Consider the following 118679-nt stretch of genomic DNA (forward strand, 5'->3'; position numbering starts at 1 on the left):
TGGTACAATAGCCTAGCAGCTAGGGTCCTTGCCTTGAACGTACCGGGATCCCAAGTGGGCACCGGTTCTAATTGTGGTGACCCTGCTTCCCATCTAGCTCTCTGCTTGTGGCCTGGGGAAGCAGTCGAGGATGGGCCAAAGACTTGGGATCCTGCACCCACATGGTAGACCTAGAGGAGGCTCCTGGCTTCTGGCTTTGGATTGGCTCAGCTCCAACCATTGAGATAGCTTGGGGAATGATCCATGGGACAGAAGATCTTCCTCTCTGGCTCTCCTCCTCTATATATCCGACTTTCCAATAAAAATTAATCTTTAAGAAAAAGTCTCTGACCTTGTAAGACACCTTGAGAATATGTTCTTATCTTCCTGATTCAAACAAGAACAGAACATTAAATTCAAGATTGACCATAAATATCCAATGTGATAAAGTTCTACTTGTTGTTAGTTGAGAAATGATAGATTTCATCTTAAAGGCATTTTTTTGATGGTAAGCTTGGACAGCCTGATGTCTTTCTCTAACAACTCACTGGCAAACAGCCAGACATTTGAACATAATTTCTCCTTTCCACAGTTTAGACTGAATCACAAAAGTAGCAGAGTCATTTGGAAAGGAAATATTTTTGAACTAAATCACTTGGAGAGGGACTTGTTATATATGGCCAGATTGTACACAAAGTTCTTTGATTTCTTGTTTGAAAACACTTTAGAAAGGGACTCTTAGCATCTCACATAACAGAGCTCTCTTGGCTACCTCACAGGAAGTGTTCCCTTTAGATGAAAGAATTGTGATTAAATCCTCATAAGGTAACTTTTTAACGTTTACCACTGAGAGCTGAGAATTGATGCTCTGTCACTCGCAATCAAGACAATTTTTAATGTATAGAGATAACGCCTTGTTTGGGGAAGAAGATTGATTTAGTATCTAATGCAGGATGAGGTGGATGGAAATAATTTACTATTCTGTGCCTCACCTAAAATACTGTGAACAAAATGCAGCATTTTCATCTCTCAAATTTCATCATCAAAGTAAAAACCAGACTGAAATGAGGCTATCCTTAAGATGAAGGCTTACACTGTGGTTCTTCTTTATGAATTCTGAAGTATCTTAATGATGGGGTTATTATTGTCAGCTGACTGAGAGTGCATTATTGCCATGGGAAGTATATAAAAAAAATAACTAAAATCTGTGTACCATATAAATTAGCTCTGAAGATACAAAAATAAGGAAACCATAGTCCCTGTCTCTAAGCAAGACAATGCTTATAGATCACTATGTAGACTAACTGAATATGCAAACTGAGTTATTATTAAACTGTTACATAAAATTGTAAGTACAATGCAACAAAATGAGATATTAAACTGTTACATTAAATAATAAGTACAATATCACAGAATGATTCAGGAATTGAAAGTACCAACTATTTTTCTAGTTTTCTATTTTTGCTTAACTAATCACCACAAATTTAATGGCTTAACACATCAATTACCTTCTCATTGTCCATTTTATCTTTCTTAAGATTAGAAGTCATAATGGTTCTCCAGTAGGCTAACATAAATGTGTGGGTTGGACTATACATTTTTTTCTGCAGGTTCCTGGGAAATTCATCTTCTTGCCATGCTCAAGTTTCTAGAGAGCACTGGCATTCTCTGGTTTTTAGACTTCTTCCATCTTCAAAGCCAGCAGTGTCCATTCCTTCTCACATCACATCACTCTGACACTTAGTATTCCAGATCCTTCTTTCTTTTACAAAAAATATTTATGAATACCTATAGCTCACTCAGATAATCCAAGATCATCCTCCATCTCAGCATCAATTTCTTAGCAACATTAATTCCTTTGCAAGCTTAATCTTCCCTTGATCGGTAACATATTCACAGTTTCTGGGAATAGCACATGAAAATATTTGGGAGACCGTTACTCTGCCCATCACACCAATGAGATTATAAATGTTGGCATTTTGTTTACATTTTTGCTTTCTGGTTGACCTCACTCATTCTTCGGTAATTTTAAAATATTTAAATAGTTTCATAACTTTGAAGTCCTCCATAAGTCTGATATGAAACGGAAACTTCATCCAGAATAAAAAGCAAACTACTGGAGCAGCTCTGTCATTGCTTTAGTAGGAGCTATGGACCTGTAGACTCCCTACTTGTTTTGAAAAGTGGTTATTCTATTTGTTGCTTCAGTATGTACAAAACCAAGTAACTATTCTTTTATTAGTACCATCTGTCTGTTATTGCAGCATGAATCATTAGTTGGCTCCGAGAACCATAAGGCCTTACCCGTTTATTTTCCTCCACCACTTAACCAGCTTTACCAGATTTGTTTTTTATATTTTCAATTTATTTATATAAGGTGAATCAATTTTATGTATTTCACAATACAGATTTAGGAGTATAGTTATGCTTTCTACCTTACCCTCCTTCCCGCCCTCCATCCCCACCCACATGCCTCCTTTCTTCACCTTTTTTTAAAGAAAAATTTACAATGGCCTACTTTCAGCTTAGTTTATAATTGCAGACTTAGCACTCCATTAAGTAAATAATTCAACAAATAACAGAAAAAAAAAAACTTCCTCAAGAGCATAGGCAAAGGCTAGAAACAATAATCAAATTTCAGAATGTTGATTTCACTTCTGATTCACATTATTATTATTATTATCATTATTAAATGAATACTAAAATAACCTTTTGAAACAAGAGAGTACTGCAGTTGGATCTCACTGATATATCTCAATATCAAATGTAATTCTTCCAAATGAAATTATGCTAAATTATGACACTTAATTACTCCACATTGTTATTATGAGGGTGGTTTCTAAACAGAGTTTCTAGAGTAGTCTCTCACATTATAATTTTTAACATAAAATTCAATATTTTAGAACTATCAAGAACTGAAGGTTAAGAATGTGATTATAGTAGGCATTACAGGATTTTTTATAGGTTGTTATAGAAGACAGAATTTTATTTTTGGTTTGTATGCACATCATTCCCTCAGCCATTTAATATATTTGCTTACTTACTAGAGATATTTTAGGACAGAGTTTGGTGTATGTTGGGGGACTTAAAAAAAAAAAAAAGAACTACCAAGAAGAAGAAGTGTTGAACATAGGATTAAGACTAGAAGGGAATAGTTGAGTCTCGTCCATGTCTCCTTGGGAGCTTCTGGATTTCAGTTTATAGGCAACAAAAAATTTACCTCGTTAGAGGATCACCCTTTATTTTGTTACAGATTTTACAGAGCCAGGACAGACCTTATTATGGAATAAGGAAATTTGTGCCATGCTGGAGTCACACTTTTCCATGTCTTATTTTCCTCTGGGCTAGATTCGCTCAAGATCTCAAAGCACAAGTACTGGTGATAATTCCACATAAGGTTTAGCACTGTGCAAAGAAGAGCACAGCAAAGTTCTTCTACTACATACCTTATATTTCCTAACAGGCTAAATAGGATGTAAGGAACTTCAACCAAAGTTGGTAGATTTGTCGGTTTGATTTACTCTCTAGGAAATGAGTTTGGTTGTCTGAATTTTAGGACAAATGTATTTTAGGAATGGTACACAATTTAAACACAGTGGAAAAATAATTAATCCAGAAAGACAAAACGTTGACATTGAAATAAAAGTGATGGGGAGTTTTTAATCAAAAATACGAACATGACATTTTTGAGAAAGCTAAGTAAGCTGGGACATACAGAGAATTTGGGGAATAAGAGACAGAGGGAACAGTATTGGTTAAAAGATTTTTGCACTATTCCAGGTATAAGGTACTATGAGTAGAGAATAAGTGACTCTGAAGAGGCATAAAAACAGATAGCTGAGAGTGACATTATACAGGAAGGACACATAGTGATTAGACTGTTCATTGCTTTTTGAGATTTGAGGATTATTGGCCACTCATTTTAGCCTGTTTTCCTAAACTCTAGAAGCTTTAGAAGAATCTCACTTTTGAGGCTGTTTCACTCCACAAATGACCCCAGCAGCTGGGGTTGTGTCGTGTTGAAGCCAGGGAGCAGGAAGTCAAGTACTCGATGCATTATTTGTTGTCTCTTGGACTGATTTTCGGAGAGCTAGATGTGAGTAGTTAGGACAGTACTCTGATATGGAATACAAGTGAGCCACACATCCATGCCCATGCAAGGGCTTTACCCAGCTCTGGAGGGCAGGAGGACACAGCACAGCTGATGCCACAGCTGATACCTCATGAAGGAGAGGCCCTGGCAATAAATTTTCATCTTGGCATTTTTTCTCTATGTTGAGGGTATACAAGAGTTTCACAGCACATTAATGGCTTTTAAGAGCTGTAAAGAAGGTGAAGAGGCCACTGTACTGCCAATAGCTTGTGGTGCCTAAGACAAACACCATCCACCCTCAGCAAGAGGTCAGAAAGATACTATACATATCCTTAGTAATAAGCTCCATGACATGAATCCATCAGTCCTCTTGAGTTCCTAAGTCTTGACCCAGCATTCTTAACCCTGACTACTGGGAGCCAGAGTCCACAGGCTGTGGTTCAAACCATAATGAGAAGACTCCAACTTGACTCCAATACCTCTATAAAGGACTCTGAGGCTCTGGGCAGCAACAATGGGCCAGAAGATCGCAGCATCTCAAACTCTGAACTGGTAAGTCAGTCGTATATCTGTCGCAGTCCTGAAATAATGGGCAGGTCTGCTGTCTTAAGTCCTCCAAAAGGACCCCCTGCTGCAAACACTGAGTATAATCCTGGAAGTCCACACTGCCCTGGCATGGGCTGAACAAATGCAGGTACTTGTCCTGCAGCTCACTGAGCAATCTAATAACATGCTGCCCAAAACCCTGGGCCAAGTAGTGTGTTCACATTTATGGCATATGCTGGGTGAGGCAGACAGAACTCCAGGTTATCAAATAAACATGGGAGACTGAAGCTGACAACATTGGAGATCATAACAATACAGAGTCTTCCTGTTGTCTTCTGTGCTTTCTGCAGGAACCGTTTGTATGCTGGCTGCCCTTCCTGTGCCCAGCAACAAAAGGGTGTGAGAGGGTTGAGCAGGAAAGTAAAACATAAGAGAATGAGCCCAGACTGCAGGTGCAGAAATAACAATGCAGATATGTGACCTGCTTAGGCCAGGAATCCGAACTGTGGATACTTCATCCCCACTCCAGCTTCAATTAGGACCCCCTAATGATTCCAGGCAGAGCGTTGTACCTGCCTTCTAATCCCACAACACAAATGGATACAAATCTTTCTGTCTGATCTTTTCTTATTTCTCCTCCAACTCATGGCGCACCTCTGTCCCTGGTCAGGTCCTCCACTCTTGGCCTCCTCCTGGCCTTCAATTGGCTCCCATTCACAGTGTCTGATAGTTTTCTCAAATGAACCCTTCTGGGCTTCCATTGTTCTTGTGTGTCTGTGCTCTGTAGTTCCAGGGTGAGAAAGCATTAGCTTGTGCGAAGGTGGAAGGGAAACCCCATTGGATAAACACGCTGGGATGTGGGTAGGGTGAGGAGGCAGAGTAGTAGAACACTTTGATAACTGTAACGATAGATACTTGAGCAGAAAGCTGTACTTTTAATTGAAGCAATGGAGGCCTGGGATCAAGTTAGTTTCTTGAAGGAGTTGATAGACTCATTTTTCCTGCTGATGCTTCCACTTATTATCCCTCTTTTTATCCGAGATCAGCTGTATTACTCCTGTGCACACTGGAAGTTGATAGGTTGAACTTTGTACCTTGGATAAAACCTCTACACATATACTGAGCAAGAGGTTGAGCCCAGCATCAAGGCTCACAGGCCAGAAAGAATGGGGAAGGAAAACTCCCTGCTGCTCTGTGACAAAGGACAATGACCATTCTAGGATGTGATTTATTCCTGGAAGGCTTGTGGCTCCAGCTTTTCAAAACTAGGACTTCTTCCGGAATAAATTTATTTCCTTTTTGTTCAAGAAAAAAGATGGTAAGAAACGCTGCAAGAGAAACAAACAGGGTAAAATGTGTAAAATGTATATAACAGACTTTCAGGTTTTGTTGCCAATATGTCTGAAATTTAGTGTTCAGCTATTCAAACATCACAACATGCAAAAAAAGCTGAAGAACTGAGCATCAGTAACCCTTCTTTGAGCTGTCAGGGAAGTGAAGTCATGGAGAAAACCCTCCTCCTCCGCAGGTGGCATCGTGAGCAGATGTAGAGTCACAGCTGCTGTGCACACCAAGCCATGGCCTCACCATCCTTTCCAAATCCTGTCACTTGAAGGTGGCTGTGGGGAAACAGATGATGTTCATGAAGACATTAATCTGGCACCAAATCCCGACTTGGCTCTTTACTCCACATTCAATCCTTCAAGTGGAAATGTGCTGCCGTCCCTTCTCATCAATATCCCTTGAAGAAGGATGCTGGAATCCAAATCAGGATCTGTCTGTCCTTGCAGCAGAAGACTCGGCCACTGCCCTGCCCTGAGACTTTCTTCTTGTGGGAGACTTTCAGTTGACCTCCTTGCATAAACAGTGCACTGCTCAACTCACAATGGTCACAACCCAGGACATTCCAAACCAACTGCCGTTGTGACAGTTGCACAAAGAATGTCATATTCAACTGATCAAAGCTAGGAACGAACAGTTAGGACCTATCTCCTGGGACATATCTTTTGCACGGTGGGCTGACCAAATCCAGGAATGAGGAATTGGGAGCTATTTCCTGGGACCTATCTTGTGTAGGGTGGGGAGCTAGGTCCATCAGTTCCCAGTGTCATATTAAACAGTTATGTAACGGACAGGATGACAAAGGGCAGTGGCTGCACTTGTCTGATATGTGAAAGGCCTCCTCATGCCTTCCCCCACTGAGGCACAGTCCTTCAATGCTAACAGCAACCACAGCTCATGAAACCACTCATAGACTCCATTTCTACAGGGCCTTGCATGGTGTTTCAGACTCAGATGATATTGATGTTTCTACATTCATGTTGGGCCAGATGTACATTCCCCTTTGAACACCTTCTTGGCACAGATTCAAGAAGTCCTTGACCAGGCCACTTTTCTTGTGTCACCTGCATTTGGACTCTAGCTAGATGTGGGGTAGTTGAACAATCTGTTTTACTTTATAATTTTTGTTTTATAGATTAAACATTATTATGGAATTTATTTTAGAAATGCCTCTTAAATTACTGGGGTCCTGAGTGACTGGCTGAATAGATGAAAGTTCCTTAGACCCAATCCCTTCTAGAAAAAACAGTACTCAATAAGAATTCTCCTAAGGAAAGTTAAAATTTCCCAGAGGGATTGAAAACGTGGCTGGTGCATGGCACTCCAGGAGTACATCACAAGATTATGGGTCAGTGTAATCAGAGAAATGCAAAAGTCAGTCTGGTAGTTTCAGGATTTGAGTGAGACACATGTATATGTATTTAGGAAGTTGCAAGGCTAATTACAAACAGAAAAGATCAAGATATTGAAGATTTGAGGAACTGGATTGGTGTTAGGGAATGAAGTTTCAGAAGAAGTGGAGGAATTAGAATTACTTTAAAATAGGTCACAGATAAAGAGGCTTGATTTTTTTTTTGAAGGAAAAAAGTAACTTGTCCTGCAAAGAATAGAGGAAAAGTAAGCAAATGAAACTACAGAAAAATTCAGAAGTCTATAGGTACAGAGGTGATTTCAGGTGGAACAATTGTATATGAAGGATGTTATGACAAAGAATTTGTCCTCTGAGTCATTGGGGAGGCAAGACACACACATTGGATAGTTAGATTGAATCTGAGGAGGATTAGAAAAAAAAAGAACCAAGCAGGAGAAGGAAAGAGAGAGAGAAAAAAAGAAAAGGGTGAGAGAGGGAAGGATAGAAGGAGAAAAGGGAGGGAGAGAGAGAGAGAGAGAGATGAAGAACAGAGGAGGAGAGGGGGAGAGAGAAAAATGAAGAAAAGAATTACTATGAAGATACTACTGAGGTAAAAAAAAATGCTTCAGTGTTCTCTATATGAATTATTTTATGAGTTTTAATGTAGGGAGGTTGAGAGTAGATTTGTAGAATATAGATTTCCTAGAGGTGGAGATAGTTATAGCTGAAAACTCAGGATGGTAGAAATTGCCTGGAACTCTAAGTCAATCTGAACTTTCATGAGTCTCAGGCTGAACAGCTACACAATGAAGTATTAATGTGCTAGTTAAGGTAAAAGGGTTGAGGGATTGGCCATGATGCTAAGAGAGGGACAAGGCCAGTACTATGAGAGAGGAGAACATGTGGAGGCAGAGTCAAGGTTAGTGAGTGAAAGAGCTAAGTGAAAAGAAGAGAGGATTTATGCAGCTGGTGCTGCTTTCACACTCAGAAGGAAGCTATCAAATACTACCCATATATAACTGAGGACATCACTTAGCCACTTAGCAGTACGGGAAAGGAGAAAAGTGGGCCAGCACGAAGGAGAGTAAGACCACAAGGGAAAGGCCACAGGGAGTGGAAATGTTCACAATGTGACTAAGATGTGCTTCACTGACAAAGTGAAGTGAAGGAGATGGAGCAGAGGAATCGCAAAGGAGACAGCTGTGGCAATCTATGTGGCAGTGTAGATTCCACAAGGAACAACCGGCATGCTGGCCACTACTATTGCCTCTTTATGCTGATGGGCCTGTGCATTTTTCAGTCTACAAAGGCCAATTTTTATGTGACGTTCAGGAACAAAGATGGCCATACTGGGCTTCTTTTATGTATTGGTCATACCCACTTGATCATTTTTGTACATTTCTTCTAAAATGTAGCAAACCGTGTTGCAAGTTTTGACTGTGTAAGTTGCAAACTAAGAATAGTTTTTTTTTTTTAAACTTAATCTGATCCTAAGCTAGAGAAAAAACTCAGGAAAGGAAAAAAATGAAAATTTACTTTATTGCTCTATTATTTGCATGCTCAGGAGAATAGAATCAAATAAATGTAACTGCTATGCTTTCTTAGGAATTTAAGCCTATTTTGGAAGATGGGATTTTAGGATAATAGAATCATACAAAAGGTTGTAGTTATAAAATATATTGCTGGTAACTTAGATGAGAGAAGAGGTCCAGATTTCTTGTTAAAATGCCTGCTTAGATATATATTTGAGAATTCATCAGTCTTGATGAAATCTATGAACTGTGAGACTATAAAATTGAGAATTTGAGTTAAGATTCTTTATTTCTTTAGGAGTCAGGATGGCCCAAGCTTAGATATGGGTTATATAGGAGTTATGAGTGGGTGTGAAGTTGATTAAAGGCAGAAAGAATTTTAGAAGTTATGGCTATTACTGGTTATAATACTCTACTCATTCTATCAGTCATTGTAAGCATGTTAAAAAAATGTGGATTTATCCCTGAACTCAAAAATTATTTTGCTAAATGTTTTCTATGCATGTATAATAATAAAACAATAAAGGAGTTGGAAGGATCAAAACTAGCTTCATAATCAACAATTAACCTCAGTAACAAGTTGTAAAATTAAATTGATTGCGGGAAAACTCCATTTATCATTCTCACAAGTAAATGTTCTAAAACAGAATCTTCAAATTTATAATTAGAGACAAAGGCAAAACCCAAAAGTCAGGATTTGAGTCACAGTGCTATTTGATAAAACTTCCTGGGATTTATATAGTCGTTCACATATTTGTTTATAGGAGCTCAACTAAGGATGTTTAACTTATCAGAACAAAATTATCTTTCAAACAAACAACTTTCAACAAAGTTATCAAAATATCCTTATAAACAACATTAAGATCACATTGTTTATGATGAACTCTTATCCAAACAGAACTAGGGATTCATATTATAATTTTCTAAGCCTTGTTGGCAGTAACATTAAAATCTCATAATTTTAAATTGGCAGATTATAAAATACTGTTAGCATTTTCTTGCCTAATATAAATGTGTACACATTCTATGGAAAATTCTGTAGCCCTTACTTAGTCACTGTATCAGTTAGGATGGCAATTTAGAAGTTTAATATGTTTGTTGCTTTCGTGTGAATCTGAAGATCCACAAAGAGGAGAGGAGGGGAAGGAGGACGTGTTTCAAGGTATATAAAATCATTCAATGGAGAAAGTAAATCCAAACCAATATTTGAATACTGGGTATTCATAAAAGAGGTCATCCTAATGTAGATGTTGTAGACTCGAGAATGACCTCAGTAATAAATTAGGAGAAAAGAAATTTATGCCTAATTTCATCCTTCTGGGAATTATATTCTGGTGATGTTGTTGATAAGTAAGTAGATAATGTGGAAGCTGGAGGCAGACGGTCATTTATTGAGAGACAATTTCAGGGAAGGCACAGGGAGGAGCCTGAACTTCCAAAGAAGTACAGAAAGCATGTCTAGAATTTTTAGTTAGAAATGAGTTCTGACGTCAGTGTTGTATTCCCTGAAGAAATATTAAATTATTTAGTCAGTTATCTGTTACTAAACCCTACCAATTGTTTTTGGCTCCCATACTGGTAAAAGAAATGTGTATTCTAGTGTTTGTGTTAAATGAATGTTTAAGAAAAGGCAGTTAATTCAGCAAGTCTACAAATGTTCTTAACCCATACTAAAGTCATTTTTTGTGGGAGTCATTTTGTGTCATGACACTGGGAAGAAAAAATACTGCGTCTGAAAAACATTACTCTTTGGGGGTTTCACTGGCCTTAAAATTCTGTACATCATTTGTTTATTGCCTAGTTAAATATGATTAAAATGGTAAGTTGTATATTTTACACAACACTTTCTTTACTGTGGCTTTGCCTATATATGGAACTATTGTTTGTTTTATTATGTTATTTAGAAGGTGTTGAAAGATATGGTTGAAGCAGCCTAAAATTACAGTGCCTGTTGTGAAAATATAATATATGTACCCTCTTCAAGCATCTTGTGTTTTAATATCCTGTCTGACATTCATGCTTTATTTTTGTACATCATTTGCTTCCTTGAGAGGCAGAGAGAACTCTCATCTACTGGTTCTCTCCTTATATACCTGCAATAGCTTCCATAAGGTAAAATTAGGAGTAAGAATCTCAATCCAAGTTATGGATATGGATGAATCCTATCACATGGACAGTCAGTTGCTCCCATTGTTTATTGCAGTAGGAAGTTGGAAACAGGAGCCTAAACTCGGCATCAAACCCACGTTCTCTGATGTGAGATGACTGTCCCAACCAGATAGATCAACCCACTGTCCCCATTCATTCTGTTGGCAAGTCAACACGATGTATAATATAAACTGAAAAAGTTTATTATCTATTTTCTATCTTCTTTCCACCTCTTACTCCTCTTTTTATCATTGGTGATCACACAACTTGACAGGCTTTTAGTCTTCCAATCGTTAAATGGATATTTTTTAGAAGAATATCGAAAAGACAATTATTTGTGTGTGACATTGTGTTTTTTAAGTGTCACCAAACATCATCCACAGCCCTTGGACTGCTGTGATTTTGAGGTTAACCTGATTAACCTTTTGGGAATGGATTAGTCCTCTTTGGGCTCTTTCAGAAGCACTGAGACATATAATCCTATGAAAGCAAAAGACTAAAAATGACAGAAAATCAACTTTGGTGTTAGGCTTTAAAGGCAGAAGTTTGGATTGCAGAAACAAGAAAACTTGGAATAGAGCTAACTAATCTAAAATTGATCTTGTCAAAAATTCAAGCATTTTCGAAGAGGATTGCATTTCTGGTAGCACTAATATGTGAGCTGGAAAGTAAATGATGAAAAGAAGTTACTGAGCAGTGATGAGAACTGAGATTGTTTTTGTGACAGGAGAAAGATACTTTAATAATTATAGTGTGAATCTTGTAGTACAGTCCACATAGATGGTGCTTGATCTGAGAAGTCAGAGTGGCAAGAGGCAAAACCAGAGAGATATGAGAGATGAGCCAAGCCATCCCTGCGCTCTTAAGGACATCAGAAATCCATTAACATGTAATAAGCAAGGCCTCAGAAAGTCGCAGTATTGCTGTATTGTAGAGAATGGCTCTGGAAAAAGGAGATAAGGAAATTAAAAAGAACTCAAATGATTAATTAGGGTGATTTGGAATATGACTGTAGTGGGGACTATTGGGGACAAGAAAAATCTGAAAAAGTGTAATGAGGTAAATTAAAGATGGATTAAGCATAGCTTGATTTTTGAATACAAGAGAAAAGGAGAGAAAAGAGGGGTAACTGTCGTTTCTGGCTTGGACAACTGATTGAAGGGGATGCTATTCATTAACATAGGGAACTTTGATGGAAGAGTTGCTTGGGGATAACGTGAAGATGACTGACTCAGTTTTAGACAAATTGAATTTAGTGCCCAGAAACCATAACATTAACTTCATCAGATGGGCTGGTATTTGTATACATCTATGCCTCAGCAAGTCAACCTGGCCTAGAGATTTGGTATTTATAACGATGGCAGCTGATAAAATCATTGGTGTGCATGTATATACTGAAAAGAGAAGATAACCTAGGACTATGCCTTATGGAGCTACTGTATATTTAAAAGGCAAGCAAAAGAAGATCTTTAAAAAGGCATGTGCATGAAAACTATGAAATAATAGATCAACAGGATTTCAATAAGTTAAGAAGTTTCTGCACACAAAAGGAAACATTCAACAAAGAGGCACCAACAGAGTGGAAGTATTTACAAACTAGGCAACTGATAATGGATTAATATCCAGCATTCTTAACAAGCTCAAGAAACAAAACTAAAAAACAATCCTAAACTGAAATGGGCTAAGGATGTGAATAGGCATTTTTGCAAAGCATAAAATACAAATGGCCAACAGACACATCAAAAGATGGCAATAGACCTCAGGAAAATGCAAATAAAAATTGCAGTGAAGTTTTTACCTTATCCCAGGTTGGAAGGCTATTGTGTGGAGAAAGAAATAAAGAATGTTGATAAGGATGAAAAAGAAAAAAACAAAACTCCCCAATAATCTGATGATGGAACCGTAAGCAGAATAATCCTCATGAAAGAGGATGGATGGATATTCCTTAGCAATCTGAAAATACACCTAATTTTTGATGTAGTAGGTCTATTTCTATGATTTTACCTAAAAGAAATGAAATCAGTGTATGAAAGTATTATCTGTACCCCCATGTGTATAGCAAGTCAATTTACAACAACTAAGATACGGAATCAACATAGATGTCCTTCAGCTGATGACTAGATACAGAAATTGTGGTAAATATGTATATGTTGGAATACTGTTCAGCTGTGAAGAAGAATGAAAGCCTGTCTTCTGCAACAAAATGCAACTGGAGACCCTTGTCTTAGTAAAATAAGCCCGTCTCAAAAAATCAACATAACATTCCCCGTGATTTACGATATTAATATACAGAGTCAAAAATGTAATATAAATGAGTAAAACACATTTTGAGATTTAATTATTGCCAAAAAAACTTGGTCTATACTCCTGAGGAACTGTGACTTTTCTAGTGCTATTTGTTGAATTCTTTATTTAGTGAGGGGCTTGGGCTGTGACTATAGATGGAAAATATGTCATTGTAAAAACAAAATAATAAGGTAGAGAGAGGATGTGAATTAGGGAGATGAGTAGGATGCAAAGTATCATTGTTAGAATTTATTTTTATTTTATATTTTACATTATTATATTCATTTATCCTTATTGTATGCATTTTATATATTGTATAAATATATAATCTATTATTATATATTTCATATATAAATTCTAAATCAAACATATACATTCTGACAATTTTAACAATATCTATGAAATATATAAAATCAAGAAAAGTAAAAAAAAAGATGAGTTATGAAAGTCAATCACAGTGCTTAAAGGAAAAGTGGTCAAAAAGTGCTGGAAACTCCCTAGGACACCAATCAATAAATAATTTACAATGGCCTTGGTCAGAATACTTTCAGTGGCTTTGTAGGAGAAAAGCTGGATTACAGTGTACTGAATGATAGAGCAATTGAGGATGGGGATTAAAAGCAGAAACTTTTTAGAAAAGCTTGAATAAGAGGATAGGTAGAAGTAGATATATGCTAGATTTCAAAAACAGAGGAGATGCTGCATCAAGTCACGTATCCAGAAAAATAATCTGTGGAGTTAGTTGCAAAAGCTAATTAAGATTTGAAATATTTTTATTCTTGAAATACAAGAGATTTTGAAAATTTTGGTAAAATAAAATAATGGTAAGTTATAGTAGATATTTGGCAAAATCCCATTGGCTTGCATTTCTCATTGTTAAATATTGAAGCAAATTTAAGTTAGGCATGAAATTTATTTTGACTCATATTTTGCTTAATATAAACCTGGTTTGGATTTTATTTGTGAGATGATAGAAATCAGACTTTCTGGAGGATATCCATCCAGTTGTTACGCATTTCATGGTAGTTTTCTGAATAATTGTGCACTGAATATTTATGTTAACTAGTCAGAGAGTCAAGCTTTGCAATTGTCCCAACCTTGGTGGAGCAAATACTGTTTGGTATAAATGAGGCATGCAACAGAAATGGCAGCAAAACTAGCCTTTGCAAGTGTCTGGCAGCTCTAGAGAAATGTGAGATATGTTCTGTACCACACATGAAGCATTGCATCAGGGTAACAAAAGACCTCACAATTGTGCTAGAAAGGACATGAGTATGCTGTCTTGTAGAGACACTGCCTCCCACAGGGACCTCTCCAGGTTGAAACAATTGTGAGGTTCTGGAGCAGTGGAGAAGACCATTCTGGACAGCTGGAGACCACCAATGAAGAACTGAAGAGTGAGAAATTCCACAAGGCTGTGCATGTGGTGAAGACTGGCCACTTTAATAAACACATTAGCAAAGCAAGCAGGAAACATGGGGAACTGCAATGGGAGTATTGAAAAGAAAAAAAATGTTGAAATTTACTTATATTTTGTCAACACTTTTGTTCCCTATAGGGCTGTATAAGTCATTCTAGAAAATAAAATGTAAAAAGCAATTTTTTAATCCAATAACAGAAATTGTGGTAATTTAAGATTTTGTAAGACTGAAACAGGAGTTGAATAAAGGCAGGTGAAGCCACAGCCCATGGATCAAATGTAACTACTACCCATGTTTACTTCTTTTGTTAGAACACATCTTCATTCATTTCCTAAGGTTGCTTTCAAACTGCTGAGGCAGAGCTGAGTAGTTTGGATAGATGCCTGAAAAGCTGAAAATATTCACTTCTGCATTCTGCAAAAAAAAAATAAGTTTGCCAAGGACTAGTGCAGTGAGTCAGTTTAATTAAAAAAAAAAAACCTGTTGTAAATAGGAAACAAATCATTAAAAATATCAACCTCATTAATTATAAGTTGGGTATGTCTGGCCAAAGGCTTGATTATTTCTCAATCAGCATACTCTATGAGTTGAAATCAATGTGAAGCAACGGAAAAGGGGAGCTTATTAAAATAAAAGGTGATAGGTAACTGTGGAAATACCTATTTACAAAGCCAAATACAATTACAAATGAAATGACTTAATATGTCAATACTTTTTCCAAACAAATTACTGGCTAAAGAATTGATGTGTTTAACATCAAGCCAAATCATGGGTTTTGTTCTTTGTTTTCCTGGCCTCATTCATTATTGGCTTTTTAATAAAAATAAAGAAATAAAAAGAAACTGAAGTTCAGACAATAAGACGCTGAACTTTATGCTAGGCATGTGTTTGCAAGCAATGAATCTCAACTGAACTTGAACTATGGTTATGCAACAAGGTGGAGGAATCCACCATGGGGGGAGGGGTATGGGAGGGGTGGGGGGAATCCCCAGCGCCTATAAAACTGTACTACATAATACAATGTAAGCAACAATAAAAAAAAAAAAAAAAAAAGAAACTGAAGTTCAAAGAAGAAAATGTACTGAATGGAATGTACTGAAACGATACTACTCTACTAACGCAAGGAGATAAAATCCCTCCAAATAAGGGCTAAAGTGATATCTCTCCTGATGTATACTTTTCAACCTGAATTATCTCTGCTTATTTCTTTTCTGTAATAGAGCATGGCAAATGCTTGAATAATTTCTCTTACCCACTCCTGAGCAAAACGGTGATCAAAAGCTTAACAATATATGAAACAACTTAAAAATATTCATGGAAATAAAAATATATAAACTTTATGTCTCAACATGAACTCCATCAGGTTGAAGACACGTTTTAAAGTGCTGAGGGCCAGCCGTTGAATCCAGTCCTGGGAATTATGTCAGTTCAGTGTTACTTTATTAAGTGGAGGTAAGGAGCTCCCCTGTAAAGACATGAAGGTCAGAAAGCAAAGCGAAGACAGAATGAGCTGAATCAGACTGTAAAGGGAATACCCTATAGAAACTGGCATAAAATTTCCTTTGTTTGGTGAAAGTAATGAGTAACAGTATTGTCATTGTGGAGACGTCTCCATTCAGGCTTCTGGATGTGTTTTTCTGATGAAATTTTGACTTTCTCAAAACATTCTTCTAGTAAGCAGATTTTACTGTCTTTCGATCATCTGAAAAATTAAACAGCAAATGTTTTGACTGTTTTCCTGAACTCTTACGTCTCACCCTGACCTCTGCCGTTGTTGAGTGCACTGTCACTCTGACTGGAATACTTGCCTATCTTGGTAGCCACTGCTTTGATTGTGCAGAGATGCCAATGTTTCATCAATTACTACTACAGTTCTCAGAAAAAAATGCCTGAAGACCTCACTTGTTTAGAATTTCCACTGAAAGTTTTTCTCTTATTTATAGCTGATCTAGATGCAACCATATTGGCACTGGTTGGGGAGTAGATGTACTCCATTTTAACTTTTCAGTTACAAATGCGTAAACTTAATCAATTGGGATATGTAGAGTGTTGCCATTACCGTTAATCCTCTTCAAGTAAGGCACAAACAAGATTAATTTTTTCCTTGCCATTTGATGTGGAGAGTCAGCTATTATGTGTTTCATTGTTAAATATCTGATTCCGGGCCTGGCGGTGTGGCCTAGTGGCTAAAGTTCTCGCCTTGAATGCGCCAGGATCCCATATGGGCGCCGGTTCAAGCACCGGCAGCTACACTTCCCTTCCAGCTCCCTGCTTGTGGCCTGGGAAAGCAGTTGAGGACTGCCCAAAGCCTTGGGACCTTGTACCCGTGTTGGATACCCAGAAGAAGTTGCTGGCTCCTGGCTTGGGATCGGCATAGCATCGGCCGTTGCACTTGGGGAATGAATCATTGGACGGAAGATCTTCCTCTCTGTCTCTCCTCCTCTCTGTATATCTGACTTTCCAATAAATAAATAACTCTTTAAAAAATAAATCTGATTCCTTTTGTGAAAAAAAGCTATACTGTTGTAAGCTACTTGTTTCTGTGAGTTATTGTCCCATAAACTTTTTGTGTAGCTCCAATGATTTCACCATTCTTTCATTTAAGATTTATCACAAAGGGAATATTCTTTCTTGTTTCAATTTTAGCAGAGTTTATGTTTCTCTGATAGAGGTTGTTGTCAAACTGACTGATGTTTCATACTTTTTTTTTTTCAACTCAAAAGTTTAAAATTGGATCTGGCATTATCAAATGGGTCGGTGGTTAAATCCTCCCTTGCATGAACTGGGATCTCATATATTCACAGCTCATGTCGCAGCTGCTCCACTTCCCTCTTCCAATTCCCTGTTTGTGGCATGGGAAAGCAGTAGAGGGTGGTCCAAAGCCTTGGGACCTGCACTCATGTGGGAGGTCTGGAAGAAGATCCTGGTTCCTGGCTTCAGATTGGCTCAGCTCTGGCTGTTGAAGCCATTTGGGGTGTGAACAAGTGTATGGAATATCTTCCTTTCTGTCTCTCCTTCTCTCTGTAAATCTGATCTGCCTTTCCAATAAACATAATAAATAAATCTTTAAAGACAAAATTTCTTCTTATCCTTAATATTATTTACCTAGTTAAAAGCATGGGTCTCTGATTAGGGTGAGGAGAGTCGAGGCATGGATGAAGGTGGGTGGGACAAATGTTTCAATATTTCTTTTTCTCCTACGTCTGCAAGGAAGGAGGAAGGGGAGGGGGTGCATTTCTTGCTGTTAAACTACATCAGCACCCAGGGAAGAGGAAAGTCGTGTGATGATAGAGTGTTACTTTAGTGGTTTTTGATAGTTCTGGATGTAATCAGCTTCATTGCTCCAGGGTCAAGAAAATTTTTCCATAGTCTATTGCTTGATTAAGTACACCTTAGCTTTAGTGCATCCACAGACTCAGGAACATTCTGCAAAGTTGGCCAGGAGACTTGTCCAACCTCTTCTGCTTTTCATTCTCTGATGAAGCAGTTGATGTTTCCTGCTGACCTAGATAAGGTGGCCATCATGTGTCCCATTGATATCCATTGCACAGGAATCAGTAATTGAGGAGGCCCAGTCCCAACACATGCACTCCAAGGTTGTACCATATATATTGTGATTTTTCCAGGGTGGTTGTAGTCTGAGTCTAGCCACCTAGTTGGTGAGTTCCCCAAGAAACTTTGCCTGGGGTGACCTCAGGCTTGTCTCTTGTATGTCAGACTTGAATTCAGTCCTGACTTGTGTCTCAGGTATCCTAGCATAGTTGGCGTGACTCCCAATATCCTACACCAGGCCTACACCCAGTCCTGGTTTTTGAACATGCCAGCCTCTGCTGTGGCCTAGCCAAGATCAGACTACATTCTGTCTGGGTCTAAGCACACCCATGATTCCTGTGGCATTGCTCAGCTTGACCTACTCCTACCTGGCCCACACATATGCAGAAGGGTTCTACTACCTTGACCAGCCTGACCTTCCCCCAGTTGTAGCTCACATACTCACCAGTGGAAACACTAGCCCAGCGAGGGAGTGCTTGCAGTTCCTCTACCATGCCTTCTTCCAGTCCTGGATCTCATGTGTGCTGGCAATTGCTGCCGCCCTGCTTGGCTTAGTCTTCCCTCAGTCCTGGCCTATGCATTTGTAAGCAGGTGCTGCAGACTGGCCGAGCCTGGCCTTGCCTGGCCTCTTCCCAGGCCAAGCACATGTGAACGTCAGCTGGGTTTTTGTCAGGTGAGTTCTGTGGGCCAGCCCATCCCAAGCTCTCTGCACAAACTGGTGAGTAGTGTAGTCCTGTAGAAGTGAACTCCACAAGTCCCCTACAGAATCTGCCTCCAGATCTCTTTCTCTCACATTCTGGAGGGTGGGCCCAGCCTGATGTGGCCCACTGCTTGCTCTGACACAGACAGGTTACATAGAGAGTTACAGAGTGAAAGAGAGAGGGGAAGAGTCCAAGAGAGAGAGATCTTCCATCAGCTGGCTCACTTACCAGATAGCTGCAAAGGCCAAGCCAAAGCCAGGAATAAGGAGGTTTATCTGGATCACCTGTGTGAGTTGAAGAGGCTCAAGCACTTGGGTCATCTTCTTCTGCTTTCTTCAGGTAGTTAGCAAAGAGCTGGATCAGCAGTGGGGCTGCTGGAACACAAACCAATGCTCAACATTGCCATCACGCTTCATGCTTTTATTCATTATTTAGATTTCTACTTAAAATATTTATGGTGTAACTTTGACGTTTTCTGAAGTTAAAGTTTTTATGCCTTTGAATTAGAATTACTTGAGTAAAAACCCAAGGCCTCTCTTTTAACAGTCCTGACTGGCAAATGACTAAGAGCATTGAACTATTTAACCTTTGAAGTTCATTCCAATTTCAGAATTCTTGAAAATGTGTGGTGCTATGGACCTAAGGTTCTAATTTACTTCACTCCGGAGATTCTGGTTTTAGAAGTCTGCAAGATTCTGGCATGGATAAAAACACAGTGGCTAAAAATGCAAGCTACTAACCAGGAGTTAGATTTAGAGGTGATCTGCCATGAAAATTTGTTAGTGAAAAATAAATTTAGCTTAATAAAAAAAAATCTTGGTTCACAGGAATCTGTTAAAGCAGATGAATTTTCTCATAATTTCTCTGTTGCCATCATAGATGATCAATATAGGTAGGGCTTCTCTTTAAAAAACACTCATCTACATTTAAACCACTATGATTTTTCAATTGCTTGATCACTTATTGATTGGTATAATCAAAATTTAAATTTTGAGACATTCACAACTGAACAACATGTGAATATCTTTCACTAGTCTTTCAATTTTTTGAAGAAGTTTTATTTTCATTTTATTTCGAAGTCACAGAGACAAAAACAAAGGATATCTTCACTGGACAAGTTCACCTCCACAGGCTTGCAACAGCCAGGGAGAGGCCATGTTGAATCAGGGTTATAGAACTCAATTTGGGTCTTCCAAATGGCTATCAGGAACCAGATTCTTGAGCATTTGCTGCCTACAAGGGTGAACATTAGTAGTAAATTGGAAGCGAAGAAAATCCAGGATTCAAACTCATGCATTGCACTTGATCTTAGCCAAAAGGTCGAGAAGAGATAAACTCATGCATTGCCATATGGGATATGAATGACCAAAATGACATCTTAACTTCTGGGGTCAGTGCCCCTCTCTTGATTTTGTTTTGATAATAGGCTTCTTAACTAAAACCATCTTGTGTTTTCTGTTATTTTTAAGCAGTTCTGGGAACATAGTATTTGTGAGATTCTCCTAACTGCAATCTAATGTAAAAAATAGTTTCTCTAAAATGACATTTATTCATTAAGTCTGGGAATTTTTTTTAAAGATTTGTTTATTTTTATTGGATAGTCAGATTTACAGAGAGAAAGAGAGACAGGAAGAAAGATCTTCTATCTGCTGGCTCACTCTCCAAGTGGCCGCAACAGCTGGAGCAAAAGCAGGGAGCTGGAAGGGAAGTCAGTGCTCATATGGGAACCTGGTGCGTGTAAGGCAAGGACTTTAGCCACTAGGCTACTGTCCTGGAGCCTGGAAATTCTTATAAGGATATATTCTTGTTATTTTCTGTATATGACTATCTGCACTGAGCATTTGTATCTTTTAGTAAATGACTTTTAGGTTACTGTAACTAAAGTTGATGGATATAATAAGCTATCATTTCAGGTTTCAGATAGATTGAAATTTATTTTTGCACTAACACTTTTGCACTAATATTTTAATCAGGTTGTCAATAAAGAAACCATAAATGTTTATATGCTCTAATTTATAAAACAGGAATCTAAAACAGGAAACGCATCTCAAAGGCTGAGCTTCCAATTATATTTGAAAAACGTTTGGACAAAAAATAAGAAAGTAAATTTCTAAAATTTATTGTTTAAAAGATTTTTTATTTGCTTGAAAGGCCAAGTTATGGAGAGAGGGATGACAGGTGTGTGTGTGTGTGTGTGTGTCTATGTGTGTGTGTGAGAGAGAGAGAGAGAGAGAGAGAGAGAGAGAGAGAGAGAGAGAAAGAGATTTGAAGACAGAAAGAATTTTCCATCCACTGATTGAGGAATTTGCTCCAGGTCTCCCCTGTGGGTGTAGGTGCTAAAGCACCTTGGCATCTTCCAGTGCTTCTCCCCGTGCATCAGGAGGAAGTTGTATCCAGATTTTGAACCAGAGGCAATATGGGAGGCTGGCATCTCAGATGGCCTTAACCAACAGAGCCACAAAACCGGCTCCTAGAGAGTAAATCTTTTGCCAAAAACATTTTTTCCTAAATTTTTATTTCTTTTTGTTTCAGAGGCAGAGTGATAGATGGAAAGAGCGCCTACCTGCTGATTCACTCCCCATATATAATCAGCAACCAGGGATGCAAGCTGAAGCTGGGAGACAATGCAGGTGGTTAGCACGGATCCAGGTACCCAGGCCATCAGCTGTTGCCTCCCAGGGTGTGCATTAGCAGGACACTGGAATCAGAAGTAAAGCCAGGGCTCAAACCCAGCCACTCTCTCGTAGGACCCAAGTGGTGTCTTAACTGATGACAATTAATCACAGGCTAAACTCTTGCCCCCAAAACAAACTTTTAATGATGAAAAACTCAGGCTTGTTCCTGAGAATGTGTTGGTATTCCCTTATCATATCAAAAAATTTAACCAATATCAGCATGCTAAAATCTGTTAACGTATTTTCCCCAGAAAATCCTCTATTCTTGACCTTCAAGCCTGAGGAAATGATTCATACAGTTACACAGATTTTGGGTACTTCAGTTGTTTTTGGTACATAATGATGTGAAGGCTGCCAGAACTTTAACTTATTTTATTGAAATAATTTATATACTTCTGGGGCTGGAATTTAAAGGTAAGTTTCTGATCTATTTTCTTTTTGAGTGTAAGCCAGCACGTATTTTTTAAATGTAACAACTATTTACTGAAGGTTATTTTGTGTACTTTTTAAGTATACTTTTTGTTGTCAGTGAAAAGTTACTTCACAGAGATGAACAAATGAGAGCAACCTTTTCTTTCCCCTGGGGGAAAAAATACTCAAGATGTCATCCAAGTGAAAGTGTTCTGGGTGAATCCTAAGATGTAACTTAAGGATCTGTGATTGTTCACCTGAGAAGGCAGATACGCCCGGTGTGTGTGTGTGTGAAATTAAAGTCCAATACAGCAGAATAAAGGATGCCAGACAGGATGAGATGGGAGATTTTAGTTGAATTCTTTTACTTCCTCCTGTTACCCTGGAGAGAGAACATTGGCCGTCCTGCTGTTTACAAGACACGACATCCAGTGCCAGTTGAATCTGGGAACTTTGTAGGGGTGAGGAGAAGGCAAATAATACTACAGGCAGGCTAAAGGCCAAGCAGATTCTTATCCTTCGCACATCTGGCATACTCCATGGGCGATGGAGTTACAATTAGAGAAGAAAGCTGCAGATTTTTCACAAGCAGCGGGGAATGGGGGAGCAGAGTGCAGCTGCAAACTGTCAAGGGTAGAGTTGCTTGCAAGAAGGATGACAAATTGAGAGTTCAGGGAAAGCTGTTGTTTTTACCACTCACTGCGTATTATCACTCAGCTGCCCTAGTAACACTGATAACAACTCCTATTATCATCGCCCCTCCTTTGGGGAATTGTACTTGGCAGGAACTGCCTTTCTGTGAAGCTTTCACCTACGTGTTCTCTGTTCGCGGAAGAATAAAGATCTGTCATCTTGCCTCAAGGTCAGTCTAACTCTGTGGTACAGCGTGTGCTTCCGTGCTCTCTCAAGGGATCAGACAGAAGATAATTTCCAGCTGAGAGTTCATTCTTGGTTTGCTTGTTTTCACATTTATTTCCAGAGATCCTCACTCTATTTCTCATCCAACCTTGCTTGACAAGTCACATATATCCAAAGTATTCATCTCAGAGAAAGTATTTCTATGAAATAGGAATCAGTGTGGCGTGGTAAGCCCAGCCATGCACCAGAGTTATATGTAGCCTGATATGATAGTCACATGGCTAAACAAAAATTTCATTCTTCAGTCACACGAATCACATTCCAAGGGATCAAGGCTCACACGATGTATTAGACAGCACAGATATGGGACGTTTCTATCACAAAAGCATAGACAACAAAATCTTAGACACCACTGTACCAAAATTTCTGATTTGGGGAATTTCCTCTATTTCTACTTTTTGTCCTAGAACTCTCATTGAAAAAAAAATTAGCATTTAGCTCCTAAGATATCAGACCAGCTAAGTTAGATGATCCGTCAGAAGAACAGTATTGTAGAAAAAAAAAGAGATTTTATCTATACTGCAACCACGAAAGAAAGGTACTATGCTGTACAACCTGTGCTAACAGTGATACTAATGGTCCAGTATGAAAAAACGTATTTAAATTCATAAGGAAAGTGTTCTCCAGATATAGGGAAGGATATTGGTGTTGTGAAATGAAGCAAAGAACCAAGTACAAATACTGAGCCTAAAATAATAGTGGAAATACAGATTAGGTTATGTATTTTTCTTTTTTTAAAGATTTTTTTCTTAAATTGGAAAGGCAGATTGACAGAGAAAAGGAAAGACAGAGAGAAAGATCTTCTGTCTGCTTGTTCACTCCCTGAGTGGCTGCAAAGGAGGGAGCTGAGCTGATCTGAAGCTAGGGTCCAGGAGCCTCTTTCAGGTCTCCCACGTGGGTGCAGGGTTCCAAGGCTTTGGGCGTCCTTGACTGCATTCCCAGGCCACAGGCAGGGAGCTGGAAAGGAAGCTAGGACACGAACCAGCACCCATATGGGATCCTGTGCATTCAAGGCAAGGACTTTAACCACTAGGCTACCATGCCAGGCCCTAGATGGTATCTTCTATGGGAACTGTTTATTTGAGGGAGAGAAATCATGTTGATACATGTACACTACAGTAAGCTTGATAGGTAAAATTCACAAACATCTGCCTTTCTCTGTCGTATAGATATATTTGGTGAAAGCAGCATCCTAATAATTACAGAATTTTTAAACTTTTGAATCAGTTCTCCTACTGAAATTCTAATTTCACGATTCCCTTTATTTCATTTCTCAACTCTATGTTTCAGAAGCATTTCGTAATCAATGAATGGCCACATTTCCTATCTTTATTTCTATACTATCATTTTATCTTGATTTTCATTGGTTAATAGGCTCTTCAGGATTCTCAATTTAGCAAAATAGAAATCATTTTTACAAACTGATAAATTATAGTGTCGTGGAGGGGAAGGAACACAGCCTTGCATGTGTCACATAAGTAGGAAAAATCTTTACAAAGAAACCTTAACACTGTGAACTTTACCTAATTAATACGTATTTGGAAAATCTGATACTAACACCTTCTAAATGTTCTCTGAGATTTGTTGGAACAGGTAGCAGTGATTTTTTTTTTCAGATTATTTTTAAAATCTCCCTTGGCAACCACATACCTTGGTTACAGTATTTGTACTTACTTTATGTTTTCTCAAATCCCTTTCCCTCTGTCTGCCTCACTCTGACACTTTTTAGTTGTTATTTATCATCTAGGTTTTTTCACCAACTAACTGCCCTGCGTTCTTGACTATAAACCACCTCAACTTTGTGGAGTTGAGTTTATCCTTCACCCTGCAGAAAGAGAGCTCACAACAAAGTTCTATCCTGATTTTATTTTTTTAATCACCATGGCTCTTTAAAATCCTTCAACTATTTGCAAAGATAAAATATAACTGCCTGTGTTAGTAAGTACGCAAGAAGACAGCATCTTCTTTGCTGCTAGCATGAATGAAACTGGGCATCTTTTACAGAAGGCAATTTACCACACATATCAACCACCATCACGTAGTCCTTCTTGACCTAATAGACAACTGCCTGCATTTATTCTACACTAAAAGAAAATGTGCTGTGCAGTCATGACAATGTTTTTTTTAAGAGCAAACTTCTATGCACTTTCTATATAAGTGATCAGTATGTCTGAAATAAACAAGGATGTGAAACAATAACAATGAGAAAGAAAATGAATACCCTTCCTAGTGCCAAAACTGAAAAGTGGCAATCGCCTAGCATGAAATCAGAGATGTGTGCCAGCTTGAGGGAGACTGAATAGCTCTGGAGGAATCCAGGCTAAGAAAAGAACGCATTGTTGTGAAATGTAGGTGAAGCAAATTCTGGTGAGAGTTGAGGAAACTGTGTTCCTCCCCAGGAAAACTAGCCATTCTCCCATTTATTGCCATTGTTTCAAATCAGTAACACTGGGAAGCCACTGTGAGCAGGCCTAAATATGTGGTGTAAACCATGTAGGTGATCCAAAAAAAATATGATTATTTGCTGAAAGATTTAAGGAAGTTGAACTTTATAAATGATCTCCTTATTTTCAAATTTCTATTGATGAACAGGAATTAATTTAATTGACAGCATAAACAAACAAAAATAAATACCTTCTGCTGGTTCCTTAATACCCTGAGAAAACTGTTAGTCTCCTTTATGTTTTACTCAACTCAGTTGTTGTTTGTTTGCTTATCAATCTATTTATTAATTATAAGTTGTATTTATCTGAAAGGCAGACAGAGGGAAAAAAAGAGAAAGAGCAAAAGATCTTTCGTCCCCTGGTTCACTCCTCAAAAAATGTAATGGGCTGTTGCAAGAAAAAGCTAGAAACCAATGGTTCCATCTCTGTCTCCCACATGGGTGGTGAGGACCCAAGAACTCGAGCCATCTTCTGTTCCTTTCAAAGGCTCATTCAAATTGAGATTCCATTTTGAGATGCCTAGGTTGTAGACAGTGACTTTACATGCTGCACCACAATGCTAATCACGCAGTTTGCCTTCTTTATGTAAAGCTCATTTTATTTATATAAGGTGAGCTGTTTTCACAGTGCAGCTTTAGAAGCACAATACTGCTTTTTACCCTATACTCTCTTACACCCACATTTCCCATTCTCCTCCTTGCTTGGCATTCCACTGGTATACTTTTATTTTACACTGAAATCACAGGCTTAATATTCCACTGGGAAAAGATATCAACAAACAGTAAGTAAACAAAAATCCCAAGTATTACACAATACTATAGGCAAAGGCTGTAAACAATTATTGAATTTTCAGATGTCAATCTCACATAGATTATTCTTTGTTTTAATGCTCTGTGTTTTAATACTACGTACCACAAATCAGGGAAAATACAGTATTTTTGTCTTTCTGGGACTGTCTTATTTCATTAAGCATAATGGCATAGTGGTTTCCGATTGCACCCATTTTATTGAAAAAAGACAGGATTACTTTTGATAACTGAGTAGTATTCCATAAGTATATACATATACATAAGTATATACATATGTGTGTATATGTATGTATATGTGTGTGAGAGAGAGAGACACACACCATATTTTCTTTCTCCAGACATCATCTGGGTTAATGCCATATCTGCTATTTAGATTTAAGCTGCAATAAACATGGGTAAACAAATAATTTTCTTGTGTGCTGATTTCATTTTGTTTGGATGAATTCCCAGGAATGGGATGGTTTGGTAGGTCTATTTTCAGATCTCTGAGGACTCTAAACTATCTTCCATAATAATTGGACTACTTTATATTTCTACCAACAGTGGATCAGAGTAAATTTTCCTTCACCAGCATTCATTGTTTTGATTTTCAGATGATAACCATTATAACTGGGGTGAGGTGAAACCTCATTGTGGTTTGTACTTGCATTTCTCTGTTGCCTAATGATCCTGAACATTTTGCTGTGTGCCTGTTGGCTATTGAAATTTCATATTTTGAAAATTGCCTCCCCAGGTCTTGTGCCCATTTCTTAACTATAGTATTTGGTTTTGTTGTTGCTTTTCTTGAGCTCTTTACAAATTCTTGATGTTTATCTTCCATCAGTTGTATGATTTGCAATTTTCTCCTATTCTGTTGGTTACCCATTCACTTGATTGATAGTTTCTTTTGCAGTACAGAAGCTTTTTAAAATTAATTTTAAAATATTGTTTTATTATTTTGTTTTATGACACAGTTTACTAGGCACTGGGATTTCCGCTGCCCTTTCCTAAGTTCTCCACTCCCTCCCACCCACTGATTTCCCCTCCAGTTATACAGTGGGTGTCTTTCATGAACATCCATAAGTCCGTCATGCAAACACTGAAGTGTCTTCTGACAGTGAAGGCATGGACAATGTCAGAGAATCCAGCAACCTACTGTCAGGACTTTTTCAGTCATTTCACTAGGAGTTGCATAGAGACATGCTGCTCTCTGTCTCCACCTCTGAAATTATTTCTTCTGTACTTCCATTGTTCATAGCCTTAAATACAGAGCCAGTGTACACAGTTCACAATGGGGAGAAAAATAGTAAATTTCCATCAATATGAAGTTAAAAAACATGGAACAAAAATACCAATGTGTCACTAGAGTGGTGAGAAAGAGTATCAAGAACCTTCATTAAGGAAGAGATACCAGTGCATAAACCATGTGGTGCTAAATAAATTACAGTAAAGACTCATGAGTTGTAGCAATAGCAGTGATAAGAGGGACATTAACAATCTCAGGTGTTTCCAGTCTCTTGTGGATGATTATTAGTGAGTTATATCACAAGACCTTATTGAAAACTATATAAATTACTAGAAAGTGCAAAATGGTCAAATTCACAGGTAAAATAATTAGATTTCACATCATAATACTGCAAATTGAAACAGGAAAGAGTCATTCCCTGAGATGATGTGCAAAATTTCCTTAGCCATATTAGCACTGAGCATCGTTAGAGTACAATCTCTTAAAATTAGATATATGTTTACCATCATTCCTTAGTAGAAATGTATTCTGTTGATTTTCCTTGATTCCTGGTAGTCTGGTCTCTGTTAGATTCTTTGATTGTGGGGTTATATGTGTTTGGTCTCGTGTTTGTTGTTCTGTATTTTTAATGGGTGATATATTAGAGCTAATATATGATATCTGATCTTTGGAATTGGCTCATTTCCTTAGCAATAATGGTCTCCAGATCATTTGGCGGCAAATATTTGTTTTCTTTCTTTTTAAAAGCTAAATGGTGTTCCATAGAGTAGTTGAACTATAGTTTCCTTATCCAGGCCTCTGTTAATGGATATTTAGGTTGTTTCTATGTATTAGCAATTATTGATTGTGCCTCAATGAATATAAGGTTGCACATTGCTTTCTCATGTATCAGGTCATTTGGATATATTCCTGGAAGTGGGATTGCTGGGTTGTATGATAGGTGAATGCTGACTTCCAACGTGGTTGCACCAGCCTACAATCCCACCAGCAGTGGAGTCGTGTTCCTTTTTCTCTGGAACCTTTCCAGGAGGTGTTGTTGGTAGTTTTCTATATGTGGGCCATTCTTACTGAAGTTAAGTGGAACCTCAGTGTTGTTTTTATTTGAATTTCCCTTATTGCTAAGGAGCTTGAGCATTTTTTCATATGCCTATAAGCCATTTGGATTTGTTCCTTTGAAAAGTGTCTGCCCATTTCCTTTGCTCATTTCTTTACTAGTTTGTTTGTTTTGTTGTTATAGTTATTCCAGAATTCTTTGTGCATTTTGGATATTAGTCCCTTATCTCCTGTGTAAGGTGCAAAGATTTGTTTTTTTACTTTGTAGATTGTTTCCTTTGCTATGTAGAAGCTTCTTAGTTTGATGTAGTCCCATTTGTTTATTTTGGTCTTGACTTCCTTTGCTTTTGATGATTTTTCTAGGAAGTCTGTGTCTGCACCTATATCTTGTAGAGTATTTCCAACTTTTTCTTCCAAAAGTTTGATGGTTTCTGAGTGTAGGTTTAGTTTATTAATCTAGATTTGATCTTCTTATACGGTGAAATGTGTGGGTCTTGCTTCTTTTGTGCAGGTTGCTATATAATTGTCCCAACAGCATTAATTGAAGAGGCCTTCTTTTTTCCCTGAATTATTTTCTCTTCTCTTGTAGGAAATTAGGTGGCTGTACATGTGTGGACTCTCGTCTGATATTTCTATTCTACCCTATTGATCGTCTTCTGTTTCTGTACCAGTTCCAGGCTGTTTTGATAACTACCACCCTATAATATGTCCAAAGGTCTGTGATCATGATCACTCCAGGCAGGTTCTTATTGTTCAAGATGGTTCTGGATATTCATAGTCTTTCATATTCCCACAGGAACCTTTATATCACCTTTTCCAGCTTTGTGAAGAATAATCTAGGTATTTTGGTTGGAATCACTTTGAATGTGTATCTTGCTTTTGGTAATATGGACATTTTGATGATATTGACTCTGCCTATTCAGGAACATGGTATATTTCTCCATCTTTTGAACTCATCTTCTTTTTTTTTTTTAATGTGTTGTAATTTTCTTCATAGAAATCTTCCACGTCTTTGGTTAAGTTTATTCCCAGATATTTCATTTCTTTTCTGTTATTTTGCATGGTACCATGATGATTAGTTCCTTTTCAGCCTTGGAGTTCTTTGCATACACTAGGGCCATTGATTTCTCTTCATTTCATATCCTGCCACTTTGCTAAACTCTCGCATAAGTTCTAGCAGTCTCTTTACTGAGTCTTTTGGTTCTCCTATGTATAGAAGCATATTATTTGCAAACAGAGATAGCTTGGCTTCTTCATTTCCAATTTGAGTTCTTTTGATTTTTTTTTCCTTGTCTAATAGCACTTGAAAGTACTTCCATTACCACGTTAAATAGTAGTGCCAATAGTGGATATCCTTGTCTGGTTCCAGATCTCAATACAAAAGCTTCCATTCTTTCCCCATTCAGTGTGATGCTGGTATTGTGTTTTTTATATATTGCTTTGATTATTTGTTGATTGTTTTTTCTATGCCAACTTTAGAATTGTTAGCATGGAATGATGTTGGAATTTTATCAAATGCTTTTTCTGCATCTATGAAGACTATCATTTGAGTTATGTTCTTCAGTTTTGTGATGTGGTGTATCACATTTATAGATTTGTGTGTGTTAAAACCATTCCTGCATGCTAATGATGAATTCCACCTGGTCTCGATGAATGATCTGTCTGATATATTTTTGTGTTCTGTTTGCTAGTATTTTGTTGAAGATTTTAGCATCGATACTCATCAGGGGTATCAACATATAGTTTTCTTTCTCTGTTGTGTCTCTCTAGTTTTGGTATTAAGGTTGTTGGCCTCCAAAAAGAGTTTGGAAGGATTTATTCCTATTCTATTTTTTTTGAAAAATTTATGCAGAATTAGGGACAATTATGCTTGGAATGCTTTGTAGAATTCAGCAGTGAAACTGTCTGGGCCCCAGGCTTTTCTTTGTTTGGAGGGCTTTAATTACTGATTTGTTCTCTGCTTCTGTTACAGGTTTCTTTAGGTTTTCTGTTGCCTCTTGACTAAGTTTTGGTAGATTTTAAGAGTCCAGTAACCTATCCATTTCATGGATGTCTTCTGATTTGTTGGCATATAGTTGTTTGTAGTAATTTCTAACTATTCTCTGAATGGCTGCAGTGTCTGTTGTTATGTTCCCTTTTTCATCTTTGATAATATTAGTTCTTATCTTTTCTTGCTTTTTCTTTTTCAGTTGGACCAATGGGGTTTCTATTTTGTTTATTTTCTTGAAGAACCAACTTTTTGATTCACTAATTTTACATATTGTTCTTTTGATATCTATTTTGGTTTGTTTCTTCTCTTGATTATTTCTTGTTTTCTGTTGTTCTTGGGGTTATTGTGCTATTTTTCTAGTTCTATCAGATGTGTACTTAGCTCATTTATCTGGTGTCTTTCTTGTTTCTTAATGTAGGTGCCAATTGCAATAAATTTACCTCTTAACATTGCTTTCGCAATATGCCACAAGTTTTGGTATGTTGTGTTTGTGTTTTCACTGGTTTCAAGAAAATTTTGATTTGCTCTTTTATTTCTTCTCTGACCCATTGTTCTTTCAGAAGCATGCTTTTCATCTTCAGAGAGTTTACAAATTTCCTGGGGTAGTTTGATTTGTTGATCTCTAGTTTCATTCCGTGGTGGTCTGAGAATATGCATGGTATTATGTGAAATTTTTTGATGTCAGTGCCACTTGTTTTGTAACCTATCATGTGGTTGATTCTGGAGAAAGTTCCATGTACAGCTGAAAAAATGTATTCTGTGTCTGTGGGATGGAAGGTTATGTATATATGTATTAAGTCCATTTTTTCTATTGTCTGTGTGAGATCTTAGTCTTTTTTTTTTTTTCCTGAGTTTCTGTCTTTTTAATCAATCTGTTGGTATTAATGGAGTGTTAAAGGCTCCGACTATTATTGTATTGGCATCTGTATCTTCTCTTAGGTCTGTCAATAATTGTTTCATACAGCTAAATGCTCTTGTATTTGGCATGTAAACATTAATAATTGCTGTTTCTTCTTGGTGGATGGCTCCCTTTATCATTCTGTAGTGTCCCTCTTATCACGTTTAAGGTTTTTCACGGTGTAGTCTGTATCATCTGATAATAGAACAGCTACACCATCTCTTTTTTCTTTTCCATTGGCATGGACTATCCTTTTCCACCCTTTCAGTTTTAGCTTCTTTGCATCTTTGTTGATTAGGTGTGTCTCTTGAAGGTAACAGATTCTGATCCATTCTGTTCATTTATGTCTCTTGCTTGATGAGTTTAGGCCATTTACGTTCAGAGTTAATATTGAAAAGTTGCGATTTAGTTCTGTTACTTGTGTGTGTATCCCTTTAACATTGTTTTCTTTTATGGGCTTTAATGAGATCTTCCCCTTTGCCATCACTGACTATGATCTACTTTCTTTCTGAGTTCAGCACATTTCTGAAGACCATTTATAGGGCTGGCTCCGTGTTGGCAAATTCTTCTAACTTCTGTTTATTGTGAAAATATTTTATTTCATTTTTAAATACAATTAAGAGCTTTGTTGGGCATATTATCCTTGGTGGCAGTTTTTCTGTTTTAGGATCTGAAAAATGTTACTCCATTCTCTTCTTGCTTAAAGGGTCTCTTCTGAAAAGTTGGCAATGATTCTGATTGGTTTTCCTCTAAATGTTACCTAAATGCTACAGTATTCTTTCTTTATGCTCATTTGATGGGAGCTTGACCACAATATGTCTGGGTGAGGGTCTTTTGGGGCAGAATCTGTTTGCGGTTCTCTGCCCTTCCTGAATTTGGTTTCCATTTATATTCCCACTGTTTGGAAAGTTCTTTATAATTTCATAGAATACTTCCTGCCATCCTGCCTCTTTTTCCACAACCTCCAGAATTCCTATAATTTTGATATTTGATTTTTTGGATCCTGGGTTTTTCATTATTTGCGGTGCTCTTTATTACTGATTAGTTATTAATCTATTCAGATTTAGTTACTGAGCTATTCAGATTTTCTATGTCATTATTATTCAATTTAGGTATATTGTGTTTGTCAGGAAATCTACCCTTCTCCAACATTTTCCAACTTGTTGGAATATAAACATTTGTAGTAATTCCTGATGATTTCTTGTGTATCTGTGACAGCCATTGCTATGTCTCCTTTTTCTATCTCTGATTTTGTTGATTAGAATCTTATTTTTCAGAGAGAAGTTGATCTAATGTTTCAATTTGGTTCATTTTTTCATTCCCAAAACAGCTTATTTCAATGTTATCTATTTATTCTCCAATTTTAATTATCTATTTTTTTCCTATCAGTTCTAGGTTTAGTTTGTTGTTGTTTTTCTTGAGATGCTGATGGATTATTTATTTTATTTCTTTTTTATTTTGTTGATATAGATAATAATTGCTATGTAGGTAATAATTGCTGTGAATTTCCACATTAGCAATGCTTTTAGTAAATACTATAACTATTTTGCTGTTCTGCTACCTTCATTTGTTTCCTGAAATCTCTTTGAAATCTCATGATTTCTTCCATAAGTGACTGTTCATTCAGTACCGTGTTGGTCTATCTCCATATGCTTGCGTATTTTCTAACATTTCTTAAGTTGTTGATTTCCAATGTCATTCCGTGGTTGTGTCAGAGAAGATACACAGTATAATTATTATTATTTTTTTTAATTTCTGAGGCTTGCTTTATGGGCTAGCACCTGGTTTTACTCAAGTTCCATGTACTGATTAAAAAATGTTTATTCTGCATTTGTGAGATAAGATGTTCTGCAGATATCAATTAGGTCTATTTGGATCATAATATAGTTTAACTTTGTTGCTTCTTATTTTGCTTTTTCTCCCTAGCTGATCTGTCCAATGATGAAACCTCGTGGTGATATCCCACACTAATAATGGGATTCTTTGTCTGACTTTTATAACAATTGCTTTAAATAGCCAGGTGCCCTGGCATTGGATGTATATACATTTACTATAGCCCCTTCTTGTTGAATGATTCTTAATATTAGTAATGTCATTCTTTGTATTTTTGAACATTTTTTTTTCTGAGAACCTATTTTGTCTGAAACTAGAATAGCTACACTTGTTTTTTACCTTTCAGTTGGTGTGAAATATCTTTATCCACACTTTCACTTTCAGTTTCTGTATATCTTTGTTCATCAGTGTGCTTATTGCAGGCAAATGGATGGGTCTTTTTAAAATTATTATTTATTTAATTTTTTTATGATTCAGTTCCACGGGCTCAGGGACTTCTATTTTGCTCTTCCTCACCGCCCCCCCATTGATTTCCCCATATTATTATAATAGTATAGTCCTTCAACCACAGTTACAAATCCATCATTCTGCTCATCCAGTCTGTGTCTTTAGATTGGAGAATTTAGGCCATTTACATTCAGAATAATTATTGAAAGACAGCAACTTGATTCTACTATTATTCCATTATTATTCTGTAAATATTCTTATTGTTTGCTTTAGATTTCATTTGTATTTTACTATGAGATTTTTATTCTTCAGGTCCTTTCATTGCAGCGATTATTATTTTTCTATTTCTGTGTGTGGTATATCCTTAAGCATAATTCTTAGGGTTGGGCAGATGGTGGCAAATTCTTGAATTTCTGTTTTGAAAGGGCTTTAATTCACCTTCATGTATAAATGAGTACTTTGCTGGATACAGTATTCTGACTGGTTTACCTTGTTCACAGAATATTTTTCAATATCAGTACGCATGATTACCTGTTTGCACTTTTGTGATGATATTGTACTCAGTTGGGAGATGCACCACACTGATGTATGTTTTGTATGTATGTCTTCTTAAACAAGAAGAGCTTTAGGACTACAGGAATTGTGTCATTTTAAACTTTTTTTTCCTTTTTAATATTGTTTACATAGTTGAGAGGGATGTACCTGCATATGGCCTGTGATTAAGAAATGTTTCAGTTTTCTTTTTTATTTTTTTCTCCTGTGTCTACAGGAGAGAAGGAGGAGGGGGCTGCTTCTTGCTGTGAAACTATATCAGCACCTGGCAATGGGGGACTGGCATTTCATGCTACCTTAGAGATGTCAATATGGGGAAGAGTGTTCCAAGGGTATTATTTGAGTGGTTTTGATAGTTCCATGAAGTTGCTGGCTTCATCGCTCCAGGGTTGAGAATATCTTTCCAAGGGCACTTGCAAGTGCCAAGAGGTGTTGGAGTCTAACCTAGTCTGGTCTGCCACCAGAACTAGCCCATATCCATGTTGATTCATACTGCAGCCTTGCCTAGCCAGCCCCTAGCTCTGGGTCTTGCACTCACCAGTAGAAACTACAACCTAGCAGGGGAGTATCCAGAGTCCCTCTACCAGGCCTGTTCCCTGGTCTTGTACATGCTGGTGGGCACTTCAACCCAGCCTGGCAGGGCCCATCTGTAGTCTTAGTTTTCACTGGAGAATGTTACAGCTTAGCCCAGATAGGCATGGCTCACATGCTATCTTGGCTCTCTTACATGCCAGTGGGTGCTGTGGTCTATCCCGGCCTAGCTTGCCTCCAGATCTAGCTTGCATAAATGCTGATGAATGCTTCAGTCTTGCCTGTAGTGGCCCAACTGCAGGCCCAGCTTTTGGGCTCTCCAGCGGGTGTAATGACTTAGTAGAGAAGTTCCCTAGATTCCTCTACCAGGCTTGCTCTCACACCTGGATCTCATGTGTGTCAGCAGGGGCAGCAAAACTGCTTATTATGGTCTGCTCTCAGCCCCAGCCTTTGAATGTACTAATATGTACTAATATACTATCAGGTACTGCTTTTTTTTTTTTTTTTTTTTTTTGCCCCACCTGGTCTTTTCCAAACCCTTGCTCCCATAAATGTTGGCTGGGTTTCTGTCAGGTGAGTTCTGTGGGCCAGCCTGGCTTGGTCAATCACCACCCCCAGCTCTCCACACAAACTGATGGGTGATGCAGTCCTGCAGAGGTGAGTCCCACAAGTACACTGAAGAATCTGCCTCCAGATCTGGTTGTCTTGCATTCCTGCAACCCAGCCTGAAGTGGCTCTCTTCCTGCTCTGACATTCATAGACAGGTACTGCAGACAAGCTCAGCCAGTCATGTCCCCTTGCCCTAGTTTCAGTGAGCACCAATGGGTGACAGTTGATGCTATTCAGCCTAGCCCAGGTCTCCCACATGGGCAAGTGCCTTGGCTTGATCCAAACATGCACACATGTTTTCCCCCATCTAAAAAACCTGGTCTCAGCTCCCTCGGCTGTGGCCCAGTCCATGGAAGACACCAGAAGTCATTCCTCCCCTGTCAGACATGCCCCCAGTTGCTCCAATTCTAACATGTCCCCGGTGCCTCTTTTCCAGGCAACTTATAAGCTGTCCCTGCCTGCTCCTGCGGCCACACCAACCCACCCACCCACCTTGGGGCTGGCATGGCATGTCCTGGCCCGAATTTTCCTTTTTTACTTATCTTTAAACAAACAAATAAATCAACATTTAAAAATAGGCAGCTCTGCTGATATACTGGTATAGTTAACACAAATTTAGTGTTAATGAGACCCAGAATGCCTGGCAGCTTTTGGTTGCTTTTCCTGCAGGAATGTAACGCTGCCTAGGTAAAAAGCAACCAACCTAGGCAGCTGCCTACAGCTGGGTACAATTTAAGCCTCTTGTGGTATTTAATCAATGTGTTGAAACAACAAGGAAACAGTGCCTTGTTTTACTTCAGTTTCATTGGATTTAGTGTGAACATTTCTCAAAATATTGCTTGTAGACCCTCTTTCTGTAAAGAGGTGATTTTCTTGCATATTTTTTCTTTTTGTATCTGTAATGACATTGATTTCACGTAAATATGGGCTTAGCTACATTATTGTTGTTCTACATCATTTTTTTTTTTATTCTAGAGCATCAAGATGATGTTTCTTCTGTTTCACTTGTGTTTGTACATGATATGTTTCACATATATTAATTCATTTAGATTGTTTTACAATGTGATAATCACATTTCCATTACATCAAAAATAAAGGCCATTTGAGTTTCTATCAGATAAGAATGTACAAGAATTTACAATGTTCTAGGCAGAGGTAGGACAATTACACATATTCAAGAGAACAGATTGCTTTAATCTTTTTGCTTTGTTTGCCTGACAAAGAAAATTTGGATATGGTTTTTAGTTTTTAGCAGATTAAATTTATGAAAATTATGAATGTGTTATTATGTGGAATGTTCTGTTAAACATGTTTTTTGCTGATATTTAGTGAATTTTAAACTTACTTAGCTTAAAGTAAGCAATTAAAGTTCTTTCCAGACCACAACTAAAATAAAATCTTTGGAGAAGAGGGATGCAAAAGACTTAGCTTACAAGACAAAAAGAATTTCAAAAATTCGTGATAAAAATGTTTGACTTTGTTATATCATGCATACTTGATTTTCAAAAAAATTATTAAGTTGGTACTTCCCCAATTATGATACCATTGTAATTGACCTCCAACATTGAAACTTAGAAAGGTGAACATTTTCATAAAGTGGAGAGCCTTTTCAAAACATTTTTAGATTTATAGCTTTTCCAAATAAATATAACAATATCATAAATTATACTTACTTAGGTTTTATTTAAAATTGTCTTGACATACCTGGAAATATGGCAATTTTTTTTCTCAACGCATGTTACACTTTTAAAACTTGCATGAAATCCAAAACTGGTATGAGCCATGATGGATAAAGGAAGGAGGAACAGTGAAGAGAAAGGAGAGAAATTAAGAAAATATGTTAAGAACAGGCTAATGTGTGTTTACAGCTTCAATTAAATAATAAAAAAAAGTTTTGAAGATATGATACCCTGAAACATGTGGCAGTGATAGTCATAAGTTTCGGCTTTTTGATAAATATTGAAGATAATACTATTGGGATTAACATGAAAGGCATGGAAATTCAAGACAATTTCAAGAATTCTGACTGTGCAATTGGAATATGATGAATTTATTCATGAGTGACCAGCTGTATGACAGACTGGTTTGGAAGAGTTTATCAGGAGGTCAGATTTGTGCCTGCTAGATTTGAGATGCTTGCTTGTATGTTAAATCTGGGTTTAGATAGATGGGTTTGCAGTTCGGTATGTAGATGGTATATGAGGGTTGGAGACGGAGTAGTCACTGAGGATTAAGTGTAGGAAGACTGAAGACAGCCTGTCACATTTCAGTATTTGAAGGTTGAGGAGATTAGAATGGATCAGAATGGCATCATGATGTCCGGAGTTTAAGAAAGGTTTGTTTTGCATGATTCTGGTGACAAAATTGATTGGGGGTAGAGTGGGATTTCTCAACTGAATTTTTCTTACCAGATGACTTCTTTAGATTAAGATGAAGTAGAATTTTCAAGCAAGTGAAGAATATGCTTATAACACTAAGGTTATAATTCCACATTCTCACATATACTTCCATTTCGACTCCATGTGCTCATTCATTCCTGACCATTACAGACAATCAAAACTGGGAGCTGTGAAATTAGCCTGCCTATTTTAGCCTTAGCTCCACCAACACTAGCTATTTGATCTATGGAAATTTACTTAATTGCCCCTTACCATAGTTTCTTAATATTTTGAGTGTTAATCATGCCTATTGTTTTTGAGATATGCTGAATATTTACAGATACTGATGTCTGACGACTCACCAGATAATTCTTTGAGGTTTTTACCTTTATTTCTCCTCTGACCCTAGATACAGGGGAAAAAAATGATGATACTAGTTAGTGTGAAAACAATGGTATTACCCACTTTCCTGTAGCCCTTGACCCTTTGTACCCTAAGTAACTAAGTAAGATTATAAAAATAAAAAAGTAAATAAATAAGGTAAAAAAACAAAGGCATACTTTCATTTCACTTCACAATCTCAGGCATAACAATCCATTGCATGAAGATTTCAACAAACAAATATTTAATTAGGCACTTACATTAGCATGTAATTCTGATACTTTGGTGTGGTGGTTATAGTGTGGATTTCAACATACAGGCATGTGGTAAAAAGATAAAGCAAGCAACTGCAACTAGCCTTTCTACTTCCTTATCTTTTCTCTGTGTTAGGAGCGTATCAGCAGCTCTCTTTTGGTTCATTAAACAATGTATGACGTCTTACTGTGAACCATGGCCCCAACACTGTCCTGTGGAACACTCAAACTGATTGCTTCTGACTGTGTTCAACTTTTGAAAGATGGGGCATTTGGCATAAAAGCTAAAAGCCCTCTTGGAGTGCCTGCTTTTTAATCATAACTTCAATTCCGATTCCAGCTTCCTGCTGATCCGTACGCTGGGAAGCTGCAGATGATGACTTGTGTGATTGGATTCCTACTTCCCATGAAGGAGACTGCAGCTGTGCTCTTGAGTTACACTCATTTAGGAAATGAACCAGAGAATGAGCCATCTCTCTCTCTGTCTCTCCCCAACTGTTTCTCTGCCTCCCTGCCTACCTTGCCTCTCTTGGGTCATTTCTCAGCCTCTCAAGTAAAATAAGTAAGTAAATAAATGTTTTTAAAATTTTAACTTTTGAATTCAGACAGCTTTATGATCTTGATAAAGCAGTTTGGCTTTTGGGGGCTCAGTGGCTCAAGTCCTTTCCTTGCAAAAGCCAGGATCCCACATGGGCATTGGTTATGTTCCGGTTGCTCCATTTCCCATCCATCTCTCTGCTTGTGGCCTGGGAAAGCAGTTGAGAACGGCCTAAAGCCTTGGGACTCTGTACCTGTGTGGGAGACCCGGAACTAGCTCCTGGCTACTGGTTTCAGATGGACTCAGCTCTGGTCATTGTAACCACTTGGGGAGTGAATCGGTGAGCAGAAGATCTTTCTCTATCTTCTCTCTGTGAATCTTCTGTTGCAATAAAAAACAAATACAAATAATCTTTTTCTTTTAATGCAATTTGACTTTTGCTTTCATTTTTTTGAAAAATGCAAATAAAGACTTAAAATCCACATGTAGCTTAGCAACACCAATAAATAAAACATGGTATATAATGAAGATGATGAATTCAGGTATAATGTTGACTTTGGAATTCAATATTTTGAACTCTTGGGCATTTTCTGAAAAGCCTGTTATCTGGGATTCTTATGGTTATTTGATATTTATTAGGCCAGAATAGTATTTCAATTCCTCACAAGCTGGAAGACCTGAAGGAGCAGGCTGGCCTTGAGTGAAGAGTATTGAAGGATGTCGCACAGAAATGTCCAGTGCGTGGCCTAGGTCTGCATCACTACAAAGCAAACTGATGACATGTACTGAGAGACAGTGACTCTCAGTAGATGGTTTCTCTTTAGTCACCCACACTTTACAAAGATTTGTAATTTGTTTTTTATAAATGTAACAGGATTTTATTTCTTAGAATCCTAAGAATATAATAATACTGTTGTCTGTAAATTTTTTAGACAACTTATTTTTAATTTACTTCATTAACCAAGCTTCTTATTCCCCTTCACTGCTTCTTCCTTTTCCTCTCTTTTCCTTCCAGCTTTCTTCCTTTCCTTTTGTCTTTCTCTCTCTTTAACATTTTTAACGTCCCTCTATGCAGGATTTATCTCTTCTGTTTCTTTCTCAAATATTTATTTCTCCTGATGATGGATTTATGCCTGTGAAATAACAGCTATATTAATTTCTACTCTCTAATAATTGGTACATTAAATTTGTATATAAATGGAGAGAGAGAGAATGAGATATGGATAGAAATGAAGAGAAGGAAGTGGAGATTGAGATAGATATGGAGACAGGGAGCAAGAGATCTGCCATCTGCTAGTTTGCTTCCAGGCTGCGAGGCCAAAGCTAGGCGCCAAGAACTCCATCCTCATCTTCCACATAAATCACAGTGCCCAACTACCTGGACCAGTTTTCATTGTTTCTTCTATAATTTAATAGCACAAAGCTGAGTCAGAAGAGGCGTAGTCAAGTTGGAAACTAGCCTTTGGATATGGAATGCTAGCATTTCAAATGGCAGTTTAGCTGACTGCACTGAAATGCTGGCTCCCAAAACCAAAGTTTTACAAATAAAACGTAAAATCTTTTTTTTCAAAAAAATACATTCCTCTGTATTTGCTCATATTAACATGCATATACCTGAAGTAGTTTTCTGTGGTTGTTGGAAAAGCAAAAGATCTCTGAGGCATTTAAGCACATGAATTTACAGCTGGGTTGGTCATTAGTGAACATAAGTAGTATCCATATATCTTGAATTGTATTATGGGAGCATAATGAGTCAGCCACCAAATGTAAGCTCATGCCTAAGGATGTGCACTAGAATTAATTAATGCTTTAAAAATTACCAATAACTGGGCCTCATTCCCAGAGATTCTGATTTAATTTGGAAGTGGACTTGGCCATTTTTCTTTCCCCAAACTCCCAGAATGTTTTAAAATCTGCCTTCAAAACGACTTTAGATCCCTTCAGGTCCTTCTTCAGTAATATCATTTGCCATTTGCACTGTAATTCAGCCATTTGTGGAATAATTCTTCTACAACATAGCCAGTGGCTATTTTGCTGCACAGACTGGGACCTTGATGACGATTACTCACTTAAACTCGGACATACAACCTACAGAATGCATATTGTCAGTAAACAGCAAGTATAAGTAAACTAATAAAGTAATTGTAATATACCTAACTGCTGAGAAAAGGAAAAATACAATTGTTGGGCAGTTACACAATGCAAAACATACTTGTAACAGGCTGGTACAATATGAGGAAGTCACTGGATGGTAAATATTTCTTTTATGAATTGGTGTCTGTAACTTGGTCAACAAATAGAACATTTTAAAGTCAGAAAAAGATTCTCTATCTCTTTGGTTTTTAACTAAGGTTTTTAACAATTATCATTTTTTGATATCTATATCAAATGTGATTTAGATTCAAATGTGTTGAACTGTTCCAAAGTACTTTTTGCCATGCTGAAATTTCAGTTATCAGCACATACATGGTGCCGAACATTCAAGGAAAATTAAATCAAAAGGTAAGTTTTCTCTAATGCAAGGAAATTTTTAAATCCAGGACTGGTGTTGTGGCACAATGGGCTAAGTCACTGATTGTGACACAGGCATCTCAAGTTTGAGTGCTGATTTGAGTCACGGCTGCTCTAATTCCAATCCAGCTTGCTGCTATTATGTCTGGGAAGGCAGTAGCTGATGACTCAAGCACTTGGGACTCTACCACTTAATGGTAGACTGGACTGGAGTAAAGGGCTCCTTACTTTGTCCTGGGCCAGCTTCAGCCCCTGCAACCTTTTGATGATTGAACCAGCGGTGGAAGATTTCTGTGCCTGTCTTCTCCGTGTGTCTTTCAAGTAAATAAAATAAATATCTTTGCAATTTTTAAATTCATGTGTATACAGGCTTTGCAAAATAATCATGGAAAATGCATCTCACTAAAAATCTTGCATGAGCTTCAAATTTTGTAGCACCGAAACACATCATTGATTGTATTTTCCCATGAGCTTTTTGAAGCATGCTGTACTTGTCTCTGGTCACGGTGGAGAAAAGTGAAAGAGGCTTCTCCCTCTGGCATGTATAATTTCCCTTTGCTTTATGTATGCATCTCCTCCTATGATTTCTGCCTTTCAGATATTTGCTTTAATACCAATTCACAGTCACACAGGTGGCTTCTCGCTGTCCATCTCCAGCTGAACATCCCACAGCAGAATTCTTGTTCACTGTGTACTGCTTCACTTTTTCATCCTGTCTAGCTGTTTCTCTTTCTCCGATCCCTGTTACAGCAAATAACTTCACTAACCCAGTTAGCTCTAATGTGAGAAAGCTATATGGTATCTATTTTTCTTCCTTTTCTTTCTCTCTGGAAGAAAATCATCCTATCTCCCTAAATGCTTTGGTGTTTATTCATTTCCTCTCCATTTGTACTCTAAAGCTCTTACATATTAAAAGCTCTTATATATCACATCTGATATATCACTTGATAGTCTTGAGTCCTTGCTTAGCTTAGTTCTCTGGATTTTCTCTGGAAATGTTCTTCTGGCTGTTGTAAAAACATCAAGCTTCAAAAAGTTCATGGAAGATGAATTTTAAAGGTAAATTTATTCTAGTACAAAAACTTTGAAATCCACATGTGACATTATCAGAAAAAATGAACTTGTTAAAGACAATTCATACTTGCCAGTACAAATCTGCTCATGCTACTGCACTATTGCAAACCCTTCAGTATTTGTCCATCTTTCTGGATAAAATTAAACTTGCTTGGAAGGGCTCTTAAGACTTATTCATTTTTATCTGATTACTTCTCTAACTTCTATTAGTATCCTTCCTTGCCCTCTGCATTTCAAACTAACAATATTGATTATTTCACTTCTGTAAATGTCACCTTCATTCTAGATTCTGGATCTTTGTACACACATGACACCGCTTTCTTTAAATATCCTCTTTCTTTGCTTAATGGCTAAAGTCTCTTAACTTAGTGCCGTGTCCTTTCTCCTAGATCTATAGCATTTGTCCTCACGGTACTGCTCTATATTTCCTTTAGCGTCATATGCTACTATAAATTGCCTGAAAGCCATTTGTGTCTTATTTGTCTGTGGTGTATCCTCTGCGCACAACAGTGTCTTGCCATAGGAGTAAACCTCTAGTGAGACCCCAGAGAAATTCACTGACATACTACTAACTTCCAGTTGTTTCTTTAAATGAGTTTATGCAATTATGAATCTTGTGAGGAAAGACACTTTTAAATATGAGTATTCCCTGTAAATCATTTGCAAATGACTCTTCCTTGCCTAACACTCATACACTGATGCATTTGCATTTGAAAAATCACCTGGATTTTCCAGTTAAATGTCTTTGTATCCCAAACATCCACAATACAGAATAGGAACATCTATTACCATATTTACTAATAGGATGTCATGCTTATAATTTAAATAATATTGATAATTAACAGCCTCTCTCAATTAAAATTTAAGGGAAAACAATATTTTTTTTTGATGACACATTTATCATTCAAGGTGATCCTATTATGAAACTGGTGATATTTTTGCTCTTAATTGACAGACACGAGTAAATTTGATCATGCTTGTTAGGAACATAATCAACGGAAAACGCCAACACATTTAAATAATAATCTTGAAGATTCAGTGTTGCTCATTATGCATTTTCGTGAGTATTGGTTTGGTACCAAGCATTCCCCAATTACTAGAAATAACTGTCTCAGTGGAACATTAAAAATGCTACGTTGCATTGTTTGGGGACAAATCTAAGGGAATGTGCTCTTTAGGAGGTGACATTTAGAGTAGGGTAATGTGACTCTGATCCGTTGCTTGGGTATCAGTAAACATTTTGTAGTAACATCTCTGCAGACAGCAACATTGCTGTGGGACATTGGTGATCACTTCGGTGAGGGGATTGTACAAATACTGAGCAGAACCACCACATCAACAATGCCAAGACAACTTTGATGTGATCATAACCCCCGTAAGAGTCTGAAGCTAAAAGAGACAGAGGAAATTAGAGCAGCCAAGATGGCATGCATTGAGGACACAGGGAAACAGCTGGAGACTTTCAGTAATAAAAGCATAATGTCTCTGTTATTTAAAAATATTTTGAGGTTATACGTATTTACAAAAATTTAAATTTTACTTAAGAAGCAGACACACACATTCAGAAGAAAGAGAGACGAGAGAAATAGAGAGAAATACATACAGAGAGAAGCAGAGCTCCCATTTCTTGATTCACTCCTCAAATGTCCATGACTGGGGCTTGGTCAAGCAGAAGCTCGGAGTCTTAAAGCTGGTTCTGGTCTGCCATGTGGGTAGCAGGGAGATAAATACCTGAGCCAATTGAACTGCCTCTCATGATCTGCATTGATAGGAGGCTGAAGTCAGGAACTTGGTCCCAGTATTCTGAAAAGGGACAAGGGTATTTTAGCCATTAGGCTAAATGCCTGCCCCATTTGTCTGGTGAATATGAGTCAGAACAAAATTATTTGTGCTTTTCATATATTTCAAAGTTGTAATGTCCTCAAAAACACTGGTTATTATGATTTTGTTCTTGAGAAAGTTTTCTTCCAAAGATAAATGCTTTTCATATTGTTTTCATGTGCTGTAGATACATGTTACTGATTCTTGTGACACTGCTAAGTGTTAATGCTGCTCTAAGCAGTTGTGTCAATTTTGCAGTTAGATTAATGTACAGAAAGCATTTTTGTATTCAGTCATGCAACAGTTTCAACCAACTCATCAGAAATAATAAAGAGAAGCTCATTTAAGACTGCTGAATTTTTTGTTTCCTGGATTATAATTCTCACAAGATCTCAATAAATGCAATTCTGTTTTCATAGCTAGGATAATGTTTTCTTGATCAATACTTTTAGAATAGGCAATAGTATCTAGAGCTACCTTCTATCAGCATCCCTGTGCTTTTCTGGACTCAGTACTAGATATGTGTCCAGACCATTGAGTCAGAAGGGAAATATTACCCAGGTATTGTTTGCTGCTGCTGTAATCCATATTACATTGCAAGTCTTCGCTTCACTGAAGGTATTTCCTGGCAATACTGTCTCAACTAGGTTTCTGTTTACACATTCCTTTCTTGGTTTAAGCAAATATATTATTTTGGCCTGAAACTTCCAATTTGATCTTTTTCTTTCTACACAATTGTAATATAAATGATAATTTTTCTGTCATCTAGTGATATTGACAAATTAAATTGCCAAAGCGTTCAATATAACTGGTCTTCAGGGAACAAATGATTCATGACTATACAAGCAAAAGAATCCCTCAGAACATTAAGAAATGACAAATGTTTCTCAATAGCACAGGATTTGTCTAACTTTAGTGTAGAAGAATAACCTTGACTTGATTAAAAATGTTGACTACAGCATTTTCTGAATTAAAGCTTCTATAAGTGACATTGCTGTCCAATATACACTTCTGTGAGGATCCTGACTTCCTGAATTGATCCATTTCATAGGTGTGATATCACTGATGTTCAAGTTTATGATCAATACTTTCTTGTGAAAAATATTTCAATCCCTATGGTAACAGAAACACATAGGATTTTGAGTTGTCAAGAAAGTTTGATTTCCACTGCTACTCACATGTTGTGTGACCTTTCAGCAGACTATCTAGCCTCTTTGAGCTTCATTTCTTCCTTGCACATTGGCAGACATTTACGTGAAACGTGAGTTTATTGACCTGTGGTTCATGGAGCTGGTCTCATTTTCCTGAATGGGTTTCAGGAACTTGAAAAATCTTCTGTATTTCTGTATAACATATTGATATATACAATTTTGTAAGCAGGAAGTTCAGAAATAACACATTTTCAGAAAAGCCTGCAACCAGAAATCACTAACAATGAACAAATGAGCAAATTTAGAGCACGTGATTTGAAAAGCCCCAATAGACTTACAAATCTATGATTTGAAGTACTTTAGGATTAATTAGGATTAATGTCAAATGTAATCAGAAAAATTCTTTGCACAACATAATTTCCACCTATTGATGGTTATAATATTTAAAAACAAGTAGTTCAACCCTCAGTCTTCAGAGAGATGTAAGAAGGTAATGCCTATCTTTTCATCTGAATTTGTTCAAAATTCTGACACTTGCAAATCTCTCCTTTTGTGATCATTTCAGGTTGTATGTCTCTGTTTCCTTTAGGAGAGGAATTGTTGAATCATTTGTTTTGCACAAATGTGGGTACTCATAATATGTTAATGTCTCAAATAAAAATATTTCTATGAGGACAAACTTGGCTGAGATTGCAATATGTGCAGTTTATTATTATTTTTAATATGCGATCTCAATAAAATACATCATGTTGAAATCATTAAATCACTCCAAGGGTTATATATGACCAAAGGAAATAAAAAGGATTTTGGCAGCAAATAAGGGAATTTCCTTGGGAGCTTGTGAATGCTTATATTATTCTCAATGGGAGTTCGCCAACTTGGATCTTGGTGGTTTGAGTTTTGGGGGAATTCTTATCATATCCATGAGAAAATAGAGTATATTTTAATTTGGAGGATACAATGAAATGAAATTTCATCCATCTGATGATCAAGGAGAGGTTCACTGGTTCTTAAGCTAATTTTTTACTTTCTGGTCCCTGAGTGTCTTACTTGCACATTCCAGCAAAAATGCCTTCACACCTCTTTCTAGGCAACAACAACAAGGGTTGTTTCCATGCAGATAGTGAAGTTATTGTCATGTTATTCTGGACTGGCAGCTGAAACTGTGCTGTTCCTTCCTACTCTCATTGGCTACACCTTTATTTAGTTCAGTTGATCAGTCTTGGCTTAATGATTGGACAATAAAATCCATTTTTAGCATAAAGTCACAAGACCAGAGCAGCAAGGCATCACACATTTGGGTGCATTCTGACTAGCTGTCTGGTATACTTAACTCCTTTCTGTTACTAGAAATGATAACAGACCTCATCATTTTTTGTTACTTTTGCCCTTTTTTCAAAGTCCTGATTAAAAAGATTCACCTCCAGTGGAGTGTCTATGCTGAATCCTATTCTATTTTTTAAAAACTCTGCTGAGCCACAACTCTTTTAACAAAGTTGTTTCCAGATAATTTTCTCCTGCTCGTATTTGTGTCAAATAATCTGATTTTTAATTTTAACCTGAATCCAAAGTTTCAGTTTTCACTTTTCCCAGAAATCTAGATATCTATTTTCCCCACCATACTGTGCCTGTAAACTATGCAATAGGCTATGCATAGCTGTACATATAATGTTTATAATGTGTATGTGTTCATTCTTGTCTCATAGAGCATACTTTGTGCCATCTACATTTTTAAAAGTCACTATGCCAAGTTATCACCATTATTTAATGTTTTCTTGTGGTTGATTTCATAGGAAAAGTATCAAGTCCTAAAGAAGCCATTAAAAAAAAAGCAGCAACAGGGCTTAGCACGATGACCCAATTGCTAAAGCCTCACCTTGCAAATGCCAGGATCCAATACGGGCGCCGGCTCGTGTCATGGCTGCTCCACCTTCCATACAGCTGTCTGTTTATGGCCTGGGAAAGCAGTAGAAGGTGGCCTAATGCAATGGGACCCTGCACCTGTGTGGGAGACCAGAGGAAACTCCTGGCTTCTGTTTCTGATCAGCTCAGCTCTGACAACTGTGGCCTTTTGGGGAGTGAACCAGTGGATGGAAGACCTTCTCTCTGCTTCTCTCCCATGTGGGTATAGCAGTCCAAACACTTGGCCCAACTTCTGTTGCTTGTCAGGCACATTAACAAGGAGCTGGATTGGAAGCAAAGTGGCCAGGACTCAAACTGGAACCCAAATGGAATGCTGACATCTTTAGGTGGTGGCTTTGTACACTATACTACAAAATTATGCTCCAGGGTCTGTTTCAAAGGTTTAGTTTAACAGATCCATTTTGGCATCAACCTCTAGACTTTAGTGATGAGAATGCTCTTCTCCCCGGTATAGGGAGGACCGCTTCCCAAATATCTGGATAATAAGGCAGGCTTTAATGTAGAAGCATGAAAGTCAGGCAGTTCTGCCCCTGTTTTTTTTATTTTTCAAGTATCTTCTGCTGCAAATGTAATGATGCTAAAGTGGTGCATTTTAGATGTTATGTTCTGAATCCTGTCCATCATCATGACTGAGTTCTCTGTTATGATTGTTATTAGGGTGAAAACAAAATGTCGGTTAGGCTAAACTGTTTTCTGGAGATACTGGAGAAAAGCCAAGTTCCAAGTTTGTTCTTGTTTTCGTGGAGTTTGCATTTGTAGGACCGAAGTTTCTGATTCCTTGCCATCTGTCAGTTAAAGGCAACTTTCAGGAGCTGCAGGCTACTCCTATAGTGTCAGTACATATATCTTCAAGAGTGAAATAGAGCTTCAAGTCCTTTTGCTGCTTCTCATCCTCAACTACTACTTGAAACCTTTTTTTTTTATATATTTACAGAAAACTTACTGCTGATTTCGAACCTGATGAATGTGCTGCAATAAATAAAATGTTTGGGGATTTGTCAAGTATGATTCTGTTTACACTGGTACTATGTAAATTTGTAGTAGAAATATGGATATTCAATGCCATGGTGTTAAAGAATTCCCCAAACCTGTATCTTCTGAAGGAATAGACAACGTGCTTTTTCCATCCCTTCATCCAATCTTTGGATGATGAAGATTAAAAGCTTTAAGAAATAATAATCATTTTCTTCCTTGTTAAATTATTATGTTGCCAGTTTTCTACCACCTTTCACACAGTAACTCCTACGCACATTACAATAAGTCCTTGGTGCATTGTAGAAAAATTATTTGGCTTTGTTATGTTAACTGTCACATCTGTTTTGACTTAATAGTTATGATTCATGTTTGCAGGCGTCATTTATGCCAAGTATGTCATGGAGCATCTGGATTTTTTTTTGGTGGTGATATCCTACCTAGTGTTGGCTTACAAATATGCAATTGTAATCTCCCATTTCCATGGCTTCTTATAAGTCTACTTTGTAAGAACAAAATTTTCATATTTAGAAAAATGCCAGATTGACTTAAGTTGGATATTACTAAAAATCTTTTGACTGCTTAGCTAGCTTAAATTCACTTCTGCAATAAAGACCTCAGTTGAAAACATTAGTCCTCAGGTTAATATCATTTATTTAATAAGCAAAAGTTTACACTACTTGCTTTGTATAGATTGATTTTAAAAAGAAAATTTTATGGTTTTATTATTAGAAATGAATGAATTCCTGGTTTTCATTTAAAAATGTCTAATCATTAAAATCTTTTTAGAATTTAACTTGTAGAAAAGATATTTGAACCCTGATTTGAAAGGTGTATAATTCAATCATCTGGATATTACGCAAAGATCTCTAAAACTTGGCACTACTTTCCACATCTAATATGTTAGCTAAGTCCCTGAATTAGTACTGCTTTGCTATATCTGTACTCATGAGACAACTCTGATGAAAATGAAACACGTTCTGTAGAAGTCTGTGCATGTTGCTCAGTTTATCATAATGATTCAAGTTATTAACCATTAGAGAAATTGCTGCATATCCTCAAACCCTGTATTAAAACTTTTCTCCAATTTATCACCTTATGTATAGTATCATTATGAGTTAACATTTAGTTCATCACATCTGCCAAATATATGTTTCAAGCATGGATTGATATGTACAACTTACATGTAGATATTAAACATATGCTTAGTCTCGTACTGTCAGACGCCCGGCATTGGGAAGTGTTTGTCTTGCAACTGAAGAGGTTCTAGGTTATCCCTCAACTGTTCCATTGCTTAGCTGAACATTTATTTCTGCTGCTTTTCACACTTTCATTCTTCTGCATCAATATCTGGATTCTCTCATGTCCTCGTTTCTTAGGAATGTGGTCAGTGTGTGGATTTGTGGGGGAGTAGGAGATAAGTGAAAGTTCTGGAAACAGCCTTATTCTGCAGAATTTCTTTAATCAGCCAGCACATTTGGCTAAATACCTCTGAAATCTGTGGCAAGTTTCAATTTCCAAAGAAACATGGATTTTTTTTATTTATTTTTTTTTTTGGAAAGAGTGAATTTACTATAGTTCAGTTTCAGGCCAATCTGGCCTTATTGCTTAGGTAAAGATAGGAGATATGGAGGTGTCCAACTGCACAAGATATGACCAGGAGACTGAGCTGATGGAAGGTCAGATGACTCCCCAGCTTTCCTTTTTCCATAGTCAGGATTTTCTAGTTTACTTTTATTACTTTGTCTGAAATGCCAATTCCCAGAAAGTCATACAGGGCCATATTCTAAGGCAGGTACAAAAGCAAAATATAAAACCAGTTGAGTTTTTATTGACTTTCACTTTGATTAAACTTGTTCTTTCTCCTATCTACTTCTCACTTCCCAATCAGTTTAATTAATATGCAAAGGGAATTTCCTTTGTGGATATCCAAGCCCACCACCTGCCTCTTCCTACTGAATGCTGTGAACAATACCAAATATTTCTGTTTGTTCTCATTGAGGTACCTGACCTTCAGCAGGAGAAGGGTATCCAGGGACAGACTCACGTGTTTAGTCCTTGCTGCTCTTGGGCCTGCTTTCTTTTCTCACACAAGATTAAGAGGTTGGCTTGCCTGAGAGTCTATGTTCTGGCAAGCCTGGTCGCTGAACTTGGCAGGAACATTAAAATATATTTATAAGAAGCTGTGAATCAAGTTCCATTGCAGAATTCATATCCTTCCAAATCTGGCTGATTTCTTTTGTTAACTTCACTAAAAGATGTGGCTTAAAGTTTATTTTCAGGTATGAAAATCCAATGGTAATGGTAAACATTGATTGACAGCATATGAGTTAAGTCTTCATTTAAAACAGTAATTTAGGGACCTGGCACGGTAGTCTAGCAGCTAAAGTCCTTGCTTTGAATTTGCCGGGGTCCCATATGGGCTCCAGGATCCTGGCAGGCCAGCTTCCCATTCAGCTTTCTGTTTGTGACCTGGGAAAGCAGGTCACAAAGGATGGCTCAAAGCATTGTTACCATGAACCTGTGTTGGAGACCTGGAAGAAGCTCCTGGCTCCTGGCTTCGGATTGGCTCAGCTTTGGAGGTTGTGGCTGCTTGGGGAGTGAATCAACAGACAGAAGATCTTCCTCTCTCTCCTCCTCTCCATCTATCTGACTTTTCCAATAAAAATAAATAAATCTTTAAAAAGATGAAACAACAATTTATTTAAAGAACTCTGTTTAGAGAAGTTCCAAATGTAAACCAAATTTGTCCCTGAAAAGAGTGGAGCTGGTTGAAAAGAACTGTAATAGATTTAAAGAAGGGCTTATATTTCTTTTGTGCCTGATCAAAATTTGCTTTGCTCCAGAAAGATGTATTTGCAGTTGGTTATAAGGAGAAAATCTATTAGTACTTTCTCAGAGCAAAGATTTTGATTGTCACAAAATGTTCCCCAATCAGAAAATTAGCCAAAGGTAACATAAAAACTCAGAGACCTACGAGACTTAGCTTGTATTCAGGTGTGAGTGCAGCCATCAAGGAAAGCTGTTGACAATGAGGGCATCTTGGAAATAGTGGTGAAAATGTAGTAAGCGTCTATAGCATCAACTATCTTAAGCCTGTGTCTTGCTTTTATGGTATGAAGTGAAGTCTGGAGACCCTGTGCAATGAAAGCTGACACACACAAGTCATCTGCAAAGGCCAGTTCTCTATCCAAGCAGAAGTTGAGAGCAGATAAAATATCCGCCCCCACAGAGGAATCAAGGGAAGAGGGCATCTTCCAGCATGCCTTTGCAGGGAACTTCTTTTCTGTGCTGGCGATAGAGGACAGACAACAATAAAAAATTTGGGACTCAATTCTGAAAGTCATAAAATTGTCCATAGGAACAGAATTTAATGGCATGTTTCAGGAATTTGAACGGCAGAGTCTAAGTTGGAACCATGGATACGAGTGTGCTACAAACCCCATTGCCTTACACAAGATAAAACTATTCTACTTTTTGTTTATGAAAATATCTTTAATTTTGTGTCAAACAGAATGAAAGGCTTTATTTCAGCTCCTGTTTCTGAATGTGTTATACTTTGATAGCTGACCTGTGAATTTAATGAATGACACGATGAATAGATAATATGTTTCTGTAAGTCTCAGATTACAACAGAATGTGTTTTTTTTAGTTGTATAATCGCAACTGACTGAAAACATAATTTAAATCCTACTATTTTCACAGTGTCTATTGCTCTTAATTGTTCAGAGACCGTATGCCAGCTTCCAGCCCTGTAATTTTTGAGGGGGTAAATTAGAAAACGAGCAGTTTAGTTACATATGCATGTGCTTAGCACTCCACCAGTTGTGCTCACAGCCACTGCACACTGTAAACACTATTTGTGACGTTTTGCAACATGAACGCCACAAAATGACTAAAAAGACAACCCACCATTGTTTCTCTGCATTTGCCATCCATTGAGAACAATGTGACAGGGCAGTTTGTCCTACCTTGGCAAGCATCAGAGTGCAAGCAACCTTCCAAATCTCTGCGAAGTATTTGATTGCGTTGTACTGAAGCTCTGTTTTGTTGATGGTTTATTGGCATTGCTATGCCCTCCTCCTCAGCTACAAACTCCCTTTCCTGGAAATTCCCATAAATTAAACTTCTTTCACTGAGATGCAGCAATGTGGAAAAATCACCTCTGTTTTAGATTTCTCCATAGAATAATGCATACTTGCTTTATATCGTGAGAGGCTGACAAGTTTAGGCTCTGCTTCCAGATGTCCAGATGGTTTAATAAAGCAAATAATAATGCATGCCATATTTTCTTATTCTGATCCAGAAAGGAACAGCTTCATGTCAAATCCACTCATAAGTTGTAAAGTGAAAGAAGCTGCTATGTAAATTTCAAAGGCTGAGAAAGCAGAAGAAGACAGGGGAGGTAGAGACACCCTGCCCAGAAGGAAAAGGCATAGAGTAAAAACAACTTCTTTTAAACAAAGACTGAAATGTTTATAGATTTTATCACAGTCTGAGTTTACATGTAGCTCTAGCCCTTGAAATAATCTTAACTCCAATATATTTGCAGATCACCAATGTCCAAAGTCTCATTTCACAACACGCTAGGAAAACTCTGCTTCAAGTTAAAGCTGAAAGAGAAGAGGATCAGTATGAGCAAGCAACTCTAAAGGCTCTTCTCGGGGCAGACATCACCCAGATGCTGGCGATTTGGAGAGAACTTGATTTATACTTACATAAACCGTCTAAACCTCAGAAAATTAAAACTTCCCTTTTTCACTGTGACCTTCACCATTTTTAAAACCCTTTGTTTTTAAATTTTAACGAAAACAGGGCCAACACTGATCAGTTAGCTAATCTGCTACCTGCAACTCAGACATTTAATGTCAGTGTAGCACGCAGCTTGACTGTTCTACTTTCCATGCAGCTCCTGGCAAATGTGCCTGGGGAACCAATGGAAGCTGGCCCAAGTACTTGGTCCCTGAACCAATCTAGAAGACCAGGTGTAGCTCCTGGTTCCTGGCTCCAGGCTCCTGGCTTCGGCCTGGCCCAGTCCTAGCCACTGAAGCCATTTGGGGAGTAAATGAGTAAATGAAGACTTTTCTTCTTCTTTGTATTCAATAGAACAAGTCAATCTATTAATTTGTCTATCTATCTATCTATCTTTCTATCATCTATCATTCATAGATTTTTTTTTTATTCTGATAGCCAACTTAGATACGAGATATGGAAAGAGATCCTAGTAGAGAATCCTGCTGTTTCATCTTGGATTAGCAATTTAACAAGAACAAACAAGGGATGGAGTTGGGAGTCACAGCTGAGATGCTGCTTGGGACATCTTCATGATGCTTGGAGTGCCTGTGTCCGATCCGTTCTCCGAGGAAGCAGGGGATGGCTCAAGTAGTCAGATCCCTGTCATTCATACAGGAGACCTGGATCAATTTCCTGGCTTCTGTTTTCAGTTTCATTCATTCCCTAGATATTGCAGATGTTTAGGGAGTGAATAAGTGCATTGAAATTGCCCTCCAGGGCCTGGTCTGGTGGCTTAGTGGCTAAAGTCCTCACCTTGAACATGTCAGTATCCCATATGGGCTCCGGTTTTCATCTCAGTAGCTCCACTTTTTATCCAGCTCCCTGCATGTGGCCTGGGAAAGCAGATGAGGAGAGCCCAAAGTCTTGGGACCCTGCACCTGCGTGGGAGACCTGGAAGAAGTTCCTGGCTCCTGGCTTCGAATCGGTACAGCATTGTGAATTGGCCAATATATGACCTAATTGAATGAACCTTGAATGAATATGGAAGCCTCAGGAATTACTACTAGGTCTATCAATGGGACAAGTGCTTTTAAGTATTGGATAATCTATGCAAAATAAAAAAAAGTAAAAAATAAAAGCAATGTGTTATAATGCTTTCAAGGAAAGATGCTTTAAATGCAAGCCATTGTTATTATTACTAAGATAAACAAAATCCTTCATTAAATGTTTCTACTGGAACTCATTTATTCTATGTTTGAAGAATTTGGTCCATTTCTTTGATGCTATGTAGTATGTATTTTTTTCTCCTTTTTGTAAAGATGCCAGCACATTGAAGGTTTAGAAGTCAAACAAAAGAATCTTCCCTCTAAGGTTTTTACAAAAGCCATTGACTAAGGCTGTCACTTAGACAAACAAGTTTTCTGTCTTTGTGGGAGATATTTTCAGACTAAAGAGCATCCTGAGTGTCTATTATGGCTTTTTCCAGTTATTTCTGTTAACTATTTAACATATTTTCTAGAAATTAGATTCAGATTCTTTGACAATAGGAATAAAGTATAACTATTAGCTGGTTGTGAGACATCACATTAAGCATTATGGCATACTTTCTAAACTTTAGGCATCACACACATGACTGTTTTACTAGATCCACAAGCAAATGCAAATGTTTCCTCTGAATCTAGGATTCTTAGCTATACCCATTCGAGATTTAATGGTTTGAGTCACTAATTTCAGGGGGAGAATGGGAAGTAAACGTGTGTAAAATAAAGATTATGTAACTATAATAACTCAATAAATTCTTATATCCAATCAGACTTAGTCTATCCCTACCAGAGCACCAAGGAAGACAGCAGCTGGCGGATGAGCTGATCTGAAACTAAAAGCCTAAACGTTGAAATTTGTTGATTAAATAAACTAAAACATCAAGATCTGAAATGTAGGGCTACTTGACATTATTTCACAAGTAGTGTGATGTAATGAGATCTGAATGGAGTTTGCTTCTTTTTCCCTAAAATGAAGCCATAAACCAGACATGTAGAACAGAATTTGTCATTTTTTAAAGTGTGCACAGTGTGAGATAACTTAATAGTTAAATGTTTTTTGATATTATCATTTTAAAACAAAATTTTAACTCATTATGCAGTGATTGTTTTACATGTTAATGTTATCTTTCTCTGTTTAGAAAGAAATTAGAATATAATTTTAAGATTTTTACCCTGTAAGGAAAAATATCTTCCCCAGAGGGGTTTTAAAAGATTTTTCTCCCAAGCTACTTGAAAGAAAAATATTTGGAAGTCTCTTCCAAATCAAATAATCTTTTATTTGCTGCATAGAAGAAGGCAGCCAAAGATGTAGTAGATTGATAAGAAAAAGGAAGGAAATAGAAAGACTTCATTTCTTTTGGCCCTTCTCTGGAAAAGCAAAGTGTATTAAGTAAGAGCTGAACCAATTTCAGTTATGTCTAAATGCAATTCTTGTACTTCATCATTGTGCCTTAGTACTTTTTATCCAGGAAGATGTAGGTTTTTCATAAACTAAGTGTGTTTCCGGTTTAGATGAAAAGTTCAATAGAGAAGCTACACACATATTTTGTTAGCAGAGTTACCTGAGACAACCACCAACTAGCAGGACTGAGTAGAGTAAGCGAGCAGAGGAAATAAACAGCGAGGTAGGCTGCAAGGATTAAAATGTGGCAGCTCTCTGCCTGGGGTGTAGCAAGTTCCTGGCTTGAAACCTCTTCCAATTCCACAAAAAGTTCTTATAAATAGGTAGCCCAAGTATTAGGTTATAATTTATTCTTGTTTTCACACAGAACTGACTGGCACATACTGTGATTAAAGTAAGGTTAGTTTGGGAATAATTTTATAGCCCAATTACTGCTTCTTCAGAAACACCTGTCTTTACAATTGCTACTTAGATATGCTTCCTTTGCAGGCTAATATAGTCCAAAACTTCTTCAAGATCTTTCTCTGTCCAATACAATTTGTGCCCCATTTTCCTTACATCTGCTAGGCCTAATCTACAAAGCTAATATCTGTTGAACTATTTAATAACAGATTAAAGTATCTACCTTGCCTAGTTAAGATTATAATTGTGAAAATTAAGATATTTAAAATCCTTAACTTGTAAAATACCTGTTTGAATATTTTGTATAATAGAGAAATTAATTATTGCAGAAAATATTTTAAACCAATAAATTCCCCAAATGGCTCATTTTGCTTTTGAATTGCTGTTTTCTAACATAACATTCAAAATTGACATCAAGTATTTATTAAAAAAAAAAAAACACTTTCATGACTATACAAATGCTACATTAAAGGTAGCCCTGATTAACTTAGTTTTTCAAGTAATTTTAATATTCAAATGTTCATTTTTATTTGAAAACCAGGAGAGAGAAAATTGCATCAATTTGTTCACTCCACTAATGTCTGAAACAACAGTTAATTCTGGGCCAACTGAATTCAGAACGCAGAACTCAATCTGATTTTCCTTGTTGGTGGAAGGGTCCCAAGAACTTGAATCATAATCTACAACTTCCCTGAATAATTGTTAATAGGAAGTTGGTTTGGAATGAAATAGCCAAAGTTTGAACTAGGCATTCATTTGAATATGGTGTGTAGGTATCACATGTAATAAATTAATTGCCGTGCCTGACTCTGTTTTAAAATGTTTAATTGACCAAAATTATATATATTCAAAATTTACAATGATTTAATATATCTATACACTGTTGAATATTTACTGCCACAAAATCAGTGTATCCACCAGCACACATAATTTGTCATTAGTGTGCATGTGGTGACACTTAAAAATCTCTTCTTTTATCAAATATCAAGTCAATAATATAGTATTTTTAGCTCTAGTCATCATATATCCCACAAGTTTTTGTTTGATCAACCTCTCCCCATTTTTTTCCAGAAAATTTCTAGCCTCTGGCAGCAGTTGTTCTTCTATCTGCCTCAAGGTATAACTGAAGTTTTAAAATTTTGTATAAAAGCAAGATCATGCAGTGATCAATATGAGTGCTTTTGTATTTGGATTATTTCACTTAACGTAATGTTCTCCACATTCATCAGTATAGTTATAAATGCAGGGCTTGCCCCTTTTTATAAATGGCTGTGATGTGACACTGTTGGTATGCATTACCTTTCTTGTCAGTCACTTGGACTGACTCCCCATTTTGTGTATTGTGAATGCTGATGCAGCGAACATGGGAGTGCAGGTGTCCTTCCAAAATGCAGACTCAATTTCCTTTGGAGATATAGCTTGAAATGGAATGGGCCTGTATGATGAGCTGATTCACTTACTAGTTTTATTTTAAAATATTTTCAGAACTTTGGTGTTATTTTACATGGTAGCTGTACCAATTTATGTCCTCACTAACAGTATACAAGGCTTTTGTTTTCTCCACACTTTTACCAACAGTTTTTTATGTCCTGTATCTTTGATAATAATCATCAGAATCAATCTCAGAAGATAATTCAGTGTAGTTACATTTTGTATTTCCCTGCTGATTTGTGAGGTTGACTATCTTTCATTTATTTGTTAGACATCTGTGTTTCTTCATTGGAAAGGTCTATTTATCTTATTTGCTCACTTTATTTAGTTTGCTTTGCTACTAAGCCGGATATTGGTGACTAAGCTTGTTAGATGGAAGATTTTAAATCTTTTCTCCCTTTCCATAGATTTTTGTTTTTCATTTTGCTGATTGTTTCCTTTGCTAAGATGAAGCCTTTTCACTTTTATGTGGCCCCACTTGTTTATTTTTGCATTTGCTACCTGTGTTTTTGGCTTTTGATGCTAAATAAAAATATCACTGCCGAGACTAATGCTAATATTTTCTTTTAGGAATTCTGTGGTTTCATATCTTAGAACTTAAGGTTTCAATGAATTTGGTGTTAATATTTTTTATGAGAAAAGGGTTCATCTTCATTTTTTTTTTACATCTGGATATTCAATTTCTTCAGTATCATTTACTGCAGAGGCTATTCTTGGAAATAGAGGCTCTTGGAAACTTTGTCAAATACAAATTTATTATATCTACAGAAGATTCTGTCTGATATATTTAATGTATAAAATACTATATTGGATGACAATTTTTAGTAGTGATTAACTGAGCTTTCTCTGTGTTCTAATATTCATTCCTTGCATAGGTCTTCTTTCCTGTATAATTTACATGCTAGAATCATGCTTTTGTTTGTACCATGCTTGCCAGGCAACATTGCGCAAGATATATATCAAACCAATTGTATCACATATCTAGAGTCTGGACATATTTTGATTAATATGACCTCTTAGTTGTCTGTAACTCCCACGGTTGTGTCTTCTATAAAATGGCTTCACTCCAGGTTGGCTTTTATCAAATTCAAAAAATGATTACCAATAGCAACCCACAGAAATGTTACTTGGTTTATGTCCAAGAGGAGAAAGACACACTTTTTTTTTTAAATAACCATTGCACAGAAGACTTTACATTTGATCTGATTAGGTTCATCGCTGTAGTCAAGAAGAAACCAAGTGCTGACTGATTTTGTTTTGGGTAAAACTCTGCTACTGTATCAGTCTTTGTTTTAAGTTTGGTTTGCTGCTGAGACAGATTCAATCCTTCTAAAGTTTATGGCTATAGTATGTTGCACAGTAATATTACGAAAGGAAAAATGAAGGGCCGATAAATTATGAGTATTCATGGAGTTTCTTTATGTAAAATCTGGTCCTAAACTTATGTAAAGTGTAATGCAAAAAGTGTAATGCAGACTTTTGTTGGCCATGCAGAAAAACTTTGTTATTACAGCTGGTTTGGCAAAGAAGCTGCCTTTCTACTTGATAATAGCACAATGTTTATCTCCATTGTTGCAGCACTTACTAAGGCCTCTATCATTTCTGTCACAAAATTCTGCAATTTTTTTCTATTTAGTCCTTCAGATTTTTTAAGCCAGTCCTTATTAATTCCATTATGAACCCAGTCCCAAACCAAACTTGTTCATATTACTTTTTGGTTAACATCCATGAAAGGTTACCCATTGCCAAAATAAAGTGAAAATTCTTTAGACTGGCAAATATGATGCTTTATATATACTTTTAAGCCTAGTTGGATGCTGAAATCATGAAAGACTTACAGTTTGTTGACTGATTCGGAGGATTACCACTCCTCTCCAGTCTGTAAGAATCTTCCCTGGCGTGACTCAAATGTCTCCTATTTTACGAAGCCTTCCATTTTCCTTCCACACTCGGCAGAATTCTCATTTTAATTTGTTCATTTACCTTATACATAAATTGGTTATACTTTTATTACATAAAATTATTATTTTTTTCCCCTTCCATTATGTTTGTTTTCTAAGCACAATGGTGAACTCTCTGAAGTCAGGCCCATGGCTTTCTCATTACAGGCTCCTTGAGAACTAGTTCTGCGGTTTGGAGTTGAGTGGGTATTCTACAAATGCATGTGAAGCTGAGAAAGGAGCTACTGATATTGTTGGAATTCATACTAACCCCAAATTTAATTTAAAATTCCATCAGATGTTGTGGGGCTTTGGAATAGCAGCTAAGATGTTACTTAGATCCCTGTGCCATGTTCTGGAGGGTTAAGGTTTGAATCTCAGTTCTACTTCTGACTCCTACTTCCTGCTAAAACTCACCCTGGAAAATAGCAGGTGAAGGATATAATAGTTTGATCCCTACCACCCATGTGGGGCACTCAAATTGATCTGGCTCCAGCATTGGTCTTTCCAGCCATAGCTGTTGTGGGTATTTAGGAATCAGCAGACAAGAGACTGATTTCTTTCTCTTCCTCTTCTTCATATTGAATAATCAAGCAAGCAAGTAAGTACATAAATAAATAAATAAATAAGAATTAACTTAAAATTTCCTGAGAAATCAGAATTGTGGGGCAGTGGCTTAGCTGATACTTACAATGAAGGCATCCAATATCAGAATGCTGGTGTATGTCCTGGCTACTCCATTTCTGGAAAGAAACAAAGGTGTCTCACTTGATACCAGTGTGGGAGATCGGAAAGCAATATCTGGCCCCTGGCCTCATCCTGGCTCACTAGAATGCTGCAGCCATTTGAGGAGTTAGCAGGTAGATGAAGCACATGTTTTCTCTCCCTCGCCCCATTGCCACCCTGTTCTTCAAACAAATAAATGAACAAGTATTTTTTAAAAATCAGAAAATCCACTCAGTAAGCATGCAACTCAAAAAAAATCTAAGAAGAATTTTTAGCTTTTCATAGAAATTTTCTTCTGGAGGGGAAAGAATACTGTTTTAGAATATAGATGAAGTAACGGAAGATAATCAAGATAGCAGACTAGGGGGAGGACACATTTAAACAGATAAAGAAACATTAGCCAGTGTGAAGCAGAGAGGGCATTTTTCTGGGAAATAAGAGAGAAGAGAATGACAGCAGAGGGGCACCTGGACACTGACAGACACAGGAAAGCTGTAGACACCACAGTGTGGTATTGCAGTGTCTGATACCCCAGCAGCATTCAGTGAGCTGTGATATGAACTGCACCAGCATCTGGAACTCCACCAGCAACAAGGTGGAAAGGGTTGTTCACCAGGAGCTCAGGAGGTGAACCCAGACAAAGAACTGCCTGTCCTGCTTGTCTGTTTGATTTGACCAGGAGCAGAGACAGAGCAGCAGATCCCAGATGGGTGGTTCAGGAACAGGGTGGATTTCACAGCCCAAGCTGACCTCTAGAGCTGAACTGGGCACCATTTTGTATAGGGAGGCAAAGGCTATGGACAGTATGGTGCATGTACTGGGCTGGGAGCTAACTCACTTTTTGCTCAGTGACCTGCAATAACATGGCATCCTACAGGTTCCACCCAAGATAGGTCTGAGTACATCTCAGACCTGAAGGCAAGTAGATCAAGAACTCTAGTAGTACATCAATTACCATTTTGTATAGTGTGGAAAAACTTAAAGACTTCAGAGACAACAGTGGGCTGCTCATGCATTGAGCTGGGAGCAAACTCACTGAGCTCAGTGCGTTGCACTGGTTCCATGGGGGAAATAATACCAACTTTGGTATCATGTGGGTCAAAATAGGTCCATGTGGCCCTCAGACCTAACAACCAATAGGCTCTGGCAAGATCAGTATCACCAAGATTCTGGTTATATAGAATACCTAGTGTCTCCCTAATCCTGGGAAATGCCTGAGTCGGAAGTGACAGAAAGGTTGTATAGATAATGGTGCAGCCTCAGCACAGTATCACAGGAGGTACAGAGTGGTAAATCAGGAGCTGCAGCCATGCAGACCATGGTGGAAAACTAACATAAGAACCCAGACCTGAAACTCACTGGAAGGAGTGGCACAAGAGGCTGCAAACAAAAAGCCATGTGCCAACCACAATAAGTATAATCAAATTGTACCCCTGTGGGTGACAGAGCTTAGAAACTTGCCCCAAGGAGAAGAATCTGATAACCAGAAGCACAATGACCAAGAGCAAAAGAAGAGAGGGAGGCATAATGAATATTCCTGGAGACTCTCCTACAACGGAGCAAAACCCTTTGCCAACCTCAGAGATAACTGCAAAAAAAAAAAATGAGAAAATGGGACATACAGAATTCAAAACACTTGTTATAAAGCTTCTTATCAACAATGAGAAGCATGTAATACAAGAGTTCAAGGAAGTTAAGGAATATGTCACATTGGAAATGAATCAAATGAAAGCTGACATATCAGAAATTAAGAGCACAGTGGAGAAAATTAAAAGTACAGTGGAGCGTTTCGAAAATAGAATGGAGGCAGGCAGAAAAAAAGAATCTCAGAATCTCAGAATCAGAAGATATTTCCTGTCACCAGGAGGAAACAACTAAAAAGCTGGGAGCAGAGCTGGGTCAAGCTAAAAAAAAAAGTATTCAAGAACTGAAAGATATCATTAAAAGACCAAATACAAGAGTTGTGAGAGTCCCAGAAGATGCAGAAAGAGAAGCTGGTATTAAAGCTGTATTCAGTGAAATAGTAAGGGAAAATTTCCCTAATCTAGAGAAAGATATTGGGCAACAACGTCCAGGAGGGGCACAGAACTCCTAACAATTTTGACCAAAAGTGGTCTTCACGACAACACATGATAATCATGCTGTCTTCAACCAAACATAAGGAAAAATATCCTTAGATGTGCACGTGAAAAAAAAAATCAATTGACATATAAAGGAATGACAGTCAAACTCACAGGAGACCTCTCACGGGAAACTCTACAGGCCAGAAGAGAATGCAATGACATATTCCAGATTCTAAAAGCAAAAAATTGTCAGTGCACGATAATGTACCCAGCAATGTTTTCCTTTGATTTTGAAAATCAAATAAAATTCTTCCATAGTAAAGAAAAATTAAAAGAATAGGCTTCTTCCAAACTTACTCTACAAAGGATACTTAAAGATGTTCTCTTGACAGAGAACAAGAATAGCACTGACCAAAACCTAAGGCAAATGTGAAGAACAATTCAATAAAATAACAACAGAAGCCTAAATCAATGAACAACCCATTGCTAAAAGGACAGGACCAAATTGCCATACATTCATATTAACCCTGAATATAAATGGCTTAAACTCATCAATCAAATGTCATAAATTAGTAGACTGGATTAAAAAGCAAAACCCATGTATTTGTTGCCTACAGGAAATATCTCTTACCAACAAAGATCAGTGGAAACTATATCTCAGGGATTTTTATTTTTTTTTATTTTATAATTTAATTCTCTTCAAAACACTTCCTTCTGCATCAAATTTTTCGCCAACTCATAGATCATACAGTAGCATCATTTTCTTCAAAAAGGTTCTTGATTTTAATTTCTTTAGTAACACATTGGTATTTCAGTAGAATGTTATTTAACTTCATGGAATTTTTAATTTCTTCTTTTTTTTCCTTTTGTTGATTCTGCTTTGTGTCTTTTCATTTAATGGGATGTACATTAAGTGTATAATGGAGACTATCATATCCAGTAGCTTGTTATTTGACTTCATGGTGTTGTGAGTTTCTATTTTTCTTTCTCTTGTTGATTTTGCATTGTGGCTTTTCATTTAAGGGGATGTATAGTAACTGTGTAATGGAGACTATCATATCCAGATGTCAGGATACAATGCAGTATGCCTTACTAGATCAAAGATGGACTTACAATGAAGCTATTAACTATATCTTGACAATAGCATGCTGGACTCTTTGCCATTGTCCATGCCCACAAGTATGGATATATGATTATGAAGAATTATACATAGTAATAATATAGGGGAACTCAATGGGGAGGAGGAGGGAACTTTGGGAGAGAGTAAAGAAATCACAAGGCCTATGGAACTGTATCATAAAATGATAATAATAGTAGACAATTTTAAAATTATGTAATGTACATTGATTCCTTTCTTTAGAAAGTTGGATCAGGAAAAACAGAAAAAAAATATTTTGTTCTTAATTTCTTTTTATGCAGGCTAAAACATCATTGAAGTAATTTATTTCATATAATCTGAAATAAAATAGTGCTGCTTGACTGTAAGTTAGATAAAGAGAAATTCAACTAAAGGCTCTTATATGCCATTTTAAATCTGTTTCTGTATAAACAGAGAGAACATCAGTGAGTGTGGATGCAGAAGAATTTATGACTGAAAATTATTGCAGGAATAAAGCAATTTTTGCTGTGACCTATGAAATTTTTCCATTGTCAAGAGCAACTAAGAATTTGCTTTAGAAGTATCTGAAGAATGAGAGTCTTTTAAAACAGTTTAATTAGAAATTGACATTTCTACCCATTATGATCCTTTATGCATCAAGTAATTCTGGAATATTTTCCTATAGAACTAAATCATGCTAAACCGTGGTTGCCGATCTCTGCACCAAATTTGAATGCATTATTACAGTGACAAAGCAGGATTGTTTGGAGTTCAACATTCCTCACTAGTCACTCACCACAACTTGTAATAAGATGAATAAAGATAATGGGAAGCAGAGATCTATGACTGTTCTGCTGTACTATGTGTGGAGTGGAACTAAGGTACATGAGCAACCCAGTAACTCCGGGACCTGACTCATGATATGTTAGTCCACAAGAAAAAAGAAATGTTCAGAAATGGTGTTCTGTGATGGAAAGAATGGTTTTGTATTAAAACTGAATAACTCTCACCATCATCTGGTCCAAAACAACGAAGGAAGTAGTGTGCTGTGTCTCAATGTGCATAGTGCAAATGTGTAATGTACTGGAAACCATAGGGAGGTCTGCTTCCTTGACTTAAGTGCTATGATTATAGTATGAAAAGCTTATTCTTTGTCTAATTGAATCTGAATCAACAATGATTGCAAACATCTGTTTGCAGAAAACTAAATTCAGTCTATTCTTTGTGTTTCAATAATGAGCTAAATGTTAAAACATCTTTCTCTGAGATTTATGCAAATCTTTTCCTCACTTAGAGCTCCCATTCCCATTCATATACCTTTTGATTATAGAAACTACATCTGAACTACTCCTTTTACCTGTATTACCAATAAAGATAAAAGTAGAAAGAAACAAGCAAAGCTACAATGTAAGCTCAATAAACTAGTAATTTGATAAGGAGTAGTGCATTTAAGGCCAGAGAGTAGTCCAGATAAAGCCAGTCGTGGTCTGATTGTGAGAATCCTACTAAGTGTTTATGGAAATATTCTTGAAAAAGAGGCAGAAGGTTTTGAGCTGGAGAGTAACTGGATTAGAGGTGTGTTTTGGGCAGATAACAGTGACAAAAGACTTTGGGGTTAATTCAGACAGACATTGGGGTCTGGAGAGTAGTTACAGAAATTAAAATACATCAACTTATGTAACAGAACTTAAGTTTTGGATAATGAAAGTGGAGCAGAGAAAAAAATAGTAGAAAAAGATCTTAGGCTAAAAAAGAGCTGATGTTCTGAGTCAATTTCATCAACTTTGAAGGTAGCATGTTCACTTTCACAAAACTGATAATATCTGAGTACTCAGATAATACTAGAGTACTCTCTCACCAGTAAGGTACACCAATAAGAAGCAACAAAAAATAAATTTTATCCTAACAGCTTAGTGACCATCAGGTAAATACAAGAACATTTATTTAAGAAAATTGTTCAGTGCTCAAAACATGCTCTGCCAGGAAAACCTTCCTAGTCCCATGCCCTCCCCCAGGGGAGGAAGGATGGAGCAGGCTGTTAATCACCTAACATTTCATAAACTTTTTTTTTGCCACAAAAATCAGGATCAATGATAGTTTATCTAAAACGAAGTGAAGACTATGTGATTTGTTTGAAAAGACCCTTGGCGAAGGCTCCATGTGGGTGCCCAGGTAGCTGTCTTATGGGCAGAAACAAGGGTCACAGAGTTCTGGAAACATCCGCAAAACTCTTAAGCCAGATAGTTCATGCACATACCCTAAAAATGTTGGAGAGAAAGGATAAGAGTGCAAAATACTACAATGGATATTTATTATAAGAAAGCATTACCTTGAGTAGCAGTGATGTGGGCCTCAAAAGGAGCTAGTGAGGGACACGGTACCTAAGATGCTTTCAGAAGTCTGTGCACAGCCCTGCACCGCTAAAACCACTCCCTTCCGTGATGACTCAGCACACCTGCTTTCTGTGATGTGCTCAAGTCATCTCCACCACACAGATGACACTTTAACCACTCAAGTATGCTGCACCCTCTGAAGATGCCATGAAAGCTTCCCTGAACTGTGCTCTGAACTCTGTCCAACTCCATCCTATTTGTGTAATTAGAGTACTATTTTCTATCTGATAAAGGGAGAGAATAAAGCATGTGCTCACATCTGAGTATATCTGCTTCCATTTTTGAGCTTTGTTTGTATTCATTCTTGAAATTGGTCTCTCACATTTAGCTTCCCAAATGATCAGTGGATTTCCGATTTCTCTTGTAATTCATTCTAGGCAGTAGATTTCTTTTTCTTTACATGCCTTTTTTTTTTTCATTTTTGAAGACTTATTTATTTGAAAAGAAGACTTACCGTGAGAGAAGAGAGACAGAGACAGAGATCTTCTATACCCTGGTTTACTCTCCAATTGGCCAAGACTGCTGAAACTGGGCTGATTGGGAGACAGGAGTCAGGAGCTCCTGGGTCTCCTACTGCATAGACCTCCAAAATTTTGCCATCCTCTACTGCTTTCCCAGGCACATTAGCAGAGAGCTGGAATGAATGTGAAATATTGGGAACCCGAATTGATGCCTATGTGTGATGCTGTTGCTGCAGGCAGCAGTTTTATCCACTATACCACAGTGCTGGTGCTGGCAGTACGTTTCTTAGGGCAAGTGTATTTCACTGGCCTCTGCCTCAATTTCTCCTTGCCTTTGTAGGGTCACCTTTGAACCTATGTTAGACTGTTTATAAGTACATGTATCTTTTTCTGTTTGATATTTTCAATCAATCTTTTTTTTGTTTTTGTTGCTTTGCTTTAGATCTCTTCTTTTTTTTTTTCCTAAATCAAATAAACCAGTCGCATTTGGCTGTATCTATCTCTGTTCTAACAATTGCTTACTTAATTGTGGTTATTGCATTTTCATTTCTAGAACTCTTTTTTTAGTTCAAGTTTTTTGAAGATTTTTCCAGACATTATCAATTTTTGAATATAATTAACAAGTTTAAAAAATATATATTTACTTGAAAGGCAGAGTTATGAAAAGAGGGAGGAGTAAACACACACACACACGGAAGTGGTTAGAAGAAAAAGCGATCTTCCACTTACTGGTCCATTCCCTGCATGACTGCACTATGTGCAGCTGGGCCAGGACAAAGTCAGGCTCCTGGAACTCTATTTGGATCTCCCATGTGGAGGACAGAGGCCCAAACACTTAGCCATCTTCTGTTTTTTTCCATGAGCAATAGCAGGAAACTGGATTGACAGTGAAGCAGTTGGGAATTCAGTTTTTTTCCAAATTTGATGCTGGCGCTGCACGCAGCATATTAACATATTAGGATTCAACATCAACTCTGATCACAACTACTTTAAAGAATTTTTTTGATGAAACTAATATCCATCCTCTAGGGACTGCCTTTTGATTTTTAGTTTGTTTCTGGGTCTTTTTATAAATTAACTTTTAAAGATTTATTTATTTTTATTGGAAAGTCAGATATGCAGAAATGAGGAGAGACAGAGAGGAAGATCTTCCATGGTTCACTCCCCAAGTGACTGGAACGGCTGGAGTTGAGCCAATCCATAGCTAGGAGCCAGGAGCTCCTCTGGGTCTCTCACACGGGTGCCGGGTCCCAAGGTTTTGGGCCGTCCTCGACTGCTTTCCCAGGCCACAGGCAGGGAGCTGGAAGGGAAGCGGGGCCACCGGTATCAGAACCAGTGCCCATATGGGATCCTGGGCGTGCAAGGCGAGGACCTTAACCACTATGCTATTGCGCAGGGTCCGTAAATTGACTTTTAATTGAACGCTAGAAATCACGTATGAAAAGCTTGGAAGCCCTGACCCTGAGTTTTCTGCAAAGAATGCTTCCATCAGTTTATTGAAGGCAGAATAAATAGTGTGTGAGCTAAAATTATTAAATATGAAATTGGTCTGAGCCCACATTTGAATAGTATAACTTCGGAAGAGCCTCGAATAAAAGCCTGGGTTTGTATCTATTACCTTTCAACTATAATGGGAATTGACTGTTTACCTTCTCCCACATTAAGACTAATAGTTCTGCTTAGCTTGTCAATTGCATTTGGTTTGCCTGTTTCCCAAACCAAGCTGATTATGGATTGTTGTCTGGTTTACAATGAAACTAGCTCAGATCTTTGAGGTTTTTTTTTTTTTTTCCTGTACTTCCTTCATATTTTGTATATCTTAGTTTTCCCTAGTTCTGTACCACTTTGATTTTTATTCTACTTCATATTGTGCTTTGCTGTTCTCAGCATCTATATATTTCAAAAAACTGGCCAATTTGCTGAAAGAAAAATAAAAATGTGCCAGCTTCATTTATCTGAGTTTCTCTCTTGATCTCTTGCTCCTTCAGATTCTGTTTGCCTTTGTAATTCATCTATGCCAATAAACCAAATTTTCTCTTTTTTATTTGGCATTCAGTCAAGCTTTGTGGTTTTCTTTATTATATTATTATTATTAATTTCTTCCCTTAGTCTTTCTTTGTGGAAGGAGATTATCAAGAGTCAAAAGCTGCTTGGTAATTTTGTGTGAATGAGTATTCTATATTCCTTTTTTTTTTCTGTTTTAAGATTTTAGCAACTTTTCTTTACTGCCTTTGTGTTCAGTGGCTATGTCAGTTAGAATTTGCTATACAACAAGCCATCTATACTCCAGTGGATTAAAACAATCATTTATTTATCTCCTGGTTCTCTGAGTTAATGAGTTGGGCTAAGCTCAGCTAGGCAGATCTGTTTCTCTGAGTCAGGCTTAGTTAATCTTGGATGGAGTTCATTTATGCATCTGTTGTTGGATATTGGGTGGGCTGTGAGCTGGCTGGCAGAGGTGTTTTGCATGTCTGTTTGAAAGGAATGTTGATAATCTTTTCTGGGGTCTCTTATCTACCAGCAAGCTGGCACTTCAGTTTATTCAAGAAGTGCCAAGATTCCATGCAAAAAGCAGATTCATGCAAAGATCTCCTCAGAAACTGAATATCAACTGGGCAACTTTTTTTTTTCTTTTTTTTTTTTTTTTTGTTTTTTACAAAGGAAGCCACAAGGCCAGCCCATTATCAAGGAAATAAATTGAACTTCTGATTGGGAGAAGCTTCAAACAGTTATAGCAATCTTTTTTTTTTTTAATTATTTTTGGTTGACAGTTTACCATACTTGTTAAAATTTTTGTTTACTTTTATAATTTACTGATTTTTTTTTTCTTTTTTGGGCTTCTCTACGTTGAAAATCTCACCTGTTTCACATATTGATGGCTTTGTTATTTTGTTTTCCAGTTCTTGTCTTGCCATTTTCATTCATGGGTTGACATTACTACATAATCTATTCAGTACAGTTTTTTTTTTTTTGCATAGCCCCATTTTTTTTTTATTGTTGCTTACATTGTATTATGTGGTACAATTTTATAGGTGCTGGGGATTCCCCCCACCCCTCCCATACCTCTCCCCCCATGGTGGATTCCTCCACCTTGTTGCATAACCATAGTTCAAGTTCAGTTGAGATTCATTCCTTGCAAACACATGCCTAGCATAAAGTTCAGCGTCTTATTGTCCAGATAAGTTCAGTGGCCTCTTGGGGAGACCTTCTCTGGTCTGAAGGTAGGGCTAACAGAGTAAAGATCCGGTCAGTTAAAAGCCCCAACAAGACCTCAGTATCAATATACAACATTATGGAATTAATTGACATAGTATTGGGTAAACAATATGTTAAAAATAATGCAAGTTCCATTCTTCGAAACATCTGGGAAGGAAGGCAAACCTAGTGAGTGTCCTTGATATTTTTCCCCCAGAACTATATTTTTAAACATTTTTTCTCATTAAATATGATGCTGCTGCTTTTTTGATGTAGATATAAATAACATTTCTTAAAATGTACTACTGTAATAGAAATAGGATGATAATGATCCTTATTTGATGAATAAATAAAAGTTATACTTGAGTACATGAACCATATTGGCTAAAGCTCCTTTTGGGTAAGACTAAATTTGTTATTCTTTTAATTTCTTTTATATAATAGCTATGTAAATGGGAATAAGATATTTGTTTTGGTCTATTAGATACTAATAATTTTAACTGTATCAAATGCAAGGGAAATTATTTACCATTTAGACCTGATATGACAAACAAAATTTAAAAATGTGCTAGTGCAGTGAGTTATGATCCTACAATAATTTTCAGAAAAAGAATTCTTTAGCATCAAGTTCTATAGCAGAATTAAATATAAATTAAGGATGAACTAAAAGGATACAAAATTTCTGATACTGTTAAAGGAAGCATTTGTTAAATTGTAAACTAAATTATAAGATATATAATAGATGTGGTATTTGTTTCTTATTGAATAATTTTAATATGACAAAATATGAAAATATGACAAAAAGGTACATTTTGAGGGCAGGAGCTTATCTGGTTGGTTAAGATGCCGGTTAGGACATCATATTCTTTTGTTTTCTATATCTGACTGTAGAGCATGATCCTAGCTTCCCAATAGTATCAGCTAGAATACACTGGTGGCTCAATGGCTGGAATGCTGCCACCCAAGACAGAGCTCCACGTTGAATTATTGGCTTTCAAGTACGGCTGTTGTAAATGACCAGAACGGCATTTTTGTAAAAAAAAAATAATAATAAAATCTAAAATTTATTGAATTACACTTTGTAGTGATTTTTTTATTAAGATTTATTTACTTATTTGGGAATCAGATTTACAGAAAAGGAGGAAGGACAGAGGAACCCATCCACTGTTCACTCCCCATATGGCCGTATCAGTCAGGGCTTGAAGCCATTTCTGTATCTGCCATATGGTTGACAGGGGTCTAAATGTTTGGGTTATCCCCTGCTGTTTTTTCCCAGTCATTTTCAGGGAACTGGATTGTAACGTGGGTCAGCTAGGACAGAGAACTAGTCTCCATAAGGAATGCTAGCATTACAGATGATGGCTTTATTTGCTATTCTACAATGCCAGCCCGTTTGTGATGATCAGTTTATATGTTATATTTAAACTTGAAAATATAAATGGATATGGCAGGCTTAGTTAGCTCTCCATGAAAAATGCATACCACATTACAAAGTGTAGAATTGTTGCAGAGAAATGACTGCATAGAAAGAAATTGCAATTCCTAGCACATATGTTCTGTCCTTGAATCTAGAGAAGACCATCTGAGTTAACTTACAAATGATATTATAATCCTGTGAACTGATTAAGACACATATACACATTATCCATCTTCTCATAAAATCTGAGACTCTGAATGATGCTGATAGTATAAACCTGGAAGGAATCTTACTGTTTCAATAAATCACCTGTGGCAGAGTCTCTTTATGTCTGTGAGAGATTGTTTATGCTAAAGAGATAAATTTCTAATTTGTCATATCCCTGTTATTTGAGGATTTGTCTTCTGTAATACACTAATGATCTCTAATATCAGGTTTTATTTTTCATGGTTTTAGATACCCATGGTTTTATCAAGGAATTTTTTTTATCACTCTTATAAAATACTTGGAGAAAGCTGCTTATGAAGGACGCCTATAAAGCCATCAGAAATTTTAAAGATTTATTTAGCATTTTTGTTGAAAAAGCAGAAAGAAAGAGAGACAGAGAGAGCCCTTTCATCTACTGGTTCACTCTCCAAATAAGTACAATGGATAATTAGAGTGATCAGAAGCCAGGAGCCATGAGCTTCTTCCAGGTCTCCCACATGGGCATTGGGTCCCAAGGCTTTGGGCCATCCTCTACTGTTCCAATTCCATATCCAGGGAGCTGGATTGAAAGTGGAGTAGCCTGGATATAAACTTGCACCTGTTTGGGATCCTGGTGTTTGCAAGGTGAGGATTTGGCCATTGAGCAATGAGCTAGGCCCCAAAACCATCAGAATTTAATCATGAAGTTTCTCTGAAGACTAAAGTCAATCCAATCACTTCCAATATCATATGTGCACATCCAACATCATAATTGGATTATTTTGCCTGCACAGTAACATTAATTTATAACTTTGGGGCTTAAGTATTTTTATGAACATGGGAAGCAGATCTTATAGCAGTAAGTAATGCATGGAAAGTTTCAGGAATAAAAACATCCATAAGTTTACATTTCAACTTGCTTTGAGTAACAAGATGGAGTCTCATACTTTGTTGCCCAAGCTTGTTCAGTACAGGAATCATCCATTTCTCCAGCATATCTGCATTGTACATGCTATCCACCCATTAGTCATTTACTAATCACTTTGTTATCAAACTGCTAGAATACCATGGTGCTTATCCTTAAGGAAGTCTTATTTTATGTAAAATGATTTATGTGAGAAAATTTTGCTGAGAAGTTCAATGTTATCAATCTCTGATCTCTTGAGCATCTAAATATTTGTTGTTTCATTGTTCTTAAAATTTAAGCTTCGTTTATAATAAGATACATTAAAAGGATACATATTACTCACATTAAGCTTGTCCTTGAACAATACAATTAGAGAAGCCAAGTGCTTCCTTAACACACTCACTTGATTTAGTTATTTTCTCAGTTACATGGAGCTATCAAAAACACTATAAACTTACTTCAAGCAATTTACAGAAGGCACATTTTAAAAGAAATAAGTTTTTTATGTATACTTTTTTAGCTCTGAAAATTGCTGTAAAGGAAATTATCCACAAATAAAAAGGTTAAGCCATGGTTTTACATTACAATGATGTACTATGTAAGAATAATAATGCTACATTACTCGTACTTCATTCACTGGTATTAGTCACTGCCAGAATACACAAATAAGCTTGTGCAAGATTGCACTAGGGCTCAATCAGCTGTTCACTGACATTCATTTCTCAGTGTTGAATACCTTATATGAAACTCTGTCCTATCATTCATATTCAAATGAAAGTAACAGTTACCTATGGAGGACTAAAAACAGTAATGTAGGAAAATATTCCAGTGAGTCTAGGAAATCCTTATCAGTGTCACATGGTTAATTTTTGCTGTAAGTTGGTTTGGCATTAGCAGGCAGAATGAGTCATTTATACAATATTTACTTTAGAAATTGATTGAAAATCTTGTGCTTTCACTGTTATTAATTGAGAGAGTGTTATTCAAAGCAGGTGCATTTAATCATCATATCTTAAAAAGTCTGGCAGCTAAAAAGGCAAAACATTGAAGCTAGTTTTCCGCGGGGTTTCTATGAATTTTAGCATATATTAAAAAAAACATTTACACTTGTGGCCAGGGCCAATTGCCTTACCTCCTCAATAGCTGAACATAAAATACTAAGTCATTAATGGATATTAGAATGAAAACATTTTATTGACAGGTAGGCACTTTTGAAACTGATACAAATAAAAAAAAATCTGTAAAATTTTTAAAATGCATAACTTTAATACAAAGTTATGAGAGCATTAATATCTTTTTCAGCTATAACTGTTAAAATTATTATTCCTGAGATTTTGGGAGTTAATTAAATTCTTAGGTTAAGAGAAAAGAAATATTTCCTATCTCTTGGGAGGCAGAATGGCGAGAATGGTAGATCAATGGTCTCAGATATTTTTCATAATTTTTCTGTACACCAGATGCTTTATTTGGGGTGTAGTCGCACTGATATTTATTTCTCAAGTACTGGCTCTAAAATATGCAACACCTTTAAGGAAGTGAAAATTTTAGCTTCAAGGTAATATACAAGTAGAATTGTTACAACTATACATTTACCATTGTAGTTTCCTCTTTTATAGTGTGAACACACTGAGCTTTTTACACATGGTTTGATTTAAATAGCAATTCAAGAACTTCTTTTAAGCTAAAACTGTTAAAAACAGTATTTATGATCCACAGATTTAAAATACATATTCTGAAAGAGAAAATATTACTTTGATAGCCTTTGTTTTAGTCATTATTTAGACTGCAAAGATCATATGTCTTCACATTCTAGTTTTGGTTTATATAACATTTCTTTTTGTTACAATAGTTTACACCAAATGCAAGAAGGAAAGCCTCCAGAAAACTTAACATGATATATCTGAAAGAAGGCATCCAAGTAACATTTCAGTAAAAACAGGAAAATTAGATGAAGATGATGATGTGAATCAGTCATTTGTACTCATTTTCAGTTACAGTTCATATATAAGATGTTCAATGAGATAACAGTGTATCATATTCTTGAAAATGAATTCCCTTTGATGTTGTGATCTTCATAATAGCACCATTTAAAGCATCATCTTCAATGAGTGTTATTAATCCATTGGCAATCATTGATGGGCTAAAAATAACAAAAAACAATAGAAGTTAAAAACTAAAGAATTAAGAACAGAAGCATTGCATTTTAAGCTATTTTCTGAAGAATCGACAGCTTTAAACATGTGATAAATACATGTATGTTATTAAGTTGTTACTAGGTTCAGTTTTTTCCATTAGATATATGCAAAGTTTAGTGGTATATTTTCATGTTTAATCATCTATTTTGATAGGAGGCATTTATATTCATTTTTTACATTTATAAACTGATAGTTTTAAAATTTTTACCATATCAGTGTATGTTGGACTTACCCAATAGGAATGTTAGAGGAGAAATATGATGCATTATAGTTAGCATTTACTGAATGCATTATCATTTACCTATTGTTGTCACAATACATCATCATATTTAAGTTTTTCAGAGGTCCTGAAGTTTGTTTTAGTAATACCCCTATTTTATACATGATAAGATTGAGACACCTACAGTTTTGATGTATAAATTCATGGTTAGTGGTAGAACTAGGGTTTTATCCTGGCTATTATTCTGTGCTGTGAAAGTCTCAACCACTGTAACTCAACATAATTGTGTATGTGTAAGAGAGAGTTAGATAGAAGCATTTCCCAATTGCAATTTCTTGTAGAGTGCTTCCTGTGTTTTCTTCTAATAATTTGATGGTTTCTGGGGATAGATAAGATGAAATCCACAGAAGAAAACTGATCTGTAATCCGATATTTGCAGCAGCACAATCTACAATAGCAAATGCATGGAAACAACCCAGATGCCAATCAAAAGAGGAATGGATAAAGAAACTGAGGTACATCTACTTCACGGAATACTACTAAGCCACTAAAAAAGAATGCAATTCTACTATTTGTAACCAAATGGTCCCAATTAGAGAACGTTACGCTCAGTGAAATAAGTCAATCCCCAAAGGAAAAATATCATATATTCTCTCTGATATGAGACAACCTTCATGCAAAATACAATATCAAAAATATATAGGTAAACAGGCATGTACATAAAATCACCTAGAGGGACTGTGTAACAGATACTGGCCTCAAGATGTGAAGAGCAATAAAAGATGGACTCCCAATGAAAATTTTAAATATATCTTGACAATAGGATGCTGCCCTCTGCCTTCCTCCATGCCGACAATGTCAGGATACACATACGTAGCAGACTGATGGACTTATGACTATTTTTGAGGGGCTATATTGGTGTAATACAATACGAGAAATTAGTGGGAGGAGAGGGGAGGAAGGGGCAATACCAGAGCTTTTGGAACGGTATCCATAAAATTAATTAATTAATTAATTAAAAGATAAATTGAGAGAGAATTGATAAGGAGAAAGAATTCATTTATTCTATTTATTAATTTGGTTGAAATTATGGGACTAGACAACAATTTGCAAATGTATAATTAGTGTTGCTTAGAATATAGAGAGAGAAGGTACCATTACCTCCATGACTAAATTAATTTAATTTACTATTATTATTTTCTAAATAATATTTTATTATGGCTGAACGGATTAATGAGACTGTATTTCAAAGTAAAATTCATAATATGTAATCATGTTTTATTCAGAAGCTGTCATTTATTTTTCAGAGATGTCATTAACTCAAAACTTAAAAGCTTGCATTAGTTTCTCAAATTTTAGTTATTGTTCTTTACTATTTAATTAGATAGTACATTAACTCCAACAGGTAAAAACAACAACAAAAAGATATTGCTTTACTTACTCCAAAATTCCATATAATTTCATCATATTCTTGATATGATCCTTATATTCTATATATTGACCCATGTTTTCTTCTTTTTCAATGGATTCCAGGATAGGTGTGTTGACAAAGGCTGGGCAAATGGCATTCAGCCGCACACCACTGTTCATGAGGTTAGCAGCCATCTGTCAATTAGAAGTGTATGCTTCAGCAGTTTTATAAATGGACAGGGCAATTAAATCCACTTAAAAGACACTGATGTGGAAAAAAAAACACTAGTCAGGTATCCTCCCAACTTTATAACAAGACTGGTAAGCAGCAGGACACTAATAGAACACACACCTGACATGATGAATCAATTTTCACCTAGTTAACTTTTGAAAAAAGCAATAGTACTGGAGACCTCTGGAATCAACTACCTAAGCTGCTCGTAGTTATATAATTCTGCCGGATCTTGAACTTAAGCTACTGAGGGTTGAAACTTGTAACTCACTTTATTTGAAAGATAATTTTTACGTAGCAGAGACTGTTTGCTTAAAACACATTTGTGAATATACATTAAAAAGAAATTTGAGTCATTGGTATGCAAGGTTCTTCTGAGGTCTGTCTTGCCACAGTTTTCTCTCTTGATTTTATATTTCTTCTAGAAATAATGTTTCATTAGTCATCAATGATAACTTGTGTGCAAGTAGTTGCTTAAAACATACTATGAACAATGAGAGATAATTTTTTAAGTTCCTAGTTCTGATAATATTAGGTAAAAAAAAGTCTGATCTTTATGTTTTTCTTTGTTCTGTAACAGCTTTATATTTTCATAAAGTTTGGGTAAAGATTAAATCTTTCCAAGTAAATAATAATTTTCAATAAACTTAAATATCTATTGACTTATTTTTTCATTGAGTAGTTACTATTCATATGTCTACTATTTTTGGTGCCACAAGAAATCCTGTGTCAATATTTTTCTATTCCTCTGTTGGACACATCATTGTCTTTGATAGTTCTGCCAAGTCAGTCACAGGTCCCGCCTCTCCTTTCTCCTTCAAGGTCACTCCTTTTCATTGTCTCTCCAGTGAAGATGGAAACCTCTGGAGATTTGTGCATGCCTCATTTGAGGAAGCCTGATGTTAATGTTTACATCTGGAGTCAATTCTAAAAAAGTAGTGTTGCCATTTATCTTTTGCGTATTTTCAAAAATACATCTAGGTTAGAATCCATTTCCTTTAAAAATAATATTCTTTAACTGTTTCATTTTGTGATCTGAGAGCTATTTTTTGATAATAAGTGTAATTTTATTTTTCTATTTGTTTTCCAAACATTCTAGATTCTGAATTCTCTCCATCATATCCATGCTTTTGATGTGTATACAAAAAGAAATATACACAATAGTTATATCCTCACCGCTGCTGAACGAGTGAATCCAATTATTCCATGCTTTGAAGCAGAATAAACAGGCTGTTGTGCCACAGGCATAAGTCCTGCAATAAATAAAAGATACAAATTGGCTTAAAAATAGTAGACAATAATGACTGCCAGATAAACATTTTATAGCTCTTTCAATTTAAAAATAATCTGGAAATGACATAAAATTGAAATTATATAGTGTTGTAAAGTTCAGTAGACTTGGCTAATTTATTCTCCTGATCACTTATGGTTTCCAGAACGCATAGCAGAAGGTAAGTTACACCTAGGAACACAGCCAAACCTCTCTGCCTGCTTAGCTTTCTTGGAACTGAAGGAAAATTAACACAAATATAACAAGGTGAATTACCACCCAATTTTCAATTTTAAAAGGTAAACGTTATACATTTCTAACACTTGCAAATGGCAGTAGAATTACCTAAAAAGAACTTGGACATTATCAGTCTTTGCTTTTAAATTGCTATGTAGTTCACTGACAGCAATTCGTCTCATAGGATGCATGTAAGAATTTAATACAAAAAGTTAACTTATTTTGATTTTTATTTGTACTATATTTTAGATATTCTGGGGCTCTCATTTAGGATGATGACAAAGCAATTAAAATTACTGATCAGTTTTTTCTTTAATAGAATTCAATTTACTATAGAATTTTAAAGTTTCCTACATATAGGGGCAGAATCATGCCATAGCAAGCTAAGCCTCCACATGCAGTGCTAGAATCCCATATAGGCGCTGGTTCAAGTCCCTGCTGCTCCACTTCTTACTCAGCCTGGGAAAGCAACAGAAAATGTTTCAAGTTCTTGAACCTTGCTCCACGTGAAATAAGCACTTGGCTCCTGTTTGTGGATGAGCTCAGTTCTGGCCATTGTGACCATTTTGGGAGTGAACCAGAGTATGGATGATTTCTTTCTCTGTCTCTCTTTCTCTCTTGGTAACTGTGCTTTTCAAATACAAACAAATCTTAAAAAAAATCTTTTTCTATATTTATATAATAGCAGCTGATCAAATTCATGGTCTGGAGAAATTTTAAACATTGTGTTAGAGAATATGTGGTGTTACTTTAAAAGACTTGTGTAAATAGAATTAGTTATTCTAGTACAAATAATGTTGAAATGCAGTTTTTTTCATAATACATATTTTCCATGAACTTTGTAAGAGCATTTATACATCATAATTCTCGTTTCTCAGTTTACTGAGGCTTCCAAAAGGACAGAAAGAGTCAAGAAAAACCTATTTTACTGACGTGATTATTTAGGTCAAGGTTGTTTTTCTTAATATCTCATTTGCTAATCAACAGTAACATTTAACTAGTCATTTGTGTGTTTCCGTTTTTAGCTAATTTCTTGGGTTAATTTGTATTACTGCTAGGCTTTAAAACGTGTGATTTGAGTAAAAAAAAAAATCATGATCTCCGATTACCGTTGTTAATACCAAATGTCATGCTAATAATGCTAAATTATTCTGATGAGGCATGCTCATCCCCACCCAGCTAACTATTCCCAGAACACCACCAATCAGTTGAGAGTGTTGTGCCAAAGTTCAGCAGTAAATCCAGACCTTAACCACTCCCTTGGCTGCTAGGTCTCAATTTATAAAGTATGTTTGCTTAGGAGCATTTTAAATCCTTGAGGATGGTAGATCACACGTGACATGTCTACCCGGTGATCTCAAAGTATGTAACATGTTGATTTTCTTGTGATTATTCTGGATTAAGTCAAATGTGTAAGTTAATTAAGTTTATCAGTAGTAGTCAACAAGAGTCTATGATGTCTCCCCAGGGTACTTAGATATGTTAGAGAGTTTAACAAAATAGATAGGAGTAGACAGGCATTGCTGCCTTGTGTTCTTCTAAGTTAGAGTTTATGTTTCATGAGGCAGATGCAGTGATTGTAGGATGATGTCCCCTATGGCAGGAAATGCAGCCTGAACTTGAATTAGAGTAAGCTAGTTCACACATCCACCGAAATCAGAAGGTACTATGCACAAATGTTGCCAAAGATGAATATGGGACTGAAGTTTTTCTGCATATGCACAATTTATGAACTTCTGGACTCGTAATAATAAACAAATTCTGCTTTTTGTGTCCTGGCATAAGCATAAGCAAGTAAGGAATCAACAGATTAGTTTAAAGGTAGAATTTTAAAGGCAACCAGAAGGTAAAAGGACATGTTCACATTTTTAAAATCGTATCTGGTTTTATGAATCTTGCAACATTCTAATGACATTTTCATTTTTATTCTTCAAGATGTTTATTTTTACATTGCTTTCTCTTTTTAATATTAAAGAAAAGACTATGTTAATCAATTTCAGACTTTGAAGCTATTTTTTTTCTTTACATTTTTATGGCTTTGTTTTATTGAAGAGTAATTGAGATTCAACAAAACTGTGCATATGTAGCATATACAGTTTGGTAAGCCTTGATAGATGTACACACCAATAAGACCATGACCACAATCAAGACAATGAACATAGTTCTTATCTTAAGAGATTCCTATGCCCCTTGATAATTCCTACCTGATATTCCTCTCTTCTCCAAGCTCATTGACCTGCTTTGTGCCATTGTTGTGTGCACTTCCTGGAACTCAGAGATCATATTTTCTCTGAGTCTTTTACTCAGAGTAATTATTTTGAGATGCGTAGATGTTGTAGTGTGTCAACTGTTCATTTTATTTTTGGGATGAACAGTATGAATGTTCAACGATGAGGACGTATCAACAGTTGCTTGTGCTGCTTATTCATGAGTTGATCGATGTTTTTGGTTTGTTTTTCAGTTTGGTGGTATTAAAAGGTAAATGGGTAATAGCATTGTGTTCAGGCTTGTTAAGCTTCTTCCCATGAGACTGATATCCCACGTAGATGTCAGTTTAAGTTCTGGTTGCTTTACAACTAATCCATCCCCCTGCTAATACTAAGAAAGCAGCAGAATATGGCACTTGGACCACTGCCACACACATTGGAAACGCAGATGCATTTCTAGGCTCCTGCTTTTTGTCTGGCCCAGGCCTGGACATTGCAGGTGTGAGCCATCAAATTGCTCTCTCTCTCAATCTCTCTCTCTTCCCACCTCCACCCCTCTTTTTGTCTCTCATCTCTCTATATAACTCTGACTTTTAAATAAATTAATGTCTTGGAAAAAAATAAACATGAAAAGGGGGAGTTCTGTTTTCCATCATTGCATTTAGTCCGATTAGATTTATTTTCGAGAAGATAGCGTATGTTGATCATCTGCAAGGCTCTGTCTCCGACTTGACAACTGATTTTCAATATAGACATATATTACCTCTCTCTCCATTTGCTGTTTTGAAAATGGAGGCTAAAAGGAGGAAGAAAAGCTTCCTTTTAAAGCTTTTTTTTTTAACAATAATCTTTAGTTGGATATATACATTTCTGAACAATCAAGCATTTGTTATTGAATCTAAAAGATCAATTTTACTTTTGCAAATTTATTATTGGAATTGTGATTTAGCTTTAGAATTGATACACTATACTTTTGTTATTTGCCTTAGACCTACACCAGAAACATGTAAGGTTAATTTTTTGACCTTCACAAAAAATTGTGTTCTGAGCCTGGTGTTCTAGGTCAGTATATAGAATTGTGATGGTGTGCATATTACTCAAGGACCACCACTACATGGCATTTGTTGTGAACTGTATTATTCCTTAAGGTTCCCGTGACATGCACACATATTCATGACAGCCATCTGGAGAAGAAGTTGATGATTGATAAAAAGGATCAAGAAGATGACACCATTTGAAGCAGAAAGCAAGCAAGCACTGCCAGGGAAATCGCAGAGGTGTAACTAGCTGAGAGTGTTCACAGGTGCAGTCAAATGAGAATCACTCTCTGAGTATGAAACACGCCTCAGTACTACGCATATAAAAATAATATCTCTTTTGACCTCACATGTTTCTCAGCCTGTCATTTTGCTTATCAGAAGTGTCCTCAAAGGAGTCAGTATATTCATTGTCCCCATTTTCCTTACCTGTCCTTTACTCCCCAGCTCATTCTTATCAGGATTCCTTCTGAGTACTTAAGTCAAAAGGTTACTATAGAAGCTGCCAAGGGGCAATGTCTTGTTAAGGCTGAATCCCTATTTTAATTCTGCTTGTTACCTTTCTCAGAAGCCAGAAACACAATTATGCTCTCGTTGTAGAAATTTTCTCCTTCATTTGGTCTCTTGCCTCACACTCCCTGGTCACTTCTTCGTGTCCTTCGCCAGCACTTCTTGCCCAGACCCATGAACTTGCAGGAAAACTTGTAACTGCCCCCGACCGCCTTTGATTTTCTGCTTATATTTTTTCCCAGAGTGATTTTATCCACTTAGATGATGGAAGTTCATCATCTTAAATTCCCCTTTAACTGCCACCTCCCACACACACTCACAGTTACATGCACCCCCCCCCACACACATATACAGACACATTAATTTCTAATGAAAACTCCACATATTTGAACATCCAAAGTTTCTCTGCTTTAAGCTCTAGAAAAGAAGATACGAGATGTTTACTGTCTTTTGTAGTAAGCACTGATTCAAAAATTTTGATAGGAGTTGATTCTTCTCAGAAAGAAGTGCTCAGTACCATTAAGTACCAAGTGAAGTAAAAATTAGTTTTAAATAAATCGAAATGCTATAACCAATGGTAACCAACTGTTTTATAAAAAGTCACTTTTTACTCTACCTGAACATTTTTAAAAAATCCTTTATGAAGATAATAGCAAGACAAACCACAGAGTAGAAAAGAAAATATGCAAAGGTATACACAATAAAGCATTGTTCTCCAAGATATTAAAAAAAAACTTAAAACTTGACAAAAAGAAAAATGTTTATTGCACACAAAGCTGCAGTGATTTTTATAGTGGCTTTGCTTGTAACTACCAAAGCTTGGAAATAAACAAGATGCCCTTCAGGAGGTAAGTGACTAAATCAATTCTAAGACATTGATGCAGCACTACAAAGAAGAGCTCTCAAAAAAGACAAGGAAGAAACTGAAATAGATACTACTAAGCAAAAGCAGACAATCCGAAAGTAATTCATCCTGTGCCATTCCAACTGTGTTTATGTCTATGGCAATAGTGGAAAGAGCATTGATTCCTAGAGGCTGGTGAGAGAGACGGGTAAGTCCACAGAGGACAGAGAATTTTTAGGGCAATTTTTAGGAAGTTATTGTGCATACTCTGTGGCATGGATAGAAGTCATTGCACATGTGCCTACACATATGAAATGGGCAGTAATGTAAACTAGTCAGTATGGGTTCCTCTGTTGTAACAAATAGGCCAGTTTGCGGCAGATGCTGGCAGTGGGAGAGATCCCGTGTTTATAGAAGCAGGGCTACATGGGAATTCTCTGTATCGTTAGTAGAGTTTTGCTGTGAATCTACAAATATTTTGTGAAATAAAATCGGTTTAAAATAATGTCTCAGAGAGTGCTGATGGAATAGTTTTAGGAACTTAAGTTTTAGGCTGAGTGAATTCAGACTCAGAATCCAGCAGTATGAGCTCTGTCACCTTTGGAGAGGTAACTGCTGTGACCTGTCCCACTTTCTGTGGGGTCCTAGAGTAACTATGGTCATAAATAAACTCATGTACTGAAAAACTACTGGAAAACAGTTCCTGGCATTTTGTTGCTATGAAAAGTATACCTTAAAGTTAATTGTTTCCTTTAAGTTGAAATATCTGAAACTATTATTTTATTGACTTATTTACCTTTTCATCTATGTGTATGTTTTAATGAAATGGTGTCTTTTGTACTAAAATCCCCAAATCTAGTATAATATACTAATTTAGGTTTGATTTCTGAAACTTTGAGATCAGACTGCAGTTAAAATGGATTTAGCTGGTACATGTGTAAAAATATGATTTCTATTAATTTATGTACAAATTAATTGAAGTTCAATTTTAAATATATTTCATTGGAATGTTTAAACTTAATAGGATGAACTCTGGGTTGGAAATTAACAGGTTGAATAATCAAACCTGTCAGTTCTCACTTCTGAGGGAATTTTAGTAGCTTAAAAATGAACAATGAATGTGTCTTTTAAAAAGATCTTGTAAATTAACTCCCATAAGCACAGGAAAATTACACTCTCACTAAAGGAATTACTAACAGTATTGTCCAATATATTTATTGTAAGAGTGCCATGATGCAAGTTTACTTCCAGAGATGCAAAAAAAAAATTCTTTGCAGAAGCAGCAGGTTTATATCTGTCATAACTATAAGTTTACAAAAAAGCCAATAGGGGGAGAGATTATACCCACCTAAAAAGAATATTTCCTGAAACCACTCATGATACTGGCACTAAAGGGCCAGAGGTTGTTAAAATAACTATCTAAATCTACATATATATAACATTAAAATAAATGAAATTTCATACCTCTATGAAGTAAATAAATCATTTAGACAAATAAAATTTAAATTGAATTCCATGTTAATTTTTAAATCCTTAGTATTCTATCTGTCCACTTATATTTATTAAGAATCAAGTGAACCTCACATCTCATGACTCGTAAGATGGTCTAAAGGTTTTGTGGGAAAATTGAAATGTCTTCATAAAGAAAGGGAAACTATAATGGATCCACAAATATGTTTTCTTCTAAATGGAGAAAAATGTGTAAAGCAGTGTAAATATGAGAAATATTTCAGCTACAGGAAATAGAATATGAATCTGAGGATGACGATTCTTGATGCTCAGCAGTTTCTCAACAAGAAAAAAACCTGAAAGTCTCATAGATTTTTTTTCTGCCATCAGAAAGGAAAATGTCTACCCATGTGTGTCTAATTACCACTTCCCTAATGTGAGGAAGCATGAACAATTAGTTGGCATCTATTCATTACATTCATATATAAAGTTGATCAAACTAACACAAACTTCCTCATTGTATTATACTTCACAAAATGGGACCATTATCTGATGCTGCCTTCACTCATTCTCACTGTTGCCATTAGGTTAAGGCATAGAGTGTCACATAACATCAAGATGTGACATAAGTTTTCATAGCTACTACAGCTTCTTTAATGGGAAAATCTTTACAGAAAGAAAAATCCAATTATACATGCCAGTGGTTTTTATAGAAAGTAAGTCCTAGTGTCCCACCAAAGTCCTCCTTGAAAGTTTACTCATTGCCTGTACTGTGGCCAGAAGAAACTGAGATAAACTCTTTATCAATCAAAGAATACCCTTGTACAGACTGGCTGGCTTCTCAACAAACACGGAGTCAAAGAATGGACTGGTGATGCTCGGAAGCTGAATCAGGACCCAGTTTAATCCTAGTGAGATATTCTAGGAAAACTATTTCCCAATCGCCCTTTATTTATCTCCATTTTCTTCCTAAAAATGCTCAATGCATGTATAATTTGAATTTGTTATTTAAACTGAAAATCTTAGCACTTATACCTTTATGCAACTTATAAATTAGTTCAGATAAAAAAATTAGTCAACAAGTGGACTCTTATTTAAAACATGCTAAGCTATTATTTGATCTTTCGAGTTTCCTTGAGATCCTACTATCTTACATTGTAAAAATCAGATCCTCAAAAATAGAAACAAAAGTCACTCTGTATCTTGTTTCTGAGGCAGAGAATGTCCATAAGGAACATCAAGACCTAAGGAGTGCATGTGTAGACAGGTCAGAGCAGAATTTATAGGCACATTTCTTATCTTTGTCACAATTATTTTTTCTTTCCACTGTTCTTGGCAACTGGTTATTATAAAGAATTTTACTCTTATGGAGTCACTTATGAGATGGCAATGGGCTAAACATCTGCATTAACCTAAAATGTGTTCCTCACTGTTGTTCCTTCCAACTGTCTTTTCATTGAACAATTGAGAATGGATGGGACAACATGAGTGCAGGCTTGTATATTGCATTCACAAAAACTCATATACTACAACAGTCCATGTGGTTAAATGATGGAAACAATCTCTGGAGCTCCAGACTGGAGCACACCCATCCCTCAATACGCTGAGGAGTCACTCTCCACTTTAACTGCTCTTGTTTGTTAAATCTATTAATTGCATTTGAAACTCTGTCTGCGTCAGTGGCCATTACTCATTAACTTCTCTGCCCAAACCAGTGTGTCAACTTAAGCTTTAACTATGACAGGGAGCGTTTCTACAAAGCCTATGCACGGGATGATGAGGCTGGAGCCTGGTTAAGTTGAATATTATCCACAGCTAATCCTTGAAGACAATCGTCAGCTTTGAGGAGTGAAGGTTTGGGAAAGATCAGGGAAGTCAACATTATCAGTGCTTCAGTAACTCCTCTAAGAGGGTTTTTGTCCTCTCATCTCTTTCCGGATGCTCAGAATCACTGGTATAACATTAGTGATGTCACTTCTGGGAGACTGATAAAGACAGAGTGAATGATTCTCTTTTGCCTTTTTCCACTATTAAAATATCCTGGATTTTCATCAAATTCATCTCATCAGGAAGGATTAGAGAGTTTTAGTGAATAAGATATATATATATATCCATTATATATATATATATCCATTATATATATCCATTCTTATATATATATCCATTCTTTTAGCACTCTGAGAAATACAGACAAGTTAGTGAAAGCTCTGGGTGGAAAGAAAGGCAACAGAGACCTTACTGGCCAGTGGCAACAAGGAAGCAATGTCAACAGGCTAGGCATAGAGGATGGGATGACCAGCAGACATGAAGAAGACAGCAATCCTAACAGACTGGACTAAGAGAAACTAGAAAGCATCTCAAGTGAGGTGACCTCGCACAATGGAAGAAAAAAAGTGGAAGAAACAGTTTGGAATGCTGTGATCTTCATATGATGTTAAATTGTTAACACTGCTAGAAACGGTGATTTGAAACCCCAAAAGTCCTGTCACTGAATTTATTGAATTGATTGCTTCATGTTCATGAGTAAAGACCCACGCATGATTTCAAATGCTGTTTCTGAGATGTGTAAGCAGAGCAAGTGACAAAGCAAGTTTTCCACCAATAAAGCAACACACACATCACAGCGACTTAAGATTAAGTTTTGACTTGTGACTCTGGCAAGTTCTGCAGGTGTTTTCAGGACTTCACAGTGTATACCAAATGGGACACAAGCTGCAGTTCTCAATGAAGGTTTAGAAATGTAACCCTGAGATTAAATCAATGCCCAGGAGGTCTCAAGAAATTGGCAGATTGCACTAGTTCATTCAAGTCACAGCATTTGTCTCTTCTAGTCTCCTGTTAGGCAGAGATAAACACAGATGGCAAGAGAGATGAACAGATAATTTACAGAAAAGATAGACGATGTAGTGTTTAAGAGGAAACTTCTTTCCTACTGTCTCTGTGAACTTCCAGGCTATTGCTTACTTGGGTAGCATACTTACACTTTCTTGCCACAGTTCTTTTATTTTCAAAATGGAGAAAATAGTCTGCTTCACATGGTGTTATGAAGATTAAATTACATGATGCCTGCAGTGCACTTCATAATGCATATTGTATCAGGTAAAGACTAAGCACTCAATAGCTGATTATTATTATAAGATATTTAAATATTTTAATCCTAAAATAAGGAATCAGCACAGTTTATCCTTTTTCTGAAATGCTTCAAACTGAAAATGTTTCAAATTTTGAGTTTGTCTTAATTTTGTGACATTTACATATACATATTGAGATATCTGAGTTAAGTTTCAAGTCTAATATAAAAGCTATTTGTGGTTCATATACATTATATGCACATGGCAATGAATACTTTAGAATTACTGTCAATATTATTCAGACTGCTTAAATCACACAATCTCACTTGAATTCATCAAGCACCATTGGTAATATTTTCTCTCTACACTGTTAAAATTATTTGGCTCACTACCGTAAAAAATTTTGTCAGAAATGTATAGCTACTATTGAAGAATAAGATATCAGCTGTTATTAGTTGTTCTGAATAAAACAGTTTTGGGTTACGAGCTGTAACAAAGACACTTAACTATACAGTAAATCCATTGTTAGGTACACAGCAAGAAAGAATTTTCCAGACTCCTTTACAGTTAGGAGAGCCATAGCATCAAATACTTCACAGCAATGTGAGCAGAAGTGAAGTTTACCACTCTTGGGATGGAAGTTGAACAGAGCAGCTGTCTATGCCTCTTCCATTTCCATTTTCTCTTGCTGGCAGAGTCAGCTTTATCATACTTGTGGGGACTCCATGTTAAAGATGAAGACCTCATGTCAGCCAGATTTTCTAGCTGACAGGATGAAAGATGGATATGCAAAAAGAATCTTGCCATGGGCTCAACTACAAGTGAGGAATAACCTTACACGATATTTAAGCCATGAAATGTTTGTGTCTATAGGTTATAGTGCTTTGACATAGTCCAGATACCACACGTGCCTTTTACAAAAATGACACACTCTTACTAAGCTCACATGGGAATGGGAAACCCTTAACTATGTTTCAGTAGTTTTCAATTTGTTAAAGTTGCTAGTACATGCTTACAAGTGTCACAACAACCTTTGAAAAACTTAAACAAATTAGCACATGGTTCAAAATCTTGTTATTACGCAGTGTAAAATTCCATAGAACCATAAATAAAATCAAACATATATTAAATTTCAAACTTGAGGGTAATGATTTACTTGTGTGGCTCACATTATTGTTAAAAACCTTTACTACTAATTCAATAGTCCCTTACCTGCCAGTGATGACATATTGATAATGATGCCACCTTCACCTCCGTTTTGTTTACTCATGTAATCCAAACCAAGATAAGTCCCACCGATAACAGAAACCTAAGCCAGAGGTAAAAACAGGAAGAGCAACATAACTATCAGCTGGCATCATGCATTCACTCACCACAATTCTTACTGCTTTTCCAGATACCTACAGAGATTTTTGAAGGAGCTTGCAATTTTTTTTTATTTGTTTAAGATCTATTTATCATTATTATTTTTTAAAGATTTATTTTTATTATTTTTTCATTGGAAAGGCAGATATACAGAGAGGAGAGACAGAGAGGAAGATCTTCCGTCCGATGATTCACTCCCCAAGTGAGCACAACGGGCCGATACTATGCCGATCTGAAGCCAGGAGCCTCTTCCGGGTCTCCCACGCAGGTGCAGGTTCCCAAGGCTTTGGGCCGTCCTCGACTGCTTTCCCAGGCCACAGGCAGGGAGCTGGAAGGGAAGCGGGGCTGCCGGGATTAGAACCGGCGTCCATATGGGATCCCGGGCGTGCAAGGCGAGGACCTTTAACCACTTGCGCCACCGCGCCGGGCCCAAGATCTATTTATTTTTATTGGAAAGGCAGATTTACACAGAGAGAGATACACAAAGAGAAAGATTTTCCATCTCCTGGTTCACTCTCCAAGTAGCCACAATGGCTGGAACTCAGCTAATCCAAAGTCAAGAGCCACAAGCTTCTTCTGGGTCTCCCCTATGAGTGCAGGGTCCCAAGGCTTTGGGCCATTCTCTACTGCTTTCCCAGGCCACAAGCAGGGAGCTGGATGGAAAGTGGAGCAGACTCAACACGAACTGCCAGAACACATTATTGGTGCCCATTTGGGATTCCCCATGCATGCAAGGCAAGGATTTAGCCACTAGACCACTGCACCGGGCTTCCTCTGCCCTCTTCTTAAGATAGGCACTGTCCCTAGATTGGTTTTTTTTTTTTTTTTGCCCAATAGTGTTGGAATTTAATATATCTCTGCAGAATTCCACTGAGTCACCTGAGCTTTTACATTACAGATGATGTTTCAATAGTGTTTTGTCACTTTTCCTCAACTTTTTTTTTCTTAGAAATTTTATGCATTAATTTGAAAGAGTTACAGAGAGAAAGCAAGGAGAGTGAGAGAGAGATAAAGAGCACCAGAGAGAGAGCTTTCATTCACTGACTTACTCTCTGGTTGGTCACAACTGCCAGGATGGACCAGGATAGACCAGGATAAAGTCAGGAGCTTTATCCAGGTGTCCCCCCTAGGCTATAGGAGTCCAATCACATGAACCTTCATCTCACCTTGCCAGACACATTAGCAAGTTGCTAATGATGGGAAGCAGAGCAGCTGGGACTGCTAACCATAGGCATCAGCTTCACCTGCTATATAACATTGCTCTTCCTGTAACTCATTCTTGACATCTTCAAGAACTTTTTCTATACATTCTTTTTATGTTCTGAATAATTATAAGAATTATAAAGAATTATTCAGCCTTCTTCATAGCATATGACTATCATATCCAAGGATTCCATATTCACCTACTTGGCTTAAATTTTTCTGAATCTTAGAATGCAGAATAGTGGATACCACTGATTTTCTACATAGCTTTATTTTTTCTAATAGAAATTCTATTTTAATGTTCTTTCTACTTCTTCTCCATGTAATAAGCATGGAGACAAGCACTGGAGCTGCCTCTCTTACTTAATAGTGGTTCTAGAGCAGAAAAGAACGTTGAATTCCCTATACCCTGAGGCTGTCAGTTTTATATTTAATGGACTTAGGGAGAATGAATAACATCTCACATAATCCCCTTTACAAGGATGAAATAAAACATTAACTGTTTACTGAAGAGGGGAAAGTGTGGGCTGGCTGAAATTGCTGACATTCTGGTAGTTTCTACCCAAGTCTTCAGCGTGTCTGAACAGCACTTGTGTTTACTGGTATTGGTGCTTCGCTTTTCTTCTCAAGTATTTTTACCTTTGCTCGCTTTCACTTTTGGTTTTGGAAAGCTGTGGTATGAAGACACATGGAAAATTCCCTGACATTTAAGCTTTATCTTATTTGCCTTAAAATTTAATTTTATTTTTAAGTTTTTGATAATAAACTGAGTAGCATCTCAAACTATTCATGGGATACTTTGGCTGTGCATAAATGATATTTATATGAGAATATATACATATATGAAAAAACTGTTAGGTTTCCATAGAAAAATGTTTCCTGTTATACTCTAACTTTTAGTCCTTTAGCATTCTCTATATGTTATAGTTAGCATCATTAAAATAGCAAGTAACCAGGGCAAAAGGAGGGTTATACATGTTTCTAGATAAGAACACAAAATAATTGAAATCAATGGTATCATCTTAAATCATTTTGTGAAAGGAGTTAAGGTTTTACACCAAATTTTCAAAGAAAAGATCTTATACTGAATTTTACCTAGAAAATTACTTGCATTTTGATCTGATTAACATGATGACTTTATACTTTTGGTAACATGAAACAACTTCTGAATGCAATACCTGAAATATAATCGTAATCCACATTTTAAGCTGTTTTTTCACCAATTAAAGCTATATATAACTTTAAAAATGCCTTCATAATTTGTCCTATACTAGAGCTAGTTTTCTAGTAATAAAAGTAAATGGACAGTTGGTAGCAGTCTACTTGTTTAACCTTTCTGTTATCATCTTCATCCCTTCCTATCATGTAAAGTTACAGGACTGAACTCTAGTTCTGAATGCTTCCACATGCATAGCTTTTCCAACACAAACCTTGATTCAATTAGTCTATTATAAAAGAAAACTGGAATATTCTGAAACACCACCTATGCTAGTTATATCAAAATTAGATTACAAATCCCACCCGAATGGAGATGAACTATTTAGGTTTATTAAAGCATGAAAAAGCTAAAGAAGCACAGTGCAAGATTGTTTTATCAGTATTCCAAGATAAGTCTAGCTCTGTCCAATTGCCAGCAACCTTTGATAATTTTTTCAGACTCATTCTTTCTTGGACATTCTCTATGAACTCTAAGTAATGAAGCTGTAATTTAATTCCACTGATGCTGGTGTTGCACAAAGTACAAAAGCATAGGATCCCTTGTGGAAACAATAGGATGCCAAGAAGTTTAGTGTGTATCTGGAGTGGCAAGAGAGGTAAGATGATCAGAATGGAGACTAAAGTAAGGATAAGTTTGGTAAGTAGCAGAAATCAAAGAACAGATGATACTGTAGGCAACACTGATATTTTATAGAATTACCTTGAGGTTGGTGTGTGGCCTAGTGCTTGAGATGCTGGTTACCCCACATCAGTGTGCCTAAGTACAGTCTGGGTGCTGGCCTCTGATTCCAGTTCCTGGTAATGTAAACCCGTGAGAGGCAGTAGGTAATGGTTCAAGTAATTGAGTCCCTGCCATTTACCTGGGAGACCTGAGCTCAATTTCTGACTCATATTTGTAACTTGAGCCCAACCCCTGTTTTGTGGACATTTGGGGAGTGAACCAACTAAAGGAACTATCTTTGCGTCTGTCTTTATGCATCTTTTTTTTTTCTTGAATTAATTTTTAAAGAAGAGTCACCTAAATATGGCATAAAACATAGAGATGAATAACTAATACAAGCAAAATATCATTTATTAGCAACATAGCCACTAAAATTAATCATTGAAGATCTATTCTGTAAGGATGTAAACGTTTTTGTCCCCTATTGGAAGAACATACAGTTGATTAGATTAAAATAAATAAGTAGAAATGTGATCCTAACAAAAAGTTGTAAAACTGGCAAGTCCTCTGAGAATGGTAGAAATATGTTGTACAAGATTTCAAGAAAGGGATAGATAGGGGCAAAGTTCTTTAAGTAGTTACTCTGTACATGCATACTAACAGAAAAATATGCTAAAGTACAAACATAGAATTGTATAAGATCCAAAGAGGCAAATTATATGCAGGGCAGAGTCTGAAAAATAAAATCATTATGTACACCAACACAAATGTTTGCATTATACTTACAGAGATAATCAAACCGAAAGGACAATGTTTGGTATACCTTTGGAATAATAATAGGAGAGGAAGTAATATTTTTAAGTTACATATGGTTTGCTAAAGCTATGTTTTATTTTCTCTGTGTAACATTAAACAAATGTTATCAATGCCCAAAGTTGAACCAAGAAGTGGCCTATGTCCTCAGAGCTCCAAGAAAATAAAGGCTGGTTAATGTTAATGGGGCAAGGATCTATCAGAGTTATTTTCAAGGATGAGAGGTCACAATGACATTTATCTGATCCAGAATTTCCTATTTTCAGAAGAGTTACTAAGGTACTTTCCAACTTGGATCATGAACCTATTCAACTCAGACAACATAAAAGCAGTCTCCTCTTAGCTAGTTAGAGGCCAAGAATTCAAATCCTGTACCTGTGACAGTTCCCTTACTACTTTTCACATTTCTTTTATCTTAACTCCAACCATTGCACACAATTTGTGACGACTGACTTCTCAGAGAAAAGGCACAGTAGGTAAGTCTATTATGAAATTCGCTGAATATTAGAATCTTAATCTATAATATTGTTTGTAGCTACTACTGACAAAGCTGTTAAATATATTGGCAGTTATGCTAAAGGGAGAAAATTGCAATTTGTGCCTTTGGTTTGCTATGGCTTAACCAATAAAAAGTCTCTTTTATGTGGTTTTGAAGAGTGACTTAAGATTATGAAAACAAATTCTTTAACATTTCTAAAGTTCCTATATGGTTCTATGCTCAGAAAACCTAATGTTGCAACACTCACAGTTCTGAATAAGTCAAGGAGAAAAATATAGATTAAAAGTACAGTTTGATAGCAATAGAAAAAATAAAATTATTCAGTGGATTTGGTAGATTTGAGGAGTAACTGATAAAATAATAAGAACAAAATCCAGAGAATAATTATTAAAATAAAAAATAAAAATAATTGTAAATGGTTTAAATTCAGACACATAAAGGGAAATATATTCAAATTTTTAAAAAGCAGATGTCATATCAGCAGGAGGCAGATTTCTTTCTTTTTTTTTAAAAGGCAGACTTCACATATAAGTTATTTATATTCTGAAAGTAAAGGAGTAGAGAAAGATATACCTAGAAATATATGAATCAAAAGAAAATGATGGGGTTATAATTTTGATTGTAGAAATGCAGAACAGTTGGTAACATCAAAGATAGCACATGGAGATATATATTTTTAAACCAATACTTTTTAAAATCAGCAGTAACAAACATGCTGAGTACATTAGATTTATTATATAAAACTTTCATACGGGTTAGATAAGCTGATATTTGTCCTTTGAGATATAAAACTAATCAATCAAGGATATTAAAGCAAGCCAAGGAACAACTTTTACCTAAATCAAATAGAGGTATTACAAGAAGAGAGACAGTTATAAGATATTTATTAACACACAGGTACAAATTTAACATTCAGCTACTAACTAATAACACTTAATTGTGTCATAAAAACTAGGTACCGTGATAAGAAAATATGATTTATCCAAAGATGTAATGGTTCATGATCAGAAAATATTTCACTTTATTTTAATACACGAAAGGCTAAAGTATAAAAAACAATCATGGAATTGTCTTAGTAAAAACAAAGCCATCAAATCCTTCCCAAATGTGTTCATGCTTACAATTCAAATTCCAGGAAGATTTTGAGGAAAACTCGGCAAATAATTTTTAAAGATATTTTCCAAATATGATGACTCAAGAACATGAGAGAGACACTGAAGAGACTTGGGGGGAGAGTTTTCATGCTATGAAACAACATGTTTTGTTCTTAAAGGCATTTCAGAATCCATCAAGTTTGGGAACAACTTTGCACCTTCAAGAAGACTCTTAGATTCAGCTTTCCTTGTGAGGTCATATGATTCCTATTACTTCACCAGTTGTTATGATGAGGCAGCTACCCATGGAGGTTTTAATTTAAGTCAAAAACTTACTGATCAAACATTATCTTCAAGATATTGTGTTGATAATTCAGAGAGTAACAAGAAAAACATCATGGTTCTTGTTTTTATGAGGTTTATAATTCCTGGAAATATATCATGAAGTAGGAGCCACTCCCTGTATATTTATATATACACAGTAGCACATCATACTTTGACTTGCCTACTTTACAGGACTAGTGAGAATGACCTTGCTAAGGACAGCATAACCCCATGACAACCCATCAAGCATTTTGTTTTCTCTAAGGTTTAAGTCCTATTGAACTCCATTCTGTTACATTAAGAGTGTTCATAAAAGGAAATCATCAACAACTTTGTAATGCGATGTGCAAAACTAAATAAATATCTATCAAATGTTATGGGAACTTTGGATTGCTATGGCTTGACCAATAAAAAGTCTTTTTAGGTGGTTTTGGAAAGCGACTTAAGTTTATAGTACAAATTGTTACATACAAGTAACAATTTGAGTACAAATCGTTACATACAAGTAACAATTTGCAGTCAAAATTTTTTACTAACTACAAATTTTGCCATTTCAACCTTGTTTTCTGTGACATTCATAGAAGTTAATTATGATTTACTTTTCAAATAAATAAGTTTAGTTGGGGATTAACAAGCGTTTCTACAGGATCAGATAGTAAATATTTTATGTAATACATAGCATTGAGATTCTGTCACAGCTCTTGAACTCTGCCACTGTGATGTGAAAGCAGCCTCTGACAGTATGTAAACAATGAGTGTAGCTGTGTTCCAATAAAACTATGTCAAATGCTAATTTCAAATATTTATATATTTCATATGAATCTTATTTTGATCTTTTCAGTCATTTAAAAATGTCGAAACTACTTTTACCTTGCAAGTCATATAAAAAAGAGAGAGAGAGGGAGAGAGAGAGATGGTTTTTCATGTCCCAGCTTTTCCACTTCACATCCAGCAATTTGCCAATGCATCTGGGAAAGCTGCAGAAGATGGCCCAAGCTTTTGGGTCCCTGAACACATGAAGGAGTTCCAAAAGAATATCCTGGCTTACGGCCTCGGTCAGGTCCAGACCTGGGCATTATGACCATCTAGGAGGCGAATCAATGGATACAAGCTCTCTCTATTTTCCCTTTCTCTCTGAAACTCTGTTTTTCAAATAAATGAAAAATAATTCTCAAAAAAAAAGCCAAAACAAAAAACAGATGGCAGACTACTTTAATTCATGTATTTTATTGTGCCAACATCTGAGTAAGCAGTCAATGATTTTGTTCATATTTTTAAAATATTTTAAAACAGGTTTACTTTATAACTACCAGTTTTGAATGTCTTCCTTACTATAAAAAGAAATGCTTGCATCTTTTAAGCTCTCTGCATCTTCCATTTTCTTATAGTGTTGGTCATTGTTTTGTTGAATGTAGGTCATTGCTCTGTTTCTATGAATATTTTACATCTTAATATAATATTTTACACTTCAATTACAAGCATCATGTTATTATTAAATGACTTTAGCTTACCAGATTAATTTGCAGAGTTTTTTCCCAGTTTTTCTCATTGTTTACTCCAGCATTATTGACCAAAATATCCAATCTTCCAAAGTGGTCTACAACTTTTCTAAAAGTCTCTAATTAGGGGGAAAAAAACAATATTGTGAATGCATTTCTATTTTCCATTTATACATTTAAATTATAAACTATGCTATGAAATTAGTTTTTATTTATCTGACCTCACAGTGAAAATTACACCTGCAGGCTGTGACTAATTCTCACTTCCCTATGTGTGGTTTGCAGCCCAGGAGCATCAAATAGCAACTCCTGAGAGCTTGCCAGAAACGCAGAATTTTGCAGACATCATGAATCTACTGAATGAAAAACTTAACGTAGTCTACATGTACATTTAAGTTCCATGAATAATAGCGGAATAAATTTTAGAGACCGGAAGCACCTTAAGCTCTTGGATGCCAGCTTGGCCAGCCCACTTCTTTTTCTATCAAAGGAGTTATGGAGCTTTGTAGCTCAGACTATGACAAATTACTTTCTTACTAAGTGGTACTATGTTGGATGAAATTTTATATTAGCACAAGTCTTTTTTTGGGTTCAGATCCACTAAGACCATCCCAGGGAGTCTTGACTTTCTATGGATTAAAAGTATACTTCATTCAGTAGATTCAATTAGTAAGACTTTAATGCTTACTATTTCATTTTCCCCTCTCATTTTTACTAGTATTACTATTGCATATTCCTGGTTAATTTATAAGTTATGCTCAACCAGGAAAATGTTTACATAAATTTGAGGCCTAAATGTTACTTGTGCGGTCTGATCAGACATCCAATCATTGCAAAATCCTTAGACTGTTCAAATTAGGATTTCCTATCTTAGTTTTGAGAAACTTTTTATTTCTCACAACAGCCTTTCACTTGGGTCTTTTGATTTTAAATTTCCATAAAACCCTTATTATTTATTTCTATTCTATCACTTGAAACTATAGAATATGATTATGGTTATTCTTTCATAGTACACAAATGCTTCCAGGCTAACATAGCACGAGTTCCTCAAATAAAGTAGATTAAGGCAAAGTGAATTTTGATTGAATTAAATTAACAGAATTGTTCACAATTGCCAAACATAATTTGGAAAGGCATGGATTAATCAGTTCCAACGTAGATGAATCTGTATGCAAGATACTCGCTTAAAACATTGTCAAGACCTACTAAAGCGTCCTTCACATTCACCATACTGGAAGGAAAAATAACAATTAAAAACCTGTTTACTATTTCATGGAGCTTAAAAGCTATTTCCCAAGGCCTTAAATTGGCTCCAGAAAAGCTCATCCAGGGAATATTAATTTTTGTTTTTCTTTTCTCATTTCATCCCAAGTGTATTCCTCAGTTCTTTATGCCACAGAAACAGCCTTATTTTATAGGAAATCAGCTTGTTACATAGGATGTATAATTTTTCTTTAAAATTTTTTCATTCTGGTTTCCACTACATTCCTGCCCTATGCCTTGATTAGTGTGTGACACATCTTCTTTCTAACATGACATTGAGCTGGGCTCAAGTAACTCCTTGTCTAATGCTTGCTGACATTTATATTATATGGTACTCTTAATAATTTACCTAAATTCTCTGTGTTGCAATTTGTTATTCTATAGAATGATTTATGCTTAGATTGTCCCAAAAAATCTTTTCTGCCTTGCATTGCAGAATTTGAATGTAGCAGTTTTCAAAGTTATAGGCTGAATTTAATCCCAAAGCAGCAAGATTCAGTGCTGTTTTCCTTCAGTGCACATAAATGCTGACTGTCCAGACAAGCCTGAATGCCTCGTGACCGCTATGCCCCCTCATGGTCCCTTACTATGTGTCTGAATTTCCTCCTCCACAATCATGTGTCGTTACAGAACATGTCTACATCAAGGGCACTCATTTTCAATACTGGGAAGCTGAACAATAGGGACTCCGACAGTTTTCACCTGTGAGACTATACATACTGAGATAGAAACAGCCTTTAGATTATCTACATTGTCTACTTCTGGCAAAAGGAGTTGACATGATTTAATATTTGATCCAAAGTGCTATGTGGAATCTACGTAATTGTCCTTTGGCAACATATTTTGTACAGAACTGTATTCTTTTCATTACTGGAATCTAGGTTTCTAGGTTATAGATTTTGATCAGCAATTCCAGATTCTAATTATATAATGTTCTTTAAGCCAAACTTTCTTAACTGTTAGGTGTGCTCCTTTCTGTATACTAGTTCTTTTGTAGTCTCTTATAAAGTATTTCACAGTCTTAAAGGAAATTCACAATTTGGTGTCATTCTAAGACAAAGAGCATCAAAATGATTTTTAAACAATTTTTCTGACCTCTTGTTTAAAAACGAACCTAATAACATCCCTGGTATTCTTAATAAAACTGTGAGACTCAAATACTCATTTTCCTATTTTCCCCAAGAAAAAGATGATTTTTGATGCAAACCTTTAGGGAATCCTCACGAGGAAAAAGTTATTATCACTGTCAGTTTTGTCTCCTTCTATTTTAAGTGAGTAGACAGAAACAGGAAGGCAGTGAGGAAGGGCTGATAAAGACTTTTCTTCCGCAATTCTAATACTGTATCATCATTACAGTTGTTATTTTAAAATACCATAGGATAGGGGGAAGAACATCTGGCCATGTCCCCAACATGGGATAACTTAAAACCATAACAACCCTGCCCCCACTTCCCTGGAAGTCTTTCCAGCCCAGAGCAACACAGCCCCCACTTCACCGAATGTCTGTCTAAACCTTCTGGGAGAAGTTCTTGCCACAGTCCTTAAGCCTACCCTGCATGTACTGTATGTAGTTTCAGTAATTCAATAATGACTACAGCAGCAGTGTTTCTGACTACACAGAGGGCTTTGATTGCATTATGTACTACCAAACGACTAAAATGAAAAGACTCTGGCGCCGGCAGTGGGTGGCCCTACCATCCAAGCTATTTCTGCTAGCTCCCTCTCCAGCAGGTAGCGCTGCCGCTGGCTGTGGGCACCCGAGACTCTCCGGCCAAGCCAGGCTGTCCCCAGGTTGTGGCACTTCCCTAACCTGTTCCCAGTTGATGCATTGATTCCTCCTGTCTTACCTCTAAGTTGTTGCTGGTCAGCCACATCACACTGGATGAACAGAGTCTTCTGGGGTTCGAACTGCTCATCGAGGGCTGCTTTGCACTGGACACCTGCCTCGAGATTCCAATCCACCAACGCTACCTTTAGACGAGAGGGAAGGAAGGAATGGAGGTTCGGCGTAGCTCGGTAATGGGTAGCCTGGGACAAACAGTGCTTAGGCGAACGCGCCCCTCCTGGACCCTAAACACAGCAATTACTTCACGGGCGCTTTCGAGATCTGTTCAACAGAGGCAACTTTAGGAAGTGGCAAGGTGGACACGCTGGGCACAGCCTCGGTGCCTCCTCACCCCTCTCCCCCCGGGGTGCGGCGACCCTCCGATGGCGGGGGCTGGTCCCACGGTGGGTGGGCAGGCAGACGTTCCTACCTTGGCGCCCTTGTGGAGCAGCGCCTCTGCAAATGCTCTCCCGATGCCCTGCGCCGCGCCGGTCACCAGCGCTACTTTGCCGTTCACGTGCATGGTGAAGCGGCTGCTCCAGCTGCGGGTGGGCGAGCTCCGAGTCCCAGCTCAGCAGCAGCAGCAGCAGCAGCAGCAGCTTTTATGGCCCCCGGCGCGCGCGTGTGCAGCTTGGCCGGGCGCCCTCCTGCCAGTGGGCGGGGATGAAACTGTCAAACCAGCGCAAGGGAAAGCCACGGCCCTGTCACCTGCCCCTGGAAGCTCTGCAGCGCCCGGCAGTCTTTGTCTAAGGATCGCGGCCCCCTCTCACGTGGGACTGTGAGCTACCGAGCAGCAGAAGAGTTTGTTTCTGAAGCAGTTTGCTCCGTGCTCTGAAGAACAAGCGGAAAGAAGGCAGCAGAGAGACTTGGGAGCTTGGACTGTGCCACGAACAAAAACCAGCAAACAACCAACAACGACAGACGCCCAAACAGGGTCGAGACGCTCTTCTTTTGCCCCTCAATTACTGAGATCCCATCAGCCGAGTTTCAGGGAGGGACTGTGAGGGAGCAGAGGTGACCTTGGGACGTTGGTTTTGCTTGTTTAACTCGGTTGCGTTTTTGGCAAGCTGGAAGGAACACTGGAGATGAGAAGTGAACTGCTTCAGATCGTTTGTAGGATGGGGCTGTAGGAAACTTGTTGGCACTTGGTGTCAGCTGTGTATCATCTTGGGAGTGTCCCATAAGCCTTGTTGTTGACCTAAGGAGGACGGGGTCTTTGCTAGCCTGGAGCCTGGAGCGTTGTTGGCTAATGGAATGTGTGCTGGCTGCATCACAGCAGCAATGAAGGCTCACAGCAGTGTGTAACAGAGGTCCTTGCCCCTTAGCAACTTGAGTAGACAGACTTTAAGAAAAGAGCCTCAGGAAAGTGCCACTGAGCCCACCTGGTTCCCTTCCTTATGTGATTGGTCATAGGCTTCTAATGGAATTGTCAGCTCAAATACATGGTATTAATGGCTTGAACAAGGAAATCCAAACCCTTTGTGGAGTTTAGCGCATGCGGTCTGGGAGCTGGGCCAAAGACTTAGATTATAAGTAAATAATGATAATGATAATGATGATAACAGATCCTTTGCATAGAGCCTTTGCAGAAGCAGAAATGGAAAAAGGAACTGGTTCAGCAGGGAAGGGTGGTGTGTGGTGGCTGTGTGGAATGAGACTGTTGCTAAGCTGCAGAGGCAGAAGTCTTCATACTTGGTTTAAATTGGATCTGGAATACATGTTGAGGCATTAGGAAGATAGCTTTATTTTGTCATGACAATGAAGATCATGATGTGAAGAGGCTGATAAAGAAGTTTATGAAGGCAACGTAACTCCTGTGCTTCTAACGGCATGCACAGGACAAATGAAGCGGAGGGCTCTTAAGAAAGGACAAGAGGATTAAGTCAGATAAGAGGGCCTGGAGTTAAGGAGGGTGAGACCAGAAGGAAAAGGAAGCAGCAGTGAGCGAGTAATAACTTAGAGCACCAGCACTGGACTCAGATAAGAAGATTTGGATCTGTTCTCTGCTGCTGACCTGCTGTGACTTAGGGCAAGTTGCTTCGACTCTTTGTGTTTCAGATTCCTTACCACTAAAACCATCAGGTGATGCATGCAAAGCATACAATTTCCCTGTTAGGAAGCAGGATCACAATAATGCTAATGTGAGCTGATTTTGGCTATGTTAGTAATAAGTATAACATGTGAGATGTAAGTACTGACAATGTAAGGAAGGACGAAAGAAGGACTGAAGTCTCAGACAGAGTTAGGAACCCTTAATTCCTGTTTTTGAAAGTCCATGGACAATGTCTCTCCTGTGACAGTACTTCCTGAACTTGCATTTTTATTTTTGCCCAGATTCATTAATTCAACTTTTATAGCCTTCTCGACACAAGTTCTGTAACAGATCTAATCACATTTAAACATTCTCATGTAAACATTTAAACCTGTAAGATTGGGGCAGGCATTTTACCCAGCAGTTAAGGAGCTACTTGGGACACCACATCCCCTATTAGACCACTTGGGCTTCTGTCCCAGGGGTTCTTCTGCCGATTTCAGCTTTCCCCTGGGAGTACACTCTTGGAGGCGGCAGGTGGTGACTGGAGTAGCTGGGTTCTGCTCCTTACGCGGTGGCATGAATCGAGTTTCTAGCTCCTGGCTTTGGCCTAACTTAGCCTCAGTTGATGTTAGTATTTGGGGAGAACTCTGTCTCTCTTTGCCTTCCTTTCAGAATAAATAAATACACAAACACACAATGATCTTTCAAATCTCCCAGCTCCAGTGAATTGTAAAGTGAGGGGTTCCATGTCCCATATAGTTGTTGAAACCCCTGTGTGTTTGCATTCAAGGAAAGTGTGGGTTATAGTCTACCTCACTTTCCAAGCCTTCAGGCATTTGCCGTACAGTAACTGCTCCCCTGAGTACACCTCCCACCTTACCTTCTTCACCTGTTTGCTTCCTTAGCTGGCAAAATGGTTGCCATGGGGACACCAATTGATTCATGATTGGCTTACTATTCTTCAATGTCTGCACGGTGGCTTATTCCTTGTACTCAAAGAAGAGGGAAAAGTTCACCAAGTGGTCAGATTTCTCATATACTCTGATTATATTTCTAGATAATATTCAGATTAAAAAAACAGATTGTTCCAGTATTTTGTTATATTCTGTATTACAAATGTTTTTGCTTCAAATGACTCTGACATTATATAGTATTGTAAAATCAAAACAACACTTTTCATCCATTAAGCATATGCCCTGATTTTCTGTGATCTTTGGTGTGCATTTTTAGCTTCTATATTCACAGCATTATTTGAATTCATGTACATTAGGGATGTATTTCAGTGCAGAAATTTGTGTTGTAAAAACATAATTGTTATGTAAAAAACTAAGTTAAATCTCAGATTCATTTAGTTTTGTAAAATATTCCTATTTAGAGATTACATTTAATTTGTTTCTTTTAAAATAAAGACAAATAAAATAAGGCAAAATTAAAAGGGATGGGGGGGTCAGCATTGTAGCACTGCAAGTTAAGCCTCTGCTTAGAGAACATCCTTATGGGAGTGTCAGTCGGCATCCTGGGTGTTCTTCAGATCCAGCTCCCTGCTCATGTGCCTGGGAAAGCAGCAGAAGATGGAAGCAGGTGCTTAGTTCCCTGCCACTCTTGGGAAACCAAGATGTGGTTCTGGACTCCTGGCTTCAGTCTCAACCAACCCTGGCCATTGTATACACATTTAAGGAGTGATATCCAATGGGATAGATCCGTTTTCTCTCCTTGTCTTTTTCTCCCTCTCTTTCTCTGTAGTTCTTTCAAAATAAAGAAATCTTTAAACATGACAATTATAGGATATTGGTTGCTGTGTGTAGTTAGCCATTCAGGGACAGGCCTCCCACAAAGACACAAGGGCAGCCTCTGGAATCCGGCTGCTTGGATCTGAATGCTGTTGCAGCACCTACTAAGTGTGTAATAATGGAAGAAGACATGCCATCCCAGCCTCTCAGCTGCCTCAGCAGTGAAATAATTATAGTCATAGCATCTTCGTGAAAAAGTCATTGTGAAAAATATCCCAAGTTCATTAAATGTAAGTCAAGAGCTTAGTCCAGAGGCTGGCACATAGCCCGTGTTATGTAAATGTTATTGTCATTAAGCACTATACATATGTAATTACATTTATTATTTTCAACCAGATGGTGAAGGTGGTTATTACTCTGAGCATATTAAAGATGAGGAAAGCAGGATTGGGTAGCTTGGGGAATTTGGTCAAGGTTGCTTATCTTGAAAAATGAATGAGAAGACTGATTAAAGGTGTGGTTGACTCTTGAGTTGTAGTAACTTCTTTCTAAAATTAAACCGTTAAGTACTTTCAGCCATGTCTGAATAGTGAACTAATATAATGTAAATTCAAATATAATATAAATATACATTTTCATGCATATGTTAATGTCTACGGGCTCAGTTCTGATCCAACGGGAATTTGATGTCTTTTTTATTCTTTGCTTAGTAGTTTGCACAGGCAACCCAATGTGTACCTAGTCCTGGCTCCAGCTCAGAGATAGGTAGCTTATTTTAGCTGATAGGTATAAATTTACTTTAATTTTGGCTTTATTTTAAAATAATTTATATATTTGGTTTATTGAGATAGATAGTCTCCTGCAAATACCTATACTAACCAGAATGGGCAGGGGACAGAAACTGATCTGCATCTCTCATATTGGAGCAGGGATCCGATCACTTATGCCATCGCCTGCCATTGTCTTCCAGCATCAGCAGCAAGCTGGAATCAGGAGCAGAGGCCAGGTTGGAACCCAAGCACCCTAACCTAGGATGTTGGCGACTCAGTGGTATTTTAGTCTGCTATGCTAGAAGTCTGCCTGCCTTTATGTAATTTTTTAATGTTCACATATAAAACAATAGAAAAAATAACTTTTTAAAATTGAAAACAAAATTGTTGAAGCAAACATTGTGGCATGTCTGGTTTAGCAGTTACCAGTGATGTCTGCATACCATATGACTGCTGTACTTGTAATCCAGCTCTCTGTGAATCTCCTGGGAAAGCAGTGAAGATGATCTCAGTACTAGGGCCACCCACCCTGTGGCTTCTGGCTTTGCCTGGCTGTTGGCAGTTTGGTCGTTTCTCTGTGTATAGGCACCTTGCTTGTGGCAGAGTGGCTCATTTTAACCAGATAAGTTCTTTATAGGCTCTACCTCCAAATATGGTTCACCTTTTTCCTTTCCTCTCCTTTCCTCTCTCCTTCCCTCCCTCCTTCTTTCTTCACTTCTTTCTTTCTTTCCCTTTCTTTCTTTCTTTCTTTCTTTCTTTCTTTCTTTCTTTCTTTCTTTCTTTCTTTCTTTCTTCCTTCCTTCCTTCCTTCCTTCCTTCCTTCCTTCCTTCCTTCCTCTCTCACACATTTTTCCACATGCTTAACACTCCATTAGGTAATAATATCAACAAACAGCAACTAGAAAATAATAGCAATAAGAACAGGAAAAAATAAGCAATCAAAAATCAAATAGCCTACTTATTTTACATGCACATCAACAAGGACTACACACAATAACAAATTCTAACAGTGTCACTCTCACAACTATAGATTATGTTTTTATATTACATGTATTAATTATCACTAATTAAGTAGGAAAAACATGGTATTAGTCTTTTTGGGACTGAGTTATTTCACTAACCATGATTGTTTCCATCCATTTAATCGCATAAGACAACTAAATGTCTTTTATATGGTTGAGCAGTACTCCATAAAATATATGTGTAATTTTTTTTAACTAGTCATCCACTGATGGGCATGTGGATTGCTTCTATTTCTTAGCCTTTGAGTTCATATTATTGTGTACCAGTATTTATGTTTAGACATAACTTTTGCAAATGGGGTACATAATTCATCTCCTACTCAGAAGTTTTTGGGAATGGAGATGAAGATCTATTAACTGACTATATTGAGGTGTCTTGTAGATAATTCAAAGTCTCAACAAATCCTCTTACTTGTGTTTGACAAGGCATTTTTTTTCAAGGAATGACAAGAATGGAACAGTATGAGAAATGGGGAAATTGAATGGTTAAGGCTGTAATTACCAAAATGGTCATGTAATGGGCATCTGTGACAGGGAAGAAAAGGAAAGGAAATTCATTTATTTTATTTTATTCTTAAGAGACTTATTTGTTTGAACAGCAAGAAACTCATCTCTTGCAGATGAACCCAAGGTTTGGGAGAAGGAAATATGAATGAATGCTCTACCTGTGTTTCAGCATCAGCTGATATCAGTTTTAAACAATGGCTTGTTTTAGTAACTTCTTCATATTGTATTTATATAATTTGCACAATTTATTAAAAAATGCTTCCCAGGCACCAGAGATATGGCTGTCTCTATGATAGGAAAACATTAAATGAATGAAATAAATGCTCCTACTCCCATGGAGCTTGTAACCTGGCTGAGGAGGCAGACAACATTTTGAGCATAGGCAGATATATGGTACATGAGTTGAGGCACTTAACATGCTGAAGAAAAAGGGCAAAGGTTGCTGCAATGAGCAACTTTTCTCCTAAAACATGAAAGACATTTAGGTGTATAATTAATATAAGCAAAAAATGACAGAGATCATTGCATTAAGTTTCTGATGGTTCTAGGGCTATTGGAAAGAGTAGGTTCTGTGTATTGGATCAGTTAAAGGAAAAATTAGAACTTGGAGAATTGGTGAGGAGTGAAAGAATGGCAAACAAGAGAGCTGAAGAAAAAGGCAAGAGGCAAACCAGTACAGTCTCTTCAAACCCTGAAATGGATAGATTTCAGATTTTCAGAGAAGTGAAAGTAGTTCACTGACTTTACAAACCATAAAGGATAGCTCGGATTTTTGGCATTGAAGGATTAACTTTGTCAGGCACAGGGTAACTTTGTTTATCCTGTTGTATTGTTTTGGAATCCAGGGTGTGGGAAAGCAGCAGAGGATTCAGCACGCTTCAGTGGGAGCAGCAGGGAGTGGACTCCACCATGATGCAACACCAAATGGGGTTGGCAGACAGAATCCAGAGCAACCAGTGTCTGGGGCTGCTCACTCACATTTGCATTTTCTGTGTTTGAGTCTGTCATGTTGTTCATAATAACAGAACAAAAATGTTATCTGTAATACTTGATGTTAGTGTGTGTGCTGGTTTTTAAATGTGGAGAAGGGAGACTTCTTTGTCCTTGACCGAAGTGTTTCCTCTTTGAGCAGTCATTTATTCTTTCTGAAACTTCAGCAGTAGCCTACAAAATCTTTCAGGACTGCCTCCTCACCTTTTGTTTTTTCCTATTCAGCAACTTAACCATCTTGGACAAGGAAAAATAATTAGATTGGTCTTTTCAATTTCACAACATGACGAGTAGAAGGAAATATAAGATTCCTGTGCTCAAGAGTTTTAAAGCCTTCTCCCAGTGCAATGAATGGGGGAGATAAGCATTGGATTATTCCCATGGTTATCCAATAGAAGATCTTATAAGACAGTAGAACCCTAGAAGAGCAGGAGACTCAGCTCTCAGAGATCTCTACGCTGCAGTTAAAATGGAAAAGGAGAGGGGCCAACATGGATAGTGAATAGGTGGCCAAAGGTAAGAACACCAGTTAATGCAGTTTCTACCTGTCCATTCCTCCACATAATCTCTGCTCTTGAAATGCTGGTGAATAACAGTGTAGCTTTCTAAACAGATATTCAAAATCATTTAGAAGATGGATATACCATTTGATAATTCTATGAAATTTACAATGTACATTTTTGTAATGTTGGCTCAAACAACACTACCTGTAAAAAAGTATTGTATGTTAGAATGTGCATCTTGAACTTATCATTATGTCAGAGGACCTCATATATAGGTTACTGGTGTTTCAAATATAGACAATTAGGTAAAGTTTTAGAATAACAAAGAACTTACAAAACTTATTGTCATTGATCTGGAGCTATATTATGTTTAAGAATGGACTTTTTAAAGTGGGCCTGAGAACAAATAAATAAAATTTGCTTAATTCACACACTTATTGCATATATCTCATGAGCATTCCTGCTGATCTGGGACTATGATAAACTTCTGGAGCTACAGCTGATTATAGAAGCCTCCCGTCTTTCATTTGTTCTTTGACTCTGCAAGGTCACAAATAATTTGGAAAACCAAGAAAAGTACATTTTTCTAGGTCTTCTTTTTAAATTTTTAAAAACTTACATGTTTATTTGGACATGTCAGGGTATTTCAAATCTGTCTTTTCAATTGAATCTCAACACTGGCATTGTATTTTCAAGACATTTTTTTTTTAACAAAAATCCTGGCTTGCTTCTATTCTGATTTACAATTAAACTTTCCAAATTATTGTCAACTTTTTGAAGTTTCAAGAATGAAACTCTATTGTACTGTATAAATAACTGTACACAGAAACATTCATTTTGATAGGTCAAATGGGATTTTAACTGTAACCTGTGCCAGCAGCCCAGGTATCTTGTGCAGTTAGGGTAGTAATCTGTCTTGGAAAGAGTAGGAAGGAGGGGGGTGGAAGGAGAGACAACAGAGGAGGAGGAAAGGAAAGGAGGGATGTGGATGGCAAGAGGAGAGGAGAAAGAAGTTATAGAGAGACCAAGATGAGAAAAAGAGAAGAATTAGAAAGAAACATAAAGGAAGAAGAAAGGGAAGTCAGGGCAGTGGGTGAGGGGAGGAAAACCTTAGCCATGTTCCCATAAACAGATGTTTTGATGCCACAGCCATGTGTCCTTGTTCTGCAAGCCAAGTGCCTGGTCAGAAAGGGCAGCTTCAGCTAACCATAACAAGGACAAGCCATTGGCATAGTGCTGAGATAACATCTGGTGGAGGAATATTCAGCTTTCTCCACAGTTCTTTTGTTAGGAAAGATTCATACCATTTCTAAAGTCTTTTTAACAAGCCTAGATACTTTGGATTGGTTTATGCTCTTTTAGGGAAGCAGCTCATACATGAATAAAGGAAAGAAAAATACACTTCTTTCATATTCTTCACGTTTCTCAGCCTCCTTGAGTACACTAAAATAGGGGCTTATAAATCAAGTTTCTCTTTTTAGATCCCACTGTTAGTGTAAATCTAAAGCAAAATATGCCAATTATTTGTTTTATATAAGATTTTCCTTCCTCACAAGCAAACATGTTTCTGCTACATACCTCTTAAATACTTCATACTGATTTTGCCAAGACTGGTGATATAAAAGTGGCAGATAACTATTTTTATTCTAAACATTGTACTTTTGCAACGGCTAGGCATTCCACGGATTCATTTCCAGCACATTGTTCAATAATTTGTACTAGACAGCAAGACTATCATCTTTGTGTCTTATTATATTTAGAGTAGTGTAATACTTTTTCCAGAGAACTAGAAATCAATTTGGTGAACTGTAACTGGAGAATAGTTTAGTCTTTTACCATTCATTTTTTGTTTTGTAACCATAAGACAGGGCTAACCAGAAAAGAACCTTAAAACTTCCATTTTGATAGACTTTGCCATTTTGTGATTTTTTTTTCTGGTTCTTTTATTTTGTATATGAGTAAAGCAATTACTTACATGCTTTTTCTTATGTCACACAGTTATAGTTAATTGAGTTATAACTTGAGGCTAGATCGACTCATCCCAGGGAGTACATTGTGTACTACAGAGCCGTCTTTGTGAGGGGAATAATGACGAGTTTCACAGATAGTGAATAGTTTTCCAGAAATTTCATGTTAAAATAAGGAAAAGGTCTATGTAGATTTTAATATTCATTGTCACAGTGATTTTCTATGTTTAAATAGATGTCTGTTGCTTTCCTAGAACCCACACCCCCCGCACAAAAAAATAGGAATAGTAATGACAGTGATAATGATAAAGACAATAGCTAACGTTATTAAGGGTTTATTCCAACATAGGTATTATACCTAGTTTTACAAGCAATCTACTTGATTCCTTACACCGATGATATCAGTTTCAACTTTCAAGCCCTATGATTTTCAGAAGAGGAGAGACTCATTGTTTATTTAAATTGCCTGGTTCTGCACTGTTGGTGAATGCCAGAGCTGACCTATGAAACACCACTGTTTGACTCATTGCCATATTATTCTGCTCTACATTTAGGAGTCAGTCAAGTATTCTTGATGCTTACTATCTCCATTTTTTTTAGTTGTGTCAGAATAAATCATATTCTAGGAGAAAATTTTTCATACACGCAAGCAAATTTTAGAATTATATAGTAGGGCAGTCTACCTGGGGTCCTCTTGACTTCACACATCTGGCAATGGTGGAGGTGACCTTGGATCAGCCCCCTCAGGCACCGATGGCCTCAGGAGAAGCCCCTAGGCCATCATGTGGCACACTCTGGGGACTTGGTGGTGTTGGCTTAGAGGGGTGCTAAGGTATGGCACGAGTGAGGGCAAGTGGGGACCTGAAGGATCATGTCCAGGTGAGGAATGACTCCTGAGGGATCTCCATTGGCAAGGACACTACACTTGCAGGTAAGCAAGGGTGCTGAAGCCAAGCGGTTTGAAGGGAGGAATGGGACAACCTTCAAGGTCAGACTGAAGGACCAGCACACGTTGAAGACCTGAGCTGGGGTAGTTAGCATGGACATCACTGAATACCACTCATGGGCACACATTGAAGCTAGGAATGGTGGCCTACCTTGAAGGGCTAGATCACAATACTCACCAGTGAGAGTCAGAACAGGGGGCAGGTAATGTTAGAAAGGCCACGACAGAAACCAAGGCACAGAACAATAGGTCTGGGGGCAGAATATGTTTGGGGGGGTGGGTTGTATGTGAGCTCATTATTATGAAACTACAATCTCTGCTGGCATGCACGAAAACCTGTGGCTGGGAACAGGCCTGGTTGGGAGCTAAGGGTAAGCCCTAGATGGGTTGGGGTTCCCTCTGGTTAGCATTAGAGCTGGAAAAAGGGAAAAAGGCTGGGCTGTACATTGTTGCAGTCACCCTTGGAACAGATTTGGACTGGGTCTGGGGAGTGCCAGACTAGGATAGACTCCAGCACTGACTGGTACTCGTGAGAGCCAATGTGGGTATAGAATGGGCTGGGTTAAGCCTTGGCTCCAGCTGAACCATGTGAGAGCATGAACCAGTTGTAGCTCAGCTGTGACACCTAACAGAAAGAACTGGAAAGGTTGTGGGCCAGTTAGACAAGGATATTACTCCAGCCAGGACAAGAAACAGACAACGTCAATCTGGGCCAAGAACCCGCTGGTGTGCAAAGAGATGTGTGTCACGGGTAGATCTGAGAGAAGAGTCTGGGGAACTCCTTTGTCAGCATGCAGTCACTGCAGGTGAGTGCAAGAACCAAGGCAAGGTACAGTCCAGACAAGGCCAGGTTACAGTACTCACCATCATTCATGTGGGTCAGGTCTAGGGGCAGGACAACCTTGGCCAGTTGATAACACTGGCATATCTGTGAACCTGAATGGTGTGCAAGATAGGATGGGTTGGGTCACAACACCAGCCAGTACACATTAGGTCTGGGACTGGGGGCTTGTTGGACTGGATTGGGTTGCAACGCCCACCAGCAGGAGCTGGAATTGGGGACAGGCTTCACAGAGTCAGGTTGAAGCACCTATTGGTGGATGTTGAGATGAGGCAAGCTATGCCAGTCTGAGCACAGTGGGTGCCAGGTCCATAAGCTCTGGTACAGAGGATCTGGTGGGATCCAGGTTACCTGGCCCAAGTCCTTGGGCCCACATATGTGGTGGGTACCAGGTTTGTGAGCCCCAGGGTAGGTGGTCCAGTGGGACCCAAGTAGCCTGTCCTGGATCCTTGGGCCTGCTTGAAAAAACAGGTTCTCATCAATGGAAAAGATGCAGCAGTGGACGGCAGGCCTGGAAACACCTGAAGAATATGACAGTCCATTGGAGCCTTCAGGGGACATCTGGTAACACAGTAAAGAAAGGAGAACAGAGCAAATTGGACAACTACTCCAGCCAAATGACAGCAAAATCTGGGCAAATGGTGAGCCTAAGTTTGACTGTGTTAGCCAATGGACACTGGAAGTATTCCCTCATCCTTTGATTAGAGAGGCTGACAGCATTTCAAAACTATTAAATCACCTGGACAGAACCCTTGGAGTGTGTTCCACGTCAGGACGCTGGGTGGATATCGGGAGGCTATTGCCCATCCCCAGGTTCTGGGGCTGTTGGGAGACTGGGTATGGCTTATCCTTTTATCTCTCCCCTTCCCCTAGAAACAGGATGAAGAAACAGAAAATTTGAAAACAATGATTATGAGCATATCCAGACTTCCCTAATCCTTGATTCTTCCCGCCCTGATCAACAATGGAAATATCATCAAAAATAAAGATTTAAAAATGTTTAAGTAATAAGGGAAAAGAAAAAGAATTATATAGTAGGAATAATATCCTGGGCAAGAAGTGACTATGTTTAGGAGGTAATAAATAATATGATTTTCCTGTACTGAATTTTAGAAAGGAGAATGGCAAAACATATTTTTTTAAAAAAGATTTATCTCCTAGCTCACCACACAACATATGTATCCAAAGGCAAGTTACTCAACTCTTTTCAGATCAGTTGTTTAATTTTTATGGTGATAATAGTTAAATGATAGGATATGTGTGAAATCATTAAACAGTAGATGATCACTGATCTCAGGGAACTTTTGACAAAGGTAAACCTCATTTCAAGCAATAAGATCTTAGCAAAACACAAGAAAGGAAAAATAACTAAATGCAATCAAATCCCAGGCAATTTGGAAGGTTTTCTCAGGTAATTCATAAAATAGAAAGAAAATGATGGGCTTTTCAAAAGTGATTGTACAAAATAATATGAAAGAAAGCAATAAATAGGTAACTATGATTTTAGTTATTTCTTCGAAATAGTAAGAATCTAGTCAAAGATGGAATATAGCTAGGAAAGGCCATGCCTTATATTGCAAAATGTAGGAAATCAGGGATAGGAAATCACATAGACATACACTTCAATCCTGAAGCACATGAAGGATTATTCCACCTCAGTTGTTTGACCCTTATACATGAATGGAAAAAATACCCAGAAAGACAGAATAGAAAAGACAGGATAGCTCAGCTCATCTAAGCCAACAGAAGACTTTAAGTACCTCACCATAAGATGGAAAGAAGCATCTAGGTTCACGGGCACACTAATTCAGACAAGCACAATCAAGAAACCTCCGATGTAACAAAACAGACAACTTCTCAGAACAATCAAGACTGTTCAAGTAATATTCATGGAATGTTCTCCCATATCAGGGCCTCAAAAGACCATCTCTCTTTCTGTCCCTGCACACTGATGAAATGTGACAGCAAGGAACAACACACTTCTTCCTTTGTCTTTCATGGTTTCCCCAAGGACATAGGAGGGAAAGTAGAAATATTCATCTTACCCATCCCTGACCCTCTCCACCCTAATTTTAAAAAAGTCCATACAAGTCTATAAATTCCTCATCCTTGGTAATTAATAAAGAGAGGGAGAAGAAAGGAGGGAAGGAAAGAAGGAAAGAAGTGAAGAAAGAAGGAAGGAAGGAAGGAAGGAAGGAAGGAAAGAAGAAAGGAAGGAAGGAGAAATCAAAGGAGTGATGAGGGCGGGCATGGTTGGCATAGAAGCATGGTAAAGTAATCCTCTATCTGCAGTGCCAGCGTATCTTCTGGGTGACAGTCTGTGTCATGGATGCTTCATTTCCTATCTACCTCCCTGCTTATGGCCTGGGAAAGCAGTCTAGTGGTCCAAGTGCTTGGGCCCCTACACCTATGTAGGAGACCCAGAAGAAGCTCTTGGCTTCAAATTAGTTCAGTTTTAGTTGTTGTGGCCATTTGGGGAGTGAACCAGTAGATGGAAGATCTTTTCTTCTCTCCTTTTTCTGTAAAATATGCATTTCTTCCATTGTGGACACACTGCTGCTGAATACATTGATTTTTGTAGCCCCTGAATTTGCTGTATTTCTTATGGCTTCTTCCACTTTGTGAAGTAACCTGTCACACTTGGAGCTGTTACGCCATATTCCTGACATTTGGCATCTGGAGCTTTCCACAAACGAGGCTTTGTCCTTAAGTAAATTTGAATTAAAATCCTGCAATTTCTTTCTTTTGCAGAATGATTGTTCTTTGTTCTGAGTCAGCTGATAAACAATTGAACGTACAGGCCTTCCTGGTTTTTATATGTATCACATTAATCTTCACAGTTGTTTGTAGTGATTATCATTATTATGCCTGTACAACATAGTGGTATGGGCACTGATGCTCACAAAGTGTTCAAGTTTTTAAAATTACTAAATGCTGTATCTTGTATTAGAATCTAAGTCTTCAAGCCGCAAAATTCATATTCCCATTACACTATACTTTTGCAGCCAAATTTTAGCACGCATGACAGTAATGGTATTACTTCAATGAGAAAACAAACCTAATTTTTTCTCTATATTGAGGCAGAGTAGTCTTTCTATTTACTACTTGTTGAACTTTGTAGTGGGGCTTAGGCTTGTTATGTAAAGTAAACTGAAAGATTGTCATCACAAAAATAAATAAGGCAGAAGGAGGGAGGTTGGAAAGTATCATTACATTCTTAAAATTGTAGGTGCAGGCAATCTGTTCCCTTTGTATGAATAAATTTTTAGAAATGGTGGAGCATGCATTCATACAAAAGACCTTTTCAATGTTGGAGTGATTCATTCTGAAAGAAATCCAGCCATACTTCTACCTTAAGACAAGAGAAAGCCAGGTGATAAAAATGAACATCGTTACAGAAAAACATTGTACAAGCCCACTGTCAATTGAGATTGCGAACTGATCCACAGTACCATAGCTAGAAAAAGTGTTGAGCAAGCACTTTTGGATGATACTGAAAATGGATTATAGTTTTAGGTCCTCTTTATTTCCATTTAATTTTTTCTTGAAAGCATTTTAGAACAAATTTACCATTGGTCATAATTTTACAATTTTTAAGCACCAAGCATATTTTATTTAGGAAAATCAATACCTACAATTACAAAAGAAAAATACTGTTTTTCCAGGTAACAGCTGTATGATTAAATGATTAAAATAATTTCTAAAATGCTTTATCATTTGCCTACCATAGGGATTTCATGCTGAGCAATCAACAAAGAAGCAGAATGGCATGATATAATTAGGATTTGGAATTAATCACTCTGGTTGTTGTGAAAGAATGGATGTATTTAAAAAGTTATTGCAATTGCCTTGCAGAAAATTAAATTCAATAGTAGCAGCAATAGTGGCGAAAAGAAATACAAGGAATGTTTAGTTATATGGGAAATTTGGAAATCTTTTAAGTGTATGATATGTTGATGGTGGCAGAGATTATACCCTAGAAAAAAATTGCCAAAATTAAATCCCAGGTTTCTAAAAGGAAAAAAAAAATACAAATAGCTGGGGTCCTCTATTTCCCATAGACATGTGGCTGTCCTTTAACATTTTGTGAAATAAAGTGAATTGAAAGCATGTCATCACAAAAATAAATAAGGAAGGGGAGGGAGTTGGCAAGCATCATTATGTTCCTAAACCTATGTATTTGAAGTACAGACAACCTGTCCCCTTTGAATAAATACATTTTTAGAAAAAGTAGTTCATGCATTCATGTGATTTTATGTATATCTTTTTCACTGTTTTTTATCCTGTTAATGAAACAGAACTGTGCAGCTCTTCTAGTTAGTGCCTTGCATAGTTTGTTGCGCTCAGTATCCAGCACTTTGTAAATGGTCACGATTCTTAGGACTGTGATGTGACTACTTGGCAGACACCAAAACATAAGTTGTCTAGCTCAGACTAAAACAAGGCAGGAAGTTACAACTCCATAGTAGTAACAAGTAAAAAGATGAGTAATCAACTCTTCTTAAAGCTGCCAGAGAAACAATATTTTAAGGAAAACTACTGTTTCCAAAACTGGAGAAAGAGGTGAGTGTAAAGAATCACAAATCACTGGAGTGAAGTTTGTGAGCAGAAACCTCAATGGGAACCAATGCCAAGATATGAGAACCTAAACCATGACTGATGAACTGCTCGCTGCAGGCTAGATCTGGGCAAACCTGAGACACAGAAATATTAAGGGTCTTGGCCACCAGGAAGGCTTTAACTCCAGGCTTTAACCCTTTGACAGGGTTTTTGTAGTGAACATAAGGGCAAAGAAATTGCTTTGTACTTCCAGCAGGGAGCGGGGAAAATGGCCATTTTGGAATGTGTCAGTGCATTCTGTCATTAACAAGTTCAGTTCTCTCGACAAAGTATTTAACCAGAACCTAATATGTTTTGTTATGAGAGCGTAACTAACCGAAGAAATGACCAAAGGGGTGATTTTCGTGTGCAGTGAGTGAATCAGCAGAGGGGAGATGAATCTGTCTCCAACTCTGCAAACAAATAAATTTTAAAAATTGTGAGGGGCCGGACTTGTGGCACCACACATTAGGTCAATATGATCTATGTCATCTATAGTGTAAAGATGAACACAAGTCACATGATCCTGTCAGTAAATGCAACAAACACATATGAAGCATTTAACAGCTACTCGGTTGAAATGTCTTAGTAAATGAGAGGAGAAAGGAAGTTCATCATCCTGGGAGTTCAAGCTCATACAGTAAGTCAAGAAGTGGAAATACAAGACATGTAATAGTAAAGAAAAACATAATATTATTTTTGTGGTAGGTGACATCATTGTCTGCACAGAAATTTGAAACAGTCAATTACATAAACAATTGGGACCAAAAACCATTGTGTCATGGTTTTAGGATACAAGAGTAACACACAAAGCTAATCTCTTTGCTGTATGTAAAATTATCAACTAGAATCTAAAATTTAAAGCACAATACGATTTATCGCAACAGTACCAGAGCTTGGTAAGCATGCACATTAACAGAAAGTTTCATTCATTGGAATCTGAAATGGTACTTCCCGGTTAAATGACATTTTAGTTTGCAACAGAACTGAATAAAGTTTAGAATATGTTGAAGTGGTTTTGTATCTTATTTCCTCAAGGATATGAATTTGCTCATATTAAAGAATGTATCTAGAAATTTACATTATTTTTATTCTTTTAAGATTTACTTATTTTTATTGGAAAGACAGATCAGATTTATGGAAAGGAAAGAAAGAAAAATTCTCCATCTACTGGCTGATGCTCTATTTGGGAGCCAGGAGCTTCTTCTGAGTCTCTCATTTGGGTGCAGGGTCCCTAGGTTTTGGACCATCCTCTACTGCTTTCCCAGGCCACAAACAGGAGCTGGAAGGAAAGTAGACCACCGGGACATAAACTGGCACCCAAATGGGATCCCAGCAATTACAATGTGAGGATTTAGCCATTGAGCCATCATGTCAGGTTTCGGTAGTTTTGTGCTTAAATGCTGAATCTTATAAACAACCAAGATGTCCTTAAGGTGAGTGGATAAATTGTTATACATTCAGACAATGGAAAATTAACCAACATTAGAAGGAAACAAAAAATAAGAGTGAAAAAAAATGGAAGAACCATAAGTTACATATTTCTGAGTGAAAGGTACTAATTTATAAAAAAATATAGTGTGCATTTCCCAACCATAGGATATCCAGAAAAGGCAAAACTAAGAAGACAGTAAAAAAAGATCAGTGCTTGCCAAGAGTAATTGGGGGAGAAAGTAGGCAATGAGCAGGGAGAGCACAGATAATTCAGGGACAGTGAAAATACTATACTGAGAGTATCTATCAGCACACACTTGGCCAAAGCCACGTAATGAACAATACCAAGAGAGAATCCTGACATAAACTATTGATTTGGGGTGATAATGCTATGTCAATGTAGATTTGCCAATTTTTGTAAATGAACCATTCTGATAGGGGATATTGAGAACTGGGGAGCCATGTATATGTAGGGCAGCGGATCTATGGAATGCTTCTTTAATTACTTTCAGTAAACTTAGATCTGCTCTTAAGAATAGATTTTTTTTTAAGTCAACTAAAACAGGGTCCTTTCCTCATCCAATGTTACCTCTCCATCACTAATGAAAGCGAAATCAGTTCCTCCCTGTGCAGTCCTACTGCCTTTGCTCCCGAAGTCTTGTTTCTCTCTCCTCTAACGGATAATAAAAAAAAATGGTACAGTCACAAAATACACCAATCTTCTGGATTTTTCTATAAGACTTCATCTAACCCACAAATCAAAATTCGTCCAGTGGTGGATATTTGGCCTGATTTCCTGTGAGATGAACTAGTGGATGGAATCTCTTCCTGGAAATTCCTTCTCTCCTTCTCTCTCCCTGTCTCTGTCTCTCTTTCTCTCACTGTACCTGTCTCTCCACATCTATAAAGTTAAAATTGAAAATTAAAAAATTGAAATGTCTTTCATATTTAGCAATTCTAAATAAATGCATGTTTTTATACAAATTTTTTTGATCAATAGACTAAGAATATTTAATAAAACAGCTTATGATTATTATAAAATATGAATAAACATAGATTAATATTTTCCAAAATGCTGTATTTAATAAACACTAACATATTTGAATTTTGAGGAAGACTTGGTTGATGATAAAGTGACCAAGACAGATTAAGAGAGAATGTGAATCAGAGAGAATCTGCTCTCTGCTGATTCATTTCCTAAGTGCCAGCAGCAATCAGGTCTGGGCCAGGTCAAAGCCAGCTCCATCCTGATCTTCAGCATGGGTGTCTCAGGTCCCAGAGCTGGGACCATCTTCTATTACCTTCACAGGGACAATAGCAGGGAGCTGGATGAGAGACCAAGCACCTGGGGCTAAATCAGCATTCTTGGCTTGGAATGCTGGTATTGTAAGCAGTAGCTTGTTCACTGTGGTCCAGTAATGGCTCTACAGGAATTTGGATTTTAAGTATCTTTTTTGTTTTAGTCAGGCATCAATCATTCAAAACATCTATACCTTCTTTGACTGTTCTTGTTCCTACTGGCCCTCTCTTGGCTTTCTTTCTCCTTGACGATATTTTATAATCTAATATTTATATCAGTTACTGATAATGTAATACCATTATCTTCCTATGGAATTTACGTGAACAAACTGTTCAATGTTTATGTCATAAATTCATGTTGCTAGGGTTTTGTGCCCAACTCATAAACCGACAATGCAGCCCATTCTTCACAGACTTCTTTCTGTTTTTTTTGTTTTGTTTTGTTTTGTTTTTGTATAACTGTGCAATCTTTCCATGTCTAGTTTGTTCTTTTTCTGATGACCTCTTGTAGTTAATTGAGGCATTTTCTTTCTTGCCTAGGCTTTTTTCTCCTTTTCTTTCTTTATCAGGAAGTTTACAATGGAACTTTCCTTACTTACAGTCAACACTAGCAACAAATCTATTTTCTTCCTCCTTGTTGTTAGGGCCTGTAGTAATAATATTTATTTTCTTAACTTCAATATTTTTATTTGCTCTCAAAATCCAGTCTTTCTCTTGTTCATGGGGATTTTACTCCACCATTTATCCACCTAATTTTAGCTCGTCCTTCCCTACTGTAGCAGTTGAGTGGCATGCAAACATTTCAATTTTCTGTTATGTCCAATTAAAAAATGAAAGTATTATATTCTTTGCTCTCATATTAGAAAATTTATTTTGATAATTAAGATACATTCCTTATTTCAAATTCATTTCATCTTATTCATTCTTCAGTACATCAAACAAACACTTCCCTTCCCTTTCATTCACTTATTTTTTTTTTTAATTGTTTGCTTTTTCCTATTCAGAATGGGTGCTCAACAAGGGCAGAGGTTTTGGTCTCTTCTATTTTTATATTTTCCAGCTTGTGATCCTTTTTTTCTACTTCTGTTTAGCACTTGATCCTCTTTATCTCGTCATGACACCTTGTCTTGCCTCATGCTGTTATATTCCTTCTAGAGTTTAGTCTTTCAGATTTTTGCAAACTTTTTTTTCCTTTGGACATGTTGATGTCTACTTCTACATGTTAGTGGCTTTTAGGGCTATGACACAGGTCCTCTTATTTTCACAAATTATATAGATTCCTTCAATATATGCATTTATTTCAATCACATCATTTTATCTAAATGCAGATAGCTCTCAAATCTGTGGCTGAAGCCCAACTCCTGTACATGAATTTCATTCTCACTTCTAGCTATTCATGGGATCAGATGCTTCTCCTGTGGCTCTATTTCTCCAATTTCCCAAGAGTCACTGGTGAGATGGTCCTTCTTATCTCTTCTCGTTTAACTTTACAATATTTCAGACTGACAGTAAATGCAATACAATGGTGGAAAATCTTTTAATCACAATACCAAACATAATATTGTAAAAATGTGGTACTGTATTAAACTCATGCATTTATACCTCTTACTCAAAATATAAATGTTCTTGGTGGTAGGAACTATGTAATCATTTTATTATATTCTAAGCTTCTTACACATTTTGGCAGTTAGTGCATAATAAAAAAATGTTGGGGGCTATTCTTGTGTGCAGTTATGCAGCTGCTTGAAATACCATCTCATATCAGAGTTCTGGTTTGAACCTCCACTGCTTCACTTACATTCCAGCTTCCTACTAATGCATTGGAGCTCCTTGATGCCCACAT

General features: G+C 37.1%; 1 protein-coding gene across 4 annotated transcripts; it reads right to left on the reverse strand.

Moving 5' to 3' along the window:
* Nucleotides 1-72006: 72006 nt before the first annotated feature.
* HPGD (15-hydroxyprostaglandin dehydrogenase) lies at nucleotides 72007-98768 on the reverse strand. Of its 4 annotated transcripts, XM_040966186.1 has the most exons (7): nucleotides 98624-98768; nucleotides 98216-98339; nucleotides 95118-95224; nucleotides 87642-87738; nucleotides 76981-77057; nucleotides 75604-75767; nucleotides 72007-73887 (listed from the first exon to the last, which is right to left on the reverse strand). In XM_040966186.1, exons 1-7 carry the CDS (start codon nucleotides 98714-98716, stop codon nucleotides 73761-73763), a joined length of 789 nt encoding a protein of 262 aa, XP_040822120.1. In that variant the 5' UTR covers nucleotides 98717-98768; the 3' UTR covers nucleotides 72007-73760. The 4 variants fall into 4 exon arrangements, with proteins under 4 accessions (XP_040822120.1, XP_040822122.1, XP_040822121.1 ...); XM_040966188.1 differs by lacking the exon at nucleotides 75604-75767; XM_040966187.1 differs by lacking the exons at nucleotides 87642-87738; nucleotides 95118-95224.
* Nucleotides 98769-118679: the final 19911 nt, after the last annotated feature.

The sequence above is a fragment of the Ochotona curzoniae genome, unplaced genomic scaffold, assembly GCF_017591425.1.
Source record: "Ochotona curzoniae isolate NIBS_2020 unplaced genomic scaffold, NIBS_Ocur_1.0 scaffold_4505, whole genome shotgun sequence".
Taxonomy (NCBI): Eukaryota; Metazoa; Chordata; class Mammalia; order Lagomorpha; family Ochotonidae; genus Ochotona; species Ochotona curzoniae.

Coding starts and splice junctions, on each gene's coding strand:
- HPGD (XM_040966186.1), bottom strand. CDS start 98,716: ATGCACGTGAACGGCAAAGTAGCGCTGGTGACCGGCGCGGCGCAGGGC. Junction 77,058..87,641: donor CAATATGTCATCACTGGCAG/GTAAGGGACTAT, acceptor TATTTATTGCAG/GACTTATGCCTGTGGCACAA. Junction 73,888..75,603: donor AAATTATATGGAATTTTGGA/GTAAGTAAAGCA, acceptor TGTTATTTTTAG/CCCATCAATGATTGCCAATG.